The sequence below is a fragment of the Callithrix jacchus genome, chromosome 2, assembly GCF_049354715.1.
Source record: "Callithrix jacchus isolate 240 chromosome 2, calJac240_pri, whole genome shotgun sequence".
NCBI classification, from domain to species: Eukaryota; Metazoa; Chordata; class Mammalia; order Primates; family Cebidae; genus Callithrix; species Callithrix jacchus.
Window position 1 is genome coordinate 89,480,776 of NC_133503.1, and position 144,179 is coordinate 89,624,954.

Sequence of the window (144,179 nt, forward strand, 5' to 3'; positions counted from 1 at the left end):
TATTTTTCCTTCACTTATGAAGCTCAGTTTGGCTGGATATGAAATTCTGGGTTGAAAGTTCTTTAAGGATGTTGAATATTGGCCCCCACTCTTCTTCTTGCTTGTAGAGTTTCTGCCACGAGATCTGCTGTGAGTCTAATGGGCTTCCTTCTGTGGGTGACCCAACCTTTCTCTCTGGCTGCCCTTAGTATTTTCTCCTTCATTTTAACCCTGGTGAATCTGATGATTATATGCCTTGGGTTGCTCTTCTTGCGGAATATCTTTGTGGTGTTCTCTGTATTTCCTGGACTTGAATATTGGCTTGCCTTGCTAGGTTGGGGAAATTTTCCTGAATAATATCCTGAAGAGTATTTTCCAGCTTGGATTCATTCTCTTCGCCACATTCTAGTACACCTATCAAACGTAGGTTTGGTCTCTTCACATAGTCCCACATTTCTTGGAGACTTTGTTCATTCCTTTTTGTGCTTTTTTCTCTAATCTTGGTTTCTCGTTTTATTTCATTGAGTTGATCTCTGACTTCTGATATTCTTTCTTCTGCTTGGTCAATTCAGCTGTTGAAACTTGTGCATGCTTCGCGAAGTTCTCGTGTTGTGTTTTTCAGCTCCTTCAATTCATTCACATTTCCCTCTAAGTTGTCCATTCTTGTTATCATTTTCTTGAATCTTTTTTCAAATCTTTTTTCAAGGTTCTTAGTTTCTTTGCATTGATTCAAAACATGTTTTTTTAGCTCACAGAAGTTTCTCATTACCCACCTTCTGAAGTCTGATTCCATCATTTCCTCACACTCATTCTCCATCCAGCCTTGTTCCCTTGCTGGTGAGAAGTTTTGGTCCTTTGTAGGAGGCTAGGTGTTTTGGTTTCAGGTGTTTTCCTCCTTTTTGTGCTGGTTTCTTCCCATCTTTGTGGATTTATCCACCTGTCGTCTGAGTAGTTGCTGACTTTTCGATTGGGTCTCTGAGTGGACGCCCAGATTGTTGATGATGAAGTATTTCTGTTACTTAGTTTTCCTTCTAACAGTCTAGCCCCTCTGCTGTATGACTGCTGAGGTCCACTCCAGGCCCTGCTTGTCTGGGGTACACCTGTAGCAGCTGCAGAACAGTGAGGGATGCTACCAGTTTCTTCTTCTGCTATCTTTGTCCCAGAATGATGCCCGCCAAATGTCAGTCTGATCAGTCCTTTTTGAGGTGACTCTTTGGATATACAGGGGTCAGGGAGCTGCTTGAGTAGACGGTCTGTACTTTATAGGAGCTCAAGTGCTGAGCTGTGAGCTCCATTGTTCATTCAGGGCTGTTAGGCAGGTACGTTTCAGTCTGCTGCAGCAGAACTTATAAAACCCCTTTTTTTCCTCAGATGCTCTGTCTCAGGGAGTTAGGGCTTTCTTTATGAGTATCCATTGCACTGTCCTCCCCAGCTAGGAGGCAGTCTAGTCACTATTTGCCTGCCAAGGCTCTGCCCTGCTGCCATGGGGTCCGCCCTGCTGCCGTGGGGTCCACCCTACTGTCATGGGCTCTGCCCTGTTGCCGTGGGCTCTGCCCTGCTGTCATGGGCTCTGCCTTGTTGCCATCGGTTCCACCCTGCTGCTGAGTGTAATTCCCTGTAGTCCTGTTTATATGGGTGTGGTTAAAACTGCTGTGGTGATGGTGGCCTGCCTCTGTATTGGTGGAGTCTGTCTGTTATGGCGGGTTGCCTCGGCAATGGCAGGCTGTGTCAGCAATGGGAGTGTACCTCAGGAGGGGTGGAATGCCTCAGTAATGGCGGACGCCCTTCTCCTACCGAGCTGCACTGTCCTGGGTTCAGCTGTGCCCACAGTGAAACTCTCAACCCCAAGCGTTTTGAATCACCATTTTGTTTGTCCCTGTGGGGGTGGGACCTGCCAGGTCTGATCACCTGGCTCCCTGCCTCAGAGCCCTTTTTTTGTTTTTTGAGTTGAGTGCTTGACTCTCTCCCAGGTGTTTCAGTCACCTGCTGATAGGGCACTGGGATCTGTGTGATTTCCCGTGAAGCAACCCACTGCGCCGGCTCAAACGTCGCTTCCTGGGAATCTCCTGGTCTGGCTCACTGTCCAAGTCCTGTTTAGTCAGATGGATATGCTAATCTGCCCTCCCAAGTCTCAGATTGCGGAACAATCTTTACAGAGTAACAGAAACTGCAAAATTCATGAGATACCTTGATATTCACTACGGCTGGGAAAAGCTGTTGTGCTGCTCCTGGAGGATGAAGTCACCATGAACACCTTAAAACAAAAATCATGTCTCTAGCAAAGAGAATAGGTCAGGTATTTGTACAGCATGTAATAATTTTATAAATATTTTGAACTATCAAAAAAATTAAAAAACTAATAATTTTTTGTACATTATGCAATACATGTGAAAACATTTGTTTAAAAATAAGGTGTTACACATATATTAGGGATTATCAGCATGAAAATCAATTAAACTGATTATTCTATAATTTTCTGAGTCACAAAAGCCACAGCTTTATGACTTCTCCTTCAATCTGCATTCTCCTCATATGTCTAACCTCATCTCTTCTGCTTCCTCAGTCTCAGACTCTTAGCAGGTAACACGCCTCCTACTTCACAAGGAAAATAAGTCATTGTATGAAATTACTTAAAAGTTAGGCTACCAGATCTATAAATCTACCTTAGTCTACACTCAACGTGTTTTCAATCCTTCTGAATAGAGACCTGTTTCTCCACAAATGTTCTACTAGAGTACATGTCTTCACAGAAGTCACATGCTACTGATTATTTCCTGTCTCTCCTGTTTCCTGATCTTTTCTGTATTGTCACTGACATTTAAAAATATTCTGATAATTATATGCACCCAATAGAGAAACACCCAGATACGAAAAGCAAGTTCTAAATGACCTACAAAGAGACTTAGACTCCCACATAATAATAGTGGGAGACTTTAACAAACTCCACTGTCAATATTAGACAGATCAATGAGACAGAAAATCAACAAGGATATCCAGGACTTGAATGCAGATCTGGACCAAGTGGACCTAACAGACATCCACAGAACTCTCCACCCAAATCCACAGAATATACATTCTTCTCAGCACATCACACTTATTCTAAAATTGACCACGTAATTGGAAGTAAAACACTCCTTAGCAAATGCAAAAGAATTGAACTCATAACAAACAGTCCCTCAAACCACAGTGCAATCAAATTAGAACTTAGAATTAAGAAACTAACTTAAAACCACACAACTACATGGGAACTGAACAACTTGCTCTTGAATGACATCTGGATAAACAATGAAATGAAGGCAGAAATAAAGATAACAGAATCTCTGGGACACATTTAAAGCAGTATCTAGAGGAAAATTCATAGCACTAAATGCCCACATGAGAATCAAGGAAAGATCTAAAATCAACACCCTATCATCAAAATTGAAAGAGCTAGAGGAGCAAGATCAAAGAAATTCAAAAGCTAGCACAAGACAAGAAATAACTAAGATCAGAGCAGAACTGAAGGAGACAGACACACAAAAAAACCCTTAAAAAATCAATAAATCCAGGAGCTTTTTTGAAAAGATCAACAAAATAGACCACTAGCCAGACTAATAAAAAAGAAATGAGAGAAGAATCAAATAGATGCAATAAAAAATGATAGAGGGATATTACCATCATCAATTCCACAGAAATACAAGCAATCATCAAAGATTACTATAAACAATTCTATGTGCATAAACCAGTAAACCTGGAAGAAATACATAAATTCCTAGACATTTACACCTTCCCAAGACTAAACCAGGAGGAGTTGAATCCCTGAGTATACTGATAACAAGGTCTGATTTTGAGGCAGCGATTAATAGTCTACCAACCAAAAAAAGTCCAGGTCCAGTTGGGTTCACAGCCAAATTCTACAAGATATACAAAGAGGAGCTGATACCATTCCTTCTGAAACTATTCCAAACAATATAAAAAGAGGGAATCCTCCCTGACTCATTTTATAAGACCAACATCATCCTGATACCAAAACTTGGCAGAGACACAAACAAAAAAGAAAACTTCATTGATGCAAAAATTTTCAATAAAATACTGGCAAACTGAATGCAACTGCATATCAAAAAGCTTATCAATCATGATCAAATTGGCTTCCCAGAGATGCAAGGCAGTTCAACATACGCAAATCTATAAATGTAATCCATCACATAAACAGAACCAAAGACAAAAACCACATGATCATCTTAATAGATACAGAGAAGGCGTTACAAAATTCAACAGCCCTTTATGCTAAAAACTATCAATAAACTACGTATCAATGGAATGTATCTCAAAATAATAAAAGCTATTTATGACAAGCCTATGGCCATTATCATACTGAACAGGCAAAACTGTAATCATTCCCTTTGAAAACTGGCACTACACAAAGATGCCTCTCTCACCATTCCTATTCAATATACTACTGGAAGTTCTAGCCAGAGCAATCAGGCAAGAAAAATAAATAAAGGGCATTCAATTAGGAAAACAGGAAGTCCACTTCTCTCTATTTGCAGATGACATCATTGTATATTTAGAGGACCCCATCGTCTCAGCCCCAAATCTCCTTAAGCTGATAAGGAACTTCAGCAAAGTCTCAGGATACAAAATCAATGTGCAGAAATCACAAGCATTCCAATATACCAAGAACAGACAAACAGAGAAATAAATCATGAACAAACTCCCATTCAAATTGCTACAAAGAGAATAAAATACCCAGGAATACAACTAACAAAGGATGTGAATGACCTCTTCAAGGAGAAGTACAGACCACTGCTCAAGGAAATGAGAGGATGCACACAGATGGAAAAACATTCCATGCTCATGGCTATGAAGAATCAATATAGTGAAAATGGTCATACAGCCCAAAGTAATTTATAGATTCAATGATATCCCCATCAAGATACCATTGACCTTCTTCACAGAACTGGAAAAAATCACTTAAAACTTCATATGGAACCAAGGAGAGCCCACATAGCCAAGATAATCCTAACGAAAAAGAACTAAGCTGGAGGCATCATGCTACCTGACTTCAAATTATACTACAGGGCTACAGTAATGAAAACAGCATAGTATTAGTACCAAAACAGAGATATAGACCAATGGAACAGAACAGAGACCTCGGAAGTAAAGACACACATCTGCAACAATCTGATCTTTGATAAACCTGTCAATAACAAGCAATGGGGAAGGATTCCCTGTTTAATAAATGGTATTGGAAAAACTGGCTAGCCATTTGAAAAAGCTGAAACTGGACCCTTCCTTACACCTTCCACCAAAATTAACTCCAGATGGATTAAAGATTTAAACATAATAACTAACACCATAAAAACCCTAGAAGAAAACCTAGGCAATATTATTCAGGACAAGGATAGGCAAGGACCTCATAACTAAAACACCAAAAGCAATGGCAACAAAAGCCAAAATAGACAAATAAGATCCAATTAAATTTAAGAGCTTCTGCACAGCAAAATAAACATTAGTGTGAACCAGCAACTAACAGAATGAAAAAAACTTTTGCAATCTACCCATCTGACAAAGGGCTAATATCCAGAATCTACAAAGAACTAAAACAGATTTACAAGAAAAAAACAAACCCATTCAAAAGTGGGCAAAGTACATGAACAGAAACTTTACAAAAGAAGATATCGATGAGTCCAACAAACATATGAAAAAATGCTCATCATCACTGGTAAGTAGAGAAATGCAAATCAAAACCACCTTGAGATACCATCTCACACCAGCTAGAGTGGCAATCATTAAAAAATCAGGAAACAACAAATGCTGGAGAGGATACAAAGCAGTAGGAATACTTTTACACTGTTGGTGGGAGTGTAAATTAGTTTAACCACTGCGGAAGACAGTGCAGTGATGTATCAAGAATCTAAAAATAGAAATGCCATTTGACCCAGCAATCCCATTATTAAGTATATATCCAAAGGATTATAAATCATTTCATTATAAAGACATATGCGCAGGTATGTTCATTGTGGCACTGTTTACAATATCAAAGACCTGGAACCAACCCATATGCCCATCAATGATAGACTGGACAGGGAAAATGTGGCACATATACACCTTGGAATACTATGCAGCCATAAAAAAAGATGAGTTCATGTTCTTTGTAGGGACATGGATGAATCTGGAAACCATCATTCTTAGCAAACTGACATAAGAACTGAAAACCAAACACCTCATGTTCTTACTCATAGGCAGCTGTTGAACAATGAGAACACATGGGCACAGGGAATGAGACATCACTCACCTGGGTCTGGGGTGGGTGGGAGGCCAGGGTAGGGACAGTGGGGTGGGGAGGTTGGGGAGGGATAACATTGGGAGAAACGCCTGATGTAGGCGATGGGAGGATGGAGGCAGCAAACCACAATGGCATGTGTGTACCTGCAAGATCTACACATGTAACCCACAACTTAATTTACAATTAAAGAAAAATATTCCATCATTAAACACAACCAAACCACAACAAATGGAAACCACTGACCTTGGAATCATGTTCCTGTCCACTTACCTTTCTAATAACCTCTTCCCTACACTGCCAACTTTTCAAAAGAGTCATCTCTGCAAGTTGTCTTAAATTTCTCAATTCTCATTCACTCCATCTTTTAGCCCTACTGCTGAAATAACCAAAATTACTATCGCCCTCTCTGTTACTGAGGCCACCACTGGCTTCCACACCTCTAAAGTCAATAATACCTGTTTGGTCCTCACCAAACTTGACCTCCCAAAGTCTTTGAAATTCACCCTTCTACTTGTCTCCCACTCTCTTCCTTTGGAAGGGGAGAAGGTAGAAGTATCAGCTTTTCTCAATCAAAACACAAAACAACAACAAAACTACATATTGCCATGTAAAAATACAATGGAAGAATAAGAACATTTTTATTCCTGTTTTTACAGATAAGCATAGCCTTAGAAAGTTTAAATCACCTTCCCAAGATTACAAAATGTAAGAATAGCTGAGATTCACACTCTCGATGTTTGAGTCCAACTCAGCTGTACTTTATAATTCATATAGCATGGCTTTAGATTTTTGGAACTTTAATATACTTCTACTCAGCAATTGGCAGAATCCTGTTTCCTTCTACACTAATCATTATATGTTAACTAAAAGACTGACCACTACTTTTGACTGAATAAATAAATGAATAAATGAATAGTTACATAAATAAATAAATTTTTTAAAAAGCTCTTTTCAAAGTTATAGTCATAGTTAAAAAGCTAGTTATAGTTTCCATAGTTAAAAAGCTCTTTTCATAGTCCATTGTCACACTGCTGTAAGAAATATCTAAGGCTGGGTAATTTATAAAGGAATAAAGTATAATTGACTCACAGTTCTACAGGGCTGGGGAGGTCTCATCAAACTTACAGTCATGGCAGAAGGGGAAGCAAACATGTCCTTCTCCACGTAGCAGTAGGAAGGAGAATAATAGTAAGAGCCAAGAGAAAGGGGAAGCCCGTAATAAAACCATCAGATCTTATGAGAACTTACTACCATGAGAACAGTATGGAGGAATCTGCCCCTGTGATTCAATCACCTCTCACCCAGTTCCTCCCAAGACATGTAGGGATTATGGGAACTACAGTTCCTGATGAGATTTGGGGGAGACACAGCCAAACCATATGAAAAGTTAACTATAGCAACACTGACCTTTACCAGATAAGCCCAGTAAAAGTATTGGTAACTTAATTCCTGATTTATAGATGTGCAACAGAATAAAAACTACTCATTCATATAAATATGTCTTGTTGCTATGGTATGCATCACCTATCTATGAAATGGGAATCTAATTCTCACAAGGTATTCAGCTACTTTACAGAATGGCAAGGTAAAATTTCAAATAGAGCTATACATTAGAAATGTAATTCTGGCACTGGATATTTTTCATGAATTGATAATACCAGAGTCCTGGATAGACATGCTTTTAGGGATTATAAAAAGTCCCCAAGGGCCAATAACATCTGTCACAGGCATCAGTAGAAAAAGGGAACTTGATGTGGCTCATAACACAGCACAACACAGACCAGCTATGTGAGGAACATGAGAATGCAGCCTGATAAAATCAGCAATTAGGAGAAATGTATACACATCTGGTGCACACGTCAGGCAGATCTCCAGTGTGAGAATGTGTGCACAGTTCTGTGAATTTACCAGAGCTTGTGATCAACTGATAGGGCCTTCTACTTGAATCATTTTCTCAAATTTTACCCTTCCTTTAAGTCGTTACACTAGTTATTTTCTTAATAACTCTTGAAACAGTTATTAAGAAAAAGTTGCCTTATCCTTTTAAAAAGTTAAAGAGTAAGAGTTTACAGAACTGAACCAATTCCAAAGTAATTCAGAACCAATAGAAAAAGGCATATAAGAGAGGTCAAAATATCAGATTTGTTGCTAACGAAGACCAGGTTGAAGAAAGTAACTTAGGTGTTACATTAAAAACGACTTCCTAAAGCCAAATTTTAGAACTGAACTTTCCTGGCCAAATTTTGAGAAGAGAAAAATTACACCAAAAATGCATTTTGTGATTATGTGTCATGGACTGAGTACAGTTGGCTCTCTACATCTGTGGATTCTGCCTTTACAGATTCAACCAAGTACAGACTGAAAATACTCGGAAAAAAATTGCATCTGTACTGAACGTTAATACACTTTTTTTTTAAATAGTCTTTCAACATTACAGCATTCACAATGGATTAGGTATTCTAAGTTTTCTACAGAATATTTACAGTTTACAAGAGGATGTGCAAAGGTTATTTGCAAATAGTATGCCATTTTATAAAAAGAATTGAGAATATTCATGGATTTAGGTATTCATCGGAGTCCTAGAACCAATCCTCCAGCAAAATTGAGGGAAAACTGTATTAGTCTACAAATACAGTCAGATCTCTGCCTTTTTCTTGAGAACATTTAATAAAATGAAAAAAGAAAATCTTATAGAATGACCAAGAAATTCACAAGGAACACAGACAGAATCAGGGTCTTTTTATCCAAATTGCCACATTCTTGGGTACCCCTATGTGATACTGACTGACACCAGTTTTCCACAAAGTACAATTTAGGGTGTTCTCTTTGGCATTGCTTATGGTCGAAGATTTTTGCTCGGAAAAATTAAAGACAGATAGATGCCCATCTCTCTCTCATGTCAGTCAGATCTTCCTGCAATTAGATATACTTTAATGATTCAGAGTTTTTCTTTCAGAAAAAAGGCATCAGTCATATTCATGGTTTATTAAACAAGAGAAAACTGTTTGCCCTCTCTCATTTTTCTATGGCTCAAATGTCAAACTTCTGGTTTGGATTAGCGGTTTCCCATATGACAAGGCAATGTTTGTTCCTAAATCAGGCCAGCTGTAAATAAAGCTTCTAACAGATTTTCTGAATTACATAAACAATACAGATTTTTTTATTTTTATTTTTATTTATTTATTTATTTGCTAAAAAACCATTATTTTCAAATTCATCAGATCTCACCTTTACCACATTTTTACATTTTAGGCAAAAAGACTTAATAGATGATAGTGTAAACAATTTCAATAAACCTGGCTCCAGACATCTGAAAATTACAATAATCACAGATGTGCAACAACTGTTACACTGACAAAAAGCCCAACACCTGGTGACAGAAGTCACTGCTCCCAGAGCTATAGTGTTTCTATTCTTCTCCCATGGAGAAACCTGAGACACTCCGGTCTCCACAAAAACATTTTTGCTCTTTCTTTGTACAACTATTTTTTTATTTATTTATTTATTTTATTTATTTTATTTATTTTATTTTATTTATTTTATTTTATTTATTTATTTATTTAATTTATTGATTGATTGATTGATTGATTGAGATGGAGTTTCACTCTTGTTACCCAGGCTGGAGTGCAATGGTGCGATCTCGGCTCACCGCAACCTCTGCCTCCTGGGTTCAGGCAATTCTCGTGCCTCAGCCTCCCGAGTAGCTGGGATTGTATTTTTAGTAAAGACGGGGTTTCACCATGTTGACCAGGATGGTCTCAATCTCTTGACCTTGTGATCCACCTGCCTCGGCCTCCCAAAGTGCTGGGATTACAAGCGTGAGCCACCACGCCTGGCCCCTGATTTTTTTTTTTTTAAGATGGAGTCTCCTTCTGTCATCCAGGCTGGAGTACAGTGGCACCATCTCGGCTAACTGCAACCTCCAACTTACAGATTCAAGCGATTCTCCTACCTCAGCCTCCTGAGTAGCAGAGATTACAGGCATCCATAACCACCCCCAGCTGATTTTTGTATTTTTAATAGAGATTGGGTTTCGCCATGTTGGACTAGGCTGGTCTCAAACTCCTGACCTTAAGTGATCCACCCGCCTTGACCTCCCAAAGTGCTGGGATTACAGGCATGAGCCACCGCACCAGCCTCACTTTTGAATTATTAAGATAATGGAATAAGTTTCCATTGTATTTCAATACATTCCATATCATCAAATTTTATTTATTTAGGCCCTGCCTAATTTCAAATTGGCATTTAGGTAATAGACAATAAAGAGCAGAGATACAGTAAGTATAGTAAAATAAAATTTTAAAATAAGGACCAAGGACAGAAAGTACAATTAAATTACCTGGGCCAAACCATTTATTAATCATCTGTGTAATAAATTATAGTTGGCTCTATTATTCCTGGCAAAAACAGAAATGGAGGGATAAGGGATGGTGCTTATCAAATACAGAATAAATTCTGGCTCTAGGCAGTTGTTCTGTTGTCTAATATTGAATTGAATGACTTAGATGATTAGAATTCTACCTTTATTTTATCCTCTGACAGAGTCACCCTTATTATGATGTACTTTAATGGCAAGCTCTTGGTTTTCATCAAAGATAATTACAATAAGTGCCTATATGAAATCATACTGTTTTATTTTTGTAAGTTTAGTAATCAAATATGACTATAATGAATATTTAATATACATTATACCTGTAAGTTTAGTAATCAAATACAACTATAATGAATTTCTTTTAAATTTCAGTACCATGAAAGTATTTTTTAATATAAGAAATGGTATTCGGAAATCAGTATGGATTCTTGATTTAGAAATCAAATGACTGGATACCGATAGCATCCCATTATTTATATGCAATTTTCATATGCCACTGACCACATTTCATAGTGACACTCCATTGTCACTGGATTATCTTGAAAACTTCTAAAAGATGCTAACAAGCTTCAGTGTCCAAAAATTAGTCAACATCACTGAAGTTAAGAGTTTAATGGGAAAGAAAAGCATTTAGTGTTTTTTAAGAAAAGCATTGTACAGAGGAAGAGAATAGACAACTTCTAAAGGAATAAGATTCTAAGAAACAGCTAGTACAAATTGATGCTATTTTTTTTGAAATTTCTAGACTCAGAGAATACATATGCTGATTATGTTCTTTCCCAAATTCACCATTTGGTAGCCCTATTTTAAACTCAGAACCACCCATGTATAGATAGTCATACATAATTGCTTATATTTTTACAAAATATAAGTTCATAATTGCTTATAGTTTTACAAAAATAGAAAATATATTTTAATACTAAATATATTAATTTCATTTGCATTTAAAAATAAAAACAAGTCTTAGTATAGCTTCTAAATTTTTATGCCCCTCAGTTAAAAAACCTTGCCAGTAAAAAAATTTGGCTTTTGTTCTTTGAATTACAAAGGTCTTGAATACTTTTTTTTTAATGAGCAGACTTTATAGATTTTGTAGTGAATTTTTACATTTTGTAAAACATGCATTTCTCAGAACGCTGAAAGTCAAGAACTAATAATCTTTATAACCCTTACAGAAGTAGAACTAGTATATAAATATACAATTACTCATTCTATACCACATGACAATCACTTTGTTAAGTTTATAGACTCTATCTCTAACACAGACATGTTTTACTGAATAAAATTGCAAATATCAGTCACATAATTTCATAATTATTTTATCTGGTTTTTAATTTTATACCAAACTATCTGCATGTTTAATTTTTCTGTTGGGAACCATAGATTTGACATTTAGAAATATCATCCTGTCTTAATTTCTTAGGGTGTGTATTGTGTGTCTGTGTGTGTGTGTGTGTGTGTGTGTGTGTGATGTGTGTTCAAATTGGAATCTTTTAAATAAGGTAGAAATAAAGACAAAGACTACTTGGGAGTATTTAATTGTCTTAAAATCCTCATAAATAAAATATTAAAACCCTTCTTCCTCAGTATTTTTTTTTGTATTTTCCTTCTCTTTTCATAACTGAGTTTCATGCCTCCACATCAACACTCTAGCATATCTCTAATTATAAGGAAGACTACAGTGCCTTCTTTGCTTCATATTTAGAAACTATTTTTAGATTCTGGCTTTCACATGCATGTCTTTAGTTTTCTAAGTGCTTCTTTCGTCCAAAATCAGAGATAAAAAAATCAAGCTAATGTTACCTAGCTAAATAAAAAATACAGGAAAATGAAGTACTTTATATTTATATCGTATAAATTTGCAGGAAACAAGTTGTTGATTGGAAAATAACCAGGATCCAATTAAGAAATCAGGAGAGAAAACATTTCAAGGTTTCTAACCATATATTACATTTGGATATACTGACCATTTTCTTTGAGGAATGCAGGTTGTTAAGTTCTAGACCAAAATATGCTAGTGAAATTTTGAAATTGAAAGTCTCTCACAACAAAAACAAATTTCATATTTCTCAATTCACAAAATTTCTGGATATTGGAATATGAACTTCTTCTCTCATTTCGAAGTATTTTGCCTTACTGAAAGTTTAAATTCTTCTCTAAAATGGCTGAGGAGTACTCCTGGTGGTGTTGTAGGATCAGCAATCAATCATAACAGATTCTGTTAGGCATTAGAAAAAGGGGAAGACAGTGAGAGTTTTCTGCATGACACTAAAAATATTTTTAATTCAATTAAATTTCTCCATAATGCAAAAGTTAGATTTTTTGTTTATAGCTGTATTACTAAGTTATTACTTTGTATCTTTTAGTCCAATTTATAGTTCATCAGAGTTGATCAATAACTTAAAGAAATAAAACTAGGGCAAGAAAATGGTCTAAATTTAGTCATTTCAATTTAATTTACTAAATAAAATTTCCAATAGCAATTGAGTTCAAATGCATCACTATCAATGAACTTTAAAAAAGTTATCCAAGTTCAATATGCAATCTAGGCCTCAAACCAGAACATAAATTAAATTAATGGTATTCTTTTCTCCTTGCATTAGTATGATTTAAGTAGGACCTAAAATATTTCTTATAGCAGATAATTCCAGTTCATCTTCTCAATGAGCAAACAGAACCAAGTTCTTTCATCAACATACAGCAAGTGACACATTTATGGTCATCATACATTATTTGACTTGCATTTCTTTGTTCAAATATTAAGTCATTCCCAATTCCCTAGCATAAAATAGATGTTGGCTTTATTTTGACTGCAGGGTGGAAAATTAATATAAAAGCAATTTAAGTTATCAATTCTCCTGACAAGTGTCTCACTTCCATAAGAAAGCAGAATAATTGTCAAAACACATATTTCAAACTTGTTTTTATCAGTTTCTGAAAGCACTATCTCCTGAATTTAAGGCAATTATTTCAATAACCATTTGTCAGCTCTCTTTTTCTATGGAAAATCCAGCAACATTTGCTGAGCCTGAACACTATCCTGCATCCTTCCAGCATATGTTTCTCTGACCCCATTCTGTCCTGCCAAGGGCCTTCAATGGATGCCCAGTAGGGTATGGAAATTGAATAGACAAGCATAAAATTGATTGAAGCATACATGTGCTCTAAAGAAACTAAACTCAAAAAGTATTCTTTCCTAGAAAAATGGTCCTTTCATTTTGTCTCCTACTTATTTTTGGATTAATTTGATCTAAGATCTAAGAGAAAGGGGTAACTGCAACCTAATGAATGGCATTACATAACATTGAAATGAAAAGAAATAAAATGTCCTCTTTTCTATAAGAAAAAAAAATCATGAATAAGCCAGAAACATAATTGGAATAATACAGTGAAGATATATTTACTAAAATGAGGCTACTGTGTATTCAAGACATTCTTTAGTTAAAAAATAGTACACCTCTAATCCCAGCTACTGAGGAGTCTGAGGCAGGAGGATCACTTGAGCCCAGGAATTCGAGACCAGCCTGGGCAACAGAGTTGGAGGCCAGCCTATGTGACATAGTGAGATTACATTTCTTAAAGATAAGAAACAAAGTTTCTTTAACAATTAATGACATCTTCTTTATCCCGACAGAACTGCCTTAAATCACACACACACACACACACACACACACACATACCACACACCCCCTTGGTAATAGTCCTTATGGATAGCATTTTTTATTCATCATGGGAAAATATGTTATGACTGATTGTATTCAGTTGTTCACTCTTGCTACATTCTGCACAGTTCTATAAATACAAAGTGTATTTTTTTAGCCAACATATATTTTCTAAATGTGTAGGAGTTTGCCTGACTCAGCTAGAAAGAAAGCGTTAGATATAGAACTACTTTTTCAAACAGCAAACTTTCTTGCCATCAGATTTCCTATGGTGGCCCCTCTCCATTCATAAGACCCCCTTAGAAGTCCCTTAATCAGGATTCCTGAAACATGTAACATGTCCAGAACCAAGTTAGTTAGAATTTTTTCTTTCTTTTTTTTTTTTTTTTTTTTTTGTTTTAAGTAGAGATGGGGTTTCATGCTGGTCAAGCTGGCCTCAAGTGATCCACCTGCCTTAGCCTCCTAACGTGCTGGGATTACAGGTGTGAGTTACCACGCCTAGCTCAGAATTTTTATTTTCAATATCGGCTTGCATCTAGCTCATTAAGAAAGTTTATTACAATTTTTATATTAATTATTGTCTCATCTCATATTCATTATGTTCCTACTAGCAACCAGAACACAGATGCACACAGCCATTTATATTGAAATCGTCTCCACTCTTTTATTTCACCACTCTACTCCTAAACCAACACTCCCTCTCCAGAGCCCGGAGTCCTCACTATATAGCATCTCAAATGAAACATCAAGATACTTGTGTACTTGAATTGAATTTGTTCTGTCTTCCCTGTGTCCAGAATTCAGATTCTTTTCTGGGACCTTCTTTTTTCTCCTCCTGTCCACACCCAAGATTACCCATACCAATGCCCAGGAAAACCCCAACTAACCCTATTCAGGGATACCTGACAAATTTTCATAGCAACTAAAAATCTCTTGTGCAATTCTGAGAAGGCTTGGGGAAAAATGGATTTCTTACTTTCATACAATAGAGTCTAGGAACCATGGAGGAGCAGGGGCTCCAAGAGTTACCTACATGGTAAGCCTTGAAAAGGTTTAGAGGACTTCCCCAGGCAAGAACATTCTCATCCAATCCCAGAGGTCAGCTGTTTTCTAACACCTAGTGAAAATAACTTTGCAAGATTTCTATTCTGGCTTCCCAGATGAATTCAGGGCAACCTGAGATCTCTTGGCATATAGTAGTGGGAACAAAATGAATGGTGAAAATGAAGAAAGTGAGGAAAAGCATATGTAGAGATGTGCCAAAGACTCCAAGTTCTGCTACCTTGGTCTTAAAATCAAAAGTAGAAATAAACCATTTGATAAGTTTCTAATATAAGACAGGTATATTTCTAGGGAATTTTCATATCAAAATATATAAATTGATAAATATAACATTTTCATAACCATCTAAGGTACAAAATATATGCATCTTACAGATTTAAAAGAAAAATTTAAATCTCAGAAAATAAAATTAACCTCACATGTTAAAACAGATGCTAAAAGTCCATGCCTGTCTGATTGTAAAACTCATTTTCTTTCTGCTCTGTCATGTTACCTCCCAGCTGGAGATCAATTACTGGCTGTGGTTGAACTTGAACAACTTATTTATGATGAGTTTTTCTTATCTGTAAAAGGTCTATAATACCTGCTTACCCCAGTGAGGTGATATAAGAATAAAATGGAGTATAGTAAGTGAACGAACAACTTAGGTCTGTAGAATAATATTAACTTGATATTGTTACCATAAAAATAAAGTTGCCAGATTTCTCAAACTCCATAAAGTCCCCTGATCTTCTGTTTTACATTGTGACACCATCCTTCGTATACCATTTCATCTCAGTTTGTTCATTCGGCAAAGATTTTAACCACCTACTATATTCCAAGGAATTGCCTCAGTGCTATAGACCTATCTTTGGATAATTCAAACCCACTAATAGAAGAAAAAACCGAATTATAAGTTATAACCCAAAATGTTAAGAGATATTCCCATTAGGCATTATGGGAATACAGCAAAGGTTTTTATCTTTGCCTAAAGAAAATACAGAAATCTCCCACACATGAACCATCATTGAAGAATTATTTGCCACATGAATAAGAAAAGGACATTTCTGAGTTAAAACTGGAAAATTCCTTTCAAAGTGCCATTTTACCTCTGGCAAGCAACTCTGCGGTGCCTTCCCTGGTGACTAGTTGAGAAGGTAATTATTTTTGGAAAGGCCTGAAAACTAGAATCCATGTATTTTATTTGTGTATTGACAGAAATTAGACATTTAAGAAGAAGTGATAATGAGAGAATTTCTTTTGAATTATGGTAATGAATGCCTGTGTTAGATTAGTGGTGTAGGTGGAATATCTGAAATAACCCCTCAGAAGTGTCCCACTATAATCCCTGGAAACTGGGCAAAAGTTTGCCTTAATTGAGTATCTGGATGGACCCAATGTAATCACATGAGCCTTAGAAGCAGAGAACTTTCTTCAACTAGTGGTGGAAGAGAAAGTCTAAGAGATCTGAAACACAAGACAGATTCAATGCCAGGTGAACAGGAAAGTGGGTATCTTTTAAGAATAAAGAGTAGCCACCAGACAACAGTCAGTAAGGAAACAGGAACTTGAGACCTGCAGCCAGAAGGAACTATGCTCTTCCCACAAACTGCATGAGCTTGGAGGCAATCTCTTCCCCAAGCCTGCAGATGAAAGCACAGCCAGCCCAGCATCTTGATTTTGGCCTTGAGAGTCTAAGCAAAGACCCTAATCAACCCCATCCAGACTTACAACCTATAGAAATGGAGATAATAACAAGTGCTGTTTTAAGTCACTAAATTTGTGGTAATTTTTTTATGTAGCCATAGAAGGCTAGTATACACAGAATCTTTAAAAGCCTATGAAAAAGAATTTAACACAATTAATTTAATATACTTTCAGTCTTCAGAATGGTTATTAGAATATTTGCATAAGTAAAAGTGATGGGTCTCTCCTTTACTGGTAGGGTGAGGTGGCAAGGGTGCATACTCTGTGCCTTAGTGATAATCAACAAAGGTATTAGCCCCACAAAAGTAGTTCTTTTACCCTCAGTAAAATAGAGCAAAGTTTTTAACATACGCTTTAATTTTAGTTCCCAGTCTCTGAAACTCAGCCAGTAGCACCTTTCCTTTTCTAAGCTAAATACATGTGACTTAGAGTTTGGGAGCCCAAGACTCTGGGCTAGAATTGACCACTTTTCTTCATTTGCAGTATAGAAAATAGAAGTTTAAAGTAAGAAGAGACTAGTGGCAGCAGCAGCAGTAGTAGTGTTTGTGGCTGAATTTTGTTTTGCACTAGAAATCATGAAGTTACAATAGCTTGGCATGCAGAGTCACTAGTTTCAATACAGAAATAAACTGTGTTCAGATTTGTGTTTTGAAGGAAGCCAAAAACAAGAAAAAGGATTTCAAGTAAAAGAAAAAAAAATAAGCAAAGCACAGAGACAACCAAAACAGAACACTTTTCATGCAATTGTGAGAGATTGGAATGGAAGTTTGGTAAGAGGTTAAGAAACAAGGTCAAGTCATATAAGGCCTAAAAAGGAAGGGGACTAGTAGCACCTGATTTTGTTTAAATGGAGCATTCTGTCTATAGCAGGGCAAAAGATTGTGGAGAGACTAAAACAGATGCAAGATAAATAAGAAGCTAATGACAGTGATCCAGGGAAGAATAATATTGACTTAGGGTGTTTGCAGTGTCAGAAGTGGTCACACTCAAAATATATTTTGTGGTTAGATCTAGAAGGATATGCTCATGATTTGTTCCACCATTCTTTCCTTGCCAGCATTCTCATGGAGAGTATACTATAAGGAAGACAGACTGGAGAATGACACCAGCCTCAGGAGTCATTGCTGTTTTCTGGCTAATAAATAATGCGAAATCGAACTAAAGATTTAATTTCCCTCTTTTTAAGCCTTCCTAAATTTTTCTTTACCTTTACTAAGTAAATAGCTATCACGCAGTGTCACCTCCCTCCCTTCTGCGAGTCACTTAATGAAGACTTGCCTGTACACCTCACTGGTAATTTGTTTTCAGTGACAAGGTGACAGTTTTGGTTCATTTAACAAACAACCAATTTCCAACCATTGAGAAAGCATCTGGGAATGTTGTTCTCTTGAGATAAGAATGTTGTTTTCTAATTGGTCTCTTTTATAGGAAATGTGTTTCTTTTTTTAATGTAATGCTTACGTCTGTTTTGTGGCAAGAGGGATTCTGCAGGTTGACCTCTGTGACGCTCACTTTGGATGCCAGTGGCATTAGTGTAATTTAATAAAAAGCTACTGTCTGGCACTCCCAGTGGCCACTGAATTTATTAGCTTTTAACACAATCCACAGGGAAACACTTAAACATGTATAAAAGCCACTATGCAAAATACAGATTTGATTATTAAAACCTCTAAGACATGAAGCACTATTCTTTATGTTAGTTTTGTTTAGCTATGATGCTTATTAACCATAATTTTAAGACTTGATCCAGTTTTTTTTTTTTTTTTTTTTTTTTGAAACAGAATCTCACTCTGTTACTCAGGCTGGAGTGCATTGGCATGATTTTAAGTCATTGCAACAAGCGCCTCCCAGGTTCAAGCAATTCTCCTTCCTCAGCCTCCTGACTAACTGAGATTACAGGCACCTGCCACCATGCCTGACTTTTTTTTTTTTCCAGTAGACACGGGGGTTTTGCCAAATTGGCCAGACTGGTAGCTCCTAACCTCAGGAAATTCACCTGCTTTGGCCTCCCAAAGTGCTGGTATTACAGGTGTGAGCCACCATGCCTGGCCTCAGTTATTTATTTTTTTTTAAGAGACAGAGTCTTGCTCAGTCACGTGGCCTGGAGTGCAGGGGTGTGACCATAGCTCACTGCCACTTAGAACTCCTGTGCTCAAATGTTCCTCCACTTCAGCCTCCCCAGTATTTGGTACTTCAGGTGCACTCCACAGCACCCAGCTAATTTTTTTTAATTTTTTATTTTTTTATTCTTTGTAGATACAGGGGATATCACTTTGTTGTCCAGGCTGGTCTCAAACTCCTAGCTTCAAGTGATTCTCCTGTCTTGGCTTCCCCAAGTGCTAGGATTACAGGCAAGAGCCACTGCCCTTGGCTCATTTTCTTTTTTAGGTGCTAAATACCCACCATCTGCATGGAATTAAGTCAAGCAAATGAGAGGTGAAGATAAAGACAATAATTGAATTCAAAAATATTGCAAAAGAGCACTGTGTCTGCAGTCAGAAGATCTGCTTTATGTTACCCTCGCTGCTTTCCAATTTAAGCCCTGAAGTTACTTCAGCTCTCTGAGCCTCATAAGTGGATGAAGAGGCAGAAGTGAAGTAAGAGAGTTAGGGAGTAGAAATCACAAACATGAACCCGGTGTGCCTCACAGCTTTGCCTCTGAACCTAGTAGAGCCCAAATAAATCAAGGATGGTTACAACTTCCCTTGGAAACTTGCCTGAAACCTTCATTGTCGTGATTGATCAGACTCCTCTCTGGATTCTTCTTCCTCATTTGTGAGGCGAATCTTGGCTCCCAGCTGACTTCAGAACCAGTAGCCTCTATAGACAGAGGATTATCTCACCCCCAATTCTCATTCTCTCTCTCTCTTTCCCGCACATGCACACGCACACATTCTTAACAACTGATCTTCAAGTTTGACCATTTGATCACACTTGCCTTCTAACAAACCAAGCTCTCCATTGAAATGATATCAAGATGTTTTGGTAATAATTCAAATTATTTCTCAAATATCTCCACATTCATCAAGACAATAGATATACACAAACACAATATACATATATGTGTGTATATGTACATTGAGCCTAAATATGTAAATTGAGTCCTAAGAACCTGACTAAAGAAATATGCAAATTATTTAGTTGAAGCAAATTAAGCAATAAACATCTTAAGAAATGAACATCAATACATATTATTTTAGGTTTTATACTTGCTTGTTTCCATCAAAAATTTGTTTAAATATTTTACTTTTCAATGTTTTTGTCCAATAGAAAGATCTTTTCAAGATTATTTAATCAAGGAATATAAAAGCAGATAATATAAAAACTAGAAACTGTTCTTGTGTCAGTTTGCTGAGAATGATGGTTTCCAGATTCATCCATGTCCCTATGAAGGACATGAACTCATTGTTTTTCACAGCTGTATAGTATTCCATGGTGTATCTATGCCACATTTTCTTTATCCAGTCTATCGATGATGGATATTTGGGTTGGTTCCAGGTCTTTGCTATTGTAAACAGTGCCTCAATGAACATACATGTGCATGTGTCTTTGTAATAGAACTGACACAAGAACAGAAAACCAAACACCGTATGTTATCACTCATAGGTGGGTGTTGAACAATTAGAACAAGTGGACATAGGGAGGGGAGCATCACACACTGCTCAGTGCCCTCAGTGGGGGGATGTAGAGGAGGGACACTGGAGGTGGGAAGGGGAGGGAGGGATAATGAGGGGAGACATACCAAATATAGATGACTGGGGGATGAAGGCAGCAAACCCCCTTGCCATGTATGTACCTATGCAACAATCCCGCATGATCTGCACATGTACCCAAGAACCTAAAGTACAATAAAAAAAAAATTAGCCAGGAAAAAGAAAAATGGAAACTTTACTTTTTTCTTTTTGGGGGAGTTTTTAAAAATATTCATTGTATAACAGTATAGAATCACTGGGTTTGGTTGGATTATTAGGTATCACACTATACAGTGTTACACCAATATTCTGGGAAACATTTCAAGTCTTAAATGCATTGAATGCCTCCAGTAATACTTCCAGTGGTATGTCTTTCACTTCATTAAGAAATCTGTTAGTTACAAGTTGCATGTTCCTGTCATAAAGCCTCACTGCTTGTTAAACTTTTTTTGTAGTTATTGAAAGAGTAGTTCCACCTTAGAGATCCTTATTTTAAAAAAAATAAAATTTAGCTTTTTAATTTTCCAAATGGGAAATGTAAGTATTTTGGATAAGTAATGTCAAGTTTTAATTTATCCAAAACCACAGACTGGCCGATTATGCTTAAGTGGCAGATTATGAATCTGCTATCCACTGCTTTAATATGAGAAAATTAGCTGTAGTGGATATCTACAATAACACTGACAGATAATTGCAACTAACCAACATAAATAAATAAAACACTCATTTATTAAAAGGAAGGAATGGAAATTAAAATAACAGTGAAACACTAGTTCCTCTATAAGACTGACATAGACAAGTAGCATCAATAATATGCATACAGTGTTGGCAAGGTTGTGGGGGAAGTAAACAACATCAAGAGCTATTATTGTTAGATGTCTAATTTATATATCTTTGGAAGACAGTATTTATTTAAAAATTAAAATTGCTTGTATCCTTATGATATGGTTTGGTTTTGTCCCCACCCAAATCTCATGTTGAAATGTAACTCCCACAATTCCCCCATATTGTGGGAGAAACCCAGCTGGAGGTGATTTAGTTATGGGGCAGGTCTTTTCTGTGCCATTCTCATGATAGTGAATGAGTCTCACGAGGTCTGATGGTTGTAAAAATGGGAGTTTCTCTGCACAAGCTCTATTTGCCTGTCGCCATCCACAAAAGATGTGACTTGCTCTTCTCTGCCTTCCACCATGATTGTGAGGCCTCCCTAGCCACATGGAACTCTAAGTCCAATAAACCTTTCTTTTGAAAACTGCCCAGTCTCAGGAATGTCTTTACCAGCAGTGTGAAAACAGACTTATACACTTTTAACTAGCAACTTCACTTCTAAGAATGAATCTTACATAGAAATGATATATATGTGCCCAAACTAGGATTTTTTTTTTTGGCAGCATTGTTTGAAGTCAGAAACAAAGGCTAGAAACATGTATATGTCCACAGATAGAGATCAGCTCACATAAATTATGGGATAGCCATAAAATAGAATATTCTGTAGCTATTATGAAGGTCAATGTAGCTATACTAGCTTACTAGTTTTTAGGTAGTAAGAAAAGCACTTTGTTTTTCATAGTAGTCACCAAAGTAGACTATTTTTCAAGCTACCCTGCAGGCAGGTGTTGGCATGTATAGAGGCTAGTGGAATGTGGACAGAAATGATGTGTGGCCGTCTGAGCCTACCCCACAAAAACCTCTCAAATTCCACCTCTCTGATCTTTCCCTGCATTTAATGCAAAGGAACATACCTAACTTGGATGCTGTTATGTTCCAGATGCAAAACTTCTAAAAAAAGAGCCCAGGCCGGGAGCCTTGAATATCCAGCCTGCTGCTGATCATCTGAGCAAAATTAAGCTTTTAGTCAGCTAAGCCCCTGTGATTTTGACATTTATCTGTTGCAGCCACTAGCATCACCCTAACTAACATAGTATACTCATTTAAGAAATATCCAACATATATTTATTAGAGCATAGAAGTGTAGATCATCACAAGCAGTATTTCACATTTTCTTATGTATAAATTACTTATTGAGAGTTTAACATTGGACAACATTGGCTTTGGCTTTATGTTCCTGACTTTATAGTGCCCTTTCCCATCACAGGAAAGAGCTCATAGCTTTTGGATCACTTTCCACTCATGAGAATAGTCTTTTAATAATTATGATTCATTTTCAGACACTAAAAAAAAAAAAAAAAAAAATCGATCCTGTTCTAAATCCTCCAAATCGTGTCTACTGTAACATTTCCCCACCCCCAGCCACGGTGTGGGTGATGGCTTGGAGACATGCAATCGGGATGGGAGGGTGAGTCTCTTTCTGCTTCTACTTTGCTCTATCAGATCTCCTCCTCTTCCACTCTCACCCTGCTGTTTCAGGGTCTCCTCCGCTGTCAGAGGTGGGATTGGAAGAAAAGATGCTAAAAGCTCATGTCGTTGATGCAGTCTAGCCATATAAACTGTCAGTATAGCAGGCAGCCAAGTGCTAGAAGTACTCTGGGATGAATTGTGTTTCTCCCAAGAAAACCTTCCCATTGCATCATCCCTAATGTGAGCCTTGCTCCCTCTAGTTGCCTCTTGTGAAACACTCTCACTTGCTGCCCTTACTGACATGCCCCCAAACCTCCCATTATTAGAATCCTCTTATCACCATGCCTAGCTTACTTTGAGGAAATGTTCAATGTACTTCAATCCCAGTTACCTTCTGTAGGGTCCCCTGTAGTGTCACACATCTTCCCACAATAAGTGGCAGTAGTGTGGGCTTGTTTTATGGTTTCTCTCTCTCCTTACCCTGCCTTTGGGATGCTCCTAGTCAGGAAGCAGGCTTTTGGGTCCATGTTTGTGTGTTCTTCCTATTTTCGAGAGATAATTGGCAATTTGTGATAGAAACTTTCTTATCAAATTTAGGCCTGGTCCCCTGGCAGAACCAGGTCCTATCTAGAACATCCAGCAGGGGAGTGAGTTACTCATTTCCCCTTCTTGTAGACTTCCCCAGTAAGTATGAGAGGTGTTCTCAAAATAACGCTTGTCTAGGCTTGGGTAGATCAGCCTTTTCCATCCTCACAGGACGAGGACAAAGAAAAGATGAATCATTCTCCACTAAGCCTAAATCTCCCCACTCTCTATTGTAGACTATCTCCCATCATCTGTCAAAGCCAAGTCTCTTACATACCGTAAAGGTGAGGGTTTGCAGTTGATAGTTGCTGGACTAGTTCCGTTAATTTTAGTAATCCAGCAGAGATAATATTGTAATACATTTCCTTAGAAACTAAATACTTCATTTTCAGTTTAAAATCTTTGTTAAAAATTCAAAAAACATAGGAAAAACAATTTAACATCCAAAGGTGTGTATGTGTGCCCATGCATGCGTATGTGTATAGAAAAGCTTTTACAAAATAAAATGCTTTGGGGAGGGGATTAGAATCGAGAGGGGGATAAATGATACTTATATTTAATCATAAACACTTTTATATTGCTTTATTTTCTAATGAGGTACAGATGTTAAATTTTTATTTAAAAATCTTAATTTAAATAAAGGAAATTAGAATTTCACTGAACTAATTTTTGCTCTGTTATGAAGAATGTTCTTGGCCACTTACATCCAAAGAAATTGAACATTTGGAAAATCATTGCTGTATCCAAGACTTTACTTAATGGAAGGATTTTTTTCCTCCTAGCTAAGTATGAAAATGTGATAGTGACTGCAAAGTACTAGAACTATGCTATAAAAGTGTGGAAAACATCAGAAGAGGCCCTTGAGATTTTGTCCTCCAAGAAATCTGACAACTACATTCTCTATCCCAGCAAAAGCAGTGCACATCATTTCTAAAGGTAATTGTTGATTGTTTTCATTCCCTTCTACCAACAGTGCCAGGCCAAAGAATAATAGAATAAGTGGCACTAACAATTGTCAAAAAAGTAACTACAATTTCTATATGTGGTGCCAACAAAGAACTCAAACTACATTTTAAGCTGTCATCATTTTTGAACAAGCCATTTCACTGACTTTGCTAGCTCAAAAATACCCTAGATTTTACTTAGAAATTTGGAACACAGTGTAATTTTCAAATATGACTTTTCCATCACCTCCACTAAGAAGATAAAATATTTTCTGTTTTTACATTATTGTAGTATTGTAATTTCGCCTAAAACAAAAATATTACATAATTCAAACCACCACACTATTTGATGAGAATATGCAGAAATATAAACATATACACTATATTTGAATGTAGTATATCTATCATAGAGAGCAACATGGAAGAACTTTCACTTCTCAGAATTAGAGAATATAATTAATGGCCAGCAGGCCCTAAGCAGCCTTGAAAATAATTACAAAGATTTATAAATAAGAGGTCTGTCATGATAAGTTACTTGCACAAGATCACACAGTTCACACTCTTGCAAACAACTGATGGCATTTCTCAGGATGTGTATGACTTCTCATACTCATTTCTCCAAACTCCAAATTTCTGCTGTCATTTTAGATAGCACTGTAGAACTTATCTCTGAGGTATGTATGACTGCACACTGCTCTCTAGTGATCCCATTGTAGCTTAACTGCTGTGTAAGCACTTGAAGCCCATGCCCTTCTACTTTTTATTTTGCCATCTCAGATCTTTGCACAGTAGAAGGCACAATCAAGATCTCAGTTCTCTTTGTGGGCTTGTAACCAGTGTGGTCTCACAAGAACCTGTGCAGATGGGCCTCATGCTTGGTTTAAAGTTCTGACTCTGCCATCATGAAATGCTTAGTAATATTTGAACTAATTAATGTCCATTTTTATTTTGTACTGGCCCCATAAATCATGTAGCCAGGTCTAGGCACAATGCAAATAGCTGTGTATCTATACATTTGTGTTTGTATAAAAAGAATGCTGATATAAATTCTGAGGCTTTTAGTGATTATTATCTGTTTGAGCTAATATGGCTGAAGAAACGAATATACTGTTACCAGTTGTCCCTTAAGAACCATGAAAAATGAGAATACTCTCCTCTATCAATGGTATTAACTTTTCATACCAAAAAAATGAGAATACTCTCCTCTCCTCTATCAATGGTATTAATTTTTCCATACCAAAATATAACATATTAATCTGCTAAGTGATTATCTAATTTCAGGAAGTCTAATTTTCCAATATACCATGGTGGATGTGCATGCAATTATATTGCTGATGTTGGTCTTCTTTCACAATACGTGATAAACTTTATAGATTTCTGGAACAATTAAATGTTTTGGTCATTAAAACTAATAGAATTTTCTTGGCTCAAACTTCTTGGTTTATTAAAGAAAATTATCTTGATCACAAACATTGGGCTCAGACATTTCCCATAGTCTTCGGAAATTCATAAATGAAATATAAGTGGCCAAAAGTAGTATCACAGCATTAAAAACTTATGAAAATTAACTATGCCTAAGACATAACATTAAACACTTTCTACACAGGTCTTACAGTTCTATGCAGTTTTTACAGAATTTTATATATAATTTTATAGTTTTCAGTAAAGGCAATGAGGTATATTTTACTAATGTTGTAGGGTATACAGGAAGGAGTGATGAGAAATTTCCATGTGGGTAAGGAATTGTGTGTATTAATTAGAATTTTCTAATCATAACTGAAGATTCAATCTGACAACTCTGAAAGTTAGATTAGGTTGATAAAAGGCATTAACCTACTGCTGGGCACTACTAGCAGTTTGATCTCCTTGGTCTGGAATGCAGCCTGGGAACCAGATTTTATTTTACATTGTTTTTATTTTATTTTATTTACTCATTTATTTTTTGAGATGAAGTCTTGCTCTGTCATCCAAGCTGTAGTACAGTAGCATGATCTCGGCTCACTGTAACCTTTTTGTCCCAAGTTCAAGTGATTCTCCTGCCTCAGACTCCCAAGTAGCTGGGATTACAGGTGTGTGCCACCACACCCAGCTAATGTTTGTATTTTTAGTAGAGTTGAGGTTTCATCATGTTAGCCAGGCTGCTCTCAAACTCCTTACCTCAAGCCTCCTGCATCAGCCTCCCAAAGTGCTGGAATTACAGCATGTGCCACTGCGCCTGGATGAATCAGGGTATTTTAAAACCTCATCAGTATAACTATGGCTAGTAAATTTGCTTTGAGTTCTAAGATAAATAAAAGAATAAGTGATGCTACTGTACATCAGGTAATTGTGGAATTGCTAGAACCAGAATTGCTAGCAACATATAGATAGGTCTGAAATTAACAAATGATCAACAGTCATGCGTATTTCTGGAATATACTAAATTACACCTAAAATTAATAACACCTTTGCAAATGCATTTTAATACTTATATTTAATTACTGACTTAATCTGTGGTAAATTTTATAAATATTTTTAACATTTTTAACCTGTTTAATTGCCCATAGGAACTTAAGCTAAAATTCTCAGAGTATTTTTTCTAAGCAGATAAAGGAAATTTTGAAAAACTAAAAGCTTGCTTTGTTGCTATCCTTCACCAAAATGTTATTTTGTATTAATTTTAAGCAAAGATAAGAGAAACTGCTTATTGCTATATTCAGCCTAATTTCTTTGACAAAATACCCAGGAAATGAAGCTCATATTTCATTTGTCCCAAATGACCTTCCGGGTTGCTTAAAATACCCTTTTTATTCTTGGGCTGATATAAGAACATGTTCATTTTTCTCATATTACTCTGAGATTAATTTTGGCAGTACAAAGACCTACTCATTGAAATCTATAAATAAACTAGAATAGGAAATGTATAATAGTCTTAATTTGAATAATACTGCTTTCAAATAAATAACGATAAAACTCAGTTCTATAGAATTTGAAATATCGGCTTTTATAAATTTTGCCAAACATCTTGTGTCTGAAAAATCTGAAAAAAAAAAAAAATTTTTTTTAGAGAATCTACTTACTAACCTTGACTGTTCTTACAGAATTGAACATTCTCATATCTTTATAACCCTATCTTGATTAAAATTTGCTCAGGCAAGTTTGTACCACATTGAAGATGAAGTCTGCATTTTTCTCTTTGGAAAAGCAGGTATGGTTATAACTCTCTTCAGTGGAAAGATCGAAACCGTGATAACATTTAAGTTGAAAAAAAAAAAGGAAGGAAGGGAGAGCAAGATGGAGGATGGGAGGGAGAAAAAATAAAGATTGTCACTATAAATATAATTTAGTTTCTCAAGACAGTCAAGAAAGGAAACAAATGAATAACTAGAGTCTGATAGAAATGTGAAAATCCTAGGAACATAAAATCTTGGACATGTGCCGTGGAACGTTCAACACCCTACAGTTTGAAGTACACCATGTACTCCAAGACTGGGGCAATCAGGACACTGTGTTTGTGTCCAACACGTCACACACACTGGCAGGAAACTGCCAAAAAAGTTTTCCTGCACCTGGTGGGAGACTAACTTTATCTGTAATGAAAGGGTGTGTGTGTTCTGTAATGTGTTAACAGGAAAAAAGAACATATATTTATGAAAATGTGCAGGAAAGATAGAATAATGCAGCCTCTTTATTTTTGTAACTGACCTAATCTTCTTCCCCCCCAGATGGGTGGATGGAATTGCAGTTTGCTTAACACGTTATTGCAGTCCTCTCCAGTTAAAACTGTTTCTTCCAGACTCTTTTGTGTAAAGTCCTGATGGTTTAAACTGTCTTTTCTTTGTCCTTTCTAAGGAGGCTATTTGAACACTATGTAATATCATGGTACCAAGAAAGGGAGTCTCATTTCTCTTCTACAAAGGATTCTGAATGGCATGCTCCCTCAAATTCTAATTATTTTCTCATAGCACAGGGGTAAATAACATTCATTGTTGATTAAAAGCATCATAAGTGGAATAATTCTATTAATTTTTACATAGACAGACAAAAATGTCACCTGGGTTCTATCACTAGTCCCCACAGCTCTTGAGGGCCACTGACTTAGTGGTTGGATTCAATCCATTCTATGAGTTTAAGGTGAGTAGCAGCAATCAGCATAGCCCTGAAGATGTCTGTATTTCTGCCATGTTGGATTAGCTGCCTAAAGTTAAATTTTGATTTGTATACCAAAGGCAAATCCTATAATCTCAGGGTTGTCACTATGAAAACTAAGATGCAATTCTTTAGAATAGATCTTCTCAAGGTTCTTGGAAACATGTCTGTTGCTTTATCAAGTCACATGGTTCCCAAGAAAAGATGTACAATGTAGATTCTAACAAATCAGAAAGTCATCACAGCCAGAAAAAGCTTTATCTCAGACTGATTCAAAAGCATAGGATTGACAGATAAGAGATAGGAAGTTTTGACAAACTGACAACCTGATGTTCAGTTAGAGAGAATTTCTAAATTCCCATAACCTCAAAATGACAATCTTTCATAGGAAGTTTCCACTTAAAGAAATTACTTAGTAAGAATGAACTGGCACAGAAGAAGAACAGAAATGACATGTAATAAGCCTGTCAACATAACCCTTGGGTCAGATTCAGAGGTAATGCTGCAAATAATGCCTTTAAAAATATATTTTACTAACAGGTTTATTTTCTTAAGGAAAAAGAGGCTGATGATATATTACATTGAAATTATAAAGATGCTCATTGACTAGTTGAACAAACAAAACTACTATTAATTTAAGCTCTCCCACTTAAGAAACCAAGATTTTTATATGGTTTAGGTGACAACTTCTGAAAGAAACTGACATTAATATTATAGCATGAAATTAAAAGACTTCTGAAATGACATTGAGATCAAAGAGTTTGAAGATACATTTCATAAAAAAGAATCAGGTACATGAAATTTGTGTCTTATATTAAATTCATATTATAATATTGATACAAAATTAAAATAAACCATCAATTTTAGCTGTTGGTATTTATAAAAATTATATGAATTTATTGCAGCAGTAGTTATATTAAATGACAATGAAAATCTATTTTTTTCATAGTAAAGAATAACAGTGTTATGTTAGTTGTGTTTCTGTGGCTTTTACTCAAGAAAGATGATAAATTTAGCTTTGTATTAGGTTTGTATACAGTACTACGCACACTGTTTAACATGACATGTGTTACAAAACTAAATTATCTCTATTCACAATGTCTTGTTTCTCCATGTAGGTACTTTTATTTTGATTTTTTCCTCCATTCTCTCAATTTCTCTGTGTGTGTGCATGTATATGTATTTTCCTTTTGAGTAGAGATTATATATAACACATATGTGCATATACACATACATATATAGTCCTGATTCCTACTATATATTGCTATATATGTGTATTTCTGATATATAAAACATGTTATATCCCAGGGTATCATGGACTGTAGACAGAATTTGGAATTGAAATCTTTCTAATTTTCCCTATTCTAGTTATATATGCTTATTTGTATAAAATGCTTTGGAAAACTATAGCTTTTGTTGTATGGAAAGTTTTATTATGTTAACTATTTTGAGGAGAGTAGAAATCATGTATTTTTTAGACTATTTAAAAGACTTGGTCATATAAAACTCTGTGCACTAAATCCACTAGAAATATTAGATGTAAATAGCACTGTAAATACAATTAAGAAAATTGATAAATTTTTAACCATAGATTATCCAAAGATGACAAGAAAAAGAAAAATGGAATGACCCAGGTGTATAAAATAGAAAGCATGATTTACAAATACATATAGACTAAAATAAATCATACAAAGAATAGTATTTCAATTAAAGAATTAAGATTTACATACTATATTTAAAAAGTCTCGATAATATACTGAATACAAAAGATAGACCTTAAATATAAAGACCAGAAAAATTGAAAGGAACAGAAAACATATATTTTAAAACACTAACCAAAAAACAGTGGTATAGTTAAATTAATATATTACATATTTTAGGCCAAAAGCATTTTGTAAGGTAAAGAAGATATTCTATAATGATAAAGGTTTACTCCATGAGTAATGTGCCAGAATTCTAAGTCTTTATGCAATGATTACGGTTAAAGTAGAAATTAACAGAACTAAAAGAATATACAAATATACAATCATAATGGAAGACATGAAAATATCTCAACAATTGATTAAAAGTAACATAAAAACTTGAGAACATGCATTATTTGGTTTTCTTGTCCTGTGTTAAGTATAATGGCATCCAGCTCCATTCATGCACCTGCAAAGGACACAATCTCTTTTTATGGCTGCATAATATTTCACAGTGTATATATATCACATTTCCTTTTTCCAGTCTATCATTGATAGACATTTAGGTTGATTCCATGTCTTTGCTATTGCAAGTAGTGCTGCAGTGAACATATGCATGCATGTATCTTTATAATAGAATGATTTATATTCCTTTGGGTATTATAAAGAAATGAGATTGCTGGGTCAAATAGCATTTCTGTCTTTGGAAGTTTGAGGAACAGATGCACCATCTTTCACAAAGACGGAACAAATTTACACTTCCACCAGTAGTATATAAACATTTCTTTTTCTCCACAACCTTGGCAGCAACTGTTATTTTTTGATTTTTTAATAGCCATTCTGATTAGTGTTAAATGGCATCTCACTGTGGTTTTGATTGGCATTTCTCTAATGATCAGTAATGTTGAGCTTTTTTTGTGATTGTTAGCTGCATGTATGTCTTCTTTTGAAAAGTCTCTGTTCATGTTCTTTGCTTTTGGAGTCATTTTGTTTTTTCTGGTAAATTGGTTTAAGTTCCTTATAGATGCTAGGTATTACACCTATGTGGGATGCATTGATTGCAAAAATTTTCTCCCATTCTGTAGGTGGTCTCTTTACTCTGACACCACTGAAATACAAAAAATCATTCAATGCTACTATGAATATCTTTATGCACATAAACCAGAAAACCTAGAAGAAATGGATAAATTCATGGAATAATACAACCCTCCTAGCTTAAATCAGGAAGAATTAGACACACAGAACAGAATAATAACAAGCAGCAAAATTGAAATGGTAATAAAAAAGTTACCACCAACAACAAAGAAGTCCAGGACCAGATGGATTCGCAGCAGAATTCTAACAGACATTCAAAGAAGAATTGGTAACAATCCTTTTGACACTCTTCCACACAATAGAGACAGAAGGAACCCTCCCTAACTTATTCTATGAAACCGGCATTATCCTAATACCAAACCAGGAAAAGACACAACTAAATAGAATCTACAGACTGATATCCTTGATGAACATAGATGCTAAAATCCTTAATACTGGCTAACCAAAGCCAACAACGTATCAGAAAGATAATCCACCATGATCAAGTGGGTTTTATATCAGGGATGCAGGAATGGTTTAACATACTCAAGTCCATAAATATGATAGATCACACAAGCAGAACTAAAAGCAAAACTCACATGATCATCTCAATAGATGCAGAAAAAGCATTCGACAAAATCCAGCATTCTTTTATGATTAAAACTCTCTGCAAAATCAGCATAAAAGGTACATACCTTAATGTAATAAAAGCCATCTATGAGAAACCTACAGCCAACATAATACTGAATACCAAAAAGTTGAAAGTGTTTTCATGGAGAAATACGAGAAATGGAACAAGACAAGGATACCCACTCTCACAGAGTACTGAAAGTCCTAGCTAGAGCAATCAGACAAGAGAAAGAAATAATGGGCATCAGTAAAGAGTAAGTTAAACTGTCACTGTTGGCTGACAATATGATCATTTACCTTGAAAACCCCAAGATTCCTCCAGAAAGCTCCTAGAACTGATAAAAGAATTCAGCAAAGTTCTGGATACAAGATTAATGTACTGAAATCAGTAGCTCTTCTATAAACCAACAGCAACCAAGTAGAGAATCAAATCAAAAACTCAACCCTTTTATAATACTGCAAAAAAAAAACTACTTAGAAATATACCTACCCAAGGAGTTGAAAGACCTCCACAAGGAAAATTACAAAACACGGCTAAAAGAATGATAGATGACACAAATGAAAATGCATCCATGCTCATGGAGGGGTAGAATCAATATTGTGAAAGACAATACTGCCAAAAGCAATCTATAAATTCAATGCAATCCCCATAAAAATTTCACCATTGTTCTTTGCAGAATTAGAAAAAACAATTCTAAGATTCATATGGAACAAAAAAAGAACCTGCATAGTCAAAGCAAGACTAAGCAAAAAGAACAAATCTGGAGGTATCACACTGCCTGATTTCAAACTATACTATTAGATCATAGTCAGCAAAAATAGCATGGTACTGGTATAAAAATAGACACATAGACCAGTGGAACAGAATAGAGAACCCAGAAATAAACCCAAATACTTACAGCCAATTGATCTATGACAAAGCAAACAAAAACATATAATGGGGAAAGACAGCCTTTTTTAACAAATGGTACTGGGATAATTTGCTAGCCACATGAAGGATGATAAAACTAGAGTATCATCTCTTACCTTATGCAAAAGTCAACTCAAGATGGATTAAAGACTTAAACCAAAGATATGAAACTATAAAAATTCTAGACGTTATCAGAAAAACCCTTCTAGACATCAGCTTAGGCAAGGATTTCATAACCAAGAACCCAAAAGCAAATGCAACAAAAATAAAGAGAATAAAATACCTAGGAATACAACTAACAAAGGATATGAAGGACCTCTTTAAGGAGAATTATAAACCACTGCTCAAGGAAATAAGAGATGATACTAACAGATGGAAAAACATCCTATGTTCATGGTTAGAAAGAATCAATATCATGAAAATGGCCACACTGCCCAAAGTAATTTATAGATTCAATGCTATCCTCATCAAACTACCATTGATTGACCTTCTTCACAGAAATGGAAAAATCCACGTTAAACTTCATATGAAACAAAAAAACACAAAAACAAAAACAAAAAAGCCTGCAAACCCAAGGCAATCCTAAGCAAAAAGAACAAAACTGGAGGCATCATACTAGGAGACTTCAAACTATATGACAAGGCTACAGTAATCAAAACAGCATGGTACTGGTACCAAAACAGAGATATGAACTAATGGAAAAGAACAGAGATCTCGGAAGTAACACCACACATCTACAACCATCTGATCTTTAACGAAGCTGACAAAAACAAGCAATGGGGAAAGGAGTCCCTGTTTAATAAATTGTGTTGGGAAAATTGGCTAGCCATGAGCAGAAAACTGAAATTGGACCCCTTCCTTACACCTTACACTAAAATTAACTCCAGATGAATCAAATATTTAGATCAAATTAGACCTAACACCATAAAACTCCTAAAATAAAATCCCTAGAAGAAAACCTAGGCAATATCATTCAGGACATAGGCAAGGACTTCATGACTAAAACACCAAAAGCAATGGCAACAAAAGCCAAAATAGATAAATGGAACCTAATTAAACTCAAGAGTTTCTATACAGCAAAAGAAACAATCACTAGAATGAACCGGCAACCAACAGAATGGGAAAACATTTTTGCAAGCTACCCATCTGACAAAGGGATGATATCCAGAATATACAAATAACTAAAGCAGATTTACAAGAAAAAACAAACCCATTCAAAAGTGGGTGAAGGACATGAACAGACACTTTTCAAAAGAAGACATTTATGAGGCCAACAAACATGAAAAAATGCTCATCATCACTAGTTATTACAGAAATGCAAATCAAATCCACATTGAGATACCATCTCATGTCAGTTAGAATGTCAATCATTAAAAAATCAGGAGACAACAGATGCTGGAGAGGATGTGGAGAAACAGGAATGCTTTTATACTGTTGATGGGAGTGCAAATTAATTCATCCATTGTGGAAGACAGTGTGGCAATTCCTTAAGGATCTAGAAGTAGAAATACCATTTGACCCAGAAATCCCATTACTGGGTATATACACAAAGAATTATAAATCATTCTATTATAAAGACACATATGCATGTATGTTCACTTCAAAACTGTTTACAATAGCAAAGACTTGGAACCAACCCAAATGCCCATCATAGATATACTGGACAAAGAAAATGTAGCACATATATACCATGGAATACTATGCTGTCATCAAAAAGGATGAGTTCATGACCTTTGTAGGGACATGGATGAATCTGGAAACCATCATTCTCAGAAACTGACATAAGAACAGAAAATGAAACACTGCATGTTTTCACTCATAGGCAGGTGATGAACAATGAGAACACATGGGCACAGGGAGGGAAACATCAGATATTGGGGAAGGTGTGGGTTGGGGAGAAGGGGAGAGATAGCAGGGGCCGGGAGGTTGGGGAAGGATAACACCGGGAGAAATGCCTGATGGAGACAGCAAACCACCATGGCATGTGTGTACCTATGCAACAATACATGTACATGCAGGATGTGTACATGTATTCCAGAGCTTAAAGTACAATTAAAAAAAAGAAAACAAAGATAAATAGTTGTGACCTAATTAAACTAAAGAGCTTTTGCATGGTAAAAGGAACAGTCAGCAGAGAAGTAGACAACCCACAGAGTAGGAGTAAATCTTTACAATCTATACATCTGACAAAGGACTAAAATCCATAATCTACAATGAACTCAAACAAATCAGTAAGAAAAAAACAATCCCATCAAAAAGTGGGCTAAGGACATGAGTAAATAATTCTCAAAAGAAGATACACAAATGGCCAACAATTATATGAAAAAATTGCTCAGCATCACTAATTATCAGGGAAATACAAATCAAAACCACAATCTAATACTACCTTCTTCCTGAAAAAATGGCCATAATCAAAAAATTAAGAAACAGTAAATGTTGGCATGGATGCAGTGAACAGGGAACACTTCTACACTGCTGGTGGGAATGTAAACTAGTACAACCATTATGGAAAACAGTGTGGAGATTCCTTAAAGAACTAAGAATAGAACTACTATTTGATCCAACAATACCAGTACTGAATATCTTCACAGAGGAAAATAAGTTGTTATTTGAAAAAGACATTTGCACAAGGCTGTTTACAGCAGCACAATTCATAATTGCAAAATCATGGAATCAACCCAAATGCCCATCAATCAATGAGTAGAAAAAGAAACTGTGGTAAAGATGTATACATATATATAATATTACTTATGGCTGCAAAATATTCCATCACATATATATGCTGCATATATATATATATGGAATCATCATATATATATATAATGGAATATTATGCAGCTATAAAAAGGAATGAATTAACAGCATTTGCAGTGACCTGGATGAGATTGGAGACTATTATTCTAAGTGAAGTAACTCAGGAATGGAAAATCAAACACTGCATGTTCTCATTGATATGTGGGGGCTAAGCTATGAGGACTCAAAAGGCATAAGAATTACACAATGGACTTTGGGGACTTTGGGGGAAGAATGGGAGGGGGGCGAGGGATAAAAGACTACAAATATGGTACAGTGTATAGTGCTTGGTGGATGGGTTCACCAAAATCTCCCAATTCACCACTAAAGACCTTATTCATGTAACCAAATACCACCTGTACTCTTATAATTTATGGGAAAAATAAAGTAAAAAATAAAAGAACAAGAGAAAAAGATTATAGATTTCAAAGTGAAAAATAAAACAATAAGGGTTTTAGATAAAAAGAATATTTTATGACACTGGTATATTTTTATGACACTGGTATAAACAAAGCTTTCTTGATTCATGTAAGACATAAAAAGTGATTTAAAAAATACACTAAATTAGATAAGATTATAATTAAAATGACCTAGTTATCTAAAGGTATCAGTAAAAGAATGAAATTGAAACACATAGAGTTGAAGATTTTAACTATGGGTATGCCTATGTATCTGATAAAGAACTCAAAAATTTATAAAGATTTAAAAGATTTTCTACTAACCAATAGGGAAAAAAAAGGCAATCAAACTAATATAAAAGGCATAAAATATTTGAATAGGCACTTCACAAAAGAAAATATCTAAGTGGTATATACACATAAGAAATAAAACTCAATCTAGGTAAATAGGAAAATATGAGCTAAAATCCCAATGCGTTACCCTACACAACAACCTGAATATCTAAAACAAAAGCTAGATACAACCAACCGATCCGTAGCATTTAGGAAAACTATGATTTTCATACATAGCTGGTTGGAGTATAAATCAGTACAATACATTTGAAAAAAGTCCTTAGAAATCTCTACTAAAGCTAACAATATGCATGTTCTATCAGCCAGATATTCCACTCCTAAGTGGGATATATAAAGCAAACTAATGTGTATTCTCATATGCAAAAAAAAAAAGAGAAATCTCTCAAATTTCATGTTGAAAGAAAAAAGAGGCCGGGCGCGGTTGCTCACGCCTGTAATCCCAGCACTTTGGGAGGCCGAGGCGGGTGGATCACGAGGTCAAGAGATCGAGACCATCCTGGTCAACATGGTGAAACCCCGTCTCTACTAAAAATACAAAAAATTAGCTGGGCATGGTGGTGCGTGCCTGTAATCCCAGCTACTCAGGAGGCTGAGGCAGGAGAATTGCCTGAACCCAGGAGGCGGAGGTTGCGGTGAGCCGAGATCACGCCATTGCACTCCAGCTTGGGTAACAAGAGCGAAAACTCCATCTCAAAAAAAAAAAAAAAAAAAAAAAAAAAGAAAAGAAAAGAAAAAGAAAAAAGAAACAGAACATTACATATGGTATATTTCATTAACTTAAAATATTTCAAAGCGATAGTCAGAATTTGGGATATTGGTAACTTCTGGAGTCCTAATCTCAATGCTATTTACGTGACTGTGCTCACTTCATACATTTCATCAACAAATGACATATGCACTTTTCATTACCTATGTAATTCTTCAATAAAATTTATAGTGAGGGAATAGACAGCTAATAAGTAATTTCAAGTATACTTGCCTTGGAGTCATTGAACACTAGTTTGAATATTGAAAAATGTTCTTATGTAGTATGTGAAAACCAAATACCTTTTCTTCTTACCAAGGTTAGGCTATGCCATTTGAGACAACTCTCAAACCTATATTTCCTTTACTGAAATACTGACCAGTCTGCCAATTTTTACAGTTTCTAGTAGATAGAAAGTACTCAAAAAAGCATTAGCTACTTAAATTTTGTTTAACTTTTTTTCCTGTTTTGTTTTCATATCTAAGTATGTTGGTATACAAAAATTCTTAAACATGATTAGTTTATAAAACACACATGATTAATGATAGGTAAATATTCAAATAAATTTTTTTGACCTCTGGTATGTTTACTTCAAAAGTCAAGGGAGACTGGGTTACACAATTGTGTTGTATGTACTTTTAACAATAATTTTCTTTATTTGAAATAATGTCATCGAATTGTCATTCCTCGATAGAAATAACAAACATCTATATAGAGAAACTAAAAATTATTTACCTTCACTTTCTTTCTGCTTTATGACAGATTTTCCATTACAGAAAAACTAGAACAAATCTTCTTGCCTTATTTATGCCCTCCTACTCCTTTCAATGACAACATACTTTATCTTCCCTGTTTTTCTCTTCGAATAAAACAAAGACTGTTGATTTTACTGGGGAGTAATTAGAACTGGGTAGTATTTAAGAGAAATAAGGGCATCTCCACCGTTTTTCTTTTATTAATAAAGATACCATTATACAAAGTGATCTCATTTCCATACTTTCTAATGTATATAGATCAAGCCTAAACACTACGAAGCTAAAACCCAAACACTTATAAAATTATTTACAATGTTTGAAACCCTGAAGGAGTCTTTTCTGCAGCTGTACACCTCAGTACCTGACAAATCTCTCTGAATGGAGATATTGAAGAAGACAAAAAACTGGTGTCACTTGACTTTGATTATTCTCCCAAGGGCAGAATTCCATGTAAATCCATTTCTCTTCATCCTAGGAAAATACTTTCTTCATCTTACATCTGGTGATTATTTTCTATCTTTACATAGAGAAAAACAGGGTATTCCCCCCAAGAATACTACTGCATTTTCTTCTAAGGTTCTAAGCAATAGCTGTTGAGCCACATCTTTGCTCTATTATTAGTGGCTCTGCAAGGTAGTACCACATTAAGGGGTCAAGAGCAACACGTTGAAGTTATGTGTGTGCCCTATACTATGACATGAGGACCAAAGGAAGTATGACTTATATACATAAATAATTGAGTATTCTTGAGATATTTTTATTTCTTTACATATAATATAGGCTTAATAATTTAAAGCTTGATAGGGTTTCTTGGGAAAGAGAGACTACATGAAATAATTTAGAAAATATGTTTACTTTATATCTGAAATAGTAGGTGACTTTTGATGTTAAATTTATGCTTATTATAAAAATTGCTATTATTTTATAATAATTATAATTATAGAACATGTTGCTGATCTCCTGGTCATAACAAATTATCCAAATATTTAGCATCTTAAGACAACAAACATTTATTATCTCATAATCTCTCAGAAGGCTGCAATCAAGCTGTGGACCAGGGCTATAGTCAAACAGGTTAGCTGGAGTTGGAGAATTTGCTTCCAAGCTCACTTGCATGGTTGTCATGCCTCCATTTCTGGCTGGATTCTGACCTAAGCTTCAGTTCCCTGACATGTAGATTTCTTAAGGATGTTCACAACATGATGGTTTCTTTTTCCCAGAGTGAGTAATGCAACAGAGTCAGAGAATCATCAAATCAGATGCCATAGGTTATTGTATGCATAATATCAGAGGGAAAATATTATCAATTTTATAGAATGCTATTGGTTACACAAACCATCCTTGGTGTATGATGCTGGAGAAGATCACACAAGACTGTTGTGAATACCAGAAGGCAGGTTCATTGGAGCCATCTTAGAAGCTGATACCTATGAGGATGGTTTTTATTATGCCTCATATTTATTGAAAATTTTTGTACTTTGAAATGTATTAATTCAATTAGTCCTTACCCAAACCCTGTTAGTTAGATATTTTAATTCTATTTTTCAGATGAAATAAATGAACATTTTAAAGAGCCAAAAACCCACACAGCTAATAATGGCAGAACATTATAAAATGTGATAATCTGGTTTGTGTTTCATAATGGTGTGAACAAAAGCATAAGAAGCACAAGTTTCAGAAGGATTTCAAAAGGGATTTCAAAGAAAAAAGCCTGCTTTATATCACTAGTTCTGCTTAAAAGTACAGCATTTTCCCATGTCTTTCTAATAAAATAAGATTAAGTCATTATCTCAGCTATTACTTCAGCCAAAGTAACTACAACATACAGTAATGATTGTTAAAATATTTATAAAGTATGGAATATTTTTATTGATCATCTGTAAATATTATATTATATATTTTAATCTCTTCTACATCTTTCCTTTTTCCCCTGTATTGGGAAAATTTGCATATCCCTGCCCTAATTTGTTCTTGTAAGTTGTCATTTCTTTTTATCTATGAGCCTATCCAATTACACAACACTCTTCCATTTCCTAATGTACATATTATTACTATTTTAATGATGTAGAAAACGTAGTAGCATTCTTCAGCGAGAATATCCTTTTTTCTATGTACAGAAAGAAAATAATTATATTAGACATTGTAAAAAATCCCTATAATTCAAAGTCCTCAGCTTTTTCTTAGAATTCTATTGCATCCTTCTGTGCAGCTAAAACAAATTCCTTCCTATTCAACAAAAGATTTTTAATATAATATTACTTCATAGAACAATTCAAACTAAAATATTTTTTTGAGTTTATACTTCTAAAATCAGATCCAAAGGAATTTAGAGATCCTCTGATAGATGGGGGAAATGAAGAGGGAAGCAATAAAACTGGTATTCCCGCTAATTTCAGCAACCTACCATTGCTCATACTGTTTTCCTACTGATATTTCCTCTCATTTGTGTTTCATTTCCCCTTTTCAGAAATAATGAGTTTCTCCTTAAGAAATATGTAAAATTTAAGTAGCAACACTTGTATTTAAGTAACTTTAATATTCTTTCTATATCTTGCTCACTCTATCTAAAACTATCAAAGTTCATTCATACTTTCCAATATAAACATTAAAAATTGCTCTTTCCATTACGAAGCAATTATTAAAAAGCTGAATTATGTTAAAGTTGAATTGTAATTAGGTAAATTGTAAGAAAACTGAAAGCACAGCTGAAAGAAAGCTAGGCAGAGTTACATAGTAGAGTGTATTTACTCGACAATATTGTAAATACATTGGTCAATTGTGAACATCAGTACCCATTTTTAATTCATCTAAGGTTTCACCAAGTTTAATTAAAGCCATACTCCTGAAGGCTTCTGAAAGTTTCTTTAAAAAAAAAAGTTGAATAGATATCTTAAGTCTTTGAAAAGACTCAAACTATAGGTAGTAAGACTCTACACTGTAATAGATGCCTCTAACATATTTCTGGAATTCAAAAGATCCTGTCAATGTTTCTTAATCTATTGTTTGTTACTATAAAAGTACCATGCTGAGATTATTCCCATCAGACTATTCAATGTGGAGGCTTTTATAGTCTGATTGTCCTATTCCACTCAACTTTAACATGTAAGGCTAAATAAAGTCCCAAATCACCTTGTGAACTCAATAAGGTAAACTTGGAAAAGTATTATAGCTTCTATGAAAGATTTGCTTGAATATTAATTGAGTTAGTTGAGAAATAGTTCTTGCTCTTCTTTAAAAATATGAGTAAATAATAAAATAGATTTTCTATATTTGAAATATTTTATAAAAAGCTGATGGAAGAAGTAAAAATGGAACTAACTCTCTGGAAGAAAATGTGTTAAAAATATCAAGGACCTTAAAAGTGTGCATATGTACCTAGTTTTAGAAAGTCAAGTTAAAAGTGACAGATACAAACTCCAAATAGTTTATTTTATAATAGTAAAAACTAAAATAATCTATAAAATTATTGATTTCTGTATTTTTAAATGATTTTTGTGATTAAAATTGTTTCATCAGTTAATAATTACTTGCTAGAATGTTTATGAAAAGGGGATGAAAAGTTTACAAATAGTACATTTTAAATTTGCTTTAAAAATAAGATAGTATACATTTTTTAAAGTATATGTATATAGTATACATATATATGTGTTTATTATTTATAAATTGAAAAATTTCTGGAAGGACACATCAAAATATACATAGTAGCTAGTTTAGTCTAGTGCAATAAGTTGTTTTTAATCTTATTTTTAAAATATCATTTTTCAAGTTATCTAAAGGAAACATCTTTCATCAGAGAAAAAAAACTAATCAAACATTAATGCATCAACAAGTGCTAATGCTTAATACTGTGTCTCCTTACATATTGACATCACCCTTTCCTCCTAAAGGTTTCCATCTATGTCCACCCTTACCCAATTCAGCCCTAAATATGCACCTATTGAGACTCTGATTCGCCTGAAACCTAACTCAACACTTGCTTTCCAACTGATACCATCAGCAATCTTGTCTTTTTTCCCCCACATTTCTTTTTAGTTGCTTTCTGCTCTCAGCTTGGACCAAGATAACTGAAATCTCATATTTCAGTTTTTCTTCTTAAATCAGTCTATTCTAATCTTGTTTTCCTCTGATATAAATAACACATTTTGGTATCTAGTTTATTTAGTTTTAATTCTTTTTCCTCAGATTTATTACACTAAAAGGACAAGTGATTCTATATTTTGGCAAAAATGCAAACACAGAAAGAGGGGGGAGAGAGACAGAGAGAGAGAAGGAGAGGGGGAGAGGGAGACGGACAAGAAGAGGAGAGGAAGAGGGAGAGAGAGGGGGGGAGAGGGAGAGGGAGACAAGGAGAGGAGGGGGGAGGGGGCAGGGAGGGGGAGGGGGGAGAGGTAGAGAAAGGGGGAGAGGGGGAGAGGGAGAAGGGGAGAGAGGGGAGAGGGAGTAGGGGAGACAGGGGAGAGGGAGAAGGGGAGACAGGGGGAGAGGGAGAAGGGGAGACAGGGGGAGAGGGAGAAGGGGAGACGGGGGGAGAGGGAGAAGGGGAGACGGGGGAGAGTGGGAGAGGTGGAGAGGGTAGGAGAGGTAGAGTGGGAGAGTGGGAGAGGGAGTGGGGAGAGAAGAAGAGGAGAGGGAGAGAGGGGGGAGGGGGAGAGGGGGGGAGGGGAGAGAAGGGGAGACGGGGGAGAGTGGGAGAGGTGGAGAGGGTAGGAGAGGTAGAGTGGGAGAGTGGGAGAGGGAGTGGGGAGAGAAGAAGAGGAGAGGGAGAGAGGGGGGAGGGGGAGAGAGGGGGGAGGGGAGAGAAGGGGAGAGAGGGGAGAAGGGGGAGAGAGGGATGGAGTGCGGGGAGAGAAAGAGAGAATTGGACTACTCATTATATCCTTACAGTGCTAGTAATTGGAGATTAGAGAATCATATAATCCCAAATTGCAAATAGAAACAGCTGCATCCACTCTAGATGAGGGCATGCTCTACATTTTGCATCTAATTTCCAAGCAGTCAGATTGGAAAGCAAATGTCAAATTCTAACATTCTTGCCTTTAAAAAATACTTTTAAGTTCATGGGTATATGTCCAGGCTTGTTACATAGGTAAATGTATGTCATGGGGGTTTGTCGAATAGACTATTTCATCACCCAGGTATTAAGCCTAGTACCCATTAGTTACCTTTCCTGATTCTCCCTCTCCTCCCACCCTTCACCCTTTGATAGGCACCAGTGTGTGCTGTTCCCTTCTTCGTGTCCATGTGTTTTCATTATTTGGCTACAACTTACAAGTGAGAATATGTGATATTTGGTTTTCTGTTCTTGTATTACTTTCCTAAAAGATAATGGCCTCCAGCTCTATCCATGTCACTGCAAATGACATGATCTCATTCTTTTTATGAATGTGGAGTATTCCATAGTGTATATGAATCACATTGTCTTTATCCAGTCTATGACTGAAGAGCATTTAGATCAATTCCATGTCTTTGTTATTGTAACCAGTGCTGCAATGAACATACACATGCATTTGTAATAGAACAATTTATTCCTTGGGTTATATACGCAGCAATGGGATTGCTGGGTTGAATGGCATTTCTGTCCTTGAGACTTAGAGAGATCAAACTATTCTTGCCTTTATTTATATTTGCATATAAAAGCCAAATTGACTTTTCTATTTTTTTCAAACAGGGTTTCTCTATGTCACCAAAGCTGGAGTTCAGTGACATGATCATGGCTTACTGCACCCTCAACCTCTGGAGCTGACGCTCACTTTAGCCTTCCAAGGAGCTGGGACTACAGACTCATGCCACCATGCAGGGCTAACTTTTGCATTTTTTATAGAGATAGGGTTTTGCCATGTTGCCCAGGCTGGCAAGTTAACTATTAAAAATGAATGCCCTCATACACATAGCTTGCTGTTCATTTTAAATACAGTTATCTGGCCACATAAATGGATAGGCTCAAGGCTGGGCTAGGCACTTTTGTTACAGTAATCAATAATGAATACACCCAGGCATACTATGGAAACAAGAACATATTTATTCTAAGTCTCGATCAAACCAATCTTGACTCACCTAATGTGTAAAAAACACCTGTTAAATTGACAAATTTCCCTTAGAAGTATGGAACCAATTCAATAGCTTTTAAAATATCATTTCCCCTATTAACCTATTCGTCATTTTGGAGAGATGTAAACAGAAAAATTAGCAAGCATTCTTTGATATTATTTATATAGAATCTTGCTTGGAAAACCTGCTCCTGCCTAGTACATCTTCTAGTGATGAATTACTAGTGAAGAAAACATCTGGTAAAACTTACTTATCTCCGTGGTCTCATAATGAAAAATGGCATTGGGAGGCCGAGGCGGGTGGATCACGAGGTCAAGAGATCAAGACCATCCTGGTTAACACGGTGAAACTCCGTCTCTACTAAAAATACAAAAAATTAGCTGGGCATGGTGGCACATGCCTGTAATCCCAGCTACTCAGGAGGCTGAGGCAGGAGAATTGCCTGCACCCAGGAGGCAGAAGTTGCAGTGAGCCGAGATCGCGCCATTGCATTCCAGCCTGGGTAAACAAGACCTAAACTCCGTCTCAAAAAAAAAAAAAAAAGAAAAAAGAAAAGAAAAGTAAAAGAAAAATGGCAACCTCAGAAAGAGTCTCCTAAAGATGTGATTTCTGGAACGAGATTCTGTGATCTCTAACAATGCAACCCGGCATCACTTTTCTTTACCTAGGCATTCAGAACTAAGTACTGACAATATCCCTCATTAACCTTTCTTGGAACTACAATGTCATTGGCCCTGACCAAACGCACAATTGAAATCCTAAGACTATGCAGATAAAGATGTTAAGGTGAAATAAAGATCTTTCTTTTCAGTTCCTTAATCACCCTCCGGATATCTAGAAGCAGGATCAGCAATCTAAATAAAATTTCAGAGCAAATCTTTCTCTTTAACCATATGACAGCAGGAAGTAATTACGCCTAAACTGGATATGACTCTTCTTTGCCTCAAGGAAAGAAAGGGAAAAAGAAAGAGAATGATAGAAAGTGAGAGAAAAGTGACTTGGCTTTCTAACTCTCATACATAACCAAATTTACACAGATAGCATGACAGATTACTATTAGTGGCAGTGATTGAATGTCTTCTAAAATGCAATTCTTTGTCAAAAAAAAGCTTAAATTCATTAAAAACAATTCTCAATTTTTAAACATACTGTATGCCACATGTGTTATTTGCAAAGGTATTTCTTCATCAAATATACACTACAAGTAACGCTTGGGTCACCAGTCCAGTCACTATGAGGTTATTTAAACCACAATGTACAGAAATCTGTTAGGAAGAACACTTCACAAGCTCTCCATCATGTGTAAGCGTGTTTCGCCTTAGGAAGTATATTAAAAATTTCATCCTACACAACCAGAAATACATTCTGCTTCTTTCAATTCCCTAATTTACTCAAAAACTGAGGCAAATTACTGTGTTTGGCTCAGCAACCCGGCTTTCATTTTGTTAGGTTAAAGAAGTCATCTATCTGAACAGAATCTAGAGGTCAGGACTGAAATGAACACTTAGTCTGGATAAATGAAGAAAGGAAAGAGCTGATAAGGGCATTTGGACTACTGATCCACTGAAAGAGTGTTTATCACAAGAAAAGATGTTTTTTCATTTCCTCTATCTGCCTTTATCATAGGTTGAATAACCCTGTACAATGAATCCCCATGCAAGGTTTTAAACCCATCTATGTTAATTACATATTTATAATAGTATAACACTGTAAAGTTTATTTGCAGTTTACTCAGAGATAAATTATATGAAGTATGTAATATAAGTCATTCAATACTTTTTCTAGTAAAGAATAGAATGTGTATGCAATGGTTCACAGATTTTGAATCATGCTGTATAGACAGTTTTGTATTCACTGTCAATGAATGATGAATATTTGCATGTGATAGTTGCTTAGTATGATTTTAATTAGTGTATCATATTCTATACTAATTATTGGGCATTAGGTAATTTCCTAATTTGCGCAATTATAGCATTAAAGAACACTATTACACATCAAGCTTTGTGTAATAATTTTATATTTATAATATTGAAAAATTAGAAATAACGAGTAAATTGATATTTTAAAGTTTTAGATATATTGGTGTTTCTCAATCCTAGCTTCACATTAGAACTCTTTTGGAAGCTTTTAAAAAATATTGGTACCTGGGATGCACTATTAAAGTTTTAATTTGCTCAATCTCATGTAGGACCCAAGTTTTCCTTGATTTTAAAAGTTCCCCAGGTGGTTCAAGTATTAATTCCAGGTAAAGGCTGATATTCAGATTGACAAATTCATATTGCCTCTTCATATTCCATGCCCATTTGTTCACTTGCAATGTTCAGGTTTTTATTATTGTCAAGAATAATCTATGAGAATTATTCTGCCACAAACAGCAGATTTGTCATTTATCATTTAATTTTGTTGATGTAGCAGGTTATATAAAAATATCAAATATTTGAATTTACATTTTTCATATAGTTTTCCATTATTCTTATACTCATTTAAGCTGGATGTCCGTTGATATCACTATATTTCTTAAAATCAAACTAAAACCCCATGCATTTGGATGTTTATCTTTAGTCACCTTAAGCTCTAGGCTTCAGATTCTATCAAATTAGTTCATTGGAATAATCATCTTACCATCATCTGGGCTACTACATACTCATTTGCATATCTGCTGTATAAGTATGTGTACATATTAATTTCTATACAATTGTATCAATTATGTAGGTTCATTGATTTCTCTTTTGTTTTTGAATGGTCTTTTTCCTGGATATAATTGACTTTTAACCAGTTAAAGTTATCACTCCATTTTCTTTTAGTTTTTCTAGTTTCTGATTGAAAGTCAGCTACTATTGTTATGTTTTTGCCTCTGTACGTAAAGTATCTTTTCTGACTGTCATCAAAATTTTCACTATTCTTTATTTTTAAAGGTTGAATATAGTATGTTTACATGTGTATGCATGTGTTTTTATAGAGAAAAATAAATCCCAATCTGTGGCACTTTGGAAAGAAATAGAAATTCATGAATAAATTTAAATTGCTCAGAGGAATAGAAAACTTCTCCTGTGAGATGACTGTCATTCTTCGACCAAATAGAAAACGGAGCCTGAAATAGAGCCTGAAATAAAGGAGGTTCTCTATTTTGCAGTTGGGAAATTTATTTCATTTCCTTCTGTTTTATTTCACACTCATCACCAACACAGTCTATCTCCTGAGGGATTTTCTTTCACCTGATCGCAGGTACCTACACCACAAGAGATCAACCCTAAAGAAGTCACTTATTTCCTGTTTTAACCAAACTAAGCAAATAGCCCATATGCAATGACATTTTTATATTTCCATAAATATTCTACGATAGTGCAGTACAGAGAGTGCAACTGTAGCCCGATGAGAGTCCTTTGTTATGATCAATGTTTACCTATACAGATTTATACTTGTCATTTTCAACAAAATACTATTATATTCTAAAGCAACATAACTGTGAACAACAGAAATATAAAAGCATGGTGCAGTGTAAGTATGCCTAAGCTTACAGTAAAAAAAAAAATCTAAAACTTAGCAATATTCTATACTGGAGACAATTTTGAGAGAATCATAATGAAGCTACAAGTCCTGACCATTCACACTTCCATAGATTGCAGAAGATACTGTTGCTTACGACACTCCTTGGAGAGGAATAATGATCCAGCACCTGCACCTCTATTTCCGTGAAACGGAGGGCCACTAACACCTGAATTCTTCCACCCATTTATTCATTCAACAAATATTTAATGATTTGTTCATTAATGTATTTATGAGCTAGGTATTGAGCCAGGTAATTCATAAGAAACTATAAACCACAGAGCCAAGGCCCCTGCTCTCACGGATTTTACATCTAGTGGGGGAGTTTTTATGAAATTTTAAAGCAAATACATAAATAATACATTTTAATGACTGATTCTCTGCTCTTCCTACCCAAAGAAGTGACTCAAATCTAAATTCAAACTCCTAATATCTTTCTTCTGAAAGAATACACAGTCTTTATTCAACAGGTCCCTCTGGTCATCTTAAATACAGCAATCCTAACACTGGAATGACCCAGCTGATGGTAGAACAGCGCCCACATTCTTTTCTTTTTATGTCTGTGTTGGTATATATTCTGAATACACATTCACTGACTGAGTTCTAACGGCATAAATGTTAGTAAAAGAGGAGAACCTTAAGAAAAAAAACAATTTAGACCCACCACATTGCACACAATTTCAAATACTTTAAGAACTCAAGCTAAAAACAAAAAACTTGCTCTCTGAGCAGCCACAAGTAGTGTAAATAAAAAGAGCAAACTAAAGATGTGCTCTCAAACTTACCTTTGTTGTCGGCAGTGCCTAAGAAACCGTTTTAAACAGCCACACCTACTGAAGACTCATCAGATTTTCAGGACCATTTCTACTTTGAATCATCTTTCTCCTCAGTTTTGTGCATAAAGGTGTTGGCGGCGGCAGAGATCCGCGTTACCGCAGCGGCAAATCCATACATGGATGTATCAACTTTAACTCTCACCTCCTCAGAAGAAAGAATTCAACTGAAGCAGAGAAAAGCATAGGGCAGAGACACCTCGGCAAGTTTCAGAGCAGGAGTGAAAGCGTATTCAAAAGCTTTAGAACAGGAAGGAAAGGAAACAAAAGAAGGAAAGTACAACTTGGAAGATAGCTAAGCGGGTGACTTGAAAAACCAAGTGCGCTGCTTGATCTCTTCACTTGGGGCTTTGTACATTGGCCTACTTCCGGAATCTTCCATTACTTCTCCCCACTCCTGAGATCTTATTGGGAAGCTGCTGATCAGTTTCAGGTGTTTTCTATCTGTTAAGAGACTACCTTTTCCTACCACTGGCTGTGACCAATTTTTCATTAGAGAAACAGTTAACAACCACCTGACCACCACCTGATGATCGCCCAGCACTACTGGTGTGTGTGTAGGACCCTGGCCTGCCCCCTGGGGTGTGTGCCAGGGCGTGGGGGGGGGGGCCTCACCTGCGCTGCTTACACTGCCTGCCTGCCTACTGTTACAAAGGAACTAACCGTAACAGAGAAAATACCTTTAATTTTACTTCTGCAAAAAATAGTGCAAACCACATTTATCTAATACAATTATTTACTTTAAAGTATTTTGTGTTATTGGCTCAATTAATTACTGCTGCAACCCTGTGAGGTATTAGTAACTTTTCGTTGATATGGGAAATAAGTTCAGATTAACCTAGTTATTTGTCCAAGTTCACATGGCTAAAAAGAAGATGAAGGAGGATTTAAATTCATTTCTAACTTACAACCAAAATTTTGAGCTCTTTTCACTATATGAAACTAGACAATGTGCCATTATTTGAAAAACCTAACAGCAAAAAAGTTATTGTAACTGTAAATAATTTATCTTACTCATTCACATAATGCATAATTCAGAAAATTTTTAAAAACTGACAAAAGTAAAGATTTAGTCATCAAAATTTGTGATTAAAGAAAACTGTAGCCTGGAGGAATTACATGAGAAAAGGGACTGTAGTAGGTTGAATAATGAGTCCCAAAGATATCTAGGTCCTAATTCCTAGAACCTGTAATTGCAAATGTATGTGGCAACAGAGAGATTTAAGAGATACGATCTTTTCATGTTGATATAATCTTGTTATGGGAGAGTGTCCTGGATTATCTGGATGGGCATAAATGCAATCGCAAGAGTCTTTGTAAGAGAGAGGCAAAGGGATATTTGGCTACAGAAAAGAAGGCAATGGAAAACAGAGAGAACTGAAGATGCTCTGCTGCTGGATTTGAAGAGTGAAGGAGGGGCCATGAGCCAAGGAATGCATTTCTAGAATCTGAAAAATGTAAGAAAACTGCAGCCCAGGCAACATAATGAGACCTCGTCTCTACTAAAAAAGAAAAAAAAAAAAGTAGCCAGGTATGGTGGTGCATGCCCATAGTCCCAGCTACTTGGGTGGCTGAAACAGGAGGACTGCTTGAGCCCAGGGGGTCAAGACTGCAGTGAGCTGTGATAGCGCCACTGCACCCCAGCCTGTATGACAGAGTGAGACCCTCTACAAAAAAAAGAAAACAAATAGAGGAACGGAGTTAACCACAAAGCAATATAAGGAATCTGTATTACCAATTTTCAGTCATATAATCTCTCAGAAAACTACATAAATCCTATCAGTTTGCTTCCAATTGCATCTCAGATAAGTTATAGAAGAAAAAGATTATTAGTATAATTGCATAAGAATATAATTAATGAGTGTAATTACCTAAGGATAATTATGTTATCCAATAATTACATAAAATGATAAGGCATAGGAAAACGAAACTTCCAAAAATAGCAACATATTGTCTTTTATGTATAAAACATAAAATACTTTTGGAATTATTTTCATTAAGTCATTTTATTCATTCACTTTCAGAGAGGCAACTCACTGACCAAAAAGTATATGTTGCATTTCATTCTTTAATGTAGAATTGTCACTGGGAAGCAGCAGCTCAGCAAGGGACTATGTTTTCAAATTTCCCTTGCAGTATAATGTGTCCAAGTGACTGAGTTCAAGCATCTAGCCAATGGAATATGAGAGGAAGTTGGGTGTCACTTCCAGGCCTGGCTCATAAATAAAGAGTATGTTCTTTCATTCTCTGTCTAGAGATGATCAGATGGCTGTGGATGCCTTTTGTGTAAGCCAGTAAAGCTACAAGTTCGAGGATACACAAATCACTACTGAGACAGGAACCACTGATAGTTGTATACATTTTCTAATTTATGTGCAAGAAGTAATTTTTTCTTTAAGCCTATATATATATATATATATATGTTTGTTTATTGGAGTTGTTATTGTTGCCCTAACGCAGGCATCATCCATTCATTGATTCAACGAATATTAACTACCTGCTATTAACCACATCTGGCTCTAAGTCTTGGGACAAATTGATAAACAAAACAAATAATTTTCTCTCTTGGAGCTAGTGTTAGAAAACAGAATAAATCAATAAATGAATAATTTTATAGGAAGACTATAAAAATTTGAAAGATAGAGGAATGTAGAGTAATGAAATATTATTTTAGGTGGGATGGTTAGGAGAGGCTCTCTGGATATGACAATTAGAGAGTGCCATGTGACTTTTTCTTAGAAGGATATTTCAGTAAGGAAGAAAGGAATGGACGTGGCATGTTTGTACAAAATCAATGAATCCAATATGGTGGAAGCTCAGTGAAAAATGGGGAAAGTAGTATAAAGGGCGTTCATAGAGACTGTTGAAAAGAGAGATCTGTTAGGGTCTAGTAGGAATTTTATTCCAAGTCTATTTGGAAGCAGGAAGTGAAGAGTTGAAAGGAAAAAACATAAAATGCCATAAATTTAAAAAACCTCACTCTAGCTGTACTGTTAAAAAATAGGCTTTATTAGAGCAAAAATAGAATTAAAAAGTGCAATTAGGAGAAAAATACAATAGTGTGCTCAAAGCGTAATGACTCTGAGGTAGAGCCAACTAATATTTTGAGTGTAGAAAAAGTAAGATGTTGATGAGTTGAGAGACGTGAGAGAAGGAGATGAATTAAAGACGATTCCATGGTTTTTGCCTCGAGCAACTGGATATATGATGGTGCTACTTCAGCATTGGGGAATCTATATAGGAAAAGCATGTTTAGGGGATGAAATCAAAGATTTATTTTGATTTATTAATCTTGAGATGTCAATTAACAATCAATTGGAGATTTTCAGTGATCATGTGGATATTCTAATATGGAATTCAACAACCAGTTGACAGCTGGAAATACACATTTTGGAATCAACAGCATATAGGGGACTATGTTTTATGGTTGGATTATTTGCATCTTTAGAAGATGTTTGAAATTTGTGGAGGAGTTTTAGGATCTTTAAAGAGTGCTCCTGAAATTTAGTTGATGACAAGGATTACTAGACTTTGAAATGTCATATAAGCATAAAGCTTGTTTATAATTATTTGTTCCTAGATCCAAATCATAATTATATATTGATATGATTTCACTGTTTTCCCATCCATATCTCATCTTGAATTATAGTTCCCATAATTCCCATGTGTTGTGAGAGAGACCCACTGGATGGTAATTGAATCATGGGGGCAGGTCTTTCCTGTGCTGTTCTAAGGATAGTGAATAAGTCTCACAAGACCTGAAGGTTTTATAAAGAGGAGTTTCCCTGCACATGCTCTCTGGCCTGCTGCCATGTAAGACGTGCCTATGCTCCTCTTTTGCCTTCCATCACGAGGGCAAGGCTTCTCCAGCATGTGGAACTGTGAGTCAATTAAACTTTCTTTTATAAATTACCCAGTGTCTAAGTCTTTGTTAGCAGTGTGAGAACAAACTAATGCACATATACACACAAAATATTTTTGTACCGGTTTACTATATATTTATTTTCTTCCATAAATGCAACTACTATGAATATCAACAGAAGATTCAAATTATTTTATTCAGCAAATTACCATTGATCCCAATTTGGGAACCCATGTCACCTATAGCAGGAAACACATGGTTTTGAGCTAACAGCACAACAGACTTTATTAGCTTGCATTTATTAGAATGGGTACAAACATCTGCATATTTTATTATGTTTTCTAGTATAATTGTGCTTAACAATTTACAACTGAATCATATAATTTTATTATGTGTCTTGTTTTTTTTCTCAGCTTCATTTAAGAATCAGAGCTTTTTTGAAAATACATGTATGAATAGATCAAATGATCTATAAACTTAATTCAGAACATTAAAGAGAAAGTCACAAAATATCAAGTATATGAAGGGGCATTGGGTCTAATAAAATAGACCTATGGAGCAAGCAGAGAAATGAGAAAAGAAGTGAGGACAAACCTTGGAGGCAATTCAATATTAGAGATCAAGAAGATGTGATGGAACCAGTAAGGAGGTTTAAAAAGAAGTGGCCACTGGGCTATGGAGGAAAATTCGATATTGCAAAAAACAAGCAGAGAACATTTTTAAAGCAGAGAGAATATTCCAACTTGTCATGGGTCAAGTAGACAAGTTAGACAAAAACTTATCATGGGTCACGTTTGCTTATGTATCAAGTTAGGCGAAGACTGAGAATGGATCATTGGATTTGGCAAAGTGAAGCTCATTAAATCTTTGAAATGGATACAGTGGACTGGTGAAGACAAAAGCCTGACTTAGATTAAATAAAAAGAGAACATGGACTTCCAGGTATGGACAAGATGAAGTAGCAGAAACTGTACTTATTATCCTCTCACCTGAAACAATAAATAAATGGACCAAATATGTAGAAAGGGGGTGGTATAGGGTTTGTTTGTTTTTTAATATACTACAAGACTTTTCACAAGCATATTGAGGAAGCTTATGTAAACTCAGTATGATCTTGGTCACTGAAGAATTAGGCCAGAGAAATCAAGTTATTTATTATTTTCTAGTGCCAGGGAAAGCCTCTGTGAACTATGAGACTCACATATTATTTTCTCTTCATCAGTATAAAAGAAAAAACAAGAGAAGCAAAGTTGCTTACTATCCGAACACTACAAGCAACTCCAAAGAGAAATCAAAGAAGAAAAGAATGTGCTAGGTACTTCATCTTTGTAATGTCCAAGAAACTCTAAGAAAATATCAGGAAAATTTGGCCGGGCGTGGTCGCTCAAGCCTGTAATCCCAGCACTTTGGGAGGCCAAGGTGGGTGGATCACAAGGTCAAGAGATCAAGACCATCCTGGTCAACATGGTGAAAACATGTCTCTACTAAAAATACAAAAAATTAGCTGGGCATGGTGGCGCATGCCTGTGGTATCAGCTACTCAGGAGGCTGAGGCGGGAGAATTGCTTGAACCCAGGAGGCGGAGGTTGCGGTGAGCCGAGATTGCGCTATTGCACTCTAGCCTGGGTAACAAGAGCGAAACTGTCTCAAAAAAAAAGAAAAGAAAATACCAGGAAAATTTTAAGATAATCGAATTTAGTCAAACCATAATAAAGTCATGATTATATTCAGCAATGATTTAAAACGGTTGAAAAGTTTACTTTAGGACATATAGTATCTCTTAAAATGTATTATTTAAATACTAGCTATTTTTATATTTGGCTATTTAAACAGAGCTCATGTTTGAAAGAGAAAACATACCTGTATTGGAAAACACATTAACTGTAGACACTGTACACCTCTGGAACCCACCTACCAAGTAATTTGTGACTCTGGATAGACTGCATCCTGAAACAGAGTCAACAGATTCCCATCACAGCTGTGGTCTCCTTCTTACCTGGTAATAAGTACAGCTGTTTAAAACCAGTAGTCGTTGCCTTACCCAAATTTCAGGGTAGCAATTTAAAATGCATACCATGGTCTTCCAAGTAAATAAACATCCTGTGGAGCATAATTTTGTAAATGTAAATATAGAAAATGACAGCAAATGGCACTAGTAACCTAGGTTGGTTTTACATAATTTGCCAGCATGCTGAGTGCCTCCCAGGAATATATCCTAGTAAGGGAGCCATGAGCTTATCATAACCAGGTTGCAACCTCTTGGAAAAGGTGTGCCAAACCCTTCTTTCTGCCCTATGTGGGATGGCAAGCATGTTAGGACTCTGCCGAAGCATTGACCATTCTGTTTAGACATGGAGAAGAGACTACACACAAATACAAATCATATAACAGTTTTGAGAATGAGTAACTAAGCAATAGAATGATAGTAAATGAGAGTAAAAGAGTTGAGGCTTAACCAAGAAACAAAGCTGGATTATTCATACCCATGACAAAGACTGTGCCCAAACTTGGTCAGTGGTGCTAATGTGTTAAGGGTAAAAGCAATATATCCCCAGAGTGGCTTTAGCAAAATAATGGAAGATTCCCAGCGCACATGCTCCCCACACAAATGATAAACTGCAGCCATCAAAAGCAAAACTGCCTTTGTGGGAGCTTTTGAATCCAGATAGACTGTGAAACCCTCCTGAAGCCCAATACTGAGGATAGCCATGTGGAGAAGGCAGACCCATATATGAGTGGCAGGCTTGTTGAGCATAGTTCTGGATGCAGATCAAAAGTAGTCCCAACTCCCTCTGGACTCAGCTTCATCCCTGTTTGGCTGTAGTTTCTAAACGAACTCCTTCCACCGTTGCAATTCATATCCCATAGTAACAGGCCCTCAAACCTCAAACCCAATCCAGGATTCTGAAGCAGGTCTTCATTACCATAGTCCAGAGTCAGTCCTGCCAACCCAGGAACCTGGTGGAAAACACACCTCTTCATGTCCCCAGTAATAAGCCTGGAGACCTTTATCTCACTATAAATCCTGAAGCAACCCTGTAACTCAGCTCTAGCCCCACTCAACCATATCCTAGATTTAGTTTTACTAGATATCAATCCTAACTAGTCATGATGTATAATCCTTTTATGGTGAGGTTGAATTCTGGCTACTGGTATCATATTGAAAATAGACACTTTATAACCAAATTATCAAAAGTCAAAAAGAAAGCAAAAGTGATTGTCTTGGCTTTATGAGCTCTTTTTTGGTCCCATATGATATTTAAAGTAGTTTATTCTCATTCCATGAAGAAAGTCAATGGTAGCTTGATGGGGATAGTTTTGAATCTATAAAGCACTTTGGGCAGTATGGCCATTTTCACGATACTGATTCTTCCCATCCATGAGCATGAAATAGTTTTCCATTTGTTTGTGTCCTCTCGTATTTCCTTGAGCAGTGGATTGTAGTTCTCCTTGAAGAGGTTCTTCACATCCCTTGTTAGTTGTATTCCTGGGTATTTTATTGTCGTTGTAGCAATTGTGAAAGGGAATTCACTCACGATTTGACTCTCTGTTTGTCTATAATTGATGTATAGGAATGCTTGTGATTTTTGCCATTGATTTTGTATCCTGAGACTTAGCTGAAGGTGCTTATCACCTTAAGAAGATTTGGGCTGAGATAATGGGGTTTTCTAAATATACAATCATGTCATTGGCAAGCAGAGACAATCTGACTTCCTGTCTTCCTATTTCAATACACTTACTTCTTTCTTTTACCTGATTGCCCTGTTCAGAACTTCTGATACTATGTTGAATAGGAGTGGTGAGAGAGGGCATCCTTGTCTTGTGCCAGTTTTCAAAGGGAATGCTTCCAGTTTTTGCCCATTCAGTATGATATTGGTGGTGGGTTTGTCATAAATAGATCTTACTATTTTGAGATATGTTCCATCAATACCTAGTTAATTGGGAATTTTTAACATGAAGGGGTGTTGAATTTTATCGAAGACCTTTTCTGTATCTATTGAAATAATTATGTGGTTTTTTGTCATTGGTTCTGTTTATGTAATAGATTACAGTGATTGATTTTGTATGTTGAACCAGCCTTAGCATCCCAGGGATGAAGCTGACTTGATCATGGTGGATAAGCTTTTTGAGGTGCTGCTGGATTTGGTTTGCCAGTATTTTATGGAGGATTTTTGCATCAATGTTCATCAGGGATATTGGCCTGGAATTTTCTTTTTTTGTTGTTGTGTCTCTGCCAGGTTTTGGTATCAGGATAATGCTGGCCTCATAAAATGAGTTAGGGAAGAGCCCCTCTTTTTCTTTTGTCTGGAATAGTTTCAGTAGGAATAGTACCAGCTCCATTTTGTACCTCTAGTAGAATTCAGCTGTGAATCCATCTGGTCCTGGGCTTTTTTGGTTTGTAGGCTATTAATTACTCCCTCCTTTTCAAATCTTATTAGTGTATTCAGGAATTCAACTTCTTCCTGGGTTAGTCTTGGGAGGGTGTATGTGTCCAGGAATTTATCCATTTCTTCTAGATTTTCCAGTTTATTTGCATAGAAGTGTTTACAGTATTCTCTGATGGTAGTTTGTATTTCTGTGGTATCAGTGGTAATATCCCCTTTATCATTTTTTATTGTGTCTAAATGATTCTTCTCTTTTCTTCTTTATTAGCCTGGCAATAATTGATCTTTTCAAAAAACCAGCTCCTGGATTCATTGATTTTTTGAAGGAACTTTCATGTCTCTATCTCCTTCAGTTCTGCTCTGATCTTAGTTATTTATTGTTTTCTGTGGCTTTTGAATTTGTTTACTCTTGCTTCTCTAGTTCTTGTAATTGTGATGTTAGGGTGATTTTCTGCTTTCTCTTGTGGGCATTTAGTGCTATAAATTTCCCTCTAAACACTGTTGTGGCTGTGTCCCAGAGATTCTGGTATGTTGTGTGTTTCTTTTCATTGGTTTCAAAGAAGTTACTTATTTCTGCCTTAATCTCATTATTTACACAGTAGTCATTCAGGAGCAGGTTGTTCAGTTTCCATGTAGTTGCATGGTTTTGAGTGAGTTTCTTAATCCTGAGTTCTAAGTTGATTGCACTGTGGTCTGAGAGACTATTTGTTATGATTTTTGTGCTTTTGCATTTGCTGAGGAGTGTTTTATTTCTAATTATGAGGTCAATTTTAGATAAGTTCGATGTGGTGCTGAGAAGAATGTATATTTTGTCAATTTGGGGTGGAAAGTTCTATAAATGTCTGTTAGGTCCAAATCTGCGTTCAAGTCCTGAATATCCTTCTCAATTTTCTCTCTCACTCTATCTAATATTGACAGTGGAATGATAAAGTTTCTCACTATTATTGTGTGGGAGTCTAAGTCTCTTTGTAGGTCTCTAAGAACTTGCTTTATGCATCTGGTTGCTGCTGTATTGGGTGCACATATATTTGGCATAGTCAGCTCTTCTTGTTGCATTGCTTTTTTTTTCTTTCCATTTGCTTAGTAAATCTTCTCCATCTCTTTATTTTGAGCCTATGTGTAGCTTTGCATGTGAGACTGGTCTCCTAAACACAGCACACTAATGGATCTTGACTCTTTATCCAATTTGCCAGTCTGTGTCTTTCAACTGGGGCATTTAGCCCATTTACATCTAAGGCTAATACAGTTATATGTGAATTGATCCCATCATTATAATGCTAGCTGGTTATTTTTCCCTGTTCCAAAAAATTGAAAAAGAGGGAGTACTTTCAAACTCATTTTATGAGGCTGCTATCACCCTGATGCAAAAGCAAAACAAAGACACCATGAAAAAGAGAAAATTGTGGGCCAATACCCCTGATTAGCATAGATTCCAAAATTCTCAATAAAATGCTAACAGCCAGAATTCAACACCACCTTAAAAGAATTATACATCATGACCAAGTGAAATTTTCCCTGGGATGCAACATTAATCCTATATATGCAAATCAATGTGATACATGACATTAAACAAATTTTTAAACCACATGATCATCTCAGTAGACACAGAGAAAGCATTTGACAAAATTTAAATTGATTCATAATTAAAACTCCCAAAAAAATAGGTAAAAAAGAAAAATAGGCAAAGAGGAACTTAACACAATATAAGCCATATATGAAAGGATCACAGCAACCTTCATAATCAATAGGACAAATCTAAACATTTTTCCTCTAAGATCCAGTAAAAGTCAAGGATGCTCATTCTTACCACTTCTAGTCCACATAGTACTTGAAGTCCTAGCCAGTATAATTAGTAAAAGAAAAAGAAATGAAGAAAGAAAAGGAAAGAAAGAAGGAATGAAGGAAGGAAGGAAGGAAGGAAAGAAGGAAGGAAGAAAGGAAGGAAGGAAGAAAGAAAGGAAAGAAGAATCTATTATATTAGTCTGCTGCTATAAGAATACACACAAATCTGGGTAATTTATGAAGAAAAGAGATTTAATGAACTCACAGTTTCACATGGCTGGGGAGGTCTCACAATCATGATGGAAGGTGAAGGAGGAGTAAAGGCAAGTCTTACATGGTGGCAGTCAAGAAAGTGTGTGCAAGGGAACTGTCCTTTATAAAACCATCAGATCTCATGAGACTTTACCATGAGAAAAGCATGGGAAAAACCCACCCCCATAATTCAATTACCTCCCACCAGGTTCCTCCTATGACACATGGGGATTTGGAGAGCTAAAATTTAAGATAAGTTTTGGGTAGGGTCACTGTTAAACCATATCAAAGTGTTACTGGGAAAACTGGATATTCACATGCAGAAGAATAAAACTGAACCCTTATCTCACATCATATACAAAATTAAGCTCCAAATTGATTAAATACTTAAATATAAGACCTGAAATCATAAAACTTTTGTAAGAAAAAATAGGGAAAATCTTGTCATTGATATAAGCAACTATTTTTTGGAGATGACATCAAAAGCAGAGGTCTCAAAAGATGAAATCGTATTACATTAAAAGTTCTGCGTCTCAAAGGAAGCAATCCAGTGAAAAAAACAGCCCATAGATTGGGAGAAAATACTTGAAAACCATATAACTAATAAGGTATTAATATCCAAAATGTATAAGGAACTCAAGCAACTCAATAGCAAATTTAAGCCAATTTATATATAACCCAATTTAAAAATAGGCAAAGGACCTGAAGAAACATTTTTCCAAGGAAGGCACATAAAAGGCCAACGGGCATATAGAAAGATCTTCAACATCACTAGTCATCAGGGAAATGCAATTGAAAATCACAATGAGATATCATCATTTTGCACCTATTAGGATGGCTATTATCAAAAAGACAAAAGTAACAAGTGTTGGTGAGAATGTGGAGAAAAGACAACACTTGCACACTTATGGTAAGAATGTAAATTGGTACAGCCATTATTGAACATGGTATGGCGATTCCTAAAAAAAAAAAAAAAAAGACAGAACTAACTACCATATGATCCTGCAATCCCCTGTTGTGGGTATACATCCAATGGAAATGAAATCTGTATATCAAAGAGACATCTGCATTCCTATATTCATTGCAGCATTATTCACAATAGCCAAGATATGGAAACAACCTGTCAGTGGATGAATATTTAAAGAAAATGTGATGGATACATATTCACCAAAAAAAAAATGGAATATTCTTCAGCCTTGGAAAAGAATAAAAGCCTGCCATTCTGGGCAATATAAATAAACCTGGAGGACATTATTGTAATTGAAAAGCCAGACACAGAAAGACAAATACTTCATGACCTCACTTATATGTGGAATCTAAAAAAGTTGAATTCTAAAAGCAAAGAGGAAAATGTTAGCTGGCTGAGGCTGCCAGGAGGGGAAAATATGAAGATGTTGGTGAAAGGATACAAAGTGTCAGTTATACAGGATCAATATGTTCTAGAGATCTAATGTACAGCACAACTATGGTTAATAATACTGAATCATATATTTGAAATTTGCTAAAAGTAGATCTTCAGTGTTTTCTTACTAGACACACACACAAAAAAAAACGATTTGAGGTAATGGATATGTCCATTAATTTGATTGTGGTAATCACTTCACAATGTGTAAGCATATCAAAATACCACATAGTATGCCTTAAATATATACAATTTTTATTTGGCAAGTATACCTTAATGAAGCTGGGGGGGGACAAATTATCTTCTTTGTCTTCTGCCAAACAGTTATTCATTTCTTGCCCAGATTTACCCACCAACTTCATACTGTTCTTGCTTCCAGTCCTGTCTAGCCGCAATATATTCTCCACACTTTAGACTGTGAACTTTCTGTTTCTAAATGGAAATCAGTTCATATCTTTCCCTGCTTTAAAATTCATAACTGCCTCCTAATAGCCTAAGCATCAGTGATCTGGGTGCATGTTGGTTCTTTGAGGGTGATCCCAGAAGTACAAATAATGGCGCAAAAAGGGTTTGACAAGGAAGGGAGAAAAGTCTATAAATGCTGCCTTAATAAACAGGTTGCTACTCCAGGCAACAGCAGCCAAATGCACTCTAGGCTCTTGTGTCTGAAACACACCTTAGAATTGCATTGGGGGTGGAGTATTGACTCCCAACTCCATTTGTTGAGAGTGTTGTTATTTGTAGTAAAACCACTTCCAATTTGTGTTACTTGAAACATAATCATTTCCCATGGTACTAGAAAAAGATCTCAGGCAGAGAAGAAGGAAGCGGGTACTTCTGAGGTGGAAAGATGTCCATGTTACAGAAGCTGTCTTATCCTGCACCTGCAGGTGAACTCAAGAAGGCTGAGAGAAGGTGAGATGGTGCATTTTCGAGTTTGCTTCACGTGGCACAAAATACCCTCATGTTCTGGCGTGGAAATCGGAAAACTCCTCTGTGGTTGCTTGATAACTACAATGTACTTGTACTGGACCCCTTGCCACTTCATGAACAGATCCCATCTTTTCAAAATTACAAATTCACAATTGTGCAAGTTCGATTTTTTTTCTGCTTCTGTGGCAGATGGTTCCTATTTTACTATCTAGCATTACGAGCCAATTATAATTTAAACACTGAGTCTAACACAGAATCTCACAGCGGGAACACACACGTTTGTTGAATGAATAAAAAAAAACCTCTTGGATGATGGAGAGATTGCTGACAGAACAAACGAGCATACTTGTATGATGAAATTAAATAGAGTCATCACAGGCAGGGAGAGTAGAAGAAGTGCTTTATGAATGTATTAAATTTTTGGAGGCAGAAGTGTTAACAGGAAAAACAGTTTGTTGAGTGACAGGATCCTGCTAGACAGGTAGGCAAATCAGTTTCTTAGATGTAGCTAAGAGAAACAAGTTTGTCCTGTTTTGAGCTCAAGTTTAAGGTTTTGCATCAGTCTGAGGTCTATAGGAATCAGAATTATTTGCTCTTTTATTTAATGTTTAAGAGATGTTGTTAAATATTACCCAAACTGGATGCTGTTTCCCCGTGTAGATTTGGAGAGAGTACCAGGGAGCTCCACTGCTACTGTTACTTAACAAAATTGTTTTTCCTAGTAATACTTCTGCCTCCATAAATTTACAATGAGTCAGAAAAAAATACATATTCTACGGGTATAATCAAATACTCAGGTTCATTAGAATTCCACAGAGGCAGGATGCTGTGTGAGACTTGCAGGGTGGTGCATATGAACCTGTTAACCTTGCTTCTAAATCTAACAAGTGAGCACATACAGATTTGTTTGAGTATATCTGCCTCTTACAATCTGTCCTTTCCATTTAGGCCTTAACAGGATATTCACCTGGGTACCAACAGTTGTCACAAGACTCTTCTATTTCTCTTTTGCCTATTCAAGAGAAATGATGTCATAAGGTTGTACGAATATGCTATGTAGATAGTGGGGGCTTGTGAGGAATAATAGAGATTTCAGAATTGATGAATCTTAAATACATCTTTAGCTAAGGTGAAAGCAAACTGTGAACAGGCTTATCAGCCAATAAACTAGAATTCCTTTTTTTTTTCCTTTTGGAAATAAAACATCCTTTCCCTACATTGGCAGCAGTGTGTGTACCTAAGTAGGTAAATTTGTCTTCTGATTCCTATCTGTTGGAGAGATTCCACTTCATGGTTTCTTTGAGCAAACTGTAATGCAGCACTTGGACTCTTTTTGTAATGGTGCATCTGAAACAAGAGCTACATAATGATTCTATAAAATACTTTGCTAAAAAAAATTAACTCCTGGCCAGGCATGGTGGCTTACACCTGTAATCCCAGCAGTTTGGGAGGCTGAAGCGGGAGGATCACCTGATGTCAGGAGTTTGAGATCAGCCTGGCCAGCATGGTGAAACCCTGTCTCTACCAAAAATACAAAAATTAGCCAGGCATGGTAGCAGGCACCTGTAGTCCAAGTTACTCAGGAGGCTGAAGCAGGAGAGTTGTTTGAACCCAGGAAACAGAGGTTGCAGTGAGGCAAGATCACCCACTGCACTCCAGCCTTAGCAACAGAGCAAGACTCTGTCTCAAAAATAAATGCATAAGATAAATAAATAAACTTCCTACACAGGCAATCAGAAGTAAAGCATAGCTGATGAAGGTGACGAGAGAATCCAAAGATGACACTGAAGAGCAAGGCCAAGGCCTTCATACAAAATCAAGTACCTTATTCAAACCCTTTGTGGATCAAAAGGTAAAAGAGGAACAAATGATTTGATGTTTGTGCTAAACTGACAGAACCCAATAATCGAACTCAAGTCAAATGACTGATTTTCCAGCTATGAAATATTTGAGAGTTATAGTACAAAAGGCCAACATGGAAAAGTGTTTTACCAATATGCCTCTTAGTGAATGCTAATCTTCATTTATAGAGTCTCTTAAATACATATGGCCAAAAGAGAACAGAATGTGTTAATGACTAAACTCTGACTCATCTCTTTCACTCTGCACATGGAATCTATTGCCAAAACCTATCAATTCTTTTTTTACAAAACAACTCCTATAATTATACCCTTCCTATCTACTATCTATTGTGGTTTACAACACACATACATCATCTCAGTGGAGGCTCACAACATTCCCAGGACACTATTTTACGAATTAGTAAAACGGGCTGTCAGTGATATTAGGAAGCTGGCTCAATGTCACTCAAATAGTAAATAATGTAATCACAATTTGTCATCTGGAAGATAATGATTAAGGCATCATCCAGCTCTAAAATGCTATAGTCGAATAATTGCATACCTTCTTTTCCTTTGTTTGTCTGCCACTGTCTTCACCTAAAACTTAACCACTTCTCACCTAGGCAGCTACAATTTCTCTTTTCCTGACAGCAATAATCTCAGGGAGCATAGCTTTCTTCTCTATTTAGCACTCTCACCATGTTACATTCTTCTCTGAGGTGCGATAATAGCTCCCAGCTCTTAGGATCATAGCCAAAAATGTTCAGCCTCTTTCCCCAAGAGTGCCATTAAAAAGACTCTGAATTGTATGTGGCTGGTGCCACCCCACTCAGGCCTGACCACTCCTACTTAGTTTATTATTGGCTCATTTACAATCTTTCCCTTTTCTGGTCCTACCCTGCCCCCGCCCTGAGGTTTCTAGAGCTGTCTGATGCGGAAGCATATGCACTTCATTTCACAGAGCCCCAAAGCTGCCTCCAGCTTCTTCTGCTTCTTGCTTTATTTAAACAACATTTAAAGTCCCCCTCAAAAAAGCACTTTTTCCAGCTTCTGACTTTATGTGACCTAGTCCTGTGTGAAATTGAAATGGCATGTTAATGTTATCTACTGCAGAGAGCAAACTCCTGCAGGGCAGTGACAAAGCATAATTATCTGTAGATATCTTTGTAGAATACAGAAAATTAACACTCAATATGTGTTAAATAAAGGAAAGCAAACATTTTAATTTTTGTTGCCATCTGGTACTTTTTAATGTCATGTTTTGAAATCATTTTGCTCAAAATGAAAACAGGAATAAATCTCAAAAGACTGTTAGAAAAATTATCCTAAAAACTAGCCCCCTCTTAAGATGTAGGCCCTTGACATTTTACTTTGTTGGCTTGACATTGAAGGGATATTTGCAGAAATTGTCTATATAAATTCCATGATGCAAACCCCCCAACTTCTCACGGAAGAGTTATTTGCAGCAGTCTCCTTCCAAACCTTCTTGACTCTCAGATTTTGTAATTGTAGAGGAGTGAGAAAGAGATCACCTCCAATCTCTCCTTTAGCTCTTATCTGGGCTCTTGGGCTGAATCTAGAAACCAAATTGACAACAGATAGATTAACAAGAGAAAAGCACACAAATTTTATTAGTTTTACATGTACATGGCCATCTTCACAAAAGAGTGAAGTCCAGAGTGGTCAAAGCAAGATGCTTTTATACTTCTTAGACAAAGAACAATAAATTTGAGAAGAAATGACAGAATACATGGGATCTAACTAGAAGCAGCAGATTTCTAGGGTAGTCATGAGGAGATACACAGGAAGATAAGGGGTACTTTGGGAAGTATATTTATTCAGGTCCATTGTGGCCCTCAATTCCCAGTCTCTGATGATCAGGGCTATATTCTTGCCCTGGTACTCTGAGGGTACACTTCCCAGAGGAATCTTTACAGCTTGCTGTATGAAGAAAATATAAGTCATCTACCTGTTTCTATAACTACAATTTTTCCAATGTTTTCAACTCAAAATAATCAATTTACCAATTCATCATGCATTGAGATGACATATCCTTCACCCCTTTAAAATTCTGATTCATTATATCCCATGTCAAATGCATTCTTCTTAAACAAGCATCTTCTATCACTACATTTCTCAAAATGATTATGTTTCATATTCGTGTTCATCAACACAAACCTTCTCTATCTCACTTTTAGGGTTTCCTGTAACCCAGCTTGAGAAATTTAGGCATCGTTCTTGACTTCTCCCTTATTATTGCCACCTCTGCCTAAAAATGTAACTTCTAATCTATCACCAAGTTCTGTCTGTTCAACTGCCGAGTTCAAGATACTAATGTATTTCTCATGGATTACAGCAAGACTATATTATTTCCTGGTTTTTGCTTATAGAACTGCACAGTGATTAGGAGCACAAGTTGCCTCAGTTCACATCTTAGACATTTTATTTATTAATTGTGTAAACCTGGACAAAATAATTAACCTCCTTGTTCCTTACTACTTTTAACTCTAAATTAAGAGAATAATAATGGCACCTGCTTCAGGGGACTGAAGTAGGATTAATGAGTCGGCATTTTTTAAATACATAGAATATTATGCGATACATGGTAAGTGCTGTAGTGCATGGTATGGTAGCTTGATGATGATGACAGTGGTGGTAGTGGTTATGAAAAAAATCTCCTAAAATCATAAAAACCAAAGGAACATTTTAAAAACATAAATTGGATTTGGTCATATTTGGTCTCCAAAAAATTCCCATTCATTGCACTTCAAACAAAATTCGAATTCTCTACTCTGCTTCTCAGTATCCTGCATGATCTAGATCCTGTCTGCCTTTTTTAGTTCACCTTGAACCATTTGTCCCCTTCTCACTTTGCTTCAGGCTTTCAAATTCTGTTAGTTTGTAGAACCCAACAAATTCTTTGTTACCTATTCCCTTATCTGGCTCTTTTTCTTTCTTTAGGTATTGGGGCAAAGTCAGCTCCTTAGCGGTGCTTTCCCTAACCAGCCTACCTACAATGTCCTTCAGCCTCCACCACTGACTGCTGCAGCATCTAGTTGTTGTTACTATGACTTACCACAAACTCGCTTCCAACAGTTCTTTGCTTACTGGGTTTTTGTTTTGTTTTGTTTGCTGAACCCAACTAGAATATAAGTTTCATGAGGAAAGCGATCACATCTATCTTGTCCACCACTGACAGACCAGCACTGGAGCACTGGTGTTCATGTCACTGCTATTTGTGGAACGTTATTCTTTCAACGGTTTTACTTTACTCAGCTAAACGTTTGTTCCTACTCCCAGATTCTTCTCCTCCACGGTGTTCTGGCCACTTACATCAATGTAAACTATCTGCAACTATGATATTTCACTCAGCTTCCTTGATAGAAATAGTCAACCCTTCTATCTTGGTCTATCTAAATTGTGATGAAGATTCACCTCCTCCAAGAAGGCTTCGGTGAAAACGTTTGCCCTCAGTAATCTTTCCGGCCTTAACATTTCTATCTCACTTAAAGTTTCTCCCACAAACTGTTAACCCTTATATACAGAATAACATTCTGATTTCTTAATGTATATTACCATCAGCTTCTCAAACCCTAAGTACATATATATACATAATATATATATGTTTACTATATGCATATATATAGTACTTAGTATATATAGTATTTATTTATATATATATACTAAATTTCTGAATACTCCAGCAAGGCTTTTATCTTAACACCTTAACATCTTTTTTAAAAAGTAAATTTATTGCTCTAGAGCAAGATATATATATATATATATTCTTTTGTGATATATACAAGATATATCTATATATATCTAGAGCAATAAATTTACTTCTTAAAAGAATATATATATATTTTTTCTTTTGTGAGTTTTGTAAGAATTTGGTTTTGCTTGGGTGGTGATGACACCTAAACTTCCCAAAGTATTCCAGACTAAAAATTACAGGAACAAAACATACTGAAGACCATATGGAAAAAGTTCTGCAAGAATGCTGTGTAGTTAGCGTCTGCTTCTATCAAAATTGATATCGAAACTGATATCCTCAAGGTTTTTATTACATCTCTAAGGCCAATGTGTAAAGAATTGCTCAATCATAGAACATCATTAGAAAGTGTTTTGCTCGGATTTGAATTGATGAATTATTTTTAAGTTCAATGCTAACTCATACTTGGTTCTCGTTTAATTCAAGCTAGATAACTTCTCTTGTCAAGGCCATAGTTTTGGTACAAATGCATACAATTCTGCATATCAGTGCTGTTGATTCATGTTTCTTTGTCAAATATGAATTCAGAGATCAAGGGTAAAAGTAACTTTTTAATAAAACTTCCTAATCTTCAGAGACAAAAAAAGACTTACATATGTGACCAGGGCTGTTTCCCCAACTCTTCATATCATCATGAAGGGCTGCTTAGATTTATCATCTCCTATGTACCAGTTTTGCTCAAGAGGTCCTCTTATCCTCATTCACACTCAACAAAAAATAATGGGCAGCCAGCTCTGTGCCAGGCATTGTTCTGTATACTCAGGACATTGATGCAAACAGGGGCAAGGTCCATGTTCTTCAGAAGGCTTCATTGCATAATTCTGGTAATCTTAGTTCATGTGTCTCTCATTGATAGAAGCATATTGTGATATTTTAAAACACATATTTGGTCTTTGACCCCAAGTTTTCTGACATACAACTCCTAAAATTCTTAGCATCTCCAAAGTGATGTTTTTATGTATGCTAATGTGTATGAGTGGTAGCTGGCAGCCTCTAGGTAGCTTCAGTATAGGGGTTTGTTCCTGAAAAAAACCAAGGTATAATTAGAGGGTTGGGACTTTTAGCCCCACCCCACAAACTCTGGGGAGAAAAGAGGGATGGAAGGTTAAATTGATCACCAATGGTCAATGGTTTGATCAATCATGCCTATGTAATAAATCCTTCATAAAAACCCAAAGAAGATATGGTTGGGAGAGCTTCTGGATAGCTACACACATGAAGGTTCCTGAAGAGTAGCACCCCTGGGAAGAGCATGGAAGCTCTGTGACACTTCCTGTCCCTCACTCTATGCATTTGTCAACCTGAAATAATCAAAAGGATCAGAATCCAGCTTAGAAGAGTTTATTCAAGTGCAAATCTGAGAATAGCCATTCAGACAGCAAATACTCCAAAGGAATGGGGTCTTTGCTCCAAAGTTGAAAAGTTAAGATCTTGCTTATGTAGGCAGAAAACAAAGAAATTTATCCAGATTATTACTATACTACATTTTTCATACAAGCCTGATTTATGAGTTATGGCAATTTGATTAGTTACAGCTGTTTTCCTTTTCCAATTTAAAAGAGTATATTTAACTTAATTCCATCTTAAACAATGTGAAAGTCATAAGGTCTTTGTGTAAGGGAATAGGGAAGTTAATCTATGATGAAGATCAAGCATGAAGAGGAAAAGGATCTTTTCTGGTGCTCCTAAGTCTTTTATCACATTTTACAAAACAATGTAGGTGAAGAAAAGGCTAATCTATAATCAGAAGCATGAAAGTTACAGCTGCCACTGGCCATGGTGGCTCATGCCTGTAATCCCTGCTCTTTAGGAGGTCAAGGCTGGTGGATCACATAAGGTCAGGAGCTCAAGACCAACCTGGCCAATATGGCAAAACCCCATCTCTACCAAAAAAAAAAATACAAAAATTAGCCACTGGACATGGTAGTGGGCACCTGTAATCACAGCTACTCAAGAAGCTGAGGCAGGGAGAATTGCTTGAACCTGGGAAGCAGAGGTTGCAGTGAGCCAAGATTGTGCCACTGCACTCCAGCCTGGGTAAAGAAAGCAAGACTCTGTCTTTAAAAAAAAGTTACAGCTGTGTAGGTTACAGCTGCCTGTCTTGTGACTTAGGTCCCCTAATCAATCACGTTCTTTTAAGACTCAAAATAATATAAAGTTCCAACAGCTTTAATTTTGATTTACTTATTTTTACACATCTCTTCATTTGTATCTTTGGTAATATCCTTTATAATAAACCAGTAAACAAAAGCATTTCCCTCAGTTTTGTGAGCTGCTCTAACAAATTAGTTACAACCAAGAAGAGGGGTCATGGAAAATTCAATTTAAGCCAGTTGGTTAGAAGCACAGGCAAAACAACCTGGACCATTTATTTGGCATCTGAACTGAGGAGGCAGTCTTGGGGATCAAAGCTCAACTTTTGGGATCACACACTATCCCCAGATAGAAGTTTCAGAATGGAATTGAATTAGAGAATACCCAGCTGGTATCTGCTACAGAATTGATTTCTTTCTTGTTGGTTAGAAAGAGCCTCATATATTTGGTCACAGAACTTTACTCTGTCGATTGCTATGGTGTGAGAGCAGAGGAAAATTTGTTTTTCCACAGTTGTTATAATTTTTTACAACTCAGACATACATAAAGATTTCAATTTATTTTTTATCATGCTTTACCTCTCTCAATGCTGAAGTGCAAAAATAAAGTGTGCTTTCTGCTGTAATTTACTTATTTTTTTAATTTGCATTTCTTTCTGCTAATTCTTATCAAACATTTCCGACCATACTCAATAATATTGTGTTTATAAATCTAACATGCCATCAACTGTAAAAACATACTATTATTTTATGTACCAATGAGTGGCAAAATAATGCCAATTAAATTATATCATACTTTTTTCACTTGCAGTTTAACTTTATAATACTAAAAATGCTAATTTAAAATTAAACATATATTTTTTCATACATCACAAGCATGTATGAAAAAGAAATATGAATAAAATAAATTAGTTGAGTATTTCTAAAATTTTCTCACATCCAGAATCCAAATTACAGATAAATCAGTTACAGAGGTTCATAATTCTCTATATAAAATTATTATCTTAGCCGTCAAGAGCCTTACTGAAATGTCGTTTTTAAGAATTGTGCTTCACTATTGTCTCTTGGATTCCCTTGCAAGCTGCAGAAAATTTATAAATACACACAAATAGTTTCTATGTCTATGTATAGGCAATAAGAACATCACAATATCTACCTAAATCACAGCAATTGTATGATACACTAATTTTTCATGTTAAAATGTAAAAATACATGTGCTCTTTAGAAATGATGAAGTATATTATATTACAAAGTATAAGCCAACTTTTTAAAAATGTGTATTATAGCTACATATTTTAAGAAGAAAGATGCAGACCGAGCATGGTGGCTGATGCCTGTAATCCCAACAATTTGGGAGGCCAAGGCGAGCAGATCACCTGAGGTCAGAAATTCAAGACTAGCCTAGCCTACATGTTGAAACCCTATCTCACTAAAAAATACAAAAATTAGCTAGGCATGGTGGCCAGCACCTGTAATCCCAGCTACTTCGGAGGTTGAGGCAGAAGAATTGCTTGAACCCAGGAGGTAGAAGTTGCAGTGAGCCAAGATTGTGCCACTGCACTCCAGCCTGGGTGACAGAGCAAGATGCCATCTCAAATTAATTAATTAATTAATTAATTAATGAAAAGAAAAAATGCTCCTGGGTCGATCTGATCTAAGGCATCCTCGAGGGAGATGTTACTCTCACGCAGGTAAGTAACGCATATATGATGAACTCAAAAATTGTGTTAAAAGATGCCAACAAATGTGATCATTCTTATTGATTTTTGAGATAGAAACAAGAAATGTGTTCCACTTCAAAAGTTACCAGCATCTACTGTTTGTTCTGTCTGAGGAAATTGGCTCAAAAGTGAAACACAGTGATCCAAGACTGCCTACAGAATTAACTTTGCCAAGAATCTTAATTTAACATTAAAAAATCCTAGAGCTGTTTAAGAATCTGTAGAACGTTTTTCCCAATATCTTCCTTTACCACAGAGGAAACCAAGGCCTGTGGTTCTCAAGTTTCCTGAATCTTTTGCCATTGCTCTTTCTGCCACTTGTGGTTGACCTTCTCTAGAAGTAATTCTAGCATTTAAGGAAGAAAAGTAGTATCTCATTCTCCCAATGAGATACTATCTGGCATTGAAGGAAAACTTACTGCAGTAAGGCTCTAATGGGCTGGACATAGATTGAAAAGGACTGAAAATTCTTCCAAAAAGATCCTTAAAGCAGAATTTGAAATAATCCAGGTGTCTGTGAAACAGTCAGAGCTGTCTAATGAACATGAATCAAAAACCTAGGACAGGGGTCTGCAAACTACTGTCCCTGGGCAAAATCCCACCTGCCACTTGTTTTTGAAAATAAAGTTTTGTTGGAACACTGTAGCGGTCATTTCTGTGTTGTCTATGGCTGTTTTTGTACCATAACAGCAGAGGAGTAGTTACAATGGAGACCAGATGGCCCATAAAGCCTAAAATATTTACTATCTGGATCTTTGCAGAAAAAAGTTTCCAACTCCTAATGTAGAAAGTAGACTTGTAATGACCAAGGCAGAAACAATAGGTTACAGCTTTCATTTTCAACTAAGACTTTATGGGCTGACCACATAAAAAAGACTGTCCTTTTAAGCATGTGTGTAACTATAGCACTCATTATCTTATTTCATATTCATCATAACTCCTCATTTTATAGGATAGAGCACACGCATATACACTCGAACTCATTGCACACTTTTAGAAAAAAAGAGGGTGGCTTTTATTCTAATATCCATCAGATTTCAAACTCTCAACACTCTCACTCTTGGGTCATCTAAGACAGTAATCTGTCTTTCTGCAATAGATCTATCATAAAATTCTTATCTGACAGACATTGATATTTTCCTGAATGCATCCTGCAATGAATAATTCCATAAGCACAAATAGTCTATGTAAGTTATATTGATAAAATATGATAAATTAAAAATACTTCTTTTATTTTTATCCCCCAAATTGATGAATATGTATAATCCCTTTTTAGAATACAATCCTATAGCTATCAGGAGCTGAGACTTTTAGAATAATTGTGTTCCTCACTTAGCACAAAAATATCCACTTATGCTAAGCAAATCAAGGGATTGCCTTGATGGTGAAAAACTCAGCAGCACTCCAAATTATCATCAACATAAATAAAATCAAGAATTTAGGGTGCAAAAGAAGAACCACTGGATTTGTTCATAAATTGATTTAAATAGTGCTTATAAATTTTTTGAGCAAAGATTATTCTTCAGAAAATTCTGTGGAACTTACAAAATTAGAATTTGAGGTATGCTACAACCTCCAAAGTGATGTGGTAACCTACTAGATAGAAAACATATACCTAAATGAATGTCTCTTAAAGTGCAAAATCTCCCACAGCCTTAACAAGCCACCTGTTATTATTTTACAGGCAATCCCTACAAGAACAAAAACACACTAAAATTCAATTCATTAAATGAATCCCTCAACCACGTTTTTAAAAAAATATTCTAAACTCTGATTGATTCTGTAGAAGTTCCAACAGAGAGCTTTGTATATGCTAATAAGATGTTGGCCAGCAAGTATTCCCAACAATTTGCCTGGGTTAGTAAACCTAAAAGAGACCTTGGCAGCCATACCCACTAAGGCTCTCCTAAGCTTCCAAGAATGTCTTAAAATCCTGCAGTTGGTGAAAATAGCCCTTTAGATATTCACGCTTCCCAATATCTCATTTTTCTCCCTGCTTGGTTCATAACATTTTGGTTGATTTGCTTTCAATCCAAAATAAAATAAACATATTGAGGATTCAGGACAAAATACCAAACATCTGGGGTCACTGAGAAGAGACACAAGAAAAACAAATGTGGTGCTGAGACATTAGAAGAAAACATTCAATAGGGGTGGAGAAAGAAATAAAACAGATTTATTTGAATAAAGAAATATAGATGTGAAAAATAAGAATCCGGATGGAGTGGGAAAGAAGAAAGCAGAGAAGAGAAGAATTAGGGCAAATACAATGCCCATATGGAAACAGAACTCCTGGCTGTTAGGGCTTATAAACATTAGAATGATTTAACAATCTCCTTGGGGGAGTCGTAAAATGTTTTGTTCCTGGAAATGTTTACACAAAAGGTAGGTAACTTGATGCAGAAAAGTTATTTAGTTGACATCTGTAGATGTCCTTCCAACTCTGATTTTATGATTTGGTAACTTAAGAATGAAAGAATCACTAAGGTGATGCCAAAAAATAAAAAGGAAAGACCCATGCTTACATTAAACATACACACAAGATTTATGGCCTGCCTCAGAACTTGTTTCAAAGTAACATGGAGTGAATTTCAAATGCATTGTTGTCTGCTGGTAATCATTTGCTTGAGTGCTAAGGAGTGATTCAGTACAATTCTGTGGCAATATTCAATCTACACACGTAATTGCCCTCCAGGCTCCCTTTATATTCTACAACCAATTTTCTTATACTCTAAATCAAATAGCAGTCTAGTCAGATTTCCAATAGTCTTCTTCAAAATATGACAATTTCTAGATTACTAGATTCTTCCCATATTCCTAACGACAGGGCCAGCATAAGTAAATTAGCTAAATTTTTTTTTAATTTCATAAATTGTTGACTTCTTGCTAATGCCATTTTACTCTACATCATGCAGTATGCTTTCTGAGAAGCTACATACTTGTTTCTTTCAGTCTGATGTGTTGTAACAGATTGGATTTGAGTGAATGAGAAGATAGTTTATCCTGTATTTTCTCTAATTTGTCTGAATTTTCAACAGTATATGTATCTGCTTTCCTTTGGGTCTGCCATACACACTAAAATTGTTCATGTTAATTTACTATCATGAAATCGAAAATGAGGCTGTAATAGCAGTCAAGGTTCATAGCTACAGAATTCTCCAGAATCTTACCCTTTATTGCTCCACAATTTATAGGTTCATTTAATCAGGGGTAACATTGTATTTTGAAGCCCTGCATTGAATTACAAATGGTGTCAAAAAGCTTTGCAATATTGAAACATGGCTGAAATTTCCACTAGGAATAAATGTATGCTATTTCCCAATATTATTTTAAGAGAGCATTTTTTTTTTACCCACTCTGAATGACACTGAACTACCCATTCATTATTTCTTTGGATAATCTCTGCTATTTTCTGTTCCCCTCCTCTTTTCACTCCAGTAATTACTTGCTTTCAGTTCTTTTTATATGCCAAGCAATTTATCACATACATTCAGCATTTTCTCATAATTTTCACTCTAAACACTATCTCTGACATCTTGCCAACATCCTATTGGATCCCACTATTTCTGCTTTTATTTGAATGCTAATTGTTTTAGTCTTGGGCATTTTGGAAGGATGAATTCATACATGGGAAAACTGATGGTCCTAAAATTTTAAGGTCATTAACCCAGCTAGTCATTAATTCTCAAAAGGAAGGAACGTGATTATTGTTCCTGCAACATCTCTGGTTTTTCTTTCAAGCCTATTTTCCCTAGCACAACCGGTTTCCAGACATAATAGAGTTTCATGAATTTAAAACAAATTTAGAAAATGTCAAAGAATAATTTTAAGACCTATTATATTAATTCTTAGCATGCTATTAGCATGCTATTTAGAAGTAAAACCACTAAATAGAACAAATTCATTCATCAAAGACAAAAATGGAGAGAAGTGAAAAAGAGTTTGTGAACAGACAAACTAGATTCTTTGTAAACAATAAATTTTGTTTCTTTTCCTTAGGTAAGCAGTAGCCTGCAAAGCACCAAAGAGGATACACACACACATACACACACACACACACACACACACACACACTCTTTCTCTCTCTCTCTCTCTCTCTCTCTCTCTCTCTCCACCAATTTATGAATTATCTGAAAATCAAGGCAAGTTCTGCAGTGAAACACAGGCAACCAGTTGCCTGAACCCTTTGTGAAGCACCTCAGTCTTAGTACATCTCTGTAGCATTTCTCTCATGAGAATTTTTCAACTCTCCTCAATTTGTCCAAGCCAAGTCGATCATCAGGGCTTCAGTTATCCTTGACACATGTCCTCTTGACATAAGTAATATCCCCTTGACATAAGTTGAATATTGCCTAGGGACAATTGCCTAATAATACTAGCCTTAAAAAATGTGACTATATATTGTGAAGTTAACAAAAAGTTTAAGGGCCCAAATGTCTTTGAGTAACACAGCAACCACTCATACATGACAGAAAACAAAATTACAACAAAGTTGGTAATAGATCTAACTGGCTTTTATTTGTGATTGAGAAATCAAGGCAGCCTCCATTCTACAAAATAGAATGAGAACTTTTTTCTAGGCAATAGCAAAATAGTGGGTTTTGTCAGGTGAGAACAAGGAAACAGGATAGGAAAAACGCCGATTAGTTAACCTCAGATTACTTCAGGTTACTTTTTTTGTAAGGATTAAAGCAGAGACTTCCTTATTTTGCTGAATCAAGTAGAATGCAATCTCTTGTTTTCAGGAAAACCTGGTCTGTTTGGGGAATCTATCTGCTTCCTTAAAGTTTCAGTTTGAATATGGCATTTAGCATAAGTGACTTCATTTTGGTTTGGTCTAGTCTGCTGGGGCCTAGTGCAGGAGCTCAGTCTAAAACAACAGTCTCCTATAATGTCTTTTTAATGTCTTCCTTCTTTTCTTTGAAGCTCAGTTATATATTTTCAATTGCTGTATTATAGCCACTGTTTTCACATGTTTGCAGCAGGAAAGTTTCCCATGCATATTGCTTAGTTTATTATATTGCTGGATGTTGTCCTAATTTTAAATAAGCTTTTAAATAAATCAGAACAACATTTAGCAATATAATAAACTAAGCAATACGCATGGGAAACTTTGCATATTGCTTAGTTTATTATATTGCTGGGGAAGCTTAGAGATATTTATCTGATACTTTCTCCTTGCTATCTCTTACATCTGCTCTCCCTCGTACCAATGTGTCCTGTACCAATCTGTACCAATGATCACTATCTTACGTCAGTCCTTTCATCTCTTATTAATATTTACTTTAAAAAAATGCAACAGTTGTTTTGTTGAGATCCTTACTTTGACCTCATTCTCTTCCAAATCACTTACCCATTATTACATCTTCCCTGATTAAAATTCTCAGCAGTGTCCCATATACTATCAAAAAAATTTCTCTATCTTCTTCTGCTTATTTACACCCTACCACACACACCTCTGCACTTGAGCCTCCCAAAATAAAGTAGCTGTGGTTTCCAGAACACTATCACCAATTTCCATGTCATTGTCTGTCTTATATCTAATGTCCAGAGTGATCTTTCGTCACCTCATTGACTTGGTTAATTCCTTATTGGAGACAAAAGAAAAAAAATAATTTCTGAGTAGTCGGCACATACAAAGGAGAAGTGAATCATTCTGAGTATTCAAATACAAAAAAAAAATGGTGTTTTCCAAAAAGATTAAAGACAAAATTTACAGTCAATTGAAACTCACAAAATAGAGATTATTTCCCAATACATAAATTGTTTTCTGAAACAAATGCAGCAGCCGCAGATTTGGTTAAATTCTAGTTAAAATGTAAGAAAGCAGTCTAAATTTTACAACAGAAAGATAATACATTTTAAAGCAATATATCATATGCAGGTACATTTACAAAATTGCATAGTAATAAAAATTAAAAATGTGTTTCTTAAATCAATCTTTTTTGTATTGCAAACATGAAGCATCAACTGTTATGGTTTAAAGAAAAAAATATGCAATTATAAATTGTTTGAGGTAGAATAATATTTAAAGCAAAGAAAGGAAATTTTGTTAAGCTAAACATAAAAGTGTTAAAAATGGACATCATCTCAAATTCTGTGGGGAGAGAGGGAAAACTGCTGAAAACATTAATTCTGGAGACATTGCCATATTGCTGACTAGAATTCATATTGCACAAGAGGAAATAGATGCATTATAAAATAGCCATTCTTTTTCTTGGTAAAATTATGTCCATTTATAGTTTATGAAAATACATTTTGCCTGTAGTTATACACTGATACACTATTTTATGAGTATGTAATAATGAAACCAGAAATTAGCACAATAGTGTAATCAAATACTTCTTTACCTGAAAACTATAAAAAAAAGTTTTTAAAACTACATAACCTCCAAAGTATATTTAAATTGATGGCTTTTATCACATAAATTACTCCTTAAAAAAGCTATTTTTAAGAAACATATAGCCCCCAAATTATAGTAACCTGTAAAATAAATCTAAAATGACAATGCTAAATGTATAGGACTTGGTGAAATCTTAGGAATTGTTTAGTAAAATTTTCTTCTGCTGAACAATACTAAACAAATATTCTAGGAGCAAAAGTTTCCATAAATTTCTTTTAAAATATTCAGAATTCACAAACTTTTAACTCCATTATTACCATAATTTAGTCTTTTTTCAACTACTCACAGAAAGCTATTTTCATATCTAAATTAAATTAATTGAGTAAGGAATGTTGCCCTCAATAGTGAATTGAGAATATTTTCTATTCCACTATTTCCAAAACTAAAATTTATAATAAAAATTTAATGTTGCCACATACATCTGGATAAATTAAAAATAAATAATACTAAATATAGATATAAATACTCTATTTCAAAAACTTCTATCTTTTTTTATTAATAGTTTTAAAGACAAGTGAAAAGAATATTGAAACAAGTCTAGCGTATTCTCTAAGAGCCTAAAGAACATAGGGCACTATACTGTTATTTGACTCATATAAAACCATAGAAATCATTTAATTCTATTCTTCACAAGCATTTGCACCCATATGCACTATGATTTAAAATGCATAAAACCCATATGTACTTCTATAACTAAACAGACTAATCTAAAAAAAGTTACCATAAGTAGAAAATCTCTTTGAAATCATGTTTATTTTTTAAAACAGATCTAAATTTTTCCTTCTTCATTAAATGCCAATTTTGTTGAGTATTAGTATTTGAAATATATTAAATATAAAAATGAACATAACTATATGTAAAAGGACATTCATTATAGCAGTGTCTGTAGTAGCAAAAGGCTGAAAATAACCTAGATACCATTCAGTAGAGGACAGGTTAAATAATGTATAGCCCCACCATGGAATATTATGCAGCCATTTAAAAATTAAGGAGCAATATACATGGAATCATCTCCAAGAAGCAAGTTTTACAACAGTCTTACAGAGTGGTTCCCATCTGTATAAATAAAAATGTTATCCATGTAATTCACACAATAAGTATGTTTTGAGTACCTACTAGGCTAAGTCCTTGCAATAGAGCAGTGAATGAAACAAAGTACTGTCATGGAACTTATATTCTAGGTGAAGGAGACAGACAATAAAATATTCATAATTATGTCATGGAGTGAGAGGTAGTATTAAAGAAAATAAAGCAAGTTATTTGAGTATGAAAAAGAAAAACAAGGCAATTTGGTCGTTCTTCCCCTTAGGAGTAGTCAAGGATAATGTGACATGGAGCAGGAGTGTGAAAATGGGTGGGAAGAGATTGGAGGGAATAAGGAGAGGTGTGAGATGTTTCTATTTTTATGATTTTGAGTTTGGGGTCATGTAAATATTTTACATAATTAGAATAATTAAGAGAATGAAAAACACTATACAATTAAATATAAGCACATGTAAATGAAGTTAATATGTTATCAAATTGATAACACAAGAACATAAAGTAAAATTTAATTCAAGTACCTAAACATATTCTTTGTGGACAATATTCGAAAGGTAGAATGGCAATAAAGTCTTAAAGTTTACTCAGCTGTTTTGTTGTAGGTACTGCTATTAGTATTCTAATTATGACTCTATTTTTTATATAGAATAAACCAAGTGAGTTATTATATTGATCTTTTTGGGAATCAGAGTTTTCTCTGTGAAAAAAGACGGATTACTAATATGAAACTGTAGAATATTAGGAAGATCCTATGGTGGGACACAGAAATACTGGATAGATACATTTTTATGGAATTCGAAGCCTATACAATTTTGGAGGCTCTCTTTAAGGAACATTAGAAATATAAAATTAAGTATAAAACCTTAAATAGATACCATTAACATCACAATAAATCTTTTCTAACCTGGTGGAGTTAAGTTTGACTAGAAAGTATAGGTATTTTTTGTTTGTTTGTTTTGCTCAATACATGGAAAGGCCTAGAAATAATAATATCCTTAGAGCAATAAGCAGACCTAGTACCCAGACTTTGTGTTCTATATACATTCCCCAAAGGAAATGAGGAATTCCTAAAGAAATGCCTGACTCCAGGTCTAAGCAGAAAAAGAATGAAAATATTCTAAAATATCTTGTATCAGACTCAAGAATATGCTCAAAGAATAGTGGGATAACAACAAAACGACATAACAGCCTGTTTAACAAGGATCCTAATGGCCAAATTTGGAACTTTTTGAAGTACCAAAAATAACTGTGACAGTAATGGATAAACCGTTCACTTTTTAAAAAGTCTTTAATGATACTGAAAGAAACAGAGGGACAAAGATATGAGAAAAGCTATTATTAACTGAAATTCTTCTAGAAACAACTGTAGGAGTGACAGAAAGCATTTTGAAAATCCCAGTCTAATAATAGCTCCATGGAAAAATCATTAATGAATGCTAAAATCATTGAGTAAAATGGTTTGGAGGAAAAGGAAATTCATTCAGTGATAGAGCATCAGCTCGGAGATAACTTAGTTTCAAATTAACAAATATGGTAATCACCATCTTAACTAAGTAATAGATTTAGTATTATTTATTATTTAGTACAGCCTTAGATTAGGTGCTTCTGATATTATGTAGCAAAGTATATATAATGCTATACATATATATATTTGACATATATATAAATATATATGATATATATTTTTTATTTATTTTGATATATATACCAAAAACATATAGAGCATTTATAGCACTATGAAGCATATTTGCCAAAAATGTTTAATCTAAAAATAATCATGCGGTAATAACCAGACAAATCCAAAATATGAAGCTTTCTGTAAGGCAACTCACCCAGGTTCTTAAAAACTGTCTGTGGGAGAAAACAAAGTCAAGGAGATTGACGGAAGATAAAACTAAAACGACAATATAGACAAATGCCATCTGTGAACTTCAATTTAATCCTGGGCCTGTGTGTCTCCCCTGCCCACACAGACACACATACAAATTGGTGGCTATAAAAAGCTTTTGAGGGACAATTGGGTTAATTTAAATAGTGACTGTGTGTTAAATTACATTTAATTAACACTAATTTTTATAGCTGTAATTATGACATTACAGTTATATTGCTGTTAGATAAGAGAATGCCCTTATATTTAGGAGTTGCCTGAAGTAAGTGAAGTATCATGATATGTTCAACTTCCGAATGATCCAGAAAAATGTACCTGTGGGTGTATGTAAGTGTGTACATACATACTGTAACTCTTTGAAGCATAAAAACTTACTATGACAGTAATGGATAATACACTAAATATTTTCTAAAATCTATGAGTCCATAATGATACTGAAAGAAAACCAGAGAGTAAGAAAGAAATAGAGAGCATGGAAGCTCTGCATATATATAAAGCAAACATTCAAAATCTTAAGAATTTGCAAGTCTAGAAGAAGGTATTCAGGTGCTCTTTAAATTTTTCAAATTTAAAAAAATGAGGAAAAGGAAAAAAATAATGAACATGAGTCTGGAAAGCAAGGAGCAGATACATGGTGAGAGACACAAAGCTGTCTCATGCCTCTCTTTTCTCCCTTTTCCTCACCCCTACATTCCCCCCAAGAAAGTAAATTATCTATTCTGACGAAAGCAAACATAACTCCATCTACACTTTACTATAGATAATGATGTTCTAAAATACTATTCTATTTTAAAATGCAAAATTTTACACTTTATGATTTCTGGGGAAATGAAGTTGACATTTGATACGAATTCAAACATAAATGTAAATATTATAATTGCAGGATATATTAGATGTCTGTTTGACAAACTGGAACACTATCCTAATTAAAAGCAGTCTCTATCGAAAGGCATGCTAAACACACAATAATTATAACTCTAACAAGACATTAACATTTCTCCAAACTCCAAAGGTGATTTAGGTAATGTTACATCATTTAGGTAATGTTACATAATTATCAAATTAAACTAAGCAGGGCTTGCCTCGGGCAAAAAAAAAAAAAAAGGGAACATAGGCAAGTTAATCTTTCATTCCAGGATTCTCTTCTCACTTTTAGACTATTCCTACAGCTCAGATGGATTGCTATCTAAAGCAGATGGTTGTATTTATTCATTCAATTTGTTTCTCCTCACCAACAAAGGCTTATCTCTGCCATGTGCCTGCTTTACTCAACCCTCTGCTCCCTGATTCCCACAGCATAGCACAGAAATTCACTTCCTCTATTCCTCTCCTTCATGGTCCAAAGTATTTGCCAGCTAGCGTTATAAATCATTCCTGTTTAGTATGCTAATTAAGGGAACTAGATGACCCCTCCATGCCTGTGTTAACTGCAGCCTTCTGAGGGCAATAGTACAGCTTTTTATCTAATGCCTCAGTTATAGAAACGTTATTCCTGAACTTTCTCTATGAACCTACAGCTCCTGTGCACACCTTTGTAATATGTATTACTTGATAGTGTAATTATTTCTTTAGATCTTTGGCTAGCTGTAGTCCAATACTTCATACATTATAAATGCTCGGTAAAAGATTACTGAACTGAACTGTCAAATTGAAAACTGTTAAAATGAAACCATTTCAGCCAAAAACCAAAAATTGCATTTCAGAGGGAATTCTTTCTTTCAGGAAAGACTAAACTAATAAGAGAAATCAAAAGCAGTGAGGTCAAGGATCTGAAGTCTTTCCCAGCTCAGGAAAAACTCCCCTCTGTTGAGAGCAGGTAGATTTAAAACAGCCTCTTGGGTGAAACAAATCTCGCTCTCTGGGAAGAGCATGCCTTAACTGGAATTTGCTTAATGTCCAACGTTGTGACAGTCCAAGAAAAAAAATCGCTGTCAAAGGAAGAGAACTTGGGTGATTTGCTCTTGATCTTTCACTTTTATCTAGTTGCTTTTGTTTTTAAACTCAGACAACAAAAAAGTAACTTTACCCAAAAAAATTTCAGCAAAAAACTAATATATATATAAACACCAATCTCCTGCTGCAGCTTAAAACCTCAACCTATTTAATATTTAATATCCTGGTCCTACAAAAAGCAAAACTGTCTCTAGAAAATGAGGGAGAAAGAATAAATAGTCTTTGGGGGTAAACTATAGAGAAGAGGTTGATATCATAGCATGTTACAGTGGGGACTAGATTTTAATAGTTTCAACTTTGTAAAGCAATAAGTATTGTAGTTCTCTAGCACTTGAAAGAATCTAAAAGTGAAAGAACACCAGGCTCCAGGCAGAGAACCTGACCTTAGACCCAACATCAGCATATGCTCTGCCCCTGAGCGGAGAACTTAATGGCACCACTGGGTTTTTATCTGAAAACCAAGAGTATTGAACTTGATGTGATGTTAAGGTTCTTTTAAGATATATTATTCAGTAATTCCACATTTGATTTGTTCTTTACAGGAAATGAAACTAACATGGGGTACAAATGACCATAAACTGCATTAATATGTATAATCTTATTGAGGTTACTGTATTGCCCTGATCAGGTAAGACCGAAGTCTGTCCTCACAGCCGGTGTCCTGATGGTGAATGGCTCACAGCTGAGTCCCTCTCGAGCAATTACCTTCAGAAAGCTGACTGGCAACTTATTTGCAAGAAACAGCCTCCATCTGCCAATAACTTTAGAGTTACAAAGGCTGGGCCCTCTTGTCTCAATTTGGAATAATGTTGAAAGACCATCCTAGGTCCAAAGTATCCTAAGGATTCTGCTGAAGTTTGCTGCAGCTGTAATAGAGATCCATTTCTCTCTCAGCCTAATTCTGCTTCTGTTTTACTTGTTGCATCCAAAAGTGTTGCCCAATATCCTCGCATCTCCAAGTCAGATAATTTCCCAGGGACTCCAGCTTCAGAAAGCTGGTCCTACAAATGGTCCTAGAAAGCAAATTATAGAATGAAATTTTGGAGAGCTGATAATAAAGATCCCTTTGCTGGTAATAACTGTAAGACTGCTCATTCCTGGCATGAGAATAGTGGTGAAATTAATAAAACTTTTACCTGTGGTAAATTGAGACAAGACATCAGTGTGTCAGAAAACACCAGGAGGCTCAGTATCTTAGATATTTGAAAGGCTTAGGGGAAAAAGTAATTATAAGAACTGTAGAATCAGATAGCTGTTGCTGGCTACCTGTGATGAATTGCAGAAATTTAATGGCACTCTGAGGGGTATTAGTCTCAAATTTAAGACAAAGTATAAAAGTCTAAGGGCCTCCTTGGTGCCATATAAAGAGTTTCTCATCTACTACAGCCAGATAGCAGAAATAGCTTAAGATCCGACTTCACTCTAAATGTGTAAGAAAAGAAGAGGTCCAGAGAAAAGAACTTGAATTTTCTACCCCAGCTGGTATGCCACCAAAGTGAGACCCTGAGACTTGGAATGGTGACATCTGGGTTGAGATACTCAAGAATCCTGAATCCTCAGATCCTACTAACCTCTCTAGCTCTAGTGGTTCACTCTCCTCCCTTCAAGTTTGGTATTTTGCCCTTACTTGCAGATGCTGCAGAGCCTTGAAAAAGAACACATGCTCTTCTCAGATTCTACCCCACCTCCATTCCTGGATATAAGACTAATAAATAGGGTCAAATTGCAGCATAACTCAGCCAAGGATGTACTGGCCTGCTAAGAGAAGAGAAATACAGGAGAAGCTGCAGAGTCCAGGGACAAAGATTCAGTAGGAACCAGAGGAGTGTGTGCAGGACGAGATACCTAGGGCACTACATTAGGAGTGTAGTGCATACATTTGGGTAAGGGAGGTTTTATCAATAAGGGGACACTGTTCAGTGAGACAGAATTTAACAATTTGGCAAGAACTTTGGAAGATGGGTCCTAACACACTGCTAGGGTGGCTTTTGGAAACCTGAAAAAAGAAATAGCCTACACTAAGAAAACTAGAAATGTCAGAAAAGCTGGGGCAGTAGAAAGGCTCGGCTGAACATGGCAGCTCACACCTGTAATCCCAGAACTTTGAGAAGCTGAGGTGGGTGGATCACCTGAGGTCAGGAGTTCCAGGCCTGTCTTTACTAAAAATACAAAATCTAGCTGGGTGTGGTGGTGCAGTCCTATAATCCCAGCTATTTGGGAGTCTGAAGCAGGAGAATTGCTTGAACCCAGAAGGAAGAGGTTGCAGTGTGCCGAAATCTTTTCCATGAGAACCCTAGCCATGTTGGCCCGCCTGAAATCTCAACTCCAACTCTCCTCAGCTTAAAATATTTACAATTGGGAGCAGAAGATTACATTCACAAAATACAGTAAGATGGTCAAATTAACCTAGATTATTCTCAACAGCAAATTCCAGTGGCTCATGCTTGTAATCCCAGAGCTTTGGAAGGCAGGAGGATTGCTTAAGCCCAGGAGTTCAAGACCAGCCTCAGCAACATACCAAGAACCTATCTCTACCAAAATATCTTTAAAATATGCTGAAGCAGGAGGATGTCTTAAACCCAGGAGTTCATGGCTATAATGAGCTATGGCCACACTGCTACATGCAATCTGTGTGATAGAACAAGACCATGCCATTAAAACAACAAAATAATAATAAGAGTAAGCATCAATTCAAGCTCATTTGTGTGAATTTTCTCAGATAATTACTGGTTGGTGTGTTCTCCTTTCCCAGAAATCCTACACATATCTAAAATATAGGACAAGCACACTTACCAAAAAATTTTATAAGATGTTTAATTATCAGAAAATACTATATAACACATATGCAAAATATATGCATATCAACCATTGATATTTCTTAAGATATTTTAATCTGCAAAACCCAATTACACTTACATCCCAAATAAAGTGACAACATCTGAACTCCCAGAATTCTTCCTGTAAACTTTTTATTATTACATGTCTTTGCAGAAAATGAAGGTGGAATTCCTAACCAGCAACTGCTCCCTTTTCAGAGAACCTATTGCTCATTCACAGTAGTAGATCCCTACAGTCATGTTAGAATCACACACCCTGGTACCTACAAGGCATGGATGACGTGCAAGTCCAGATGGACCCAGAAGATTTGCTCCTAACAGAAATTCAGAATGGGACTTGGAGACACCCATCAATTTCTTTGGTGCCTGAACTGAAAGGACCTATATATCTGTCTGCAGTAGTCACATGGAACAGCAGAGAAAGCTGATCTGCAGAGAAAGAGGAGTAAAACAGAGATGCAGAGAGATAAAAATGATTTGAGAGAAAGTAAATGATGTTATTAATAGATTTCCAATTTTCGGTGATCTTCCTGTGTAAGACACATCTACGTTTCCTGACATTGAGTTCCAATAAGAAACCATTTGCATATTCTCCTTTGTAATCTAAACTATAATAACAGAAAAGCCGACCTACATGCCTTGTGGGATATAATCAAAACACATTTTTTTTTTACTCCTATTGTCCTTCTAAAATATATTCAGTAACGGAAATTTTTTTCTCTTGCCCTTGGATAAAATTCTTTCTCTAGTAAGCCCTGTAAGCTTTCTATCCTCATTTACAATTTAAAACATTCTTCGGTCACTAAAATCTAAATATCATCCTTGTATCTAATTAAAATTGTCCAGCTCAAGATAATAGTCCAAACGCAACTTTCCTCTCTGAGGCTACTACTGAAGGTTTGTTACTCACAAATGCAAAGGGGTAGAAACAGAAGGGCTTCATCATCTTTCTCGTCTTAGCATGTCTCCTCCTCTGCTAACTGTAGCTTCTGACCTCCCCAGGATTGAACCTAGGAAAGAAGCAGGGCTTAGAGTCAAGGGCAGTCTTACATGGTGGGTACAGGTTTCATCTTCAATGGGCCCCTATAAGTGATAGATGTTCAGATAGATGCTTCATCAGAAACTTAGTGAACTTTCCAGAGAAATCCCTTCCACCTCATGTTAGGTACCTCCGGCTACAGTTCATATAATATGATAATCCATGCCTCATAAAACTCCTTTTTGGAATACTCAAGTTCTCTGAGGGGTTCTCTTGGGCAGAAATATAAATGGCCCTGCCAGGTCTGTCTTCTCTGTGAGGCCCATCATTGGTGTACAGAAGCATGCATTCTTTCACAACTGTCCCTAAGAGTTGGGGGTACATCTGGAACAGTCCTGTGTTTTTTCTCTGCCCTGCTGATATCAACAGCCTCTCACCTAGTCCAGCAGATACATCTCATGTTTTCTGAGTTGTCCCATTGAGGTAGCACTACCCTTCCCTTCTCTTTCTCAAGGAGAAGTAAGAATCAAGACAACAGTTCGCAAATTCCTTTCTTTTTTCTTCTCTTGATCCTTTTATACCATTGATAGGGGTCATGGTCCCTAAGGGTGGTCCAACTGTCTAAAAACCGATTTTACTTTTTAAAAATTTCAATATAGCAAGCACCTTTTCTTTGTGTGTAGCATTTATTGCACTTGGCGCAATTGTCAAAAGTGAAATTTTAACATGTAACGTTAGTGTCAGTTTGTTTCTGCTACTCTTTCTTCTACTCCTGCCAAAGAACCACTGGTGAAGCATTCTGCCAATATTTATAGTAAATACCTGCATCCTAAGTTTCATGAACCTGAAGTAATGCTCACTGTTGAATGACTGTGAAGGTTTACGGAATGTAACAATTTGCTGAATCAAGAATTCAAATCACATTAGCTAATAAATGAGAGACCAAACCATCCGATATCCTTATCCACATGCGATTTTGATTTTTCTTAACCCATAGGTGGAATAGAAAGTAACTCTTGTGAAATGGTTTAAGGAAATATCATTCTTATTTTTAAAAAAAGCTCAATAATGTAAATGTATCAAAGGCTGTAATGTGGAAATGACTATTAGATCTGATTTTTAGAACCACCAGATAGTGGATTCATTGAACAAATATTAATTGAGCACCCATCATGTGCAAGGTATTGGATGGGTGGTAAGTCTAAATACTGAACAAAATAGGCATGGTTCTTCTCCTTTGAAGCTTACTATCTATATTCGTTTCAGCTGAAAAACAAACAAAAAAGATTCATGACATGATTCTACCGTGCCCTACTCACTCATCAAGAAAGGAAATTTTGCTGAAAGGTAAAAACCTGCTAATTTATCATGTGAACGTATACACAGGTAACATGTCCCTTTAGTAAAAAATGTGAATCTTTAGAAAGCCAGGTCCTTTACAAATTCTTTTCATGAGGCAAACATAGGTGAACTAACCTTTATCATAGGTAACAGGGGAAAGAAAAAGGAATACTTGTGCTGCATATAATATGAAGTTGACTGGAAAAGTAGAATATAATAATCACATTTCTACAGAAGTTCTTTTTCTCAGTCTGAGGAAACTGAAGATTATGGGTGTGGCCCAGAACCAGTGCCCCATATCTGTTGAAGGAAAGCATCTTCTCAAACACTCTCATACATGTCCCATGTGCTCCAGAGCAACTGCCCTGTCATTCATCAGCCCTGCTTTTATCTTACATATTTAAGAAGGTTAAAGGTACTATTATAAAAATGAAGCACTCTAAGACACTGTAGGGTGTGTTTTGCTAGCAGAAATCTAATTTTAAACTTCATAAACTACTTCAACATTTCCTTTACATTTTTTAATTAGAGAGAGATACATGGCATGATTATATTTATAAATTTGGAGATTCTGAAGAGTTATCTTCAAGAGTGTCAGGAAACCTCTAAACTTCCCTAGTAATTGTCCATTTGTATTACCTGGAGTCTTGGCTTCCACCAGTTCTGGTACCTAACAGCAGTCAGAACAATCCTCTGTCATGTACCCCAGGGTTATATCTTCATCTGATATACCGAGCAGGGTCTCAGATCATCTCCCATACCCATAGTACTACAAATAAGTATGATTTTCTCACTAAAAACCTTCAGAAATTCTCAGGTTATGCCAAGACTATTATTCCTGGCACAGAGAGTCATAACAGTATTCTAACAAATTACCTTTGGGAATTATCTTTGTTACTGATTCACTGCCAGTATGAAAAATCATGAAATTGAAATACATATTCTATCCTTTCTTTCCTTTATTTATTCATTTATTCCACCACTATTTGTGCCTACTATGTACCAGGCATTATGTTTGGTTGAAAGGACACATGGTGAATAAAATACAGTGTGGTTTCTGCTCTGATAATACTTTCTATTTAGTGAAGGAGATAGACCGCAACAAGTAAACAAACATAAAATACAAAACTATGGTCTGAGTCACTAGAAAATAAAATGGGGACATGTTTAGATAAAATGGTCAAAGGAGGCCCATAGAAAAAGTAGAATTTAAGTACTACACGGAAAGTCTCTACTTGCTCCATTTTTTGCTATTCTTAGATTATCCCTCTTTTCTATTTCCTCAAATTTCTAATTCAAGTGTCATAGCCTTATGCATTTTCTTTTTTCTCATTCATATTTATTTGGTTTCCTTATTAATTTACTCCAATCCCTTTGCTCCATCTTACCTTGGTCACTCTGTATCAAGCCTCTTGGGATGAAATTCATAAGGAAATAGACCATTTTTCTCTGGTATGCAGAAATTTAAATGAAAACTCCTCAACGATTATTTACTTCATGTTCACACCTTTGTCGCATTGTACTGGAAAATGCTGTTTAAGATGTGAAACAAGCATATTCCGTAACCATTTATGTTGAATTTCTTGTATAACCAGAATCTTTTATTATTATTATTATTATTATTTTTGATAGAAATTGAATCAGCCTGTAAGGCTACTTATTCCATAAATATAAGTTGGTTTTCTTTTCTTCTTCCCTTCTGTTTCAAAGTTGTTATGGGATATATATGAACACTGACAAAGCATCTGCAATGTCACATCTCAGCATTCGAAGTTATTTCTAATCATTTTATATAGACAAGTCAACAAATGTGTTACACTGTGTGCTTTAGAGAATATTGGCATAGACTTTTCCCTTCAAGTTTACAGTCCACCAGGGCACATGAGATATGTGCCTTCATTACTATATAACCCAAATTTATCCAGCCCTCACTAGTCTGTTGGTAAAAAATAAGAGTTCATATTAACAGTAATAACGCTAATTGTCCTAACTTTTACCTGATTGCTGAAGCACAGCCTTCCACCTCGCCCCAAATCCACATAAATATTTCTGCAGTGGTGTCTCTCAGGTGTTCTATTCTGTTCCTCCCAGGTGGTGCTGGTGTTCTTCAGCTTCTGAAAAGCACTATGATCTCACACAGGGAACATGGTTATTTCCATTTTTATTTATAACCCATTCCTCTGGCACCTGCTTTGTTATGGCACCTAACTGATTTTGCCGGACTCCTTCTTTCCTCAGCATGATGCTTCTCTAAAGAAGCACCTCAGGGTGCATGCAAACAATGCAAGCTGTCCCACTATCTAATCAGTGGGCTACACTTGGCTGAATACAGCATAGGTGGTCACTGTTTATTCTGTCCACACAGCCCTAGGCCTTTTACAGCTGTTGCCAGGAGTTAAAGGGGGGCAGCACAGTGGGAGGCTTAGCTTTCCCAGAGCTACCAGTCTAATCAAAAGTGTTAACATGGAGCCTCCATATGTTGTGTAAGCTCCATTCCTCAACAAAATGAATTGAGGCCATGCTCCTGTTGGCCTTCTCCCTCCTATATCAGAGGTCAGGTCAAGAGGAAGACTGTATAAAGAGAAGGAGACCACATCTCAAGACAGTGTCAAATATTATCTTTTTTTGTTTTTTGTTTTTTGTTTTTTTTGGGTTTTTTTTTTTTTTTTTTGAGACGGAGTTTTGCTCTTGTTACCCAGGCTGGAGTGCAATGGAGCGATATTAGCTCACCGCAACGTCCGCTTCCCGGGTTCAGGCAATTCTCCTGCCTCAGCCTCCTGAGTAGCTGGGATTACAGGCACCGCCACCATGCCCAGCTAATTTTTTGTATTTTAGTAGAGACGGGGTTTCACCATGTTGACCAAGATGGTCTCGATCTCTTGACCTCGTGATCCACCCGCCTCGGCCTCCCAAAGTGCTGGAATTACAGGCTTGAGCCACTGCGCCCGGCCCCAAATATTATCTTGACCATCCAACAGGAAATCCCAAAATTTAGCCATTCCCTATCCCCCAAATTCACACTCTTGTCACATGTTTATTCCAATAATGCAAATTGGATCCTCTAATTCTTTTCCCAACATTCTCCTAAACTTCTAAAACTCTTTCACTATGCCCTGTCAAATTCATCATTCATCATTATCAAAATTTCCTATCTGAATATTGCTGAATATTTGCCTCATTTTCTGGCTCTAATAAAAATATTATCCTCTCAAGATACTTTTACCCTTCCCAGCCTTTCAAGCATTAGATTTTCCTTTATTCCCACAGTCATTACAGTATTGCACTTGGAGATGCTTCTTGTTCTCATTGCTACTTCTACCCTATTTTTCCCATGACCTGCATGTTAGTAAATTTAGCCCTCATTGCTAGTCTTCATCAAATACCATCTCTCTGCCACACTTGATGGAGTGAATAACTTGCTCTTCCTTAATGTATTTACATCACTTTTATCCAAGACACCATTCTCTCTTGGTTTTCCCCCAACATCACTGATCATTTTTCTCCATTTCTTATAATAATTCTTTTTCTTCTTATTGACCTCTTAATGTAGAAGAATCCTAGGGTCTCTTCTTGATCAACACTCATGTTCTTGGTATGTATATACATATGTTGATATATATATATATCTCAGATCTCCCTCTTGAATTCCAGGCTGGTATATGCAGCAATTCTTTTAACAGCTTTACTTAATTTTCTAAAGCTACCATGTCCAAAACTGAACTGCTAATTTTACCCTCCAGTCTTGCTCTATCCCCAATTTTGCCTTTCTCTACTAAAGGAATTTCCATACTTATAGCTGCTCGGGTCATAATCTTTATTAAAATCTTTAATTTCTTCCTTTCCTTACACCACACACCAAAATACCAGCAAACCCATTGGCTCCACCCTCACAATACAGCCAGAAACTGACTGTATTTGACTTCATCCACTGCTGCTACCCTAGTTCCATTCCATTCCATTCAACTTCTACAACCCTAGTTCAACTGCTACCATCCTAGTTCCAACTGTCCTAGCATGGATTTCTGCTTTCCCCTTTGCTCCCTTACTGTCTATTTTCAACCCAACAGCCAAAATGCTTCTTATAAAAAGTAGGTGAGATAATAACTATTGCCTCTCTACTCAAAACCATCCAACAGCCCTCCATTTCACTCAAAGTAAAAGCCGAAGTTCCTGATGACCTACAAGGCCTGATATCACCCCTGCTACCTTGCTGACTTCATCTTCGAGTTTTATCCCCCTTTTTATAAGAAAAGCATACTCAAGACTAGGATCTTGTGCAGTTTGTCCCCAATCTGTAAAAGGTCATTCCCCAGATTTCCACATGGATAACCCCCTCACCTTATTCATGATTTTGCTCAAATTATCTCCTCAGTGAGGCATACCCCATCCATTCTATTCCAAATTCAATCTGCAACCTCAATATCACCACAGAACTCTTGATTCCCTTTGCCCTGCTCTCACATTTCCTCTTTTCCATAATATTTATCGTCTTCTAACATACTATATCATTAACTTATTTATAATAAGGATTACTCATTGTCAGTCTTCCTTACCCAGAATGGCAGGAATTATTTGCTGATAGTTTCCTTTCAACATGGTGCCTGACATATAGCATCTGCACAATAAATATCTGTTCAATTGTGTTTAATCTGGGATCCAATAAAAACTATAGTAAAATGTGATATCTGTGTGTTTTAAAGGGAGAGATAAATAGAATGAATATTCGGGGATGTAGATGAAAGAGATTTTATTTCTGCCTAGAGGCACTGAATAAAGCACTACAAAAAGGTAGAATATCAATGGAATTTGACAAGTTGGTAAGAATTTTTTGCAAGTGATGATGACACAAGGATATTCCAACATATGAAAAAAATTAACAAAGCACAATCCAAATCACAGAATTTATGTAAGAAGTGAAAAGCATTTCAGGGAAGAAGAAAGTGGGGGCCAAGGCTTGGAAAACTACCTGTCAGGTATTATTTTCACTACTTGTACAAGGGAATCATTAGAAGTTCAAACTTCAGCATCACACAATATACCCACATACTCCCTGAACCTAAAATGAGATAGAATAGAACTCCAAAGCTTTTTACAGTTATACTGTCATGATAATTTATTTTAATGAAAGACAGAAAAAAGGAAAAGTAGTTTAGGTTGACTAGAATGTAAACTTTAAGAGTAGAAAAAGTGGAGATAAAATGCTGGAAAATGGAATAGGGTTTATAGTCAATGTACTTTAACAACAGAGTCAAAGTTTAGACAACATTCTGTATGCAGTATGGAACTAATACATGATTTTAAACACAGAAAGGATAAAATTGGACTGGAGAAATTCACTGGAGTAGGGAGAAAAGGGAAATAAAGAGACTATTCTAAAAAGCTGTTGCAATTTTCCAGGTGAGAGATTGTGAGGTACTTAACTAGGCAATGCTATAGGATTTTTAAAGGATATAAGCTTGATATATTCAGAGACAGTGAGTTAGCAAGTCTTGATGACTGAATAAAATTATGAGAAAAGAGAGGAATAGACATGACAAGGTTTGTATTCTGAATGGCTTTAAGTAGAATAAAAAACACGAGATGAGGAAGATATATTAAGGATTTCTCTTTGGAAATGTTTTGGGGAAAACACGCTAGAATATTTTGTGGCCCAGGAGAGAAGTTTAAGCTAAACTACATATTTGTGATTTTATGATTAATGAGCATAACTGTAGCTTATCTGATCACTGAGTTCAGAATATACAGAGAGGAGCAAACAATGATAGAAAGAAATATCTTGAAAATATTCAGAGAGGTGGAATGATGTCATCGTGCACTTAAGGAAGAAGAGGAAGAAAATGAGAACAGAAGAGTAGTCAGGGGTGAAACTTTAATGTTTGGTAAGTCGAAGCCAAGTGATAACAAGCTCTACATAGTGAATGAATTGATCAAGTTCCTTAGAGTGAAAGACATAAAAGAGTAGTAAGGTCAGGGTGCAGAAAGAACAATAGCGGGGGTTTGGGTGAAGAGAAAGACCTATACATATGCACAATGCGGTAAGGCTATATAAATGCAGGAGGCACCAAGAAAAGTAATTTTAAAAATGTGCTTTACTTCTGTGTAATTAGTTAAGCAGATGAAACAAAAGTATTAAACAGCTTTTAATTTTTAGATTAATGATTCACAAATATATTTAATGATGCTCAGAGAGGGCTGCAGGGCCCTATAATAAGTCAAATATATGAGAAAAAAATAAATGAGCTACCTGTAGAATCATAAAGAAAAATTATCATCCAGCAGCCTTGAGTGATCATACATTCAAAAGTCAAAATTTTGTTTCATATGATTTAGTCTCTTATTATGTGGTGTTTCATTTTTATGAAGCATTTAGAATTTCTTAGTGGAATAGCAATCACTGATATGAATATTACTTGCCATGAAAAAAAAATGATGAACTTGATTGTGATTAATGGCTTCCATTACATTCAGAATTTAGGTTCAATTGCTGGCTCTGGTGATAATAGCACAAAACTCTGCAAAAGAGAAACCAACATAGAAGTCCCAGATGTGGACTACATGAGTTTTTTTACTTGTCCTTCACTATACAATGTAAGTCCCTATATCTATTTTAAAGTATTAGGTTCATAAATGTATCCATCTTAAATATATATATATATATGTATATATATATATCCATATTTTAATTATGATCTTTTAAAGTAAAGAATAAAATAAAAGAAATAATTCATATTTATTCTCATAAGAGCCATTGGTCAGGTTTTTTTGTCTTTTGGTTCCTTTTATAACATAAATTCATTTTCTATTTAATATCTTGCTATTCAACCACATGATTCACTATACTATGAATAATTTTATAGCTGAAGCTTGAAACCATCTCTCCAACAGCCTATCTCAACATTAAATATTAAGATATCACATTAAAAAGGTAAGAGACACAGGCAGCAGCAAAGATAATTAATGTTACAGGAAAAGAACTATACAGAAAAATAAATGATCAAAGGATAATTATGGGTTGTCAATATTTTTTTAATGTTTCAAGGAACAGAAAAACCCCAGTCCTTTGCACTCCTTTCCTTCTTCCCTTACTCTGCTGATCCAGTCTATCTCTAGCATGCAAGGCAGTGCCTAGATGTCAAATAAATGCATGGGGATTTTCTTTACAATTTTTCTTGTGATTATTGTGCTTTGCTTTCAGAACAGAGGATATGGGAGTTGCCAGTTGTCAAGTACATTTATGTAACAAATGTTTGTTTGAGAATATCTTCCCTTAGGGAAAGAAGAGATGGGAGTTTTCAGTTGTCAAGTTGATTTTACTGTTGAATATATTGTTTTAAGCAAACAAGCATAAGCTTGTATTTGTCAACAACTGCTGACAATAAAAATGTGTTTATTTCAAATGTGACTGTATTTTATCTTGCTACGGAGTCAGAAGTTAATGAGCTGATAAAAAATAAATCTTCCACTTCTGGTGACTGATGGAGAAAAAGATAGTCCAAGAAGAACAAAACCTGTGAGAGGAGAGGAACTGCACCATTGCTGTGTAATGAAATAATTTCAAAACATGGAATACCGAGAAGAGCTCTTTAATCCTATGAATTTAGAAATATTTCATTTTCGTGATTAGAAAAATATTAAACTATCATTTGAGTATGATTTCTTACTTTAGTAAGAGTAGAGAGAAGGGACTAATAAAAATTTTTGTTATCAGGATAAATTTGTTGTTCAAGTTACACAGCAATGTTATTAATCTTTCTGGCTTCTTCACCAAACTTGAATGATCAGCGATCTTGTTTGTTGCTTTCATTATAATGTGTTCGTCAACAGTGAGCCAAAGATAGATGTCAAGCTTGAAGTAAAGGTTCATTTGCCTTCATGTATTTTTCAGGGAAAGCCTCTGATGATTATGTAAGATACCATTATAATTAATTATCAAATGGATGAGTGAATTCTAAAATGAGGCTATAATTCATTGACCAGAATCCTATTCACCATTCTTCAATTAGGGTGGGCCTTCTCCATCTTGGATTAACATTCTTCTTTCTCCTTAATTGATCTCTTATCATCCTTGAACAAAAAGTCATTTGTTAGTGCAGGAAGCAGTCAAAGTTAAACAAGGAGCCTACTGATGCTGAAGCGCCCTATGTCACAGAAAATGTCATGTGAAAAGTGCTTGCAATAGATGAAAATGAAACACACACACACCACACCACACTACACACACACACACACACATACACACACACACAAAACCCCATAATATTCAAAATAAGTAACAACTGTAGAGGCAGTATGGGCACCAACCATCAGAATAAATGCAATGTCTAATCAGAATGACTATTGCATAATGGCAGTATAGCTATATTGATACCTCTGATTGTATTAGCCTTGAAGAATATAATTGCTCTATTAATTATTAATTTATTTTACAATTACAAGGTCATTGATAACTTTTAAGCAAAAATTCTATAATTCTGTAATTTTCATTGATGTTATTTAGTGTAAACTGAGAGTAGCAACCTGAAATACTACAGGACACGACAGGAATTAAAAGCCAGGAAGTGCACAGAGAGCTGGATGGAAGTGGTAAAGCATGTAAAACAGGAGAGTGCATTCCTCAACCAAATATGTTCAAATTTAAATATTTTTAAAACTGCTGGCAAAGAAATACAATGTAACTCGGATTCCATCTTAGGTTCAAACTAATGCACATGCCAAAGTCCAATAAACATCTTCAAGTGCTGTAATGCTCTCCAATCTAACCTAATACTTCTGAAACATGTTATAGTCTCATGATGGAATATGTTATTATGTTACAAAAGTGGAATAACTTATAATAAAAATCAAGACAAAAATTTTCCTAATGTTTCTTTTAAACTGCAAATGGTCAGTAACTGTGCCTTGTATCATTCTCGTACTAGCACAGTGCTTCTTATTCTATATGTTATTCAATGCAGAATGAAGAAAGATTTATTGTTTGCTTGCTTGTTTGCTCTTTAATTATTTTAACAAAAGAAGGTTTTAATTGTTTCCCAAGTGAATTATGATAAAGTAGAAATAGAAAACTATTTCATGAACACCATTATAAATGCTCAAGGGTAACAGAAAAGTACAGCATTATTGCTAAGTTATAGGTCAAATTACCAATATGTAGTTATAGAGGACAGATGGAAAAAGAACAGATCTGACCACATCCACCACAAAGTATTTATTTATTATTTAAAAACACAGTCAACTCCACATAAGCAAAAACCTTCCATAAGTATTTTGAAATCCACAAAGCTATCAGGAATTGACATACCCCACTCTACAGAATTGACAGGTCCCATTCATTCCATGGGATTTTACAAGCACCATAGCAAATCTGTGAACATACCATGGACTTGATGCAGAAATTTCCTGTACATGCCTCAATCCTAAAGGATCTTCAAGGAAATAACTTTCAATTATAGAATGAAGGTGAAGAAACCCACAGCGTGGGAGGGATCACTGGAACAGAATATAATGCACAGCTCTACTTGGTCTTGATAATTCTTCAGCACACATGATAAAACTGAAAAATCTGAAGAATTCTTCACTTAATCCCAAAAGTCTTGCTTTATCTCAAACCTCAAATCTATAATATTGTGGGTAAAAATTAAATCAAAAATTCGATGAAAGTAGGTAAAGGGAATAGATGGAAAAAAAGAGAGAGAATTAAGTTAACACAATACAATGACATTCATACTTGATCATTGTTAATCTCCAGTGATGACTACATCCCAAGGCCTTGGACAAAGAATAAAAATAATTGAAGACAATAATGAAAAGTTTCTTAAAAGCAACAGAAATTAAGGACATTGACCTCATACCAAAAAAAAATCACAAAACAAAATGCATTTTGTGGCTTGACCATAGCAAATTAGAAACTACACCATCAGGGCCGGGCGCGGTGGCTCAAGCCTGTAATCCCAGCACTTTGGGAGGCAGAGGCAGGTAGATGACGAGGTCAAGAGATAGAGACCACCCTGGTCAAATGGTGAAACTCCGTGTCTACTAAAAATACAAAAAATTAGCTGGGCACAGTGGCACATGCCTGTAATCCCAGCTACTCAGGAGGCTGAGGCAGAATTGCCTGAACCCAGTAGGCGGAGGTTGCTGTGAGCCGAGATCGTGCCATTGCACTCCAGCCTGGATAACAAGAGTGAAACTCTGTCTCAAAAAAAAAGAGAAAGAAAAAGAAAGAAACTACACCGTTTACTACTACTAATTTGCATTTAAAAATGTATTTTGAGATAATGCCCAGCTATCACACTAACTGATAATGGTTCATTTCTTGCTGCTATGGCAGCCAAAATGTGTAGTAGGTGATTAAAGACCAGCATCTCCCTATTTTGACATTTGATGAAGTCTGAAAATATTTCTTATACAAGAATGTACAATAGCTACATTAATCAGCTCCTCAAATCATTTAATTCTCAAGATAATACTACATTTTTTTATCATTCCCTTTCCTCTTAATTTTTTAAGGAGAAAAATGTCATATAATGAGTGAAGTTCATGTTTCTTTAAGTTTCTGCCATTAAATAGCTACCCGTTTTTGAATGCCTTGATGTAAGAAAAACTGTTAACTGCATCAATAAAATGTGTATCAAAGATAAAGTTTTAGCCAGAGAAATTTAGTATAAACCACAGAATAAATGTTTATTTCAAAAATATTAACAAAATATATTTAGAAGTTCTATCATATCTGAATAGATATATCTACACCTATCTTCAGAAAAATAATCATTCTGATTCCTTTTACTCATGTCAATAAAATGTATATTCAAAAAATAAAATCACATACATTCTTAATTCTATTATAAGATGTCAAGAATATTATTCTGTCTCTGCCATTTAAAATAAATAATACTATGGCAATTCTGACATAACCAGTAATTTTACACACAACCCTAATTTAGTCTCTTTAACTTATATGACTTGAGTAAACCAAAGGTTTTTACAATCTAGAAAAGTTCAGATATTGAGAGCAATTTTTACATGAAGGCTACTAAATAAAGAGAATAAGATTTTTCTATTGGTCTTTAGATTCACCATCCTCACCAAAAAACCAAACCATAATATATAGAAATAGCATTACTTTTGAAAAGTGTTCACAGAAAAGTATACACACAAAATAACTGGAATAAATGGAAACATATCCCATTTTCTTTTGAAGATTTAATTAACTCCAAATTAATTTGTTAATTGAATAAAATTCCAGTACAACCTTTAAATGGATAGTTTAGAAAATTTCTGTTACATATATGTAAAGCATACAACACAACGTTTTGCTATATATGCACATAGTAAAATTATTACCTCAGTCAAGCAAATTAACTTATCACTTTTTATAGTTACCTTATTTGTATGTGGGGGGGAGGGTAAGAGCTCCTAAAATCTACCATTTTAGCAAAATTTTAGTATACAATATTATTAGCTACAGTTTTCTTGCTGAACATTAGATCTCTAGGCTTATCCATCTAATATAACATGACCTATATCTCCCCGTTTCTTCCCCCTCCATCTCCCCGGTAATCACTGTCATACTCTTTGTTTCTACATAAAGTATTTGACTTTTTTTCCCCTAAAATTTCACTAAAATCATGCAGTATTTGCCTTTCTCTGTGTGGCTTATTCCACTTGGCATACTATCCTCCAGGGCCATCCCTGTGTCACAAATTGCACTCCTTTTTTAACTCCGAATAATGTTCCATCATACGTATATACCACAGTTTCTTTACCCATTCATTCATCTATGAACACAGGTTGTTTTCATATCTTGGCTGTTGTAATAATGCTGCAATAAACATGGGAGCTCAGCTATCTCTACAAGGTGCTGATTTGATTTCCTTTGGGTATATAGCCAGCAGAGGGATTGCTGGTTCATACGTTAGTGTTTTTAGTTTTGCAAGGAACCTTCACACTGCTTGTCATAATGGCTATACCATTTTACATTCTGACCAAAAATGTACAAGAGTTCCCTTTACTGCACACCCTCACCAACACTTTTTATCTCTTGTCTTTTTGACCTCCTATTAGATGTGAGGCAGTATCTCTCTACGGTTTTATTTAAATTGTATTTCCCTGATGATTAGTGATGTTGAGTACCTTTTTATATACCTATTTGTCATTTTTATGTCTTCTTTGGAAAAATGTCTACTGAGGTCCTTTTACCATTTTTTAATTGGGTTATTTGAATTTTTTTCATTTTTATTTATTTATTTATTTTTAATGTGGAGTCTTGCTCTTGTCTCCCAAGCTGGAGTGCAGTGGTGCAATCTCAGCTAACTGCAAAGTCCACCTCTCAGGTTGACGCAATTCTCCTGCCTCAGCCCCTGAGTAGCTGGGATTACAGGCACCCACCACTACACCTAGCTAATTTTTGTACTTTTAGTAGAGACAGGGTTTCGCCATGTTGGCCAGGCCAGTCTCGAACTCCTGACCTCAGGTGATCTGCCTACCTCGGCCTCCCAGAGTGCTGGGATTACAGGCATGAGCCACCGTGCCCAGCCTATTTGAGTTTTTTGTTGTTGCTGTTGTTAAGTTACATGAGTTCCTTACGTATTTTGTATGTTAACTGATATGGTTTGCCTGTGTCCCCAATCAAATCTCATCTCGAATTATAGTTCTGATAATTTCCATGTATAGTAGAAGGGACTCAGTGGGAGATAATTGAATCATGGGAGCGGTTTCCCCCATACTGTTCTTATGATGATGAATAAGACTCACAAGATCCAATGTTTATGTAAGGGGTTTCTGTTTTTGCTTGGTTCTCATTCTGTCTTGCCTGCTGCCATGTAAGATGTGCCTTTTGCCTTCTGCCATGACAGTAAGGCCTCCCCAGCTATGCGGAATGGTGAGTCCATTAAACCTCTTTTTCTTTATAAATTACCAAGTCTCAGGTATGTCTTTATTAGCAGCAGGAGAACAGATTAATACATTAACCCATTATGGAATACATGGTTTGCAAATATTTTCTCCCTTTCTATAGGTTGTATTTTCAGTATAGATCATTTCCTTTTCTATGGAGACAATTTACAGTACAATACAATCCCACTAGTTTACATTTTCTTTTTGCTGTCTGTGCATTTGGGGTCATATCAAAAAAAAAAAGATCATTGCCCATATGAATGTCATGGGGCCTTTCTTTCATCCATTTTGAATTATTTTTTGTGTGTGTATCATGTCAAATGAGGGTTCAATTTCATTCTTCTGCATGTGGATGTTCAGTTTTCTCAGCACCATTTATGAAAAGGACTATCTTTTCATCGTTGTGTGTTTTGGGCACCCTATTTGAAGAACAGTTAGTTGTAGATAAATGGGTTTTTTTTCTGGGCTCCTTATTCTGTTCCACTGGTTTAAATGTTTCTTTTTATGCCAGTATCATATTCTTTTAAAAACTACACCTTTGAAATATATTTTGACATAAGGAAGTGTTATGCCTCTAACTGTTCTTGTTCAAGATTGATTTGGCTCTTCAGGATCTTTTATGGTCTCACGTGAATTTTAAGACTTATTTCATTTCTGTAAAAGAATACCATTTGGACTTTGATAGGAATTACATTAAATCTGTGTACTACTTTGGATAGTATGGACATTCTAACAATATTAATTTTTCCAATCCATGAACACAGGATATCTTTCCATTTATTTGTCTTCTTCAATTATTCTTGCCAATGTTTTATAATTTTATTGTACAGATCTTTCACTTTCCTGGTTAAATTTATTTCTGTTTATTATTTTCAATGCTATTGTAACTGGGCTTGTCTTCTTTGTTTCTTTTTTGCATAGATTGCTACTGTTGTAAAGAAATGCAACTGATTTTTATGTGTTAATTTTGTATTCCTCTACTTTACTAAATTTATTTATTATAGCTAACAGTATTTTTATGAAATCTTTAGAGTTTTTACATGTAGAATCCTAACATCTTCAAACAGAGATAATTTTACTTCTTACTTTTTGATTTGGATGCCTTTTTTTCTTTGTCTTGTCTAATTGCTCTTGCTAGTACATCCAATAATTTTGAATAAGTGGTGAGATCAGACATACTTGCCTTGTGTCAGATCTTAGAGAAAAAGCTTTCAATTGTTTCCAGTTGATGATGATGTTAGCTGTGGACTTTTGATCAACTGTCTCTATTTTGATGAGGAAATTTCCTTCTCTATCCATTCTATTGAGAAGTTTTACCACGAAAGAATGCTGAACTTTAACAAATTTTTTTTTCTTTCACTTGATTTTTATCTTTCATTCTGTTAGTATGGTATATCACAGTGATTGATTTGCATAAGTAAAACCAATCTTGCATCCCAAAATAAACCACACTTGATCATGCTATACAATCTTCCTGATGTGTTGTCGAACTTGGTTCGCTAGTATTTTCACCAGATAAATTAAACTATCTTTTCTTGTGGTATCTTTCTGACTTTGGTATCAGGGTGGTGTTGGCCTCATAAAATGATTTTCATAGCAAGCCACCTACTTTGTTTTTTGGAAGACCTTCAGAAGGATTGGTATTAATTCTTCTGTGACTGTTTGGTAAGGAACTTTACATATTCTCTAAAATATATGCTGAGAAATTAAAGTCCAGAAATAGCCAGGTCAACCATGAAGTGCAAATAAATGATACTTAACTTACCATACATTAAGAAAAACTACAAAGCCATAGATGAGAAGCTGTGTAGTACTGGTCTGTGAACACATATATAAATAAGTGAAATAGAAAAAGGAAATCAGAAGTTGGAATGGTTGGATAAACCATGGTAACAATAAATACAGAGAGGAATCTCTGAGCTCTGAAAAAAAAATAACAGTGCAATCTCGGGAGAGTCTATAGAACCAGAATAAGCAAAGTGAAAGCCAAATCAGCCAGGGAATCCCACTCAGAATATGACTTAAGCCAAAAACAAAAAGAAAAATAGTCCAAAAGTCTCCCAGTCACAGATGTTTCTGGAGGCTAGCAGAGCTCCCAGCAACCAACCTCTATAATCTAAAAGACTCAGTGAAAAATGAAAATGTTGGTTCCAAAGTACAGAAAAAAGTGTCATTAAAAGTTTTACAACATAAAGCCCATTCCTTCCTTCCACAGTCTCTCTGTCTCAATTTGTTATGGTGTTTTCATTTGCGATCTAATATTATTCTAATTAAAATTGTTAGTAAAAATTGTACCATTCATCTTATATTGTTCAGTACCAGTCTTAAATGCTAATACAAGAGCATTTAACTCATGTATTGAATTAACAAAATTTCAGGCTTCACTTTTTACAGCTCATATATGAATATAATATTCCTACCAGAAGAGTGGAAAGTCTGCATAAAACTAACACAACTGCTTTTCTTTCACTTCTTGATCTAGGCACATTCTACTGATAGTCTTTATCTTTGCCTTATTGATGAGAAAGAAGGACTAACAAGAAGAGCAATTATAGATTTCACTATTTCCCTTTCCTTCTCTTTCATCGTTTTTAGTATAAGTGATTGGGTAATGCTGGGAAGTATAAAAGGACACGATAGGGTCCTCTGGTCATTTGTGTTTCTTAGTGCTCATTGACCTATTTCCACATTCAAAGCAAATTATGTTTGAAATAGAAACCATGGCCTCTAGGGCTGTTCACATCCCCACGTTCTCATTGGTAGATGTAACAGGCTTACTGTGTACTCATTTGAGTCTTACTGAACCTCTAGATATCAATGACTGTAACAGATGGCCCCCAAGTGTTCTTCCCCTTGTTGTGTATACTTTGTCCAGTTCCCTCACTTAAATGCAGTGGGCTGCGTGAATGTGATGGGATATTACTCCTATGATTATGTTACATAATATAGCAAAGGTGAAGGGACATTACAAATAATTAAGGTCCCAACTCAGTTGGTTGAAGTTAATACAAAGATTGAATATCCTAGGTGAGCCCTATATAATCAGATGAACCCTTTAAAAGAATGACTACAGGTCAGAAACTGCAAGCAGCAGCAGGGACTCTCTCTCCCCTACTTTTTCCTCCCCCCGTCAAACCATTGTTTTAAAGCTTTGAAGAAGTAAGCTGCCATGTACTCTACTTCTCTAAGTAAATGAATTCTACCAACAATATGAGGGAACTTGAAAGCAGATCCTTCCCTCTCCACGCCTCCAAATGAGAATGCAGCCCAGCCAACCTTGAACACAGCCTTATGAACCCGTAAGTAGAGGATGCAGTTAGGAATGCCAAAATTCCTGTCCTACAGAAGGTATTAGTCATGAATGTGGTTGTTTTAAACCACTCAGTTTGTGGCAAATTAATACACAGTGTACAAAACTAATATTAGAGTCTATTGGAAAAGTGCTTATGGATCATCACAGTTGCTATACATGAATAGGGCAAGAAGAAACAGTGTAGACATGGATATTGTGTATGTCTCCTTTGCTGCATCATCCAATCAGAATTCACTTATAAAACACAGATTCAAATGTAATATTATTAAGAAGTTCAAATTACCAACAGTAGAGCATGAAACCAATCGTAAAACCTTTCGATCATGGGGCCCTAGACAACTACATGTTCACGAAGCTGGCCCTGTCCAGTGGACAAGGACCAGGAACAGGTAAGGATTGCCTCAGAAACTGTATCTTTCTCTGCATGATAAAATATTGTATGCTGTACCCTTTCCTCTCCCATAAAAGCAATACTGTCTTAGGGAGAGTACTGAGTAATAAGGATTTCAATCTGAGTACAAAGCATTACCCAACAGTTTACATGGCCACATCATACATGCTTTACATTGAATTTTATGCTTAATTATTTCACTGCTTTCTCTTCCTCAACCCCAACAAATGAGCCCCGAGAGGAATACCAGATTTGTTACAAAGAAAATTGCAAAATTGCATAATTGCATTTTCTCTGGAATCCAAACTGCAGAGTGAATAATATATTCTGACCCCAGTTTGCTCATGGCACAGGACTTAAACTATTTTTCAAACAAATCCTTTAAAGCTATATAACACCTTGAAGAGTGAATCCCTCCAACTGACTCTCTGGAATTGCGGGCTATCATCCTTTTAAGATTTTTTTGCTCCTAGAGACTCTGTAAGGACAAAGATTCTTAGAAAGATTTCTTGAAGAATTTTAAGTAAAATCATCAATCTAACATCAACAAAATCAACAAATTGTTTAATGCCTAAAATATCACAAAATGTTATCTTCTAGCTGCTCTGAGGAATTTAGATAGAGTCTTTTTGGGATTTGTTTGTTTGTTTGTTTGTTTGTTTTTGTTTTTTCCTCAAACCACCTTGGCATTTGGGGAAAACAAAAAAGAAACCAAAGTACTGAATTATAAGTTATCCTGTTCTTCTGAGGGAAAGAAAACAGCTGAAGGAAGGGAATTCTGATTAAAAGTATTCCAAAGTAAATTCAGTCCCCATGCCTCTCTTAAGGATTGCAACTCATGCGCATCAGATCCCAGATAACTTAAAAAGTTCCAAAAGTTCATCCTTACACTTCCTGAGTATCAGCTCCATCTGAAGTCATAGTGACATGGCTCAAAATAAATCCCAGAGAGACTTCTAATTTCCTGTCTGATTTCTTCTGCCCCAAATCTTATAGTCAACTTTTATTTTTCCTATTTTTAATATTTTCTTCCCTTGATTCAACCTCCTTTTCCCAACACATCTCTATTTTCTCCTCCATTACCAACTCCAGGCTGGGGTAACCTTACACCAGAATCACTTCAATATTTCTACTATCTTCCTAAAGTCCTTTTTCTTCTAGAACATTTGATAGAGCACCACCTAATGAATCCCTCTAAAATGCTATCTCTAAAAGGTGTCAATGCTAAATGATTCAGCCTAGCATCAAAATCTCCCCAACCTAGAATCTACCACCTTTCACCCTGGTGGGTTTCCTACACATTGAACACAAGGAAATAGCCCAGAAAACCGCACCAGTTTTTCTGGGAGATACTATTTATTATAGATAAATTAAATCTGATTTCACATGTGTAGATTCAATTAAACATTTTTTAGTTCTCTACTATATGCCAGGCACTATGCTTAACACTATGCCAGACACAACAATGAGTGAGACACGAAGAGCTCACTGTGGTGGGTAGGAGAGTTTAAAGAGCTCCTCCACCCTCCTCATCACCACTCCACAAAACATGTGGCAATTGCTACAGGAGATTATTCATAAAACGTTAAGAGAGCACAAATAATGGAGTTAAGATTAGAGAGAACAGATGTACAAAGACCATACAGGAGCCACAACAGACAGGTCATTTATTTGTCATCCTGTTTAGGGCTTCTATTCCTAAATGATATGCAAAACAAGAAAAAGAAAGTCTACAAGGTTGCAGGTCTCTAAATTAGAATAGAAGCAGAGAGGAGGGAAAGGCAGGAGCCAATCCAGTGTAGTGAATAACTTAGAGGACTGTGAATAGCCATATGGGAGAGAGAAAGACAAGGATTAAGTTGGATTGCAAGTTCTCAGGTCTGAGTGCCTGCGGGAAAATAAGATGTAAGTGGCAAAACAAGTCAGAACAGGACAGCTGGAGAGGGGGAAAGTGGTGTGGCATTTTGGATGTACTTATGGAGGAGATGTCTCTACTGGTAGCAGGCATTTAAAAATGAGACCCAGAACTCAGTTTTGATATATACTTGGTGACATGATAAAAACATGAAGAAAGAACTGAAAAAGGAAGAGCAAAAAGCCAAGAACAGAATTTTAGAAATCATCCACATTTGAAGTCAGCAGAACATGCTGAAACCAAGATAAGAGCATAAATAAGGAGCAGCCAGAGAGTTAAGAAGAGAAACACCGCATAATCTAGAATCTTTCCATCTTATCATACACTACTTTAAAATAAAGACCATGAATTATCCTCTGCTCTAGCAAATGTTCTCCCCAAGGGCACTAAGAAGTGGCCATTTATTTGTTAGTGGTCATGAAAGTGGGGTTAGCTTTTGAAAATTCTTTCCAAAATATAAAGCAGGGAATCTTTATAGTACACACAAGGGTGTGTTTTTAATTATGAAATGAAAATATGAGAAAAAAATCTAATGAAATGAACTATAATTCACTTACATTTTACTGAGAAAAATGTAGACACATGGCTTCTCTCCAGCTGATTTCACTGCTCCCAGTAGTCACACTGTGGTAAACTGCCACCAGCAAGCTTTATACTTCAAAACAATCAAAATAAAAGAACATATGAGGTTGTACATAATAAATATAGGCCTGAATTTAAAGCCAATGTGTTTTATATTTTTAGTCATAAGCACAGTTCTCTTTATATTAATGTTGAAAGGACCTACAAATAGTTCATAAATTTAGGTCTGTAAAGCTGAATACCTCCTACCGATACACAATACTGCTGGTTTTTATGAGCCCTCTCTGAAGCAGAGTCCTCAACTCCAAAGGCCACAAATGGATATTGACTAGGACTGGCCTATACCTAAGGCACAAACGGTTCAAATGAAGTCAAACATAAGCACTGAGAATTGAAATGAATTTCAATTTGTAGGTTTAACCAACCTACAAATCAAAGTTTTATGATAATTTATTTTTTTTAATGAGGAGCAATAGGATTTCAGTATTAGACAGACCATTGTCCAAATTCCAGCTCTGCTTCTTAATAGCTATGTGACCTTGACAATGTTAGGAGATCTCAGTTCCATATGTGAGAAATGGATAGTTGTATGTAACTTGCAGGGTCATCGGAAAGGTTGAATAAGACAGCATATATAAATTACCTACAATAAAGCCTGGTTTGTATCTGTGCAATATAATTGGGTAAAATAGTTTCAAAGAATAACATTAATTTTGTTTGATCTCTTTTCTCTTCCACAATTTTTTCTACTTGTACTAGCAAGAAAGCAGCATTTTTGTAATCTGACATTTTTCAAGATGCCACATGATTAATGCAATTTCCAGCAAACTTTATTGTTAATTTCTCTAGCTTTTATGGCCATCTATGATTAATGCTCTCTTAGCTCGTAATAAATGTGATAATGTTATGAGTTCTGTAACTTGAAGCATTATAAGTAGAACAAAATGAGATGATTTATGCAAAGACAGGTAGGACAACCCCCATTGAACCCCATTCAAAAAATATAATTTATAATAGGAGTGCAGGACTGCTCAGAAAAGAAAAACACATCATGCAAAAAAAGAAACTGTGCTTTAAAAAGGTATCTAAACCTAAAGTTAATTATGAAATATAGCATGCTCAGTAACAACATGGCTTTTTTTATAGTCAATTTTGCTTCAAGTGAGTCACTGAAGTTCTCTGTGCCTCAATTTCCTTTTCTGTTAAATGAAAATGGCAATATTTAATGATTAAATAATTAATATATAAGCTACGTAACTATCAAGAATACAGTTATTTCTCAACGGTTTGTTACTGTTATTCTTTCCAGATTCATCAGGATCCTGAGAACAAACAGAAAACACTCAGCTAAGGTTAAAAAGAGAATTTAATGTTGGGGCTATTTTCTGAGGTAGAGGCAGTTTGGACTATTTTCAGAGGTATAGAGACCAATAAGAGATACTGGAAGACACCAAGGACTGTCAACAATCAGAAGCCATCATCACAACAGGATCCATAGAGGCAAGCAAGGTGAAAACAATGTCAGCAATTTTAGTGGTCATAAAGGGATGCAGAACCATAGCACTCAAAGGGCAAGGAAGAAATAACAACTAAACCCAACAGAAAGCTAGAGGGCAAAGAACTGTACAGCCAAGGTCCTGTACTCCATGGGAATCATGCACCATGGCTAGGCTCTCTAACGGCAGAGAAGAGCAGAGGATGAATCTGGGGGCATGAAAAACAGAGCCTATCCAGCCTAAATTATGATTGAATGATTGAATCAAACCCTGTATTCCTCATAGTTACATTTAGCCCAGAGCCTCTATTTTGTTCATTGGACTTCTTCTCAGTTCTCCATCTATTCCAAGTCCTTTTTTTTTTAACGGGATAGACTTAGTGTGACAGCTGTGCCACATCTGTTATCTTCTGGGTTATTGATCACTGAATGTAAGCCTTTATTTTGAGGCATTTTTGTTTCTCTTTTACTACTCCAATTCATAGTCAAAAAGAATAAAATTATTGATGATTAAAAAGTACCATAAGTCTGATAAATCAGTTTGTTCATGTAAAAGACAGAGTGTAAAAATCTAATGAGCCTTTTAACATTTTTGTGACTGCTTGGAAAACAGAACAATGGCTCACTTCGGTTTTGCTCATTTACTATGCTCTCCTCTATAGGATAATTCATAACACCAACACTCACTTTTGGCCAAACTGCCTAACAGCATCAGCCTGAATCTTGATATCAGTAATCTGAGTGAATAGGTATACATTTTTGTTGCAAGTGTTAATAATTATTAAATTATAATAAGAGGAATTTTAAAAGAGCCAAAATCTACTCTACTGATGGGAGGTATGTGTGTATTATGTAATAGTTAAAATGAAGCCGGGCATGGTGGCTCACACCTGTAATCCCAGCACTTTGGAAGGCTGAGGCAGGCAGATTATGAGGTCAAGAAATCTAGACCATCCTGGCCAACATGGTGAAACCCCGTCTCTACTAAAAATACAAAAATTAGCTGGGCATCGTGGTGCGTGCCTATAGTCCCAGCTACTTGGGAGGCTGAGGCAGGAGAATTGCCTGAACCTGGGAGGATGAGGTTGTGGTGAGCCAAGATCCCGCCACTGCACTCCAGCCTGGTGCCTGGAGACGGAGCAATACTCTGTCTAAAAAATAAATAAATATATATATAAATAAATAATGAAAAAGCATTACGTGACTTTGTTAAAAACTTCTCAGTAACCTCTCTAATTAGGTATTTAAAGAAAAATTGTGAAAGACTTTGAAATGGAACAGAAAAGGCTTATGGGAGTTCTCAATGAAAAACTAGGCATTTTCTAGGATATACCCTTCCTTGTTATCTAACTCTTCAGATGCATGCCTTTCATTGACAAAACGGTTTACTACTCTGTATATTGTAGATTAACAGATTGAAATGGAAATAATTCTTTTCTTAAGTTTTTTGTTAACAATATATAATATTTTTACATATTTACGTGCTATGTATATTACTACATGCATAGAATGTGTAATGATTAAGTCAGAATGTTTAGAGTATCCATTACCACAGCATTTATTAGTCCTATATTTGAGAACATTTCAAGTCATCACTTCTGTTATTTTGAAATGAACAATACGTTGTTATTAACTATAGTCACCCTACACTACTATTGAACATTAAAACTTATTGCTTCTATCTAAGTGTTTATTTGTACCCATTAACCAATCTCTCTTTATCCCAGCCTCTGGCAACCACCATTCCACTTTCCACTCCCATATGATCATCTTTTACAGCTTCCACATATAAGTGAGAACAAGTGATATTTGTCTTCCTGTGCCTGGCTTGTTTCACTTAACATAACGACCTTCAGTTTCATCCATTTTGCTGCAAATGACATAATTTCATTCTTGTTTATGGCTAAATAGTATTCCATTGTGTAAATAGAACACAGTTTCTTTATCCATTTATCCATCAATGACTTTTTAATCTATTCGCCCACGTATGGACATTTAGGTTAATTCCATATCCTTGCTGTTGTGAATAGTGCTGCAATATGCTGCAGCACTATGAGTGCAGTTATCTCTTTGATATACTGATATTGTTCCCTTTGAATAAATACCCAGTAGTGGGTTTGCTGAATAACATGGTAGTTCTATTTTTAGTTCTTTGAGGAACTCCCATACTGTTTTCCATAATGGCTGTACTAATTTACATTTCCACCAACAGTGTGTAACCATTTCCCTTTCCCCTCCTCACCAGAATCCGTTATGTTTTGCCTTGTTAATAGCAGCCATTCTAGCAGGGTAGCATAATATCTTCTTGTTTTTTTTTTTTTTTTTTGATTTTCATTTCAGTGATGATTAGCAATGTTGAGCATTTTTTAACATACCTATTGGCCATTTGTGTGGTTTCTTTTGAGAAATACTCATTCAGATTCTTTACCTATTTTTTTTTTTTTTTTTTTTTTTTTTTTTTTTTTTTTGAGACGGAGTTTCGCTCTTGTTACCCAGGCTGGAGTGCAATGGCGCTATCTCGGCTCACCGCAATCTCCGCCTCCTGGGTTCAGGCAATTCTCCTGCCTCCGCCTCCCGAGCAGCTGGGATTACAGGCACGCGCCACCATGCCCAGCTAATTTTTTGTAATTTTAGTAGAGACGGGGTTTCACCATGTTGACCAAGATGGTCTCGATCTGTTGACCTCGTGATCCACCCGCCTTGGCCTCCCAAAGTGCTGGGATTACAGGCTTGAGCCACCGCGCCCAGCCTCTTTACCCATTTTTTAATGGGATTGGCTGCTTGTGTGTTTTGCTGTCGTGTTGAGTTCCTTGTGTGTTCTGGCTATTTTGCAAATACTTTATTTCATTTGAGTGTTTCTTCACTCTGTTGTTTGTTTCCTTTTCTGTGAAGAAGCTCTTTAGTTTAATGTAGCCCCATTTTTTGTTTTATTGCCTGTGCTTTGTGAGTCTCAGCCATAAAATCTATGCCTAGACCAATGTCCTGGAGGGTGTCCTCCATGTTTTCTTCTGGTAGTTTTATAGATTTTCCTCTTTTGTTCAAGTCTTTATTCTGATTTGAGTTGATTTTTATGTACAGTGAGATAAAGGTCTAGTTGTATTCTCCTGCATATGGATTTCTAGTTTTCCCAGCCCCATTTATTGAAGAAAGTATCCTCTCTCCAGTGTATGTTCTTGGCACCTCCGTTGAAAATTGGTTGGCTGTAAACACGTGGGTTTATTTCTTTGCTCTCTGTTCTGCTCCATTGGTCTATGAGTCTGTTTTTATACCAATATCATACCATTTTGGTTATTATAAGTTTGCATTAATCATATATTTTGAAGTCAGGTAGTGTAATTTGTCCAGTTTTACACTTTTTGCTCAGGATTGCTTTGGCTCTTCAGGCTCTTTAATTCCAAAGAAATTTTAGAATTGTTTTGTCTTTCCTGAAGAATGTCATTGGTATTTTGATAGGGATTGCATTGAATCTGTATATTTCTTTGGATAGTATTTTAACAATATTAATTTTTTCAATCCATTAGCATGAAAATCTTTCCATTTTTTTTTTTGGCCTCTTTAATTTCTTCATCAGTCTTTTCTAGTTTTTCTTGTAAAAGTCTTTCACCTCTTAGTTTAAATTTATTTCTAGATTTTTTTGTAGCTATTGTAGGTGAAAACACTTTCTTGATTTATGTTTCCACTAGCTAATGTTTGTGTGTAAAAGTGCTCTAATTTTTGCATGTTGATTTTTTATCCTACAATTTGAATGAAATTGTTTATCAGTTCCAAGGGTTTTATGGTGGGGTCATTAGGTCTTTATAAATATAAGATCACATCACCTACAAAGATACACAATTAGAGTATTCATTTCCAGTTTGAATTCTTCTTTCTTCTTTCCATTGCCTTATTGTTCCAGCTAGGACTTTTGGCACTATGTTGAATAAGAGTGACAAAAGTGGAGGCCAGGTGCAGTGGATCACATTTGTAATCCCAGCACTTTGGTAGGATGGGGGTGGTGGATCACCTGAGGCCAAGAATTCAAGACCACCCTGGCCAACATGGTGAAACCTCATCTTTACTAAAAATACAAAATTAGCTAGTGTGGTGGTAGGCGCCTGTAATCCCAGCTACTCAGGAGGCTGACACAGGATAATTACGTGAACCTGGGAGGTGGATGTTGCAGTGAGCCAAGATCTCACCATTGCACTCCAGTCTGAGCAACAAGAGCAATACTCTGTCTAAAAAAATAAAATAAAAGTGTTGAAAGTGAGTATACTCGTCTAATTCCAGTTCTCAGAGGAAAGGCATTCAGCTCTTCTGCATTTTGCATAATGTTATCTGTGAGTTTGTGATATGTGGCCTATATTTTATTGAGGTATGCTGCTTCTATGCCTAGTTTTTTGAGAATTTTATCATGAAGGGATGCTAAATTTTATCAAATGCTTTTTCTGCATTCTTTTAGATGATATATTAGTCTGTTTTCATGTTGCTGATATAGACATACCCAAGACTGGGCAATTTACAAAAGAGGTTTAATTAGACTATAGTTCCACTTGGAGGAACAAGTCATGTCTTATATGGATGGCAGCAAGCAAAGAAAGTTTGTGCTGAAACTTCCCACCCCAACTTAATTATAATCATCAAATCTCATGAGACTTACTCACTATCATGAGAACAGCATGGGAAAGACCTGTCCCCCATGATTCAATTACCTTCCACCAGATCCCTCCCATGACATGTGGGAATTCAAGATGAGATTTGGGTGGGGACACAGCCAAACGTTATCAGATGATCATAAGGTTTTTGTCCTTCATTCTGTTGATATAATATATCATATTTATTGATTTGCATATATTGAACCATTCTTTCATCCTTAGACTAAATTCCATTTGATTGTTATATATTATCTTATTGATGTGCTGTTGAATTTAGTTTGATACTGTTTTGTTGAGGATTTTACATTTATATTTATCATGGACATTGGCCTATAATTTTCTTTTTTGTGGTGTCCTTCTCTGGTTTTGATATCAGGGTAATGCTGGCTTCATAGAATGTCTTGGCAAGATTCTCTTCCTTTTGTATATTTTGGAATAGTTTGAGGAGGATTGATATGAGTTCTTCTTTGTAATTTTTTTAGAATTCAGCATTGAGTCAGGATGAAATAGAAAACCCAAACAGACCAATAACAGGTAACAAGATTAAATCAGTAACAAACTTTCTCTTGACAAAGAAAAACCCAGGAAATAATTGTTGATCATAGACAAGCAAATTAATTCTTCCCACAGAGAGACAATTGACTTACCTACCATTTGTGGGTGGGGATTTGGAGGGCAGGGAGGGGGCAGCTCTTTTTGTATTTGTAAATTCATTTAAATATTCCTGATTATATATTTGTGTGGTATTTTGTATTCTCTTTAAAATTGTAATATCTTTCTGGTTTCCTCAATAATTAATGAGTGAATTAAATCTTTGACACAGGTTTATTTTATATTTGTGTGTGTCATGATTTTATCTTTTTTATTGTTTTATGGGTATTACTAACATTCCCCAATTTTACAGATGTAAAAATTGAGGAGCAGAAAAGTTGAAACTAGCCCACTGCAGAACCACTTCTCTTCTGAACACATGATTGTCGAAGTCAAAGTGCATACCTTTCTCACACATGAACATTTTATTAATGTAAAAAATCATATGGCTGTTGTATGCTAGAGTCTTTCATAGAACACTGGATCATATGTAGCATGAAAACTCTACCAACTAATAATTACCAGTGATTACATAATTAGTGACTAGTATTGCTAGTTCCATTTCAACATAGTTTCTGTATGGTAATAAAAACATTAATAATAGCCTAATGAAGAATAAACAAAGTAACATTGTACAAACTCAGCAATCAAACATGCAGTGATTCATTTCAGTTGGAACACTAGGAAATTTCAAGCATATTTTTCTTCTCTCTACTGATGGTTTGGATTAGCAGACATCGTTATCTGGTTTTGATTGTTTTATATGTAGTAAAAGAAAAAAATCAGAGAAAACATTAAAAAAACAAGTGGTGGATGAGGAGGAGGAGGAGCAGCCTTCAGCATGTGATAAACTAAAATAACATACATATGGAGTCATGAATTTTATTTTGCAATTCTGTGACACTGGTCAAGTTATTTATTCAGAGTCAGGTCCTTCATGTATAACATGCGGATATGACCACCTAACACTAAACTATTAAGATAAAATGAGATAGTGACTACACACCATTTTTAGGTTGGTGTATACATCATCTGGCATACAAGTAAGATTTCAGTATTTTAATTCCCTTTGTTCAACTCTACCCCGTTCCAGATCATTCCATAGCCCTCAAAACACAAAGAGGCAGTAAACAACAAGAATTTAGACTATACTTTACTATTAAGTAGTGTCAGAGAGCAAACTGTGAACTTGAAAGTTCAACTAAATTTTTTTCCAGTCAGTACCGGTAATACATAAATTCTCAATAACATACTTACAAAACAGCTAATTTCAAGACTCACATGAATGTAATGAAAAATGTGTTTTCCCTGAAAAAATGTAAGGCAAGCAAATGGCATATGACTCAGAAGTTCTGATCTCCATCAAATAGTGTCTGAGAAAAAAAGTATAGTGGTTACAGTGTGACAACCTAGAGGGACAATTTTTACATTATGGTTATCTTTGTACACAGCTGAAGAGACAAGCTAATATGCAGTCTTAAAACCATTTAAGATTATACAATGCTCTGCATTTCCTCACTTAGTTACTGTTTCTTTTCTCAGACTGGTAGGGAAAAGGGGTTGGGAGGATGTTTGTTTTAAATCAGATTCCCAATTGAGTTCATAAAGGATAAGTGGTAAAACATTAAGAACATCAGTTTTTATTTTTCTAGCTTCTTATATATTCCTCAGTAACTTCTCAAACTTCTTCCAAATCTCAAAACTTTTCGTGGTCATGAATCCTCTCTGAATTAAATAAACATAGAGATATAACTGTAAACCTTCTACCAATAAGCCAAAACTCTCTTCATCTTTTATACTAAATATGAAATATTAAACAAAAACATTATTATTTTTGAGTGGCCAAGCCACAAATGTTGCTAACTGCTATAATAGCAACTACTCTAGAGGTTTGCAACCTACAGAAAGAAAAAGAATTGCCTTAAAGAGAACACAAAAGAAGAGCATAGATTATGAGTCCTTCCCTTGACCTCTGATAATCAATAATAGGTTAAAAAGCCATCTTAGACATGCAGATGTTAAACATGGGGCAGTTTCTTTTGAGCAGAAGTCTATTTCAGGTTTCTTGAAATTCGACTGAGTTTGAACACACACCCATGCAGGTTACCGTAGTACAGCCTACATGTATGTGTAGATTGAATGACCTGTATCTATCATGTTAGGCAGTCTTGCTCACCTTGATAACAAAGAGGATCAATCATACAATCCCATTACGGACCAACCTTCTACCATTGGCACTCCATCTTGGTTACTAAATATCACAGCAAGTTCACATAAGCACATACCTATGGTGGTTATACTTATAACGGTTATCAAGGAGTCACACAGTGCAGATAAAATTATCACAGCTATTGTCAGAGAGGATTAGGCCCATAATCAAAATCCACCACAGTAAATAATTAGGATTGGAGTTCTACAAGATAAGTCCTAATTGGTTTGGAGCTTTGAAAAATGGCTACATATGGTTAAGTGTGTTGTCTCTTTATCAACAAAAAATGTGGCCAATGCTTAATTTAATAGCATACCTCTCTTCCTTTTAGGGATCCTCTGTTTCAACCCAAACTGATTTAACACCAGGTTGTATACTGAAATTGGGTTCTGGCACAAAGTACTGAAACTAGCATAGACCCCAAGTTAAAGGCTCAGTCATCCTCAAAACTCTTCCTCTTCAGACACCAGTCACAAGTTCAAGGGATCCCCAGGCTATCCACACTACTGACCAACTGTCTACAAATTTGGATTTCCCCATATTGAGCCCACTCACATTTTGCTGAACTTAGGAAAGTACAATACTTCAATTACATTTTTTTTTATAAAGGATACAAAAAAAATCCTTTGGCTATCAAGAGCAGCCAAATGAAGAGACACACAGGACAAGATCTTGGTGCATTCCAGACAAAGAGCTCCACTGCCTTCAACTCATGAAGTCAGGGTGTGTCTTTCTTCTAGCCCATTAATGTGCTCATCAACCAGGAAACTCCACTGAGATTCTGCAACCAGAGTTTTTATTGGGTGTCATTAATTCTTTGACCACAAATTAAAATCAATCTCCATCAGACCACAGCGCAATCAGACTAGAACTCAGGATCAAGAAACACACTCAAATCTGCACAACCACTTGGAAACTGAACAATTTGCTTCTGATTGTTGACTAGATAAACAATGAAATGAAGGCAGAAATAAAGATGTTCTTTGAAACCAACCAGAATGAAGACACAACTTACCAGAATCTCTGGGAAACCTTTAAAGCAGTGTCGAGATGGAAATTTATAGCAGTAAATGCCCACCAGAGAAGAAAGAAAAGATCTAAAATTGACACCCTATCATCAAAATTTAAAGAGCTAGAGGAGCAAGATAAAAAAAAACACAAAAGCTAATAGAAGACAAGAAATAACTAAGATCAGAGCAGAAGTGAAGGAGACAGAGACACAAAAAAACCCTTCAAAAAACCTATAAATCCAGGAGCTGGTTTTTTGAAAACGTGAACAAAATAGACAAACTGCTAGCCAGAATACTTAAAAAGAAAAGGGAGAAGAATCAAATAGATGCAATAAAAAACGATAAAGGGGATATCACCACTGATCCCACAGAAATACAAACTACCACCAGAGATTACTACAAACAGCTCTATTCACATAAAACAGTAAACCAGGAAGAAATGGATAAATTCCTGGACACTTGTACTCTATCAAGACTAAACCAGGAGGAAGCTGAACCCCTGAATAGACTAATAACAAGGGCTGAAGTAGAGGCAGCAATTAATAGCCTACCAACCAAAAAAAGTCCAGGTCCAGATGGGTTCACAGTTGAATTCTTCCAGATGTACAAAGAAGAGCTGATTCCATTTCTTCTGAAACTGTATCAAACAATACAAAAGAAGGGAATCCTCTCTAACTCATTTTATGAGACCAACATCATCCTGATACCAAAACCAGACAGAGACTCAACTAAAAAAAAAACTTCAGGTCAATATCCCTGATGAACATTGACCCAAAAATCTTCAATAAAATACGTGCAAACAGATTCCAACAGCATATCAAGAAGGTTAACCATCATGACCAAGTAGGCTTCATCCTGGGGATGCAAGGGTGGTTCAACATACACAAATCCATAAATGTAATCCATCATGTAAATGGAACCAAAGACAAAAACCACATGATTATCTCAATAGATGCAGAGAAGGCCTTCAATAAAATTCAACAGCCCTTCATGCAAAAAACTCTCAATAAACTAGGTATTGATGGAACATATCATAAAATGATAAAAGCTATATATGACAAACCTACAGTCAATATCATACTGAACAGGCAAAAGCTGGAAGAATTCCTTTTGAAATCAGGCACTAGACAAGGATGCCCTCTCTCACCACTCCTATTCAACATAGTATTGGAAGTTCTAGCCAGAGCAACCAGGCAAGAAAAAGAAATAAAGTGTATTCAATTAGGACAGGAGGAAGTCAAACTGTCTCTATTTGCAGATGACATGATTGTATACTAGAAGACCCCATCCTCTCAGTCCAAAATCTTCTCAAACTGATAAGCAACTTCAGCAAAGTCTCAGGATACAAAATATATGTGCAGAAATCACAAGCATTTCTATATAACAATAACAGACAGAGAGCCAAATCAAGAGTGAATCCCATTCACAGTTGCTAAAAAGAGAATAAAATACCCAGGAATACAATTAACAAAGGATATAAAGGTCCTCTTCAAAGAGAATTACAAACCACTGCTCAAAGAAATGAGAGAGAACACAAACAGATGGAGAAACATTCCATGCTCATGGTTAGGAAGAATCAATATTATGAAAATGGTCATACTGCCCAAAGTAATCTACAGATTCAATGCTATCCCCATCAAGCTACTAATGACTTTCTTCTCAGAATTGGAAGGAACTACTTTAAACTTCATATGGAATCACAAAAGATCCTGCATAGCCAAGACAATCCTAAGCAAAAAGAACAAAGCCGGAGGAATCACACTGCCAGACTTCAAACTATACTACAAGGCTACAGTAATCAAAACAGCATGATACTGGTACCAAAACAGAGACATAGATCAATGGAACAGAACAGAGACCCCAGAAGAAACACCACACATCTATTACCATCTGATCTTTGACAAACCTGGTGAAAACAAGCAATGGGGAAAGGACTCCATGTTTAATAAATGGTGCTGGGAAAACTGGGTAGCCTTGTGCAGAAAGCAGAAACCAGACCCCTATCTGTAACCTTACACTGAAATTACCTCCAGGTGGATCAAAAATTTAAACATAAAACCTAACACCGTAAAGAAAAACTAGAAGAAAATGTAGGCAAAACCATTCAGGACATAGGCATAGGCAAGGACTTCATGACTAAAACACCAAAAGCAATGTCAACAAAAGCCGAGATAGACAAATGGGACTTAATTAAACCCCAGAGCTTCTGTACAGCAAAAGAAACCATCATTAGAGTGAATCAGCAACCAACAGCATGGGAAAAAATTTTTGCAATCTAGCCGTCTGACTAAGGGCTAATACCCAGAATCTACAAATAACTAAAACAGATATATAAGAAAAAAACAACCCCATTCAAAAGTGGGTGAAGGATATAAAGACACTTTTCAAAAGAAGACATATATGAGGCCAACAAACATGAAAAAATGCTCATCATCACTGATCATTAGAAAAATGCAAATAAAAACCACACTGAGATATCATCTCATGCCAGTTAGAATGGTGATCATTAAAAAATCTGGAGACAACAGATGCTGGAGAGGATGCGGAGAAATAGGAACACTCTTACATGGTTGGTGGGAGCGTAAATTAGTTCAACCATTGTGGAAGACAGTGTGGCGATTTCTCAAGTATCTAGAAATAGAAATTCCATTTGACTCAGCAATCCCATTACTGGGTATATACCCAAAAACTATAAATCATTCTACTATAAAGACACATGCACACATATGTTTATTGCAGCACTGTGTACAATAGCAAAGACCTGGAACCAACCCAAATGCCCATGAATGATAGACTGGACAAAGAAAATGTGGTATATATACACCATGGAATACTATGCAGCCATAAAAAATGAGTTCATGTCCTTCGTAGGGACTTAGATTAATCTGGAAACCATCATTCTCAGCAAACTGACACAAGAACAGAAAGCCAAATACCGTATGTTCTCACTCATAAGTGGGTGTTGAACAACGAGAACATGTGGACTCAGGGAAAGGAGCATCACACACTGGGAGCAGTTGGGGATGGGTGTAGAAAAGAGACAGCAGGGGTTGGGGAATGTGGGGAGGGTGAGAAGGGATATCATGGGGAGAAATGCCAGATATAGTATGAACCTAAAGTAAAATAAATAAATTAAAAAATAAATAAGTAAAAATAAAATAAAACACAATCAATATTCAGTTTTCCCCAACTCCCTGGTGGTTAGGGTATATCAAATTTCCTTCAATCTAATCATGTGATTTTCTTTAACCAGGCTTCATCCTGAAGTTATCTGGGGTACCACTATGAGCTACCTCATTAGCATAAACTTAGGAATGATCCAAGGGGCTCATAAATAACAAGGAGACTCTTATTACACAGAAAATGTCAAGTGTTTAGAGGCTCACTCCCAGAATCAGGGACAATATCCAGCCAAAATCTTTATTATACACCATGGGATGATTACATGCACTGTAATATCAAATGGGCCAAAAACAAGGCCTGAATATGAAATGGATGATCAAATAATGTACTAAGAAATATAAGTGACTTGTTTCTTCTACACCAGAACCACAAATCAGCTTCAGTACTCAAAGCCATCTGCTCTCCCAGATTATTCTGGTGTTACAAAATAATGGAACTTGAGTCTGAGAACAGAACCACTCCAGGGACATTGGCACCAGGTACATGAAACCACACAATCTACACTATTGGCATCCTAATCTCTTTTTTTCTATTTTAGTCTATTTCAAACTCTAAACAATTTTTGATCATTAGCCAAAAGGGATTCCTCTCTAAATACTGACAGACTTAAATGCCATTCTCTTAGTGCATCCAATTTGAAATAACTGATGTTTCTATAGCAAACTCCTCCAGACGTCAATATAGCTATGAAATCTACAACAGAAAAGCATCAGAACATCTGATCTCTCACTCAACTTCAGGATGGATAGGATACCAAATTTGTCCACGCTGTAATTTGTCTCCGATGCTTTCAGTATCTGTTTTAGAAATGTGCTCTGTAGAACAGTTTATCCTGTCTAGCCCTCCAATTTAGACAGGAAATGAAGCACTGGAGTTAGAATTGGCAGACCTAAAGGCTAAGTTTCAACTACCAACACTTACCCTGAAAACTTTACTTAACTCTCTGTACTTCAGATTTGTCATCTGTTAAATGAAAGTAATGCCAAAATCATAACCACACAGTAATGATAAAGTATGATAATACATGTATCACTTTAAGTCACAGTAGAAAATAAAGTTGTTAAAACAGGCAGAATCCTGATTTGTGCTCTGAAGTCCTCAAGTTCAATTAAACTACATTTTTTCATATATTGTGCTTTAGAGTCAATTTTATACACACATATCTTTAGGATCAATTTTACACACACACACACACACACACACACACACCTCTCTTTAGCTCTACCAAAGGTCACTTAAAGACATGATATGCATTCAGTAATTATAATACCTCCACCCTTGGCAGGGTAGTTAAGGATGGATGTTAAGCCTTAAAATGTGTCAAAAGCCTACCAAACCAAATCCAAATCCCATACAATGCTGGTATCTCAACCCTGCCAATAGCTCATTCAGCGTATCTTCATGCAGAGATACATGGCTCTCCATGGTAAGTCAGGTACCTCAATTTCCATCCTAAAAATGCCAAATTTGTCTTCCTATACTTCTGATCACGAAGTTAAACATTCAAAATGCCAAATACCTATATTTAGAGCACTTTACAAAACTTTCAGTGTTGACTTGACAGCCGTGTGGTTCCAATCAGAAGCCTGTATAGGAAACTTAATATTTGAGAATAATAGTCGATCAATGTGTTTTGATTTTCTTTAATTCATGATTCCTTCAGTGCTTTCTCCTGCACCTTCTGTTATGTTCATCCCAGCCAAATATAGTAATAAAAAGCCTTACTTTCTGTTGTTTCAGGTTACAAGGAATATATATCAAATATGCTTGTTCAAAGTGCACACTGCATCCTCAGATACTCCTGCTCAGAACTTGACATGAAAATATGGTAAGAGGATAAGGGTTGAAGAGCAGGCTGATGGATAACAATTTGGAAGTGACAATGAGCAGTAAAGTAAAACCATTCTCAAGCCCTGAGATTTGGGGATGTGAAAGAGAAAACTGCTTCCATTTGTGAATACTGTAAGAAAACCAATATTCTCTGAAGTTAGTCAGGTTTTGGTTTAGGCAAGGAAGTCAAGAGAATACTTTGTGACAACGTGAGAATGAAGAGAATCCTGATGAATGATGAGGAAGAAGGTATTTCAGAGAGCATAATGGAACAGTCTGGGTACAAAAAGGAGGACCCGATCAGATCAGCGGTCTATGCCCCACAGGGAAGAGATTCCATTTGGTGAGAGGTGGCAGAAAAGGCTTATTTCTCATCACAACTCAGATAAACAGGTACATACGGCATAAGGGATTTGTCCTTATAGTCTGGGCAATGAGAAAAGACAACCAATGCTACTACTGCCACAAGAAGACAACATAGAGAATTGCCCATGGGATTGTGATTTATTTCAGTGTGATGGGCTTTAAGCTACAATTAACGTCTAGAAACTATACCATGTAGTGTATAGTGCCCATTCTATCAGCGCTTCCCAAAAAACATAATGGCCATCAAGGTTGACAGGATGAAGGAGAGACTCAGTCAATGTAATAGTGCTCTTAATCAAAGGCTAACATTTTATGCATCTTGCTTTTATTACAGACCACTGTTAAAAATCAATTGTAAATTATATGGTATCAGTTATAAAGAAGATAAAAAAATATAAATATTTTGAAATAACAGAATTCTTCTGTCTGCATACTTTCCAACTGTGGATTAACAAAGAAGTTAATAAATTCAGCAGATTGAAAAGATATACTACCAAAGAACTCTCAGTGGACAATTAAAAGGTTTGAGTTAAGAAATATATTCATAATTGCAAATCTTTCTATAGAAACAAAGAAAACACCTTGAAATTAATGTGAAAATATCATCAGAAACCATCATGGTTGAGAGCAATAATGAGGCTGCAGTTCAGGAAATTCCCAGTTCTACTACAATTTAAAAAAATGTTTAACAGCACATACGTTATTCAACAGTTACACTATGTTGGTCTCCCAAATAAAGTATTCTGTTCCCATCCCCCAGTGCCTGTTTTAACATATGTTTCACACATGAAATTCTCTACCCCATGACCAACTTTTATCATCAGTTTTCAAAAACTGTGAAGATATGTTTTCACTCTAGTTTTGCATATTTGTCAACTTAGGAAAGTTCCTATCACTTGTGATAGATAATATAGGAAGAGGGTCTGCCTAGATAGCTAACTCATGAAAAATAACTAAATTACAGTCCTCATTTTATAACTCTTCTCTTGGCTTGGTGTTTGGTGTCCAAAATAGATCTTTTACATTGAATGCATAAATAAATATGTCTTATGTATAATTAATGTATACATATATAGAGAGATTAAAAAGAGAGAGAGCACCACATCTGACTCAAGTTTCGAATCTTTGTTTTCTTTCTCCAGGAGTTCTTGTGGAATGAACTGTGCTCACCCTGACTCTAGTCCCATCAAACATCCAACAGCACACATTGGGAGGTCAGATGAGGCTGAGGAGGGTACTGTGTGATTGAGGAAACAGCTTCTCTTTATGCCTTCTTCAACAACATACATTGCCTCTGCCTTATTTTCTTTGCAGCGGTGTTATAAAGTAAGACCCTGAGAGCAATTACATGACTTTCCACTGATGGGTAGTCTTCCTTCCCTGACCCTTAAATAGAGATTCATTATGAGAGATTGAAGCAATCAGCCTATGCTAGCTCACACTAAAGAACACCTACATGCAACTGAAGAATTTCATCCAAAGCATATGAGGAAAGCTGCTATAGAATTCAGCTACTTAGGCTATACACTGGCCAGCTGGTGTTTTAATCATCAAAGAGGGAGAGAATTAAAACTAGGAGGCTGGCTTCTCTGAAAAGAGACTGAGACATCAAGATGCATACCAAAGTGCAGGGCTCTCATTATTACTTCCCAAGCACTACTACACTGGTGAAACGTTAACTAGCTGCTTCCACAGAGAATTCCTCAAACATAAAACAGGGAAAGTTAAGAACTTCCCCCATGTCAGATCGGCCTTGCTAAAGTGACTTTAGTGAGCTGCCTACTGGCAAAGGGTAGAAAATAAAAGAGCACCAAAGCAGTTGATGCACAACGAGGTTGAAAGGTGCAATTGCAGAAAGGAAGGCTGCAGAAACAATGCCCTGAAGCATAATTGTAGGCTGGCTGGAGAACCACTGTCACCAACAGATTTGAAGAGCAGGCTCCAGAATGTAGCTGCCTCTTTGAGACACTCCGCAGGTCAGCTCAAGGTCTGAATATTGGCTCATACATAACAGATTCTTTAGAAAGTTAACACTTTAAACATAAAATAAGCTTCAGGTGCCCAGAGGGAGGAAGAAAATACAAAACTAGCCAAGGACAGTAGCCTTATCTTTGCAAATGAGAGAAAGCAAAATTAAAATTAAAATAATGCTGCCTGTGACTGTCCAAAATTCTGCTGCTCCTATCTAAAGATGTAAAATAATTCTCTTCACTTTCAAGAGAGAAATAACTAGATGATGTTGAATTGAAAAGGCCCTATGTTTAAAATATAGTTTTTATTACTCTTAAAGAAATTAGTGTTGTTAGCAGAAAAATCATAAAGTTCAGAATAATATGGAAAAATCCATAATCCTACATCCCAGAGGCAATCACTACTAGTTTGCCATTTTCCTTTCTGTTTCTGTGAATATTTTACATGGTTGTTATATTAAATATGAAATATTATATTCTGCTTTTTCAGTTATTATAACAAATATTTTCCAACTGACTATATTTTAATGATACCCGGCTTACTTGTTAAAAAGTATTTCTTTTAGCTCATATAAAGCGCAATGTAGATATAGTGATAAGTTTAAAAAAATTGTTTAAGATCTCTTACTAATTCAAATCACAAACCTGATAAGCTAATTAGAGTGGAAATTACCCATCCGGTAGAGTCAGAAACACCAAACCACACTAAACCCTTTCGTGAGTGGGGGACAATGACACGACATATAAATGAAGAATTCTGCAGAGCCTCAAGGAGCTTCCACTCATTTTGTCAATCATTATTCCGGCATGTTCATTTGCAAATGAAAGAAAGTAAAAATATGTAATAAAAAAAATCTTTTGTGATTGCCCCTTAACTCCTCCAGTTTCTTGTTGTCTTTAAGACCAACTGTAAACATCAAGTTTATACAATTTTCCTTAATTCTCTGGGTTCTAAGAAGACAGTTGTCCCCATCTATTTTCCCATGGAGCTTTGAATAAACTCTAATTTAGTACACTTATTATATCATTAATTTATTGTCATTGTTTGACCTCCTCATGAGTCTATGAATTCTTAAAGGTAGAAATGATATGTTATATTTATTGTTTCCTCAGAATCTAACAATGACTAGCTAGCAGAGAGTAAGGGTTCAACACATATTTTTTGAGCAATCACTATTAAATAAATTTAAAGTGAAATACACTTTTTCTAAAAATATAGAAAAGTAATATTAAAAAAGGGGTCCCAATCCAGACCCCGAGAGAAGGTTCTTGGACCTTGTACAAGAAATAATTTAGGGTGAGTCATACAGTAAAGTGATAACAAGTTTATTAAGAAAGTAAGGGAATAAAAGAATGGCTACTCCATAGGCAGAGCAGTGGTATGGGCTGCTTGACTGAGGATAGTTACAGTTTTTATTAAATGCTAATCAAGGGGTGGATTATTTATGAGTTTCCCAGGAAAGAGGTGGAAATTTCCTGGGAACTGAGGGTTCCTCCTTTCTGGACTATATAGGGTAACCTCCAGACATTGCCATGGCATTTGTAAACTGTCATAGAGCTGGTGGAGTGTTTTTAAAAATGCTAATGCATTCTAATTAGCATATAATAAGCAGTGAGAAAGACCAGAGTTCACTTTCATCACCATCTTGGTTTCGGTGGGTTTTGACTGGCTTCCTTATGGCATTCTGTTTCATCAGCAGGGTATTTGTGCTGGCTCCTTTCTCATCCTGTGACTGAATACCTAATGTTCTGGGAATGCAGTTCCTATTTAAGATGGAGTTGCTGTGGTTCAAATGCCTCTGACAGTACTGTGCAATGTGTTAATGGAAATTACAAAGTTGCTTTTAAACTTTTTCATGTATGTACTTTTATAGAATCCTCAACTCACTGTTTAAGATCTTCTCTCTTTTATTTCTTGAATTATGTTGCAAAAGATACATAGTAACATTTGTATTCCCAAAGAAAGAACTATGTATAATTTTTGTGAGGGTATCAGCAACTCAGTATTGTGATGGTTAAATCTATAGAGTTAAGAATGATAGACACCACCAGAGAGACAAATATTTTAAAGCTTAACAGAGGTTTAAGATTTCCCTTTAAATCAAAAGTACCAAGGAGTACTATGAAATCATTTATCCTCTTTTTCAACTGTCAAACATCTATGTCAATACATCTTAGACTCTGCTGAATGGAACAGCAGAGAGAACAGAGGATAGCTTAAATGCCTTATCTGCAATCATATAAAAAATCAGAAAGGATGCGGTAATTTATCATTATATAGCATTTCCTCATAAGGATTTGGGACCTATTTGAAAACTATTTTAAGCCCCTGTGGGGAGGGGCTCTCTTCTCCAAGAGTTAATGGGAAATATTCCAATATTGTTCTTTGATGCCTTTTTCTTTTTCTTTTTTTCTGATTTTATTTTATATTCTTTTCCACTTAAGTCTTTAGAAAACATAGAAAATATTTTTATATAAGCTTCCATATATGATGAACACATATTTTATTAATAATATTGGAATGTTGAAAAATTAAAATAAAAATATACTCAAGATCTATGACATACTGTGCAGGAATGCATAAATTTCCTTACAGATATCAATCTTAATTTAAACCTCACCAAAGAAATTCAATTTTAATTTTACTGAGTATTGATCCCAAGTGAGGTTATTTCAGGCTCTTTGGAGGGGAATTATCTGTTACAGCAATCGCCAAGCCCGAGAGCCAGAGAAGAAATTGAATCAGAGAAACTATTTGCAAATGGCTAAACAAATTGATAATTTTAAATGAAATGGACTCTAACACAGAGGAAGTATAAGCCCTATTCATTTTTTTCTGCTAATAACAGTGGTTTCTCTTCAACCACACAATATAAGGCTGATTGTGTTGTTATGACAAAGCCATTCAAAGGCTTGGAAAATGTGTTTCTGGAAACGTTCTCTCATTCATTGGCTCTGGTACAGCACAAACACCCCTGTGTAGCCTGGTGCTTGTATAATTCTTTCAGAGTACCTATTCTCCTTAGGTAGCTTCCCATTGGAGGATTTTGAAGACTTCCAATCTGGCCAGACTAATATTTTCAGGGCTCAATAAAGACATAGCTCTCCCTGGAGCAATAGTGACAGTTGGGGGCTGTTTGGGGAAGGAAATTAAAAAGCAGGTCACTGATGCTGATTATAGAGTCCTGAGCAGCCATCTCTGGCTTGGTTTAAGCACAGAAGTCTATAGATCTAGTGTGACATTCCAAATAGCAGGAAGGATAAACCAGCAAACAACTTACCCCTTATTTTGTTATGATTGCAGCCATTCTGGTTGTCTATTTTCAGCCAAAAATAAAAAATATAGCAATTTGATATAAAATATTTGAAGTTACATATCATCTTTACTATTTTTTAAAAAATTAAAAATATTTTCTTGGCCCCTATGTATCCATTAATAGGATATTCAATTTCTTTTAATCGCCAATAATAACTAAGAATTCTCAGTAATGCCTCATTTTGGCTGTTTGTAAGCCATTGTTCAATGATTAGCCAATTTTATCAGTCTTGGAAAGAATAACACACTGTTACTTCCACTTTTGCTTAGGAAAACAATTTTTAACTATGTATAGAAAATATTTGTATGTGTTTAATATATGTATATGTATATATTTTTTAAATAACAATAAAAGTAAATATTGCATACCCTCCACCCAGCCTAAGAAATAAAACACTACAAATGCCTTTGAAGCCCTGAGTGTACTCATTCCTAACCCCAGCCCCTTTTCTCCTTGCCACTTAAGGTAACCATCAACTTGAATTGTTATTTATTATTTCCTCACTAATCTTTATAGGCCTACTACAAAATTATGAATTCCAAATCATATATTATTTAATTTTACACTTAACAAAATAGAGTAACACTATATGTATTCTTTTGTGCCTGTTTTTTTTCAATTAGAGACAAAGTCTTATTCTGTCACCCAGGCTAGTGTCAAACTCCTAGACTCAAGCAATCTACCCACTTTGCCCTACCAAAGTGCTGGGATTATAGGCACTAGCCATCATCATGCTACACCCAATCACTGTGCTCTTTTTTTTAAAAAAAAAAAAAAAAGCTCAACTTTATCATTAAGAGATTAGACTCTTTCACATTGATAATTATAGCTATAATTGACTCAGTTTTTAAAAATTTGATACGCATAATTTGAAAGAATACAAGAGCAGTTTTCTTACAAAGATATATTCCACAGTGATGAAGTCTGGGGTTTTAGAGTAACCAACACCCAAATTACATACACTGTACCCATTAAGAAATTTCTCCTCTCTCCTTTCAACCTCTCATCCTTTCAAGTCTCCAGTGTCTGTTATCCACACTCTATATGCATATGCACACATTATTTAGCTTCCATTTATGAGAACATGTGGTATTTGCCTTTCTGAGTTGTTTCACTTAAGATAATGGCCTCCAGTTATATCTATGTTACTGCAAAAGGCATAAGTTCATTCTTTTTCATAGCTGAATAGTATTCCATTTTATAAATATAACACATATTCTTTATCCACATAATACATATTCTTTGTCCTTTCATTCATTGTTAGACATTTAGATTGATTCCAAATATTTCTTATTGTGAATAACACTGCAATAACTCTACAAGGGCTGGCATATTTTTAGTATAATGATTTATTTTCTTTGGGTAGGTACTTATTAATGGGACTGATGGATCAAGTGTAGATCTATTTTTAGTTTTTGATAACTCTCCATACTGTGTTCACTGGAATTTGTACTAATTTACATTCCCACCAGCAGTGTATAAGCATTGCTTTTTCTCTGCATACTTGCCAGCATCTGTTACTCTTTAACTTTTTAATAATAGCCATATCTCTCAATGTGATTTTAATGTATATTTCTCTGATTATTAGGAATGTGTAGCCTTTTTTCATGTGCTTGTTGACCATTTGAGTGTCTTCTTTCGAAAAATGTCTACTTACGTCCTTTGCCCACATTTTAGTGGTGTCATTTGAGGTTATTTTTGTTGAGTTATTGGAGTTCTTTTTATAGTTTGAATATCAGTCCTCTGTCAGATGTATAGTTTGCTGATATTTCTCTCATTCTGCATGTTTTCTGTCCACTCTGTTAATTATTTATTTTGCTGTGCAAAAGCATTTTAGTTTAATTAAGTCCTATTTGTCTATTGTCATTTTTGTTGTTTGTGCTTTTGAGGTCTTAGTCATGAATTCCCTGCCTGGACCAATGTCCAGAAGCATCTTCCCCAGGTTTTATTCTAGTAGTGTTATACTTTCATGTCTTACATATAAGTCTTTAATTCATCTTCAGTTGACTTTTCTATGAGGTGAGATAAGGGGTACAGTTTCATTCTTCTGTATATGGCAGAGTTTGTCTTTGTTGGAAGATCTTTTATTTCCAAATCCATCGCCTTACTGTTATTGGTCTTGTTCAGGTTTTCTCTGCCCTCCTGTAACAACCTTGGATTTTTATTTACCTGTTTCCTCTTGGTTTTCTAATATTAGCGTGTAGTTGACCATGATGGTCTCTGATGATCCTTTGTATTTCTGTGGTACAAGTTGTAATAATTCTTTTCCCATTTCTGATTTTGCTTATTTGGATTTTCTCTCTTTTCTTGCTTAGTCTAGCTAGGAGTTTATCAATTTTGTTAATCTTTTCAAATAAATAACATTTTATTGCATTGATCTTTTGTATTTCTTCTTAGTGTCTATTTCATTTACTGCTTCTGGACCTTTATTATTTCTTTATTTCTACTAATTCCAGGGTTTCATTTATTCTTACTTTTCTAGTTCCTTCATTTCCTTAAGTTGTTTATTTGAAATATTTCCCTTTTTTTTTTTGGAGTAGGCATTTATTTTTGCAGTAAACTTCCTTCTTACCACTGCTTTGGCTATATCCCATAAGTTTTGATATGTTGTATTTACATTTCCATTTGTTTCAAGAAATTTTTTGATCTTCCTAATTTTTTCATTGACACAGTGCTCTTTCAGGAGCATGTTCTTTAATTTTCATGTATTTGTACAGTTTTAAAATTTCCTCTTGTTTTTAATTTCTAGTTTTATTCCATTGTGTTATAAGAAGATACTTGATATGACTTCAATTTTTAGAAAATTTGTTGAAGCTTGGTGTGTGGCCTAACATATGGTCTCTCCTGGAGAATGTCCCATGTGCTTGTTAAGCATGCATATTCTGCAGCTGTTGAATGAAATGTTCTGTAAATGTCTGTTACATCCATTTAGCCTAACCTGCAGTTTAAATCCAATGTTTCTTTGTTAATTTTCTCTCTAGGTGATCTGCCCAATGCTGAGAGTGAGGTGTTGACGTTTTCAACTATTATTGTAGATTTTTCCTCTTCAAAATTTGAGGGAGACTTTCATTTTGGGAAATTTCGTAACCTGGATTGAAAGGATGTTTTTCAGGAAAGAATCTGTTCTTGTTTCTCTCAGGTCTTCTGGTATACTCCTAATCAAGCATTACCTAAAATAAAATTTTATATGAAGTTGAATGTTCCCAGATTGAGACTGTGTATTTGGGCCTTAAATTCATATGGGGATGGTATTCAAGTTACAAACTTTCTTATTTGTACACCATCAAGGGAATGTCCTTTTTGTCTCCATTGGTGAGTGAATGTCTTCTTTTACTGAGGATATAGCTTTTTTGGTCCTGGCTCTGGGGAATAATCTCCTTTCAATTTCCCTAACTTATGTAGGCTGGGTTTAACATTCTTTCCCCAACCTCTGAAAATTGACCTTCAGAGTTAGCATTAATTGATAAGCCCCAGTATGGCCAGCTATTCTGTCCTTGCTGAACCTTCTGAACTTCTGCTTATATTCTGTTTATTTACCTTATTCTGAATATTTTCCTTATTTTCTTGTCAGTGCAATACAACGTGGAATACCATGCAGCCATAAAAAGAATAAAATCATGTCCTTTGCAGGGACATGGATGGAGCTGGAGACCATTATCCTTAGCAAACTAACAAACAGATAGCCAAATACCACATGTTCTCATAAGTGGGAGTTAAATGATGAAAACACATAGACATATACAGGGGAACAATACACACTGAGGCCTTTCAGAGAGTGAAGGGTGGGAGGAGGGAGCAGATCATAAAAAATAACTAATGACTTCTAGACTTAATACCTTGGTGATGAAATAATCTCTACAACAAACCTCTATGACACACAAGTTTACCTATGTAATAAACCTAAACATGTACCCCGAACTTAAAATAAAAGTTAAAAAAATTAATTTAATATATTTGCTAAGTTTTTCAGTGTTCTAATTATATTGAACTGAGAGGTTTGTTGAAGATGTTAACAAACAAAGGTTAAAGATTTTTGGACCACTATATCATCAGAAATTAAAAACTCATATTTATTCAAATCATTTATCTGAAAAACCTCAATAACTGATAGTAATGTAATTCATATTGTTGGTACCAAAAAAAAAAAGAAAAACTACGTGTTTGATAGTTTGAGAGTCAACTGGATAGATTAATATTATACTGATTTTGATCAAAATATTTGAGGTTCCAGGTATGAAGAATCTTTAAAAAATAATCATTTTCTGCACATCTAAAGATTATATTCAAAATGTCATAAGTACCAGTTGATTAAACATAAGAGAAATGAAATCAACCACCAAAAACCAGATGATATCCATGTTTGTGCATACCTGCAATATTTCTACACAGACAGGTAGAGGAGGTAAAGAGGGAAGGGTACTCCTACATGAACCCACTTCTCCCCGACTTCTGAGAATGAATTTTAGTGGTGCACATGTGACTAAAGACAACAGGAGAAAAGTAAATGAACTGAGTTTACCCAAAGACTCTTTTTGACATCTTGTGTGAATCTGAAAAGCAGGAAAAAGACTGAGGACTTTTAGGTTCAAGATTCAAAACAATTAAAAGGCAACATTTGAATAAGAGTGGTAGGTTATACTGCTTACCAGAAACTAAAGCTGTTTTTTCTTTTACTTGGGCCCCTATACTTTAACTTTATTTCAGAGGTCCATATGTACTCCACAAGGGGCCTCTCTCACCCTTTTTCTTATAAAGACTATGTATGAAAAGAAGATAAGTCATGTCAATAAAATGAACAAAATAAACTATCTTCATGAAGTCGTTCAGCACATAAATACATATTTTAACTTTTACTTTTTCAATTACTTTTGCTTTAAAATATTACCTTGGGTGATAAGGACAATTAGAACAGGTAATATTTTTAAGCAATTGCCTTTGGTGATTAGGACAATTGCTTAAAAATATTACCTTGGGTGATTAGGACAATTAATATTCTAATTTTAAAAGTCCCAAATATCTTAATGTGTTACATCAAAAACCAAACAAGACTCATCTTATTGTGCTCTTAGATAGCCTCTAAAGAAACCAACCCCAACTCTTTCTAATCATCAACTAACTCACTGTTCACAATCAATTTACTTTAAATTTCCATGAAACACCACCAAGATCACTGTCAGGGATATGTACATCAGTCAGTTAGGCCTCATTGCTTCTTTGACCTACACTTCATTTCTACTAACAGGACAGAAGTTTGGGGAGTTGCTGCATTCCACAGGAATCTGGCCAAGTTCAATGAGGATGTTTCATAGTCACTGACAGTCTGAGGTATCACCAAACCTCATCATCACACTGAGAAGCCAACACTAGTTAGAGACATGCTGCTGTACTGCAAACAGTAATATAAAGATTCAAGATAGAGCACAGGACAGTGATTAGTGGACTCAAATGCCACCTACAGGCTATACCTTTATTCAGTTTTTTATTAGGACAAAATTAAATGTGATATTTAAAGAGAGGTGGCGAATTATACTGCTCACAAGAAACTGAAGCTGATTCTTGTGTTTGGGCCCTTCGGTAGTTTAATGTTACTTTAGCAACCCATAAGTATTCTACAGTGAGTACAATATAAAATATAACAAAGTTCTAGTATTGTAGTGAGACTACAATCTGGGATATTTAAAAGATGACAAAAGTATTGATATGCAAATATATTGACATTAATACTATTTTCCTTTTGTACTTTTTAACCTGCTTAGATTATTGACCTTTGATGGCTAATAAAAAGTATCTCATTACAGGTACAGATTATGTCTACACAGTAATCAGTGAGGCACTTAGATAGTATTACAAATAATTTATCTGTATAGTAATTACCCAAAATCATCAAATATTCAACAAGTACCTACCCTGAAATGGGCACTGTGATAATCAAAAAATCTTTTCTGGAGATTTGCATTATGCAGTTTGCCTATCTACCTTAATTGAAATTAATTGCATTATAAAATGTACCTGCCTTAATTGAAATTAAATGATTAAAACTAAATAACCAAGCAAATATTTGTTAAGCTTCTGCTATGTCTCCAACACCGAGCTAGTTAGAGGTGATACAAGGAAATGAAAAGTTCTTGTTTCTGTCTTCAGATTGTTAACAATGCAATTAGGGAGCGGAGATCTATACAGATCAAAACACAAAAGAGAGTTCCAGGGAACAAGTGTCATAAAAATTGAAAAACACAAGAGAATATAGAATAACTAGGCTTTTAATTGAACCTAAAACTGATACATTTAAGTGGAGGGAAAAATAGAGAAAGAGATGTGGCAGGACAAATACATGAGGTACATGTGCTCAAGAAACATTCGTGGCCAAAACCGTATTTCTTCAGCACCTGTTCTATTAAAGATCTTCTACAAACTTTTTTACTTAGCACAATAATTCTTTGAGGTGACAGCATTATTCCTGTCTTATAGATGAGGAAATTGAGACTCAGAGAAGCTGAATAACTTAACCAAAGCCTTTGAACTGGTAAGTAGTTAAATCAGAATTCAAACCCAATACTTTATCATTCCAAATTGGGTGTTCTGAACCACTACACCTGCAATAAATAAACCATCTGTCTTTAAAGGGAAGAGTGTATGGCATGAGATAAATTTGGGAGGTATAACAGCCAGGCAACAGATGGCGCATTGAAATTGGGTTATTCAAGTTGAGTTTTGATACAGGGAATATTTACAAAGGTATGTGCAGGGTGTAGGAAAGCCACAAGAATATGGCCGTATTCCAGTGCCAGTAAAAACCATTTCCACCCCTCAGCCTGAAGGATGGAGTGGGGAGTGGGAATTTATATATAAAATAAATTTATATACAAAATAAATATATATGAACGCATACTGATATAATGCTTGAATAATTAAATTAACAGGGGACATAGGCAAGTCTTTCTCTCCTTTCCCAGAAGGAGAGAGTCTTGTGGAGCAGGTTGTCTAACAAGATGCATGACTTTTAGTAGACAAGAGGAAGCGGGGTAAATCAATTCCCTGACCCTCTTCCTTTGTTTCTAATGCCCACTTGAGGCCCCATTGATGTAGTTTATGCAAATCAGTCACCTAGAGCCAAAGAATAACTGAAAAAGAGTGCAGAATGGATCTAGAGAAGCAAATACAAGGTAGACATCACTAGGATATTCTAGGAGGGTATTGAGTGTCAGGCTAACTTATTTGGATTTTATTCTATTGGGAATGAAGGACCAATAAACTTTTGGGTGTGAGGGAATTGTATATGGAAGAACTGCTTCAGAGAAACTAAAATTTTCATTAATGTAGATAGAATAAACAGGCAGGCTACAAAAACACTTTTGGAAAAAAAAAACTTTAGAAAGCTCTGGTAGTGACTTTATGAGCCTAATAGTGAATAGTCTAGCAGAACAGAAAAAAAGAGGCTTAATGAACTATCTATAATATTATAAAGAAATAAACTTGACTTCCAATCACACAGATAGCATGGTCCATTGATAAAATAATTTAGCTCTCCTTTCTGCTTTCTATTTTGTACATTTGGGGATTTATTTTAATGGCTTAACATTTATGCCTTTCAGTCCATCATCAAATCCCTTATGCAACTATCTGGTAACATAAGCTGAGTGGTTAAGATAATAGCTCTCAGGACTGATGATCTCATTTTGGATATTACGGGGGAAGAGGGAGAGAAATGAGAAGATAACATACACTGAAATCTTATGGCATGCTGTTTAATGTGCTCAGCAATTTTACATTTAAATTTCCCAATACACCTGGGAGACAGGTATCAATTTCATTTAACAGAAAAAAATCTTATTCAAGTTCACTAAGTAGCTCAGATAGCAATAATCATTAGAAGTAATAATAATGAGCTAAGTTACATAAAAGACTTTATGTTAATGCTAATGGAATCTGAGTATGTATCTTTGTTTTGTATTATTTTGAGACTCAGTAACCCTAATCAAAACATCCTCAGTATCACAATATATTGTTCTGTTTAAAATAAAACTAATTTTTCAAAATATATTAATTTGATTGTTAAAATAATTAAGTAGGATGATTTTTAAAAAGAGGTCTAGGAGGTAAAATGACTTTCCTGAAAATGGAGAATGTTAGAGACAATATCAAACTGCCTCCTACATGATTCTTCTTTTGAACTCACAATATATTACAATCTTTTGATTTAACATTATATCAATACGTGAATTTTATGTGCAATGAAATCTTTAAAAGCCCCCAAACCAACGCTATGGTGAATGCCTATAAAAGCAGCTTAGTTTCTAGATACACCCAAAAACAAGAGGCTAATGGTAAAATTTGAAGTTGGGAGAGAAAGTTAAAGGTATATTTCAGGACTATGGTTTTTATTAGTTTCCACATCTCTGATGCTACCAAAGTGAAGAGGTTGCTGAAATGCCAAATTAGAGAATAAGAAAAAGAGTGAGCTCACACTAAAAAGTCTATGTGCTATTCATTTTAAGTTTTATCTGTTTGAAAGAGCAACCTTGCTAAGAGATGAAGTGAAGAGAATGACACTGGAATAAGACATCCAAGTGACATTTTCAGCTCAAGTTCAGCAAAATTCAGAGATTTTTGTTTATAGATATAGAAACACCATAGTCTGAAGAGATCAATACTTGTTCAGGGGAATTTAAAAATTTGAAGTTTTTAACTTTTCTATGTATATGATAAGTAAGTTTATCCTTTAACTGAGAGATATTACCATCAATGGCATGTTTTCTTCAACTTCAGAGATTACCCATGCTGTTATTTTGAAATGAGATGAACATCAGAAACTAGCCCCTCAAAGTAAAATACTATGCACCTACCTCTATTCTAGCTGCTAGGGATTATCAAATTTTTTTTACTTTTACATTCAAGAATTCAGGGCACTCAGTTCTAAGTTCAGGACATACAGAAATCGTCAAATAAAATGTTATTCTTAGTAATCCAACAGTAGTTATAAGATGCCACCCAGACAGAATAACTTCTAGCCTACACAACTAGAGAACTGCATGGCTATGTGACAAACAATCCTAAAGAGATATGGTCAGGCAAGCTAATTAATATTAATTGTGAGAATTAATATTAATTATCAGTCAATAGCTTTGCTTTTCAGAGAAGTACCAGAAGACAAAGGGAGATTTTCCAGCACCAGAAAAGGAAAGAAGTTCTCCAGGTTTTTCAAATAATTTCAATCTCGGGTTTATGTTCTTGAAATTTCCAAGGTAACCTCTGTATGTCTCTATAGAGACAGACTCATAGACAAAGAACTGCATGCTCAGCCTCATCAAGGAATCTGAGGCCCAAAGGTAACTGGAGAGCTGCCTAAAGCAAAAAATGAGGTATCAGTAGACAGTGGACATGTCAGAGATAACCAGAATAGACCTAGTATGCATATGTTATTAAACATGTGATAGGATTTTTTAAAAGGTATTTGTTGTGTTGGATTACAACTCAAGGTATAAAATAAATATATATGAGTACATACTGATATAAACGCTTGAATAAATAAATAAACAGGGGAGACAGGCAAGTCTTTCTCAAGGAGAATTCCAAATGATATGTATGAATGCTCTAGCTCAAAAGTGATACCAACTTTCTTGAAAGTGATATAATTTGTCTCTGAAGAATAGATTGGCAGAAGAGAAGGGGAGAAATAGTAGCTTTATACTGGAAAAACTTATTAAACAGTACCTAAACCAAGGGAAGAAAGTGATCATCACTATTGTCCTCATGTGGCTATCATGTACCCCCTGATTCGATGTGATGAGAAGGACATTTCATCTCTGTGTTATTCTTTCCAAAAACCAGTAACACTGGCCTAATTACTAGAAAACATGAGAAAATCCCATAATGAGGGACATTCTACAGGACATTAGCCAGTATTCTTCAAAATTGTCAAGGTCATGAAAATCAAGGAAGACTGAGAAGATGTCACAGGCCAAAAGACACTGAGGACACATGAAAACTGACTACAATGTGGCCACCAAGGTTGGATCCTGGGAAACAAATAAGACATCAGTGGTAAAGCAAACAAAATTCAAACATATTCTAGAGTTTATTTAATATACAAATGTACCAATGTCAGATTCTTTGACAAATGTATCACGGCAATATAAATTTCTAACGGGGGGAACAAAGAAGAGCTATTATGAAACACTCTGTAAGATTATTTTTGTAAGATTTCTGTAAATCAAAAATTACTCCAAAATAAAAACTTTATTAAGAAAATCAAATTATGGCTAAAAACCAAAACCAACATAAATACAAACATAAGATTGCTGCCATGACTCTCTAATATTACAATAATAGAAATGGTGAGATTCTGGAATGCTCAAAGTGTGTTGTAGTACTTGAACATGACACAGATGGATGTGATTGTTATAATGAGGAGCAAGGACTGAATAGCAATCAGATTACCTTGACAAACAGGGTTCTGTGATAGTATCTAACAGATCATACCACTGCTAGGGGCAAAAAGGAGGCTAGCACAGATATTGCACAAAAACCAAGCTAGCAGAAGTATTGCTTAAACTTGCATAAATTAAAAATACAAACCGGTTGAGCAATAAACTGATGTCAGACACTACAGGAGGGGAAAAAAACTCTTCACTCAGTTTTCAGAATACTGTCAGTTCATGTACCTGAACCCTTTTACTAAAGGGGACACTACAAAACCACCACAGATATATACGATAAATACTAATATATTCTTATTTTCAAAAAGAAAAAAAAACCTTGCAGCTATTTACTAAGGAACTGTGCACTGAGCAAAAAGAGAAACTAATACTTTTTGATGACCCTTAAATACAGGACTGAGTTAGCCCTGGTATCAAAGCACTCAAAATGTCATCATGTTTCTTTACATCATGTATTAGGTTTATAGCATATGGGTAATAAATGGAGTTTTTGTTCAATTTTTGTCTCACAATTGGTCCAACAGGTCTAACGACTCACTTTGTAATTATATACTAGTCCCAACATGTCTAATTGGAATAAATACTCTATTCTAATTAGAATAAAGACTTCCAGAAAATTGAAAACATACTTTAGCAGCACTATAGCAGTACTTTGAAGAAAATTTATAGCAGAAATCTCTACATTAGAAAAGAAAGAAGTTTTTAAATCAATGAGCTAGACTTCTATGTTAAGCAACTAGGAAAATAAGAGCAAATACTCTAAAAATATGCAGAATTAAAAGACAATTTAAAAACAAGAATAGACAGCAATGAAATAGAAAACAAAAACAATTGAGAAAAATATATGAAGCAATGCTGATTCTTTAAGAAGATAAGTAAAATTGATAAACTTCTATCCAGACTTATCAGGAAAAAAGGGGAGGAAAAATATTACCAATGTTAGGATGAGATACATGACATCACTACAGATTATACACCTTTATATCTCTTAAAGAAATTAAATTTGAGGTAACTGTCTTGAAAACAAAAGCAAGTAAAATTTTTTTCATCACTGAATGCAACAAAACATTTGTAAAAAATTAATAGTAATTCTACACAAACTCTTCCAGAAAATTGAATAGGATAATTGCTTTTCAACTCATTCCATGAAGCCAGCATTGCTATGAAAACCAGAAAATAATATTAAAAGAAAACTATAGACCAATATTTCACATAAACATAAATTCAAAAGTCTTAACAAAATTATGTAAATTGATTTCAACATTGTGTAAAAGCATACTACATTAAAGTGTGGAGTTTATGCTTGGAATGCAAAGTTGGTTTAACATTCAATAATGAATGTAATTCACCATATTCACATACTGAACTTTAAAAGATCATATAATATAATCTTCTCAAATATGTTTAAAAATCATTTGAAAAAATCCAACATATAATTCTGATTTTAATTATTTTTCAGCAAATTAAGAGAATAAAGGACCTACCTCTACAGACAAAGAGCATCTGTGAAAAAAATCACGGTTGATATCATTCTAATAGTAAAATATTGGCTCCTTTCCCACTAAGGTTAGAAACAAGGTAAGGATATACTCCCTCAACACTTCTATTCAACATTGGACAGAAGGTTGTAGCCAGTGTAACAAAGGAATAAAAAAAAATAAATGGCATTAGAACTGGAAAAGAGGTAAAAACTGTCTTTATTTTCTTAAGATATAATCACCTAAATAGAAAGTCCTATAAAATTGACAAAAAGTAGAATTAAAAAGGGAATTTAGCAATGTTGGTTAAATTGACATAATATTATGTCAATATACAAGATCAATATATAAACCCAATAATATTTATATATTCTAACAATGAACAGTCAGAAATTTTAATTATAAAAAAATACAATTTATAACAAAATTGAAAATATGTAATACTTAAGCTTCAATCTGACAAAATATTTACATCCTGAAAACTACAAATTGTTGCTGAAAGAAATTTAAAAACATATAAATAAGTGGGGACTTATGGTGTGTTCATGAATCACAACACTAAATATAAAGTTGTCACTGTTTATCACAGTATTTACAAATGTAAATTCAACAGAAGTCCAGTAAAAAGTCTCAGCAGATTTTTTTTGTCAAAATTGACAAGCCGATCCTAAAATTCATATGGAAATGCAAAAAGCCAGAAATAGTCAAACAACTTTGAAAAGAGGTAATAAAATTAGATTTCTTACAATATCTAATTTTGAACTTAATATATAGTCATAGTAACATTAATCAACATGATTTGATATTGATAATGATATAAAGATAAATAGATCAATAGACTAGAACAGAACAGAGTTTAGAAATAGCCCTGCATATGCATAGTCAATTCATATCTGACAAGGGTTCAAAGGAAATTCATCAGCGAAACAGAGCCTTATATGGTGTTGGAGTAATTAAATAACTACATAAAGTGCAAGCTACCCAAGTTTCTGAAGCACAGTGATGCTCTGCTTACCGGAGAACAACTCTGGGACACATCTGGGCCTTAGTATAGACTTAGCACATGGCCATAATGCATGAAGCAACTGTTATCTGAGGTGCCTATTATGACAGTCCTATTGAGTTGTAATGTCAGGGGGTTGAACAAGCAATCTATTTTATTATGGAAAGAGTGCATTCATACCCAGCCTTGAACAGGTCTCTGAATTTAAGGAATCCAACTTTTTTATAAAAGGAATTAAGCATGTCTTTTGTTTGTTCTGGAGACAGACACTCTCTCTTTCTTCCAAGGCTGTTTGCCATACAAATATGATGTCCAATAACAAAAAGATGTCCAGAACACAGTAACACAGTGCCTCTGTTTACAGGATGATCAGAAATGCAAGATACCCATGGAGAATTATCTCCCAACCCCCACCTATGGGGGTGGAGAAATTCTGAAGGAGTCACAGATGATTAAAAAAAAAAAAACTTTATAAATGAAGCTAGCTTACAACTGTGCCTGTCAAATATATTTTTATTATTTTCCTTAACCCCCATAACTCCTCCACCAAAAACACCAAAACCATAAGAAATCAGTAGCAGAAGTTAGAGAGAGATTGATAAAGGACATTCATAAGCGAGCGAGAGAGAGAGAGAGAGAGAGAGAGAGAATAAGCTGACATGATTCCACCAGATTATTCCACAGCAGCTTTAGGTGGAGCCAGGAATCATGACATCTAACCTCTGAATGAATATTGAAGTATTGACTATTAGATGAAATTGGGTATTCTGAATCTAGACTGATCTTTTTATCTAAAAATAAAACCAAAATTCTTGGAATTTCCTACATTTCCATCCAATGAATAAATTAATCACTCTGAGCAAATTAAAAGGCTATGAGAGGAAAGAAAGTTTGTTTCACACTCGGATGTTACTAGCAAGCCTGATATCTAACTTGTGCCTAGAAAAATGTTTGTAAAAGGAATTCCTCTAGGAAATTAAAATTTTACTATCTCACCTTATAAGTTTGAGCAATGTTTGGGTTTTTAAAATAACATATTATTTTGCTAATTTGAAAAATAAATTATTATAAATTGAATGTAATGAAATAAAATTGAAGATACAGAAATTTGGGAGCCCACATGGATTCAGGAATTAAGTAACACTGTTTAAAAAAATCACTTTCTTTCTTTAAGCATTACTTTCTTATATTAAAAGGCACTTAAATAGAGCCAGGGACCTTGCTTAGCCATACTCAAGAAGCTAAGATATATCCAGCATACCTATCTATGAGAGCAAAATTAACTTCACTATGATAGCACTTTGGAGAAACATTACAGTCTGGGCAAAAGGCAACTAAGGACCAGAACTCCTTTATCAATTGGAGAGCAATGAAGCAGAATGCAGAGAATTTGGAATCACCACATGGAAAATAGAGAAGACAAACTAAGTCAATGAAGCAAGACTTCACTCTGCTTGTAGCAGTCAGAATTAACTTCCCTCTGAGAAAAAGTATAGGCTCTTAAATTAATGTCCATAGGAATCCGTTTATCCTGTAGACTGCTTTAAATATTACACTAGTTGTCAATACTGCATAATATTATTCAATGTGATATCCTGAATTAAACTGAAAATTAATGCAGTAGCACATATGTTTTGGATATATAGATTCAATCAGAAGTAGTATATTTAAAATATTAGTTAAAAAATTATCACTATAAACCAGCTTTAGAAGGATGCAACTGGACATTTTCTCATCCTCTCCAAAGAAATTCATAAGAATTATCTTGGCTAGTTGTACTAAATGTCAAATCTCTAGATGCTTTCATATACGATTTTATTAAAAGTCTGGCAAAATGTTTTCTTTGCAAATGAGACACATCTGTTAAATGTCTAATCTAAATATGAGTGTTTCACAAATACTAGAACTTCTGAAATCTTAAATCAAATCAATGTTGACTGGGCTCACCAAGTCAGGCTTTAACTAGTATACTTTCAATAAAGATAATCTGCTCATTTCCTTACATGATAAGGAAGAAAGTGGATAACACTGATTTACAACATTTGCTATCACCATATCGCCCAGAAACAGAGATTTTTTTTTTAAGGTGTTTGGGGTAATTTAAATTAAGTTGGATATTTGAGCACATAAAAGAATAATCAATGACCTGAAAACTTTGATAAAATACATGTTAAAAGAAAAACAAGAATGTATCATTGACCTTTTATAAAAGATTAGAATATGTGTATTTCGTGGGAATGATAAGTTGGCGAGAGTCACTTGTTAGAAAAGCTTATTGAATTTCTTATTACAAGAATTCCCAGTATTTATATATCTTGTCATGAGAAGATTGGAAGCTGCTCTCCTAGGAGGCAACTTGTTTTCTGGATCTAGAGATGGAAGTATTCTCTGGATGCAGCAAATCTGGTATACTGAAGTTTAAAAAAAAAGGTACAGATCCAAAATCATGCCAGAGAGACATGATTCAAAAAAGACAGGAAGGGGTCAAGAAGGGGCTCCAGATCATCAAAGACAGCTGTGAAAGCTCAGGCACAGTGATAAGCAGCTGAGCCGAAGCTTCTGAGAGTAAAGGAACAAATGATGTCTGCTGTGAGTTCTGAACAATTGTTAGATTTAGTCCATGGAGTTCACTCTGAAAATCTGTTGTAATGAAGTATGGTGCTTTCCTTACAACAGGCGCGGGTATGGCAGGTGGCTTCGAGAGGAGTTACACATATTTACCAAATGCTTAAAGAGAATTCTTGGTCTGTTTGTCCAGGCATCAGAGAAAAGAAGGAGCCCTCCAGTTGTTTTCACAACCTGGCACAGATTAGGTTTGAAAGAGCACGTAACTAGATATTTAACAGAGTTCTCTTCGGAACACAAAACCGACATTTCATATAAAATATGGGTAGGATCTGATAAGGTATTTTAATTAACATAGCTTTTTAGGTCAGATTTTAATTCTTTTTATTCTGAAGATAAATGAACATTTATTTCTAACATGCACTGATTATATGCAAATATAAGTGAGTCACGGCCCATTGCTAAAAAGTGTAATTTCTAGACGCAATGCATGTTAATTATAGCGCTTATTGAAAATCACCATTTTGACAACTATAATTTTGCCACCACCTTTCCAAATCCTAAATTGAATACTATCTTGCAGCATAGGTATTTTAAGTAAAGTGTACTATACTGCAGCTGTTTAAAAGGTCCAAGGCTGAGTCCTCTTTTATGAATAATTTTGATTGTTCAAGCAAATAAATTAAATCATAGTGAAGAACATCATATATTTTCAAAATATTCTGCCTAATGATGTTACTTTTCAATAATTGTTTATTTTTAAGATTAACAGCTCCCCATGGTGTATACAATAATTTTAACAACAAACCTCTGTAAGACGATACCCAACTTATACTTATTGAGGAAAAACTGCATACCAGACATTGTAATAACCAGTTTACCATGCATTCCATCCATTTTTATATCTATCAAACTATCAATCTGTCAGACCAAACTGCATAATTCTGTTCTAAATTCTACTCTATTCCGCTAACATGTTATAAGCAATTTGGAAAGAATCAAAAATATACATGACAGAAAATAACATATTTTCTGTAAGTTAATCAACATCCTATATAATTCATTTTAAAAGGTCACAATGGCAGACTAGAAGCAGCTTGTGTGCTGCTCTCACAGAGAGGAAACAAAGGGCTAGTGAACACAGATTCTGAAGGCCGATCATCTGAGAAACCACCCTGAGATTCATCAGGCAGCAGGGTGATACAGAGAGCAGAGAGGAGCAAAGCTGGGTACCAGTCTTTCTAGGCTCAGTGTGGAGCCAGGAGAACCTCTCCAACACGGTAGAGGTGAAAGAGTTAGAGCCCTCTGGGAGATTCACATTCTCCAAAGGGAACTGTGAAAGACTAGGAATGGGAGAATCTCCCTGTCCCCCTACATTCCTCACTGCACTATTAGACAGGCACAGAGCCACCTGGATGCTTTGCCAGAGCAACTTTCAAGTCCAAGAGAACCTCTACAAGCTTTGGGCCTTGGAACAAACCAACATGGGCACAATAACCCCAGCAGAGACCAAGGCCATGGTGCCTAGGAGCAATAAGATTTCTCCACCCCCCACCACCAGACAATTTTCAGTGCCAGGTCTGGCCCAGCAAACCCACTTCTCTCTGAACTCAGCCAATGGCCACAGTCTCCGGTTGTCCCAGGCAAAGAAACAGACAGCATGGCCAGCAACCCCAACCACCCCCACCACTGGTAGCCAAGTGGGAAATACCTGCTGAAGACTCCAGTCCAGAAGTCCCACTTCTCTGTGAACCCAGTGAGAGGGTACAGACTCCTATTGTCATGTAAAACACACGGATGGCAGGGTAAGGAACTCCACCACCCCCACCTGGCATAGCCAGGTAAGCCATACCTGCTAAAGCTTCCAGCCCAATAGTTTGTACTTCTGCCTGAACTTTGCAGGCAGGCACAACCCCATGTTCTCCTAGGAAGCACCTGGACAGCAGATTATGTGCTGTGATCACTGGCTAGCCATATACAGAAGATTGAAACTGGAGTCCATCCTTATACCATATGCAAACATTAACTCAAGACAGATTAAAGACTTACATGTAAAACCTAAAACTTAAAA

The 144,179-nt window shown here is 35.5% G+C and overlaps 1 long non-coding RNA gene across 1 annotated transcript; it reads right to left on the minus strand.

Moving 5' to 3' along the window:
- Positions 1 to 64,143: 64,143 nt before the first annotated feature.
- On the minus strand, positions 64,144 to 106,095 carry LOC144581503 (uncharacterized). Its single transcript, XR_013532385.1, has 3 exons — positions 105,997 to 106,095; positions 85,520 to 85,619; positions 64,144 to 64,477 (listed from the first exon to the last, which is right to left on the minus strand). It is a non-coding gene; the product is annotated as an uncharacterized LOC144581503 (long non-coding RNA).
- Positions 106,096 to 144,179: the final 38,084 nt, after the last annotated feature.